At 43.6% G+C, this 115425-nt stretch overlaps 1 protein-coding gene across 2 annotated transcripts; it reads right to left on the bottom strand.

Annotated features, from left to right (window-relative positions):
• Nucleotides 1-7455: 7455 nt before the first annotated feature.
• SLC38A10 (solute carrier family 38 member 10) lies at nt 7456-83812 on the bottom strand. Of its 2 annotated transcripts, XM_066586954.1 has the most exons (17): nt 82905-83812; nt 80290-80407; nt 74106-74151; nt 60361-60454; nt 58597-58740; nt 54731-54855; nt 48257-48359; nt 44203-44388; nt 40587-40698; nt 34443-34549; nt 26438-26591; nt 20300-20467; nt 19216-19662; nt 15683-15772; nt 12115-12138; nt 11046-11195; nt 7456-9094 (listed from the first exon to the last, which is right to left on the bottom strand). In XM_066586954.1, the coding sequence occupies exons 1-17, from the start codon at nt 82992-82994 to the stop codon at nt 8076-8078; spliced, it is 3177 nt and encodes a 1058-aa protein (XP_066443051.1). In that variant the 5' UTR covers nt 82995-83812; the 3' UTR covers nt 7456-8075. The 2 variants fall into 2 exon arrangements, with proteins under 2 accessions (XP_066443051.1, XP_066443052.1); XM_066586955.1 differs by lacking the exon at nt 12115-12138 and having other exon boundaries at nt 82905-83811.
• Nucleotides 83813-115425: the final 31613 nt, after the last annotated feature.

Raw genomic sequence — 115425 nt, 5'->3', positions numbered from 1 at the left:
AAAAATCACAGAGGTGAGAAAAATGCTCAGACATAACTCACAGAAACTGTCCGTGGCGGCTGTACTCCTGCATGTGTGGCGCACATATCTATGGTGGTCATCCTGGTATCCGTTCATATTGTGCGGGCTGGGTCTGTTGGCAGTCACCCCTCCCTCACGCTGGGTTAAGCTGGGTGGCTGCGCAGTCAGCGGGCACCTGAACCCGCTGACTGGCTTGCTGCATGCTATCAGGTCAAATGGTGATTGAGCAGTTCCTATAGTATATATCTTGTACCTTTCTGTGAGTTGAAGTCACAAAGACAAATTACCCCAGATGTATCTGCAGCCTTTAAGTCTGTTTTTCATCTGAAGATTCAACTTTATCTGAATAAGGCACGTTTCACACATGTATTTATGTGTCCGTAAATAAGGGAGATGGAACAGTACCTCTGCAGCGCCTCCTATGGAAGACAGCATTCCTGTAAGCCAATGTCTGACCCTTTATACAAGCCTTGTAACAATGATTGGTAATTGAAAACCAAGCCAGAATCCATACACAGACAGCTGTTTCGGGGAGTTTGCTCCTTAACAATGTGCAGTAGGGCTCTGGCTTGGCTAGTGAGAGGCCTGTGATGTGGGTCAGGAGGGGGTAACATCACTCCTTGAGGAGATGCCTAGAAGGTGAGTGAGGAGAGTTCTAAGGTCCTTCATGCTCCTCTGGGAAATATGCAAAAAAGGGCGATTGAACAATACCTCCGCACCTTTATGTGTCTGTAATATGGCCTCATAGTATCAGATTCCTATGATGTTCTGATTTTAAGTCAGGAGACCTACGTTGGGTCTGGGTAAAAGTCGTCCTTATAATGGATGTAAACGCGCTCATTATACACTGGCATGGAGGCGGCCCTAGGCTGCACACAAATGGCGGTAGTGTGGCTGTATTTTCACAACCATATTCCAGCCACAACACACAGACTTCCCCTGGTTCAACTTAACCCAACTCGCCCTCGAAGCCTACAGCGATCCAGGTTTGGTTCAATTCACAAAGACTTTCATGACTCTTAGGCCTCTTTCACATGAGCGTATATCAACCGCCATTTTCACGGCTGGCCAATATACACTACAATCTGAGGTGCAAAAACTTGTAAACAGGCGCACAAACCTAACATTTGTGTGCCCGTTCAGACGGCAGGGGCCCTGGCGCATACGCGCCGTTGCCCCTTCCCTCCCTGCTGGGTGTTTGCAATTGGACCGGGGCGGAGCTAAAATCCCTCTCGAACCATCCCACCCTTCCCATTGCAAGCAGCAGGAGGGGAGAAGAGAAAAGGGAGGGAATTTAGTCACACTGCTAAACTCTCTCCTAGCTCCCTTCTCCTGACGCTGGCACTGGCTCCCATAGGAGCCCATGCAGCGGCCAACATAGTTTCTGGACTATCTTTTGTGCCCGACGTGAAAACGCCCGTCGCTATATTGGCCGACTGGGCGCCTTTATGTTGCGGGAATACGGCCATGGAATCCAATGCATCAGATCATAGCGTATAACAGCCGACCGTGAAAAGTAAAGGTATCTTCACATGGAGGAGTGCAATATCCGATCTGAGAAGCTCAAACAGACATCACATTAGTAAGCGTGATTAGGCCATTTTGTGGGAAAAAAAAAGCATATTGCAATACATACCATTTTTTTCACGCGCATGAAAATGGCATTTTTTCACTAGGAAAAATTCTTAAAAATCGCATCTGCATGCGAGAGGGATGTAATTTTTGTGGTCACATGGAAAATAATGGATGCGATCACCCAAACATAACACATGCTGCGAACTATTGCAGTATAGCTGTCAGAGAAAAATCCCCCTTATAATTAGTAAATAGGTTGTATTTCTGTGCGTCCCGCAACACACAATTCACGTGAGAATAACGATCATGCGAATACAACCCAGTTCCTCGAAGGTACAGAACACGGCGCTCTAGCCCTGCTCCAACATGTAGAGGCGCGGATTCCACTTGTTGCAGTTCAGGTGCAGCACTTGTAAACTTTAACCTCTTAGTGACGGAGCTTTTTTGCTTTTTTCCATTTTTGTTTTTTCCTACTCCCTTTTAAAAAATCGTAGCTCCTTAATTTATCCATCGACGTCGCTGTATGAGGGCTTGTTTTTTTGCGGGATGAGTTGTATTTTTCAATGGCACTATTTATTGTACCATATAATGTACTGAAAAACTTTTTAAAAATTCTAAGCGGAGAGAAATGGAAAAAAAACACGACATTCCACCATCTTTCGGTGCGTCCTGTTTCTACGGCGCACAAACTGCAACAAAAACGACCTGATATTTTTATTCTATGGGTCAGTACGATTGCTACGATACCAAACTTATATAGTATTGTTTTTGCTGTAGTACTTGTATTTTTTTTTAAGATATTTAATTTTTTTTCAATTATTTTCTGCGGTCATTTTGTGCGCGCGATAACTTTTTTATTTTTCTGTCGACGTAGTTGAGCAAGGGCTCATTTTTTGCGGGATGTCCTGTAGTTTCTGATAGTATCAATTTGGAATACATACGACTTTTTGATCGCTTTTTATTGCGTTTTTTCTGGGAGACAGGGTAACTAAAAAAATGCATTTCTGGCGTTCTTTATTTTTTTTCGGCCGACGTTCACCGTGCAGAAAAAATAATGCGCTACTTTGATAGATCGGACTTTTACGGACGCGGCGATATCAAATACATATTTTTATTTTATGATTTAGATTTTTTAATAATAGATATGGCAAAAGGAGGGCGATTTAAAGTTTTAGAACTTTTTTTTTTTTTAACAATTAAAAAAACTTTATTGATTATTTTTTTTACTTTACTTTGAAGCCCCCTGGGGTACTTTAACATGCGATGCTCTGATCGCTCCTGCAGTATGACGTAATGCTATAGCATTACGTCATACTGCTTTTTGACAGGCAGTCTTTCAAGCCACCCTGTGTGGATGGCTTGATAGGCAGTCTGCTAAGGCAGCCCTGGGGCCATTCATTAGGCCCCCGGCTGCCATGACACCTGCACGGCTCCCCCGATCTCACCGCGGGGGGGGGGCCGTGCGGGACCGCTGTTCAGGGGATTTAAATGCCGCTGTCAATTCTGCCAAACGGCCGAGCGCGGCTATTGTCTGCGGGTGTCAGCTGTAATAAACAGCTGATGCCCGCGCTGTATGGAGGGAGATAGCGCAGCTACCTCCCTCCATACACGTCCTGCGACAGCAGGACGTAGTTTTACAATAGCGCCGTCACTAAGGGGTTAAAAGTTTTGGTTTCAGGCCGTATCCCTAATTGAGTTAGTCTACATGGTCATTTATCTGTCGACCCATTGAGTCCTTTTGGCCATACCTTGGATTTAACTGTGTTGGCGAGTCACTGAGGAGCTGAGGCTGCTCTACTCGGCTCGTAAACTTACTGCCTTATTGGAAAGCACCAGGACTTCCACGTATGACAGAGTATATTCCTAAAATTAATCAGAACTGCACTGAAAACTGAGACCTCAGCAGAAAAGAGAAGGCCGGAGTCACCCGAATGTATCTGTGCAGTTGTGTGCGCATTTTGCAGTGAATAGAGCCCATTGACTTCAATGGGTTCATTCACATAAGTGTATTTTGTGCACCTATTTAGTTTGCGCAAAAACATACGCAGCATGCTCTATGTTCCGAAAATGTCACATTGAACTAATTAACTTAATTGTCCATTTCAAAGAATGGAAGCATGGGGTTGTGCGTGTTTTTTGCGTGTGTATTTGATCATGCAAAATACAGTAAAATACGCAAATGTGTGCATCGCTATGCTTACGCCCATGTGACACCGGCCTTACGGCCCTTCTGATGATTTACCGAAGGCCACTTTTAGAGATTATTTATCGTTTTAATGAGTGACTGGCGTCATCGCTGGCTGGTTCGCTCTTGTGCAGCCTATCTATACAGCAGATACATCGTTGGCTCATTCGCATGAGAATCGTTTTGTCGTTGACATTCGCTGTATAAGTGACTAAGAACAACTCAACGAGCCAACGATCATTTTCTGCAGGCATAAAAACTAACGATTATCTTCATTGTCACAAAAAAAAAAAAAAAAAAAAAAAAAAAATCGCTCCATCTAAAAGCACCCTTAGAGAATAAGCTCTCTGTAACAATGTATGGTATTTAGAGTAGGCCTATTCATCTGCATTGGCACTGCCTTGGCTGCCTAGTGGTTGCTTGTTCACACTTGACAGCTGTCTACAAAATCCAGATAAAGTTGAACAGGATAATAGACCTCACACAGAGGGCAAAAAAACAACTCGCACTCACAGGTGAAAAACGGCAGCGTGCTCTATTTCCAGGCGGATTCCACGTGGACGGCTTCTATTAAAGTCAATGTAAGCTGTCCGACCCACGGCCCTTCCGCATCACTGTGGAAAGGTCACGGGATCTGTGTCATCACCTAGCTACAGCACTGTATTATGTGTACTGCGCATGTGCACCAACCGCCACATCCACAATATAGATAAGACTGCAAACAGGTACGTGGCGGTCACTGGCCAGGCATAGGGTCAGATTCTGCTGTGGGATCCGACCCATCCATGTGCAGCCAGCCTTAGATGACATAAGGCACTGTCTCTTAGCGGTGCACACTTGAGTTATGACTTGGTCATAATTACGTCTGGACTGTTTTTGTAGCAGAGAAGCTGAAGCTCTACCCCTCCTGCAGGCACTAAGCTGATTTTAGCTTGGGCTCCATTTAGACTAAATGACTTATCGTTTGAACAAGCGAACGATGTCGGCGTTCGCTCGGGCAACCTGTTTATACAGCAAGTACATTGTTGGCTCACATTCACTGTATAAGTGACTGAGAACGACTGAACGATCGGTATTTAAACTGAACGATAAGTGAACGAGCCAACCATGGTTTTTATGCCTGTATAGAGTGAACAATGAACGAAAAGCGCACAATTTATTTGTTGTGTTTACACTGAAAAATAATTTAATTTTCACTTGTTTATTTGAAAAAAATTTCCAAACAATAAATGTTTCATGTAAAATAGCCTTTAGTGCCTGTAGGAGGCAGACCTGTCCTTTTTATTCTACCTCCACCTGGGACTCAGGGTTGAGCCAACTTCCCTGATGGAAGACGACCAGTGCAGCATCAGACAGTTATTCCCTCCTCCAAGAAGGCAAAGTGGAGCAGAGTAGCAATAACTGCTTTGTATCCCGCCAGCGATCTCTCAGCACTGAAGGGGGTACCCTGCTGAAGCAGAGAGGATGAAGATGGGGTGATAAATGGGATTTTCTAAGTATGGTACAATCACCCACCTCCTTCCCGGCTGCGGCAGCGCTTTTTTTAGGGTATCCTCTTGGATTCTGTACCTCCCCAAGATTGGTGCATGCATGGGTACTGTTATTTTGGAAAAGGAATCTTTTTCACCGCTTGTCTGGTTTGTGACTGGCCAAAAAGGCAAACACAGTACTTTCCTCTTTTGCCTTTCTTACCGGTTCTTTCGCCCTTTTGCCGGTTCGAGTCTATCTCTTCCCCAGCTACTACACAAATCGGTTGTCCTCATCAAGCATGTAGATATCTGTATTCAGCAGGGTGTACCTGTTCAAGAGCAAGGGCAGTATCCTCCCTCATTGATACCCCCTTACTAAATTTCTTCTGCCTTCCTAGTAATAACGCAGGCTAGAAAGCATTCTCTATGTCCTACGAAAAGCATTGCGTCATAGCTGCTGGCGGGTTCGTCGCTTTCTAACGCCCACTTTATCTTTTTCTTTGTCCCACACCCACATCCCAAAGGTCTTCTGTGTCCGCCAATGACACAGAAGAGAAAACAGGATTACTGTTACAGACCCTAAAATTCCCTTCTCATCACGTTCATTGGAGCTCCCACCCAGTTGTTAATTCTTTGTTGGAACTGGTGTTTTTGGCAACAGGGATCCTCAATCTGGCTTGGCGTTTATTTATTATCTATTTTCTGGTTATGGCCTGTGTTAATTTGTTCTTCTACCGCCGCTTACGTACAAACTGATTAGCTCAGTGCCTGCAGGAGGGATATAGCTGGTAGGAGGGACTAACTTTCTTAGCTTAGTGTCTGTAGCTAATGAATGGGCCAAGAAAGGGATTTTATGGTAAGTAGCAAATCAAAATCTTTTTTTCCAGGGATTTCAATGAATTTAATAAAAAACATAAATAACATTGAATTTTTTTTTCTAAACTGAACAAAAAAGTGCCGCGGACAGCGATGTGTGTTGTATTATAAGACCTCACGGAAAGTCAAAACATAGGTGTGAAGCCACCCTTAACAGGACAGGGACAGCAATACATCATTTCTACGGGTGTTGGGGCCATAAACCATTCTGCATGGGAAGCTAATCATTTATCTCCAATATCTTGAGCATTTTCGATAGCACCTAAATCAGGCAACTCTAATGTGATGCTATAAGATTGGGTCATAAGACATGCAGTCAGGGCAGAAAGTGCAAATGCTGCCACATTACAGTTGCCAGAGTTTTGCCCTGAGGCCGTTCTCACAGGATAAGCAATAAACCAACTCTAAAAGGAGCATTTACACACAAAGATGATCCCTCAAAATTTGTCAGAAACTGACAGTTTTGAGCGATGATTTGCCATAGGTACTTATGGGCTAATCGGCCCTTTAGTACTTCATTGCATGCATTTAGAGAACAGTGGGTGGTCTGTTCTCTAAATACATTGCTATTGTTCTCCACGGGGACAGCGGCTGTTAAAGAATGCCATCAGCTGTTATCAGTGCTGCTAGCGGAGAACACAGCGGACGGTCCATCTTATCTTATCGTCCCGAGGGTTTCATGCAGACCTGAAGTCAGCGAAGGATGAAAAATGCACAAAGGGCGCACATTTACACAATGATTATCGCTCAAAAGATGGCTTTTGAGCGATAATCGTTGTGTGTAAAAGGGTCTTAACTGTACTGAACAGAGTTTAGATCACCGCTGTAGAGCAAATTGTTGCATCCATAGTATAACATTACAATTCAGCCGTGTTGTGTCTATCACAAGCTGGCCTAAGTTAACAAATGGCATTTTTACATGGGAGATCATTAAAGCTCCAGTAGGAATTGAAGCGATATTCGTCCCGTGCAAACGCATGCAGCGACTGAACAAGAATTACTCAGTTTCTGCAGGCAGAAAACTATTTGAAGTGCCATTCTGTGTAAATCGCAGTTCACTTCTGAATAACTATCAGTTTACTGTAAATGGAGGCCGACGGGGGAAGCATGCTCCCCGTCCCACCTTTATGTTGGCAGCGCTCTGAGTGATGTCAGCGATACTCGCTCCTGTGTAACTGCACAGGAGCGAACATCACTGAGACGAGTATTAGGCATCGTTTGCCCAACAGGTTGTCCCGCCTAAATGGACCACAAGTCATCCTTTACCATACGAAGATAAGCTAACTAGGCTCATGTCGCATTGACTGCTTGTACTGGTCATAACAGATATTAGGTGGTCATTTTTAATACATGGAGTACAGAGGACAAACTTTTCAAATAGCACAAGCTAACATTAAGGTAAAGGCACAAGGTTAGGAAATGATCACCTCATCATCATCATACAAAGTGCATTTTAGTTCTGAAGGCATCACTCCATGAGTGATAAAATGTCTTCAATTCAAAACATCTTAAAAAAGCCAAGGTTTCTCTGGTGATTGATACCACGTGATTGGTCCTCTTATGCTTGAGAACAGGCCGTTATTGGAATGGGTAGAAGGTAAGACATTGGTTATGCCCCATTACTGGAGCAACATTCTTCTGCTTCTTCAAATGTGCTTTTCTCAAAATCTAACTTGGAAGCAATAATACCTGAGACATAACCGTATTGGTTGGGTTTGCAGCATATTTATGAAAGGTTGCTCATATTCAATCCAATATGCTGCAAATTCTGAATTTTGTGTTGATTGGATACACCATATTTACTTGGTGTGTCCAAATCAACACAAAATTCAGAATTTGGTCACGCTCAATCCATTATCTCTTTCAATTCCTTGTAAAAGTCCTATAACAAACAAGGCTGTGAGGTTCTTGGTGAGCCTCACGTAATGTGAAGCCACCTTCAATTATCATCATCTATCTTCTTGTTCCACAACTTGCTTAATCTGCCGGCTGTACACTGCCTGGAGACTAGCCTCGGCTGCTGCGTTAAGATGTGTCTCTAGGGCGGCATGAAGGTCATTAATTCTTGGGTTGGGTGCATGGTTGAAACCAATTATATGAGTGCCATCTTTCTCCATTTGTTCTTCAATCTGAAGGTCTCGCTTCCTTCTTCTAAGATCCAAGTCATCTTGAAGTTTCAGGTCCCTGTTTGGCTTCCCCTTATCATTGTCTGCTGCAGCCCCATCTATTCTATCTACTGGCCCAGCCCCTACTTTGCTCTCTTCAACAAGATGTATGGACTCTTCTGGTCTTGCCCCATCTTTCATCAGGTTGAGGTTCTGACCTAGATTCTGAAGGTCCAGATCTGAATGTGAAACTTTAACCACTTGTTTAGCTCTTGATCCATCTTCAATTTCCCCTTTGTGAACCAGTCCAGCATTCTTCTGCTCTAAGGGATTGGCATCAGTTCTTACGACCTTCTCAACTGGAGAAAGTTCCTTAGTTTTGACCTCCTTGTTGGGAGAGTTCAATACAAGATCGTTTTCTTTTGCCTTTAATACCTCACCTTGTTTCATAAGGTCTTCATCTTTGTGTTCCCGGATCTTCAGGACTTCCTTCTCTTGTTGTGGGAGTTTTTGCACATTCAACTGTTCCAGGGGTTGCTTTTTGGGTGGTGGAGCTGCCTGGCGGAGGTCTAAAGGTTCGTTCTTCTCCAGTTCAGCATTCTGAGCAATGATATTACTGTCACTTCTTTTGACTTCAGGCATGTGAACCTTCACCCCATTATCTAGACCTTTGCTTTTCTCCAGCTCCGAATTCTCCAGGGCTGACTTTTTGTCAGGTGCTGGGATTGCAACTTTATCCACCTCCTTTTTCAGTACTTCCTGCTGAAACTCTACAACTGGCAGCTTCTTAATGGCCAATTCTTTGTCTTCTTCAACCTTATCATCTTCCATATTCTTCATGGCACGTTCTTCTTGTTTATCACCTAAGATAATATGGATTCATAGTTAATAGTTCAAAAATAGGACATTTAATTCACCCTAATTCTTCACTGTACTGATTGCAGAGCTGGTGTGTTTGCCCATGTGTTGAAAAGCTTATATTATATGGAACAACCACTTCTGCACACAGGGGAGCAATTGGGACTAGATGGCCAAGACTTTTACATATATCTCTACTGTTATCTTCTATAAGTAACACAAATCAGTATGGCAAGCTAGACTATGGAGCTAGCATTCCAGGAGCCCTTTAAACCTGTCCGGTCAATCTGTGGTAGAGGTCTATATCTTCCTTCTGCAGACCACAGGTTGTTAATCAGTATATAGCATACTCTTCCTGCAAGTTAGGAACATCAGGACTCTGCCATTGAGAGCAAAGTAGGCAGTGCTGGGATGAATAGAAACAAGGCAGATTATATGAAACAAAAATCCCCCTTTCCATAAGAAGGTTGCACATGCTTTACATCAGCTGTTTCTCATCATGGTGAACCCATGTCTGGTAATTTTATTTACTAATTTAAAGGGGTTTCCAGGACACTTGATTTTTTTTCTATTGATTACCTGATCTTGTTAAAGTATTCAGATTCCAGGAGGAACCCAAGAGTTTTTAGAAAAGATGCTCTAGAATTGTTACTACTTAAGAAAAATGAAAAAAAGCACATACAGATTGGGAGGAATTGGGCTAAGCAGCAGCACATGTGAAAAAGACTTGGGTATACTAATAAATCATAGACTGAACATGAGTCAACAATGTGATGCAGCAGCCAAAAAAGGCAAGCACAATTCTCAGATGTATTAAGAGAAGCATAGAGTCTAGATCACGTGAGGTAATTATCCCCCTCTACTCTTCCTTAGTCAGACCTCATCTGGAATACTGTGTCCAGTTCTGGGCACCCCACTTTAAAAAAGACATAGACAAAATGGAGCAACTTCAGAGAAGAGTTACCAAGATGGTGAGCGGTCTGCAAATCATGTCCTATGAGGAAAGGTTAAAGGATCTGGGAATGTTTAGCTTGCAAAAAAGAAGGCTGAGAGGAGACTTAATAGCCCTTTACAAATATCTGAAGGGCTATCACAGTGCAGAGGGATCAGCCCTATTCTCATTTGCACAACAAAAGACTAGAAGCAATGGGATGAAACTGAAAGGGAGGAGACACAGATTAGATATTAGAAAAAACATTCTGACAGTGAGGGTGATCAATGAGTGGAACAGGTTACCACCGGTGGTGGGGAGTTCTCCTTCAATGGAAGTGTTCAAACAAAGGCTGGACAAATATGTGTCTGGGATGATTTAGTGAATCCTGCACTGAGCAGGGGTTGGACCCGATGACCCTGGAGGTCCCTTCCATCTCTACCATTCTATGATTCTATGACTACTGACAAGTCCTGTTTAGCAAAAGGGATAAACCAATGCGCCTTTTACATGGCACAATTATCATGCAAATCGCTTGTTTAATTATGCAGTGAAAGAACGATCAGTGATAAATCGCTCTTCGGATGCTTCATGCTGACCTAAAAATCATTGTTGGTGTGCTGCTGCATTGTTCCATGTAACAAGGACATCACTCATCTATGAACGACGGCCAGTTTACTGTGAATGGAGATAAGCGGTCCGGAACGATCCCCAGCCTCCGTTCACCGAGCGATCATTGCTGCTGTGTAAAAGCACAGGAGTGAACAGCAGTGGGACAGCCGGCAGCCACTGAAGTGCCTGACAGTCGTCCCGCGTAAAAGGGGCTTTTGTTTTGGTAGGTCTCAATTGCAGTCAGAGCAAGAGGGAGAGGTGTCTCCTACTGCCCAGTCTGGCCTACGCTCCACCTTCCGTCCCAAACTTTGCAGTGCAAACCCTGGAGTGACTGGACTTAACTGGATAGTGCATTGGCCACTAATACTGTTCTCATAGGCCACAATGCTGTATATGGGAATCAGACGTCTCACCTTGCTGCTCCTGGTGAATCTCCCTGTGCTGCTCTTTAATCACATTCAGCAGCTTCTCCTGCTGCTGCAGCAGTAACTTCTGCTGCGCTTGCTGCTCTTTGATGACTTGTAACAGCATAGCGTGGTCCAACATCTCGGCTTTCCCAACTTCTGTAAACCAAACACAGAACATCCAGAAATGGAGATAAGCGGCCAATTATCTGTCTAGTTGTGTTGCATCAAGACATTCCAGGGTCCACCTGCAGGCTACACAATGTACATCCAGAATCCTGCTGGTTTTCGGTGACAGCACTGTGTGGCTGAGCATGCGTGCTTGCTACCATAACGGAGGGGCGGTGAAGTGTTACCAGACAAACCCGGCATCTCTTATTTCTACTCAAGATTTCAGGTGTATTTAAAGGGCAGATGACGGCACAAATGCCTGTAGGCTGTGTAACCACTGATTTCATTGCAGGAAACCCCACGATCATTTGAACAAGTTGGGCAGAAACTTTAGTAAAGTACATCAGTCTCTTAGCAATTTTATACTGCACAGCGCCACTCCTGATGCTATGCAGGTACTGCAGCATGCCCCATTAAAGTCTATGCATGTGAGTTGGAGTACCGTGTTGGGAGTTGGGCTGCATGAGGGACTGGTTGGAGCTCCACCAAGCAGTAAGTGATAGTATATTATGACATACTATGTTAGAGACGGCCCAATAGTTCTTACTCTTATGCTATGTAGGTAATGGTAATATATAAGATGGGGATTACAGAAATCCAGCGAGATCGGCTCTGATGGTCAAGCTTGAGGCGAGGCAGTTGTCCACCCATTGGGACGGCTTGGTCCCCAAGGTTACCTTTGTGTTGCTGGTACTGTGTATTAATAATGCGCCCATACGTTGAACTGCTCTGATGGTGGAAGCCTAACAGTAACACATACGCCAAAAGTGACATTACATGGTCCATCAAGGTCACAAACACACAAAGTCCTACACATGAATCCGCCTATAATGTAAGATCTAGCGAGGAGACGATCATACAGCACACTGAGTCCTACACTAGGCATGCAATGTGTATCCATGCTTACGTCCTACTAGTCCCCTGAGCTCAGCTGGGAGGGATCCAGGAAAGCATGAAGGAAGAGGACAGAGAAAAGGATCACAATGGGTTAATAAATCCAATTCTAAAGCTGCACACGTCCCAGGATTACCTCCAGCCAATAAGAAAAACTATCCACGGTAGTTCACATCCATATTCTTGTACATTGGAGGCAGTATTATAGTAGTTACAAGGGGTAGACAAAAATATGGAAACACCAGAAGTGTAATCTGCTTAGTTTTCATCACAACCCTACGCAATGACTGTCACTCAACACACATTTCTGTTCACGCTGGTGTTTGGCGGTTAGAACCTTGAATACTGTGCCTAGTGATATAGCAAAAACGTCCGCCAGCTTTGTTACAGAGGTGCCCACCATACGGGCCCCTACAATTTGACCGCGTTGGAATTCCGTCAGCTCTGCCATGATTCCATCACAACAGCGCAGGATACCGTCTCAAAGACAAATATACAGATCATTACATCATGCAAAAAACAGCACCACTAACTAACTCTGCTGTACTACATATGTATGGATCCCGGACCACTAGAAAAGATCTGCATGGAACGTTCATCATTGGCACGGAGCTGCCCTTTTGATTTAGTTAGAATTTACTGGTAGTATTGTGGAATAGGATTTATGATTCCATGTAATTTAAGGCATACATTTTGTACGGTGTTTCCATATTTTTGTCCACTCCTTGTATACTCTTGTACATCGGGGGGCAGCAGTCTAGTGGTTCTACTTATGTACATCGGAGGGCAGCAGTCTAAGGATTCTATTCTTGTACATAGGGGGTAGTATTATAGTAGTAATATTCTTGTACATAGGGGGCAGTATTATAGTAGTTATATTCTTGTACATAGGAGCAGTATTATAGTAGTTATATTCTTGTACATAGGGGGCAGTATTATAGTAGTTATATTCCTGTACATAGGGGGCAGCATTATAGTAGTTATATTCTTGTACACAGGAGCAGTATTATAGTAGTTATATACTTGTACATAGGAGGCAGTATTATAGTAGTTATATTCTTGTACATAGGGGGCAGTATTATAGTAGTTGTATTCTTGTACATAGGGGGCAGTATTATAGTAGTTGTATTCTTGTACATAGGGGCAGTATTATAGTAGTTGTATTCTTGTACATAGGGGCAGTATTATAGTAATTATATTATTGTACATAGGAGGGAGTATTATAGTAGTTATATTCTTATACATAGGGGGCAGTATTATAGTAGTTATATTCTTGTACATAGGGGCAGTATTATAGTAGTTATATTCTTGTACATAGGGGTCAGTATTATAGTAGTTATATTCTTGTATATAGGGGGCAGTATTATAGTAGTTATATTCTTGTACATAGGAGCAGTATTATAGTAGTTATATTCTTGTACATAGGAGCAGTATTATAGTAGTTATATTCTTGTATTGGGGGCAGTATTATAGTAGTTATATTCTTGTATAGGGGGCAGTATTATAGTAGTTATATTATAGTATATAGGAGCAGTATTATAGTAGTTTTATTCTTGTACAAGGGGGCAGTATTATAGTAGTTATATTCTTGTACATAGGGGCAGTATTATAGTAGTTATATTATTGTACATAGGGGGCAGTATTACAGTAGTTATATTCTTGTACATAGGGGGCAGTATTATAGTAGTTATATTCTTATACATAGGGGGCAGTATTATAGTAGTTATATTCTTATATAAAGTAGTATTATAGTAGTTGTATTCTTGTACATATGAGCAGTATTATAGTAGTTCTATTCTTGTACATAGGGGGCAGTATTATAGTAGTTCTATTCTTGTACATAGGGGGCAGTATTATAGTAGTTATATTCTTATATAAAGTAGTATTATAGTAGTTATATTCTTGTAGATAGGGAGGAGTATTATAGTAGTTATATTCGTGTACATAGGGGGCAGTATTATACTAGTTATATTCTTGTACATATGAGCAGTATTATAGTAGTTCTATTCTTGTACATAGGGGGCAGTATTATAGTAGTTATATTCTTGTACATAGGGGGCAGTATTATAGTAGTTATATTCTTGTACATAGGGGGCAGTATTATAGTAGTTATATTCTTGTACGTAGGGGCAGTATTATAGTAGTTATATTCTTGTACATAGGGGGCAGTATTATAGTAGTTATATTCTTGTACATAGGATGCAGTATTATAGTAGTTATATTCTTGTACATAGGGGGCAGTATTATAGTAGTTATGTTCTTGTACATAGGAGGCAGTATTATAGTAGTTATATTCTTGTACATAGCAGCAGTATTATAGTAGTTCTATTCTTGTACATAGGGGGCAGTATTATAGTAGTTATATTCTTGTATATGGGGGGGCAGTATTATAGTAGTTCTATTCTTGTACATAGGAGACAGTATTATAGTACTTCTATTCTTGTACATAGGGGGTAGTATTATAGTAGTTCTATTCTTGATTAGTCATGCAAATGTGTACCATTCATGAGGGGACAAATCTGCATATTCTTTTCATTTAACAAAATAATGTAGAATTGATCTACAAATCCATAATTTCATGTCCTGGCAGCAAGGAATGTGGCAGCCCGGCTACAAGTGCTGGACAGGTGTTTGAATGCTAACGCCTAGAACTCTAGGCACACTTTCCTAAGGAGTGCGAGTTTTAAGTTTCTACTCACTAAGCCCTTGTCTGTTGCTATGAAGCTGTAGCCAAAATAACTTGGACAATCCAATGATCGCTGAGCTTTGTCATTGGCTGCAGCGCCTGTGACATCTTGCTGGGGAAGCCTATAAACGTGACGTCAGAGAGGAGACCCGGATCGGCGACACGGGAGTCTAGGAAAGCTGGGTGACCACTCCTGTGGAAGCTATAATGGCAGCCATTTTTGTTGTCCTCCAGCCTTTCCAGTAACAGATAAAATATAGAAGATTGACAGCACAAAAAGACCATGTACCTCTTCCAGTCTGCACCCTTATTTCATTTCTAGGTTTTACTCTTAGGCTGGGTTCACACAGGGCGGATTTGCCGCGCGGCATTTGGCCATGGCAAATCCGCCCGCGGCCGCTAATCTCGGGATTAGCCAGCCATGTGGACGAGATTTCTCAGAAACCTCGTCCACACGGGACGGCCAATCCGCTGCGGTAAGCCCGGCCGCAGCCGCGGTTTCAGAAGATGCAGCATGTCTATTTACCTTTCCTTTTTTGTTTATTTTCGTCGCGGCCGCGCTCTCCTCTATGGGAGCATCGGCTGCAACGGAAAAGCAAGCGGCCGGGCCACTTCACGCCGCGGCGGTTCTCCCGGCGGAAATCTCGCGGTTTTTGCTGCGACCAAACCGCGAGATTTCCGACGGGAATCCGCCCTGTGTGAACCCAGCCTTAGAATAATTTCTGGCTTCTAAGATGTAATTTCTAACTCGGAGTAACAGAATGAAGTTTCGTTTCGAGTGACCTCACGGTGGCCGAGCAGAACTGTGTGATCCATAGTCATGCTCGGCAATGTGGAAACCTTCTCACAAGGCTGAACCTTTCATGGCAGGGCAGGTTCAGAGAAAAGCACCAACCTTCTTGGTTTTCACCAGCCTTATTCTCGACATTTCTCACATCTCGCTGCTCCAATCCCGTGTCGCCCGGTGCTCGCTCTTTCTTCTCATCTGGAAAAGGCAATGAAAAGGTCACATTCAGAACACACTGGCTCTATTCTATGTGCATCTAATCTTGTTCATGTGCAGCATTAAGATGCGCTTTAATGTCATGAAGCAGAGCTCCCCCTGCTGATGAAAGAGTGCTACAGCATTCTCCTTCAATAGCTGCGGCATGGAACGTTATACAGTTTAAGATGATATTACAGAGTGTTTATCTATGGAAAGGTTCCAGAAGCCTAAAGACGCCTAATCCATTCACCATTCTATACCAGCCATGAGACAGGGCGCTATAAATATAGGCACCCATATGACCACCCACCAGCAGTCAGGGCAGACGTGCCTACTGTACAAGCCCTTGAAGCAGAGTTTTGGGTGCTGCTCAACACTTCTACCAACACTGAGGTCAGGCTGGCAGGATCAGAGCCCCGCCCGTCTGTGTGCCAACTAGAACCGTCTACCAAGGTGCCCATAAACAGACAGAAGTGCTTGGTGAGGATAAGGCTGCTTTTACACGAGTCGATGTATTGTCTAAACGAGGGAGTGACGTCACCGCCGGCTCGTTCGCTCTCGTACAGCCCATTTATACAGCAGATACATCGTTGTTTCGAGAACCTTTCAGTCATTCACATTTGCTGTATTAGTAACTGAAAGGGACCGAACGAGCGCTGGTTACCCCAAACGATAAGTGAACGAACCAATGATGCATGTGCCTGCGTAGACCGGCTACACGAGCCAACGAGATGACGGTGACATCACTCATTCGTTCAAATGATAAATCGGTTCGTCTAAAAGCACCCTTAACGAGACGGACTGAACGAGCGCGGTTTAATTTAACCGGTAGGTGAACGAGCCAACGATGGTTTTTATACCTGCATAAAATAAACGAGGAGCAAAAAGCAAATAATTTATCGGTCGTCGTTTTCACACATTTAGACTAAACGATTGTCTTTCGCTCATTTAAACGATTTTTTGGAATGCTGACCATTCAGTATAAAAGCAGTCTTGGCTGCTGCTAGGAATCGGAAAATGGCTAATTTCCGTTTATAAATACAGCCAAACCGTATAGGAACCTCTACGACAGCGGCTCACAAAGCCGCTGACATCTTCTAATAAATGCCTCCAATTTCACAGCGATTTAGTTGGCCGTAGATTTCCGGGTTACTTTCTGCACGGTTTGCACGCTCCTCTCGCCCCACTTTGGCAAGGTGCCCAGCTTCATAGCTTCAGTGGGCCGATATGGCAGCATCATCTGCTTTATATGCATGACTGATAACTGGAAGACCCCCAAAGTCATGCTCTGCTCTAACATCCCGTATAAGCAATGTCCTTCAGTGCGACACATGGGGGGGGGGGGGGGGGGGCTACGGGGCAGAACATGACGGACGTCCAGAACAAAGCTGTACACAGATCACCCCATCAAATCTGTTAAATGGGGGGGTCTGCTAAAAAGGCCTTATGGCGGTGATGGGAGAGACCAACACAAATGGGGAATCCAGTTTAACCCCTTAACCAGCAGAGTGATTCAGTTGTAAATGATCACACTTTTTAAAAGGGATTCTGTCACCAAAATATGGAAAATAAGCAGGCGCCATAGATTTCAGCACTGCTTGCACTCTGTGACCTGAGGGGGCAGTCAAGCGAAAGAGGGGGCCGTGTGACTTGGGGCGCTCGAGTCAGGGTGGGTTGTTTTGCATACAGGGCACCAAAACACAAAAGTGAATTTTAAGTTATTGTACAGCTTTTCCCGTTGTACACAGATCTGTTGCACACGTGGTGTTTTGGCAACCTTCACTTTTGGGCTACCAGTTATTTTTTTGGGGGGGGGGGGGGGGGTTCTTTTTGCCTTCACGCATAGAGTTGTAGTAATGCAGTTTATTAGCTGCAATGTGTACAATATATTAAATCGGTTTTATAGTTCTTTGTTTTACCAGCAGTCATTATTTTGTTTTGCTGTAACTTATTGTCTCAGATTACGGAGTGGCTATGGCAACGGTTTCAGTTAACATGAGTCGTGTTTTTCTTCAAAGGAGTTTTCCACGAAAATACTAGTGATGACCTATCCTCAGGATTGGTTAACAATCGTTGACCATTCAAGGCCCATCGCTCGGGACCCCGAACAATCAACTGTTCGGGCACTCACTGACAGCGCTGGTATACACTGGGGTCAAGTAGAAGCCGCTGCTCCGACCCATGTAGTGGACGGTGCTTGTAATTGCAGGTTGGGATCCCAATGATTTCATTGAGAGCTGCAGCTACTATCGCCACTACACAGAGGTCAGAGCAGCGGCTTCCTCTCCGACCCCAATGTATACCGGTGTTGTCAGCAGGCATCTGATCAGCTGGGGTCCCAAGCCTGCGCCCCAGTCGATCAACCATTGATGACCGATCCCGAAGGATAGGTCATCAATAGTATTTTCATGGAAACCCCCTTTAATATATTTTGTGCTTTAGATTCTATCGCTTTCTCGCTTATCTTTGTATATTTTTTCAACATATATGTCCCATCATAAAAGACCTCTGGGGACATTTACAATTCCCTTATTTTTTTTTCTTTTTCGCAGTTTTTCATTGTAAGTGGTGGCAGTCACTGGCAGGGTTCATCTTTGTTAGAACCCAGCACCTCTGCCATGCCAGAGGGGCGCCAATGATCAAAACTGCGTTTGGTAGCACCCCCTCATGCAGGTGGAATGTGGTATAGTGTCCCAGAAATAAACAATTGGACAGCACACACTGTAATTTTTTTTGAATGCTCATAGAAGTTTTTTGGACAGTCCAGATGATCACATAAGGCAACGTTTGGGCTCAAATGCCCTTTATCAAGCATATGAGGAAACTTTAAATATTAGGGGTTATAGGTAACAGAAATCAGCCTGGATATGGCTAACATCCAAGAGCGAATGCAGTCAAAATAAAAGTCCTATGGCATGGAATGAAAAGGGGGGACCACAGCACCAGCTAGCTTTTTCATATCGTGTCACACGACTTTTTTTTATGTATTCACTTTTGGATGTTAGCCATATCCAGGCTGAATTCCGTTACCTAAAACCCCTAATATTTCAAGTTTCCTCATATGATTGATAAAGGGCATTTGAGCCCAAACGTTGCCTTATGTGATCCTCTGGACTGTCCAAATAAATTTTATGAGCATTCAAAAAAATTACAGTGTGTGCCAGCCAACCGTTTATTAGTGATCCAATGATCATCAGGTACAAGAGAGAAAATGGCACTGCCTCTAACAGCTACATGCTGCAAGAGAGAAGACTGAAGCCCTTTGGGGTCCCAGGCTGTCTCAGATGGGTGGGCACCGGACAGCTACTACTAGACTGCAGAAGCTTTGAACAGTTACTGTACATTTACAATGCAAACAGGTTTAAAGCCCGGACCACGCACCATACCTGTACAGCACTTGGCTGTAATTGGGTGAAGCAAGTGTCAACATTCCTCTTCCTTACCTTCTCTAAGCTGTTTCTCAAGGGCTTTCTCGACCAAGGCAAGATCAATTTTTGGTGGGTCTCCAGCTACGACTTTTATGTTCTTGAGGTTATCCGCATCATCGGCTTTCTGAGCTGGTTGCTTTTCTTCACCCACTAGCTGGACGTCTTGGTCTTCTTTTACTGGGATCTTTTCTCCCTCTTGCTTACGTACGCCTTCCTGCTGTGGGGGCTGCTGAGGAGCTGGGTCATGGTCTTTCTCCTCCATTTCTACTGGTTGCTGCTCTTTTTGTTCAGGTTTTACTTCTTTTTCCTCCCGTTTTTCATCCTTTGGACCAACACCAACCTCAGCATCTGGTAGGTTCTTCTCTTCAGACTCTTCCTGGTCCTTCTGCTCATCTACATGAACTTCATCTCGTGGGACAGGAGGTTCATGTCTATGAGCTTCACCAACTGGGATGGCAATACCTGGTGACCAGATGAAGTAAAAAGGGATCTCAGGAAGGCACTACTGCATGATTAACAAGCATGTTGTGTAAGGTGTAAAGGGAGTCTATAACCGTATTTCTTCTAACACCTATTGATTACTTTTTCAGTAGTTGGAACCCCAGTTTGATCACAGTGCTGGGGTAAAAGGCTGAAAAGTGGATAACGACTCAAGTATTTATAGATACTGGGGATTTTTATTTTTTTTTCGGTGAAATTCTCCACTATGAACGATGTGTTTTTTGTTAAAAGGGTTCCCTGCTGCTGGGATCACCAGTGATTAGCCTTGGGAAACCTGGCAGCCAGTGTTCAATTCCTGTGTAGCAGCACCACAGAGGAATTTAGAATTTAAAAGGGGTTTTCAAAGTTATTAATTTTTATGTAATGAAGTGACAGTTTGGGTGTTACCATTCCCCTAGTCAATAAGATGTGTCCCTACCTAGTCCAACACAGACCAATAGTGGGACACTGTAGGGACGCACTGACAAGTGGAATGGCAAAACCAAGTTAAAACTTTATTCATGTTTCCACTAGGAATACTAAAGAAAAGGCACAGTATGAGAGATCTATACTTAAATTACTCCAGAATTGGTATTTCAATGGACATAATGGGGGGTACCTTGATCAGGTCGGTCAAGTTGTACTTCTTGCTGTTTCCTTTTTCCCTCCTCCTTTTGTGGAACGTCTATAGGTCCTTTAATCTGGGGCTGCTCCTCCTCGACCTGCTTTGGTGGGAGCTTGGGTTTGTCACGGTCATCTGCTGCTTCTTCCACATTTGGTTTCTGGACTGTAAACGGGAGAAAGGAAAATTATGCGATTTCAGCTGTGAAGCCAACAGTGTGGTGAATGAAACTTTTGAATATAATACTGGTTGTCAACTCAGGAATCAGATAAATACGGTAATACAAACTGACTTTTTATGTAGATTTATTTACATGTTCTAAAATTGTAACTGTAGGTGGACATCTTATTGGACATTTCAGTTCCCCATTTTCAAAGAGGTTTTGACGTACTCTTCTCTTCTCATCAAGTTTAACAATACTGCAGGATGGATTACTTCGGGACACCGTCAGCACTGATTGGGCAGTGTCAGACTGTAGGGACACGCCGCATTGACAAGGGGAATATTAACACCCTGCTGTCAATGTATTCATATTTCCAGGAGGAATAACAGAGGGACTGCTTAATGCAGAGCTCAAAGAAAAGAAGCTCCAAGATTATTTTATGTGGAATGCAATTTTTTATTAAAGCAGACAGAAGAAGAGACTGTTTGTTTATCCAAAAACTAAGCATTTCTGCACTAAGCAACCAGAGGCAAGGGGGAATATTTATTAAACTGTCGAAAAAAAATTGTTGTCCATAGCAACCAATCACGGCATAGCTTTCATTCATGAAAGCTGCAGTGTCGTAGAATGGTAGAGTTGGAAGGGACCTCCAGTGTTATCTGGTCCAACCCCCTGCTTAGTGCAGGATTCACTAAATCATCCCAGTCCAGCCTTTGCTTGAACACTTCCACTGAAGAACTACTCACCACCTCCCGTGGCAACCTGTGTAATTGGTTGCTATGTAGAAAGACAGTTTTTCCCTTAGGCAGTTTTCAAAAATCTGCCCCATGGCTGGCACTGTACAAAACAACAGCTAAATTCTGATTGGCTCCTCTTGAGCAACAAGGCTACTTTTTTAACTTAGTTTTTACACGGGCGGCGATTTGGCGAATCATAGAATGGTGGGAGTTGGAAGGACCTCCAGGGTCATTGGGTCCAACCCCCTGATCAGTGCAGGATTCACTATATCATATCATGAAAGTCCAGGCTCCATTGTCTTCTTCTTAGTGCCAATGATTCCCATCCATAAGAGGAGGGTTACACATTAGAGTCATATCCATATTGACATTTGGAAATGGAGGACAAATGGTGTAGTCATCAGAAAGTTGAAGCTTGAGAAGAGAGAAGCCTGGATGAGGAAAGTGGGATTCCTTACTAAGAAATCTTGAGTAAATCACTTACTAACAGTTTGGTCTTTGGCCTGTATGGATTTTACCCTCTGAATAATATCCTAGTAACGCTTTTGGCCTGTAGTGTCATCAAGGAGCGATATAGACCAATACCACCAGTATACAGTGTCTTGCAAAACTGTTCACTCACTTGGTGTCTTGCTGTTTTGTTGCAATACAATCTGGAATCAAAATAGATTTTTTTCTTTTTTGGGGGGAGGGGTGGGTGGGGAGGGTTGTACTAATTTGATTTACATAACATGACAACCACTGAAGTACAATTTTTTTTTTAATTAATGTTTGAGTCACAGTAAAAAAAAAACAAACAAAAAAAAAACTTGAGTGTGCATAAGTATTCACCTCCTGAAAAGCAATACTTTGTGGCACCTTACAGATGCAAGTCTCCTGGAGTGAGTCTCTATTAGCTTACAACATCTAGACACTGGGATTTTCATTCATTCTTCCAGTTCGGTGGGTTGTGTTGGCGCCCAGCAGTCTTCATGTCGTGCTACAGACTCTGTTGGGTTGATGTCTGCGCTGTGACTAGGCCGTCCCAAGACATGTCCATGTGTTCTCTTAGATACCTTTAGTGTAGCGAGAGCAGTATGTTTCGGGTCATTGTCCTGCTGGAAGGTGAATCTCCATACCGGTCTCAAATCTCTGGCAGACAAACCAGTTTTCCTCAAGAATTGGTCCGTATTTACGGCCATCCATCCCTCCTTGAATCCTGACCAGTTTTCTGATTCCTGCTGATGAAAATTACCCGCCTAGCATGATGCTGCCAACGCCGCGCCTAACTGTAGGAATGGTGTTCTTGGGGTGATGGAAGTGCTGGGTTCTCACCACTCACAGAATTTCCCATGATGACCAAAAAGTTCAGTTTTAGTTTATTTGACCACAGACCCTTTTTCTGTTAGGGAGTCGGCCACAGGCTGCGTGGGGAACTCCAGACGTATCTCCTTATGTTTTAGTTAAGCAATGGACTTTTTCTGACTGCTCTTCCATAAAGGCTCACTGTGTGGAGTGTAGGATTTATAGTGGGCCTACGGACAGCTACTTCCATCTCCGCTGTGGCTCTTCGGAGTTCCTTAAGAGTTATCAGGATATTTGTTGCATCTCTGATTAATGCCCTCCTTGCCTGGTCTGAGTTTTGGCGGGCGGCCTTCTCTTGTAAGGTTTGTAGTTGTGCCATATTCTTTCCATTGTGTTAAGGATTTAGTAGCGCTCTATGGGATATTTTTACAATCTAACCCTGATCTACACTTCTCCACAGCTTTTTTTTTTTAGGGTCTGCAGAGCTCCCTGGTCTTCATGTCCCTTCTTAATGGTGTTGTATTAAAGGAGTTGTCCCGCGCCAAAACGGGGTTTTTTTTTTCAATAGGCCCCCCGTTCGGCGCGAGACAAACACAAGGAATGGGTTAAAAAAAAAAAAAACAGTTTAGTACTTACCCGAATCCCCGCTCTGCGGCGACTTCTTTCTTACCTTAGCAAGATGGCCGCCGGGATCTTCACCCACGATGCACCGCGGGTCTTCTCCCATGGTGCACCGCGGGCTCTGTGCGGTCCATTGCCGATTCCAGCCTCCTGATTGGCTGGAATCGGCACACGTGATGGGGCGGAGCTACGAGGACCAGCTCTCCGGCACGAGCGGCCCCATTCACCAGGGAGAAGACCGGACTGCGCAAGCGCGTCTAATCGGGCGATTAGACGCTGAAATTAGACGGCACCATGGCGATGGGGACGCCAGCAACGGAGCAGGTAAGTGAATAACTTCTGTATGGCTCATAATTAATGCACAATGTACATTACAAAGTGCATTAATATGGCCATACAGAAGTGTATAACCCCACTTTCTTTCGCGGGACAACCCCTTTAAGGGGGGCCTTTCACAAAAGATTTATTAATACTGACATTATGTGAGTGCACACGAAGGGGGGGGGGCGCTAAGTCAGCTAATTATGTGAATTCTGAAGTTAATTAGTACAACCAGACCTCAATTTGGGTACTCTCTTACACAAGCATTTTACCCCTGCCAACCACAGGTGGAGTAACGCTGGTTGCTGCCGAAGCCTAGACTCCTCGGTTCAATCACTATGACGAGTCCATGTGTTGGGCAAAGGCTGCATTTCTCTGCCTGTGTATTGTGGGGGAGAAACGCTGCCATGTAATAGCACTCCTGGGGGTTTCAAGCAAACGGTTGGATGTACAGGCACGCATAACTTTTCCTTTTCTATGCATTTTTTTAAAAAGGGATTTTTCTTCTTTCCACTGTAACAATTCGGACTATTTTGTCAGTTACATAAAATCTAAATTAAAATCCATTTTAATTCTAGGTTGTATTACAAGAAAACAGGAAAAATACCAAAGGGGGGTGAAAACTTTCACAAGGCATTGTAAGTGTCACTAAGTCATTACATAGAGAGATCTAATAATCACCAGCCTGAGATACATTGTTGGGGGATAAACAGGACACAAGTGATTTCCCCTGGCGTTCTCCGCAGGACTATTTGAGGATATCCAGGTAGCGGCTCTGACCCCGGTTTCCTCGCTGTATTCTGCACAATTTCAGGAAGCAGCTGGAAAACCTTGATCATAAACACTGATCTGAAACCAGAAGAATCCCCAATGCTCCTTACATCAACATTGTGTCCTTGTGTCTCTCGTTATAATTAGTCTGCAAGCCTAATCTCACATGAACCGCATTATAGATCAGCTGTGAAAGAAACCTCTGGATATTTTAAGACCTGTGGCCACAAACAATGAGAAGATGTCCCGTTCCCACACAGCGTGTCTAACCACCCGGCATAAACAGACTGTGTGTAAGACAAACAGATCTAAGAAGGTCTGCAAGATCATACTCCATAATAAGGCCGGCCTGCTTTGGGGGATGCCCTTTAAGGTTATGTGTACTGAGCAGAGGGAGGGGCTCTGCGTTCCTTTTTTGGGTTCCAACTTGCTGTGCCCTGACCCCACCATCAAGGTTTACCCAGACACAACACTACACAAACATTTGTGGCTGTGCCTGGTATTGCTTGAATGCAATTGATCTGCAGTGAGCTGCAATACCTTGCACAGCCACAACTATGTATCCTGGCAATATACCAGGATAAACAATGGAGATACAGACCTTCCACCTAGCCGATCGGTGTGGATGCATGCTGGCTGTCAGACCGGCACCGATCAAATATTGACAGCCTATCCTAAAGAGGCCATGAATAAATATGTCTGGGGAAAAAAAACTGTTATTTGTAGCTGGAAGTGCACAAACATATTAGGCAACTGCAAATAGTGCAACTCTAAATGGTCACAGCTGAAAACGCAGCCAAGGAAGCCGGAAAAAAAAAAAAGCAATACTCAGCTAGTGGGTACTGTCCCGGTCCCTCCTGCTATTCTCCAGTGTTCCTGCAGGCTTCTGTGCAGTTGTTAGCCTCCGACAGAAGATTTCTTTGTGGTAATGAGGATTTAAAACTCCGCCACCAGCAAGAGATTACTCTGATTGGCTGATCCAGCAGAGCCAATCAGAGCCTGCGCTCAATGCACCAATCACAGCCATTTATTGGGGGGTTTCTATACCTGTTACTAGCAAGAGATGTTCTGTCGGAGGCTGGCAACTGCATTGAAGCCTGCAGGAACACCGGAGGGCAGTGGTAGAGACCCAGACGGCGCCTGCTAGGCGAGTATTGCTTTTTTCCCCTCCACATAGTGTAGCTAGAGAGTTTAGCGCTGTCAAAAACGCGGCACCAAGTTGTAAACTCTGTCCATTCATTTCAATGGGTGACGCACAGTGCTTAAAAACGCTGAAATGCCCCCCCAAAAAATAGAACATGCACCGCTTGAAAAATCGAGCAGATGTCTGCACCTGCGTGAGCGGTCCAACTGGAAACAATGGGAATGTTGTACTGTGATTAGCGCGGTGCTGAAAGCGACCTCTCTGCATACATACCTCGACATTCCAGGACGTAAATGTACGTCCTGGAGCAGGAAGGGGTTAAAGTTTTTTTTAACTGATGACCTATCCTCTGGAAATGTGGATCCAATGCTCGGGATCCCCGTCCATCAGCTGATTGTCCGGCACGCTGCACTGCCATCATAAGAGGACAGAGAAGAAAGTGAAAGCGCAGACTTCACTCCCATTGAAATTCATGGCAGCGCCGCACTTCTATTCCACTTCCTGTTACGGACAGGACTACATGCCTGGTTCTGCCCAGAACAGGAGCAGAAAGTGTAATAGAAGCGCGGCGCTCCCATTGATCTCAATAGGAGTGAAGCTGGTACCTTCATTTTTTACCCTGTCCACAGATGATGGACTGCTGGCCCCACTGCACTGACAGTGGACCAGCCAATCAGCTCATGGATGGGGGTCCCGAGGGGTGCATCCCCAATCAATTACACATGGCCTATCCAGGGGGTAGGTCGTCAGTTTAAAAAAGAAAAATAATGACCAGTATACCCCTTTAAGCATGCTTCTGCTGCAAAGACAAGGGACCAATCACACTGGAAGATATACACCCACACTTCTACCCTCCACCACCACAGCTAAAGACATTCACCGCTTCACTACCTAGTCCCAAGGAAACTTTCTTCCCCTTGTCATTACGGTTGTCTGAATCCAGGTGCATTTATCTTATAGATAAATACTTTATATGTCTTTCCCTTTAATACAAGCAAACAGTCACAAAGATTTCTGATTGCGACCATGCAGAATTATTGTAAAAACAATAGATCAAAGCTGATATTCCAGTAATGCTGCTTGGGAGAACTCACCTGATATCTTGGGAAGGTTCTGCTCCGGCTCTGCCTCTTTGAACCCTTCTCTCCCCTGCACATCTGATTTTATTTGTGGAGGCGGCTCCTCTGGGACGGTCAAAGTTGCATAAGTGCTGATAACCAAAATCACAAGGCCAACTCCAAAGATAAACTATATATGAATAGAAAAGAACCCCTGGTGAGCAACAGCACCACCCATAGGCTGCTTATAGCATAGCTTTGAATCAGCATGAACATATCAGATCTACCCCTTAGAAAACAAATCCACCAAAGCATTACTTCCTATTTAATAGTCACATTGGGGTACTGCAATGTCCCTTTAAAAAATGAAGCTTACTAGCATTTCCCAAGGCTTACAAATTGTATTTATATTCCAGTAATCCTTCTAGAAATCATCAGAGAAGAAGTAATTTTGGTCATGTGACTGCATTACATGAAACCATTCATAACTACATACAGGCATTTCGTTAAAAAGGATATCCACTTAAAGGGAATGTATTCAGCTATATATTCTTTTCACTCAGTAAGCTCATTAAAAATGGAAAATAAAAAAAAACAATTAGAATACCGGAAAATTTTTCACTGTCTAAAGCCCCATCTCCATGCAACGATTATCGCTCAAAATTCGTTCAAACGATGGCTTTGGAGCAATAATCATTGCGTGTAAATGCTCCCATTTTTCACTCTTCAGCTGAACAATGATTTTTAGGTGAGCATAACATCCATTGTTCAGCCTGAGAGAGACAGCAGGGGCCGCACGTAGTGTTCTCCATGGGAGCAGCTTATTACATTGTACTCAGCTGACAGCTCACATGTGAACACAGTGTCCTGTGCAAAGAGTGCAAAGTCCAGACCACATGCTGGGACTTGCAAACAGCTGCTGGAGGCTCATGTACATGCAAATAAAGCTGATAAAGTGCTAATAATAATAATCATCTTTATTTGTATAGCGCCAACATATTCCGCAGCGCTTACATAAACAGGGGGAATACAGAAAGACAAAAAGTACAAAAATTATAGAACCACGGTTATATAGTAATCAGTTGATGGAAATAATAGGGGGTCCTGCTCCAACGAGCTTGCATACTACAAGTAATGGGGTGATAGACGGTAAAGGGGCTGGAGATGTGCACGGTATGGCGCGGTGGAGTGAGAGGAATGCTATACACAGACAATGGTCAGACATTTAGCCGTGTGGCGGCAGAATCGGTATGACTGCAAGGGTAGTTGATGATGGCTGGCAAGGATTGCAGTCAGTAGGTCAGGAAGCATGTTATCAGGCAGAGTACAGAGGGGTTTGCTTAGGGAATGCAGTATGCCTCCCTGAAGAGGTGCGTTTTTAGAACACGCCTGAAGTTCTACGAGTCCTGGATTGCTCGGGTAGCCTTTAGTAGTGCGTTCCAGAGGACCAGTGCTGCTCTGGAGAAGTCTTCGAGGTGGGAATGAGAAGTTCGAATTAGAGGGGTGTGCAGTCTAGTTTCGTTAGCGGAGTGGAGGGCCCGGGCTAGGTGATGAATTGAGATGAGGGAGGCGATATAGGGGGGCGCTGCGCTGTGGAGGGCTTTGTGGATGGAGGTAGTAAGTTTAAATTGAATTCTGTATTTAATGGGCAGCCAGTGCAGTGACCGGCACAGGGCTGAGGCGTCCGAGTAGCGGCTGGACAGAAAGAGGAGCCTGGCTGACGCATTGAGGATGGATTGGAGATGGTAGAGTCTGGTGCAGGGGAGGCCGATAAGCAACGAGTTGCAATAATCGAGCCGTGAATGAATGAGGGCAACGATAAGCATTTTTAGTGTGTCTGCGGTGAGAAAAGAGCGGATTCTTGCGATGTTCTTGAGGTGCAGCTGACATGTTCGGGCAAGAGATTGGATGTAGGGGGTAAATGATAGACTATGACCCCAAGGCAGCAGGCATGCTGTCTAGGAGTTATGGTGGCGTCACACACTGAGATGGAGATGTCAGGATGAGGGTGGTTAGTGGAGGGTGGAAATACCAGGTGGTCAGTTTTAGAAAGGTTTAGTTTTAGGTAGAGAGCGGACATAGTGTGAGAGACAAGAAGACAGACAGTCGGTGATGTTTTGGAGGAAAGATGCAGAGATGTCACAGGAAGAGGTGTATAGCTGGGTGTCGTCAGCATAGAGGTGGTATTGGAGGCCAAAACTCCTGATGGTCTGTCCAATAGGGGCTGTGTAGATGGAGAAAAGGAGGGGGGACGAGGACCGAGCCCTGGGGGACCCCAACAGCAAGGGGAAGAGGAGGGGAGGTGGAGCCAGCAAAGGAGACGCTGAATGAGCGGTCAGATAGGTAGGAGGAAAACCAAGAGAGAGCAGCGTCATTTAGGCCGATGGAGCGAAACATACTGAGGAGGAGTTTGTGGTCGACAGTGTCGAATGCTGTGGAGAGGTCAAGGAGGATCAGTAGGGAGTAATCGCCCCTCAATTTGGCTTTGAGGAGGTCGTTTGATACCCTTGTAAGGGCAGTTTCTGGCGAGTGTTAGGGTCTGAAGCCGGACTGTAGGGGGTCGAGGAGAGAGTGCTCTGATAGATAGCTTACAAGACGGGAGTAAACTAGGCGTTCTAGTAGTTTGGAGATGAAGGGGAGATTGGAGATTGGTCGGTAGTTGGCAGCGTCAGTGGAGTCAAGAGTCGGCTTCTTTAGCAGTGGGGATATGATGGCGTGTTTGAAAGAAGAGGGAAAGATGCCAGAGGTCAGAGAGGTTGAATATAGTGGCGGGATGGGAGAGGACCACTGGGGAGAGGGATCGGAGAAGGCGTGAGGGGAGAGGGTCGCTAGCGCAGGTGGTCGGGCGAGCAGAGGAAAGCAATTTGGAGACTTCTTCCTCTGTCGCTGGTCTGAGTACAGACAGTGAGCAGGATCCAGATGCAGTGATGACAAGACTAGGGTCAGGGCTAGTCTGGGATTTGGAAGTTATTTCCTGACGGATGTCGTGTCCATTAGTACTTTATGCAAAATGATCACTAGAACGGTCAATCTTTCAATCGTTTGAAAGATTGTCCTTAAGTGTAAATGAGCCTTTAGTGTAGATTTTTTTATTCTTTTGTTTTTAAACAATTTTGCGGGTGTCCACCTTGCTTGGCTGCAGTAATATGCTTTACATCAGTCTCATGGGTCATTCACATGATCAACATGAGCTAAACAGTCTCCGATAGAAAACTCGTTGTCTTCTATGGGATACTCTCCTAGACATACTCTATAAGCTGTGCATTGGTCATGGTGTAGGGAGGGGGAGGAGGTAAGCTGTGACCATCACCCATTATAAATATTGGATTCTATGTTATCTATAGTAGGTAACACCTTTCATTGTGGATGTTACCTTTCATGATAAGATGACCAATAAAGTGCTCTCTACAGAACAGGAACTGTCCGATTATAATCAAGTTTAATGGTCAGTATGAAAGATGTAGGATTTTAAGGGGGGGGGGGGGGGCTTTTTATAAATAGAGATCACAATATTGAAAATATATTTTTATAAAAATCTAAGAATAAAAATGTAAAAAAATATATATATAGTACAATAGGTCATTTTCTGATGCCACTGCGCTTCAGCAATACTTCACCCTAATGCTAGTCTGGTTTAGTAATTTGCAGAATTGTCTATTTTGAGGTCAGTTTGCATTTAATGCCATGACACCATCTGTTACAGGAAGTCACATGGCTGATCTAATAAAACAGGAAGCACCTACTGACCTCAATATCATCTACATCCTGGACAAAGGAGTAGGCATACTGAAGCAGGTCTCACCCAGCTCAATGAAGGGTTAATCACTGCCTCTAGTGCTTTCTTTACTCTTGCTGCCCCTTACTTAGGTCTGCGCTCCTATCAAGTAACCAGGACAGAGAGCTATTAGTAACCCGACCTAAATTTCCTAAGACGGTAGCAGTGATTTCCCTTTATAGCTGCTGCTTCTTGCAAATGAGATGTGGAGGTAAATTAAGGTCAATGGAGCACAAAGACACTTTCACCCTGTGCCTGCTGGGGGCCCTAGAAGAGCACTGCCTGAAATACCAACTGAGCGGCTCCCACAAGTGTCACCGGGATATATGTAATAAAGGGGTGGAAGGGGCTTGGAAAAAGACATGGCCAAGTACTAGGGTGATCAATTAATGCGTGGTTCAGATGTTTTGGGATTGAATCAATGTGGGGTCTCCTGGAGGACTGAAAGTGGATTCCCCAACGTCCCCTCCAAAAAAACCCCCTTCCTCAGATCTGTGGGATATCTTACAGCATACACAGCAATTCCAATGTTTTTTTTTTGTTAAAACAGTCCACAAGCAATAAGCAGGATGTCCTGCTGTTGGGACTCCCTGCAGTCAGTCAGCTATAACTGAGGGGATAGACAAGCAGTGCCTATTCAATTTCTCTACAGAGCCTCCTTGGGGAAAATGAGGCATTACATGGTGGAGAGACAAGAGACCCCGACTGTATATGTGCTCTTCTGGTTAGGTTGACCGATAAGGATCCTAAGTGGATGGCATTCCTCTTTTATTAAAGAAGTTGTCCTAAAACCCATGCTCATATACCCCACTAGGCTTCCTGCACACTTTCTGTGTAATGTTTTTGCCCCTAAAAAACACATGTAAAATGAACCAGTGATTTTTTTAGCCACTTTTTTTTTTTTACATTGACACATTTTTTGGATTTCTTTTTCTGGTGTATTTTTTTTTAACGGAGCAGGTTTTTCAGAGAAAAAAAATGTGGGCTAAAAGGTCTGAATCACGGTGTGAAACCACCCTATAGGAGCTCTTCGTTAAATTGGGGGGAGTGGAGCGGATCATCTTTTCAGGATCTCCATCTCTTGTGTAGAGTAGTTACAAAGAGCATTAATCATTCTGTGTAATGCAGGACAGGTCCTCTAGATCAGTGGTTCTAAACCTTTTTCATCGCAGCGCCCCCTCTAGGTATTGGGATAGTGGACAGCGCCCCCCAAGCCTTACTAGTTTAAACCCAGTCAAAGTTTACTCTTATTTACAAAGTTAAAAGAACAAATTAAAATACTGAATATTTTTTGGGGGAAAGTTTGATAGTGTTAAACAGATTAGCATTAATTGTGAAAACATCTCTAAAAATTACCAAAGAAGTATTTTGATCAGCGAAATTTTAGCTGCTAAAATGTAGGTTCTAAATATCTAAAAACAGGTTAATTGTGGATACGATAATAAATGGGTTTTATTGCAGAAGATATTTTTGGGAAGCAAGCAATAGCACAATATTTAATTACCATTCAATAGAAACGTACAACGTATAAAGAAAATGCAAGATGCACCTTAATGGTCAGAGGACTAAATAAAATACAAGAACATGAAATTCTACTAATAATGTTTGCCACAATGAATCTGTGGCGTTAATGGCTGCCTTGGGCCTGATGAGCGGACGCCAATTTTGCGATATCTGGTTCTATCTTCATCAACCGGAGTCTCAAGTCGCGCCTTACACATATCTGAAGTTTGTTTCTTGCTTTTGCCAGGAGCTGCTGAACTGCGCTGAAGCCCCTCTCCACTAAGTACGTAGATGGTAAAGCTAACACGAGCAACCTAACTTCCTGACACAGGATAGGATAGGAATTCTTCACTTTCACCCAAAAACATTCATAGCCACATTGTTGAAAAGTTCTTGGGCTTCGGTAACGTGTTTCAAGTCGATCAACTGTTCTTGTAATCTGGGATGAAATTCTCCTGTGTCTGCTGAAAATGGATTGAGTACCCACATTGGTATTTCATTGGTAGATCATGAAACCTAGTTTGCATGTCGTCTTTGGCTTGCTTGAGGTGTGAGCAAAAAACGTCTGTCTGCATCTTGAAGTTTGTCTCAGTCTTCACATGCAATTTCTTGAAGACTCGGAAACTCGCACAGCTCGCGTCGTCTCAGGTTATTGATATGAAGGTCCAGTTTGGCAATGAAGGAAGAGAGTATACCTTTAGCCTTATTGAAATTCATTTTGTCTCCTTGTAGCTCTGTGTTGACCTTGTTGAGTTTTTCAAATACGTCTGCGAGATAGGCAACGTCAAGACATCGTAGTTCGATTTTATCACAAAGGCTTGGGTCAGTCAGCCGAAGAAACTCGACTACTGTGTCAAAAAGTTCGTAGAAGCATTGTAAGCACTTTCCTCTTGACAGCCACCTCACTTCGGTGCTTGGTAGACGTTCGAATTCTTCGTCATGGTCTTGACAGAGCTTGCGGAAAAGATGCTCGTTCAAAAAGTGCACTTTTATCTTGTTAACAGCATTAATTACATGGCGCAGAAAATAATGCGATCTCTCACACAAATGTTTAGCAACAAATTGCTGCCGATGGATCACTGAGTGAACTCTTTAAGAGCGGGTAACACAACTGTTTCCCCAATAGCATATGATTTGCCACATTGTGCTATTAATAAAGAGACTATAGGAAGCAAGGAGGCCTTTGTTAGCATTGACAGCAGATTTTCCGAATCGCTTGCCTACAGTGCTGCGGTTCTCAAACTTTGACTTTAAACCTTGGAAAATGAAATGGGCTTACCCACTTTGAGTGATCACCTTGCAAAAATGCATTCAGTCTCAAAGGCTTCATAGCTTCAGTCAAAAATGCCGTTTCACAAACGAGGCACAAGGGAAGCTGTCCGTTTGTAGGAAAAGGGATGAATCTGTATTTCAAGGATTCATTTGAATATTGACAGCACTACTTCTTCTCGGACATTTTCATAAAGCATGTACTGCTTATGTCGCTCTATCATAACGATATATGGCTTTTATAACTTCATGACTCCGCTGCAGATCAATCACACTGGATAACCTACCCCGCTGGATTCCATAATGCCACTGACTGGCTGGAACTTTCAATTGTGTGGGTCTCTGGGAATTGTAGTTTATAAGTGTTCTGAAAAGACACTTGGTGTCCACTAAGACTACAACTCCCAGAGACCCACACAAGAGAGTTTGAAGCGGTTCCAGCCAATCGGCGGCATTATGGAATATAACGGGTTAGGTTGTGCTGTAGGTTATCCAGTGTTATGAAGTGTGATTGATCTGTAGCGGAGTCATGGAGTTATAAACGTCATACATTATATAAAGAGGCGCGCAGGCTGCACACAACTCCCATTACATGTAAGTAATTTGTATGGAAATAATTGCCGCGTTTTTCGTCAGTTTGGGATTTCACCGATTGTTTTCGGACGGATTATCGACGAAAACCGAGGTATTGCTACAAATTTTTTGAAAAATGTTGTTACTAGACGAAAAAAAAACAAAACAAGGCAAACACAGAACGACCCCCCTAACAACCCCTTTACGTTCCAATGCCCCCCTGCCGCCCCCTTGGGAAGTAAAAAACGCCCCCCATGTGGCAATAACTCATTTGAATGGGAACTGTGTACTACTTCATTTGCCCTGTGGTGGCGCTAGAGAGTTAACAATTACTACCCATTTGCCCACAGATTGCATCGGATTGCCTGGGGTCGCAGTGACACTTTGTCATCAGCTTATTGCCAAGGGAACCTTGTAACAAGTAGGGATTCTCTAAAACTGCAAAACCGTTTTAAGCACCCCTTCTAAACCAGAAAGTTTACAAGTTTGCCTGCTCAATGAGTTACTTTTCACAAGGTTCCTCATCAAGTTTTAAACTAGGATCCAGGTGTCGCTGCCCTCAGGGGTCACCAAGTGAACATGTCAGCTGGAATTAAGGGCCACTAAGAATTAAAGGGACAGTCGCAGGTTCTCATCTCTTCACAGCCCTGATAATTTGCCCTTTTCAACTTCCGCTTGCCTGCATGGACTCCTGCTTCTCTCTGTCTCTTAACTAAGCCAGTCAAGGCCGATGGCTTCCTGAACTGCTGTAATTAACTACTCGTTGGCAGAATTATAAGGCATTGGCTGTAACATCTGTACTGCGAGGAGACTGGAGTGCTCGGCTAGCTTACTGGACACAGTATTATGCCGTCTCCAAGTCTTGTTGCTGTACTGGTTGTATACTCACAGCACCCTTCTATGTGATGGTGGAACACAAACCTGAGAGGTTAGACCCTTCTTGTGGATCTTCTTATAGATGATGGCAGGGCAGACGAAGCAGATCATGCTTCCCATAGTGGCTCCAGTCAGTCCCAGGATAGTCTCCACTGAAAGTAAAATCAAAAGGGAGCTTGATCATTATCTATATATATATAAAGCTGAAAGCCCTCACTGACTCACTGACTGACTGACTCGCCAAAAGTTCTCCAACTTCCCGATATCGTAGAAACATGAATTTTGGCACGAGCATAGATTATCTCCAAAATAGGAAAAGTAATTGGGTCCCAACTTGATTATTCAATTCTAGCGCAAAAGAATTGGCGTCAAAATTTTACGTACGTAATCTAAATCTGTCACTTCCCAATGCCTTAGAAACTTAAAATTTGGCACGAGCATAAATTATCTCCAAAATAGGAAACGCTAATGGGTCCCAACTCGATTATTCAATTCTATGCGCAAAAGAATTAGCGTCCAAATTTTACGTACGGAATCTAATTTTCTCACTTTCCAGTGTCATAGAAACAGGAAATTTGGCACGAGCATTGATTATGACATAAATAGGAAAAGCGAATAGGTCCCAACTCGATTATTCAATTCTATGCGCAAAAGAATTGGCGTCAAAATTTTACATGCGGAATGTAATTTTTTCACTTTCCGGTGTCATAGAAACGGGAAATTTGGCACGAGCATTGATTATGTCATAAATAGGAAACGCTAATGGGTCCCAACTCGATTATTCAATTCTAAGCGCAAAAGAATTAACGTCCAAATTTTACGTATGTAATCTAATTCTCTCACTTCCTGATGTCATTTTATATAAAGGAAACGTCGCATGGTTGCCTCCCCGTGGTGTTTCCTGGGTAACGCAGAGAACTATGCAAAATAGTTAACATATTTTTTTTCCTCAGTATCTCTAAAGTAACCACGACTTCATAAGATTTTCCGTGTGAACACCACATAAACACCAGTACCAAATTAACTCGGGCGAAGCCGGGTATATCAGCTAGTCTATATATATATAAAGCTGAAAGCCCTCACTGACTGACTGGCCAAAAGTTCTCCAACTTCCCGATATCGTAGAAACATGAATTTTGGCACGAGCATAGATTATCTCCAAAATAGGAAAAGTAATTGGGTCCCAACTCGATTATTCAATTCTAGCGCAAAAGAATTGGCGTCGAAATTTAACGTACATAATCTAAATCTCTCACTTCCCAATGTCATAGAAACTTAAAACTTGGCACGGGCATTGGATATGTCATAAATAGGAAATGTTAATAGGTCCCAACTTGATTATTCAATTCTATGCGCAAAAGAATTAGCGTCCAAATTTTACGTACGGAATGTAATTTTCTCCCTTTCCGGTGTCATAGAAACGTGAAATTTGGCACGAGCATTGATTATGTCATAAATAGAAAAAGCTAATGGGTCCCAACTCCATTATTCAATTCTATGCGCAAAAGAATTGGCGTCCAAATTTTACGTACGGAATCTAATTATCTCACTTTCCGGTGTCATAGAAACGTGAAATTTGGCACGAGCATTGATTGTCATAAATAGGAAAAGCTAATGGGTCCCACCTCGATTGTTCAATTCTAGCACAAAAGAATTAGCGTCCACATTTTACGTATGGAATCTAATTCTCTCACTTCCTGATGTCATTTTATATAAAGGAAACGTCGCATGGTTACCTTCCCGTGGTGTTTTCTGGGTAACACAGAGAACTATGCAAAATGGTGAACATATGTTTTTCCTCGGTATCTCTAAAGTAACCACGACTTCATAAGATTTCCGTGTGAACACCAGATAAACACCAGTACCAAATTAACTCGGGCGAAGCCGGGTATATCAGCTAGTATATTATATAGGTATGCAGAAGTATGTGATGCTAGACTATCGGACATGTGGAAACAAGCATTCTGATGATCCAGACAAATATCCAGATGCAGAACCAGAGATGCCCCATAAATGAGGTGCTTTAATTCTGCATCTGATACTCCATAAATTCTGAGCACTTGTTTCCAAAACACAAAATATAATAACTTCATAAAACCAGATGCAGCAGACGGAGCGCAGGACTGTTAAGGCTCCTTTTATGCTGCTTTGCTTGGAAACATCTTCCCTTCCAAGTAGACTGCAGATACTGTTCTATCACCATCTAATGATCCAAAATATTTGATAATCTAGTACCCATTTGGAGAATTTAAGGATCCATTCAGACGGGCATATTTTCAGTCTCTGACACGTAAAAATGTGGAACAGTGAAAAATGGAACATATGCGACCAAAATATGCGCAGACGCATATACGTTGGGCAAAAAGATAGTTCTGGAACTATCTTTTGGCCAATATATGCTGGCGGGTCCCATAGACTTCTATAATAGCAGCAAACAAAAGGGAGGAGGAGGAGGCATGTTTGCGGTGGCCAACGCTGCAAAAACCTTACAGGTGCCTCTATATAGGCATTAGAAGTCATTCAATGGATTTAAGCCGAGCGGGGGTTTTCTAGGGTGCAATGTATTTTTTCTCTAAAAACCACGCTCACGGTTGGGTGAATGGGCGAGAAAACGCTGATTATCCTGGGGAAAGAGTCCTTTCACGCGATTTTATGGCGCCGGCGAGAAAACGCAAGAACGCCTACACCCGTGTGAAAGAGTATTTTCCATAAGCAAAGGTCAACTCCTTTAAACAGTTTATCAAATGTACCAATTTGCGGTTCCGAAACAGTTTGGCCATTGGTTCTGATTGGATAATTGCTGGCCTTGTAGTAAACGCCGTTTAGGGACTTCTCGTAGGTTTTAGACCTGCTCCACCCACCACCGGTACCAAAAGACTAGTTATTTCTGAAGCGGGTCACATATCAAAGTCCGGCAAACGTCGACTTGCCTTGAAAATGTAAGTCTGTTCAGCCGAGTCACTTCAGTGCTGCCAATGTATCGTAGAAAAAATAAAAACCACACGGATTTTACTCACGGCCGGTGCCAAGTGCGTGTTGTATCCACCGACCAGCCTCTTGTGAGCCAAGTCCCAGAATTGTTGGCACAGGCCGGAGTCCGTCTGTTCTCACGCTTGTGTGTAGCGTAGAACAGGGGCCGCATCAGCCTTATGGTTGTCTTCATAGGGCTGATTGTAATTTTAAGACCATACAGTATGGACTTCTTCACTGAAGTGTATTTGCGCAGCGTATTACATGCACAATTTTTGCGTGCGTAATACGCAGTAAACAATGCCTGTTGATTTCAATGGGTTTATTCACATCAGAGTATTTTTTCACAGCATACGCGGCCTGATCTACTTTGGTGCGGATTATGCATTGCAATAGGCCATTGAAGTGAATGGGCTGGTGCAAATACTGCATATTTGTGCACTATTTCAATGGGCCGTCTGCGTTCTCTTTTGGGTGCACAGATTCGCAGTGTATTTATGCATACAAACACACGCCGGAGCGGCGACTGAAATTCGCTGACAGTCGTGTGAACGAACCCCGTTACCTTAGTATTAAGTGAACCCCATAGTGACCTCAGTAGTGAGTGTCCCTTATATAAGTGGCTCCAGTAGTACAGTAATAATGAGCCCCATAGTGGCCACAGTACAGTACCCCAATAGTGACCCCAGTAGTAAGTGTCCCTTATATAGGTGGCCCCAGTAGTAATAATGATCCCCATAGTGACCCTAGTAGTTATAGTACCCCAATAGTGACCTCAGTAGTAAGCGGCCCTTATATACGTAGCCCCAGTAGTACGTGTCCCCTATACTGGCCCCAGTAGTAATTAATTAGTGACCTCCATAGTAGTCTTAGTAGTAATATCGACCTCGCTATTGGGGGGGGGGGGGGGAAGTTGAGGTCAGACTGCACAGCCGCCACCGGACCAGACTGCAGACTGTGTGAGCAGCATGCTGTATGGCCCACGGGCCACATAAATTGAGGTAGCTGCTGGATTCGGCATGCAGGCCCTGTGTTTCACATGTGGGGTGTAGAAGATATGGACAAAACTGAAGCTTACTTATTTGCAACTTGTCTTTGATGCAATACTTGGAGAACGGTGCCTCGTGGGTATTGTTTATTGACAGGACACTGGACCAACTTAATGTTGGGTGCAAGAAGGACTAAGCCATCAGACTAAGCCATCGACTACTATAGCGGAAGAGACTGGAGACTCACATAATGGGTGTGATACGATTTCACACTGACTAGCTGCCCCAAGACACAAGTTGAAGGTCTATGAAGGCCACCTAAAACAAGACTAAGTGTATGATTAATGTAAAACATTGGGTCAATGAGGATGAGGACAGCTCCGCAGGCATGAATGATATAGACTCACACACAGTGCAATTTTTCTGCCACAGATCTCAAAAATCCACAAATGATTACGCAACAGAATCCACATCTGCTAAATATGGATTTTACTGCGGATTCACCACAGATTCCACCCTAGACATTAAGGGAATAAATTCTGTGAAAATCCACAAAAAAGTTAACATGCTACAAATTTTAAATTCTGCTTATCCTATAATGGTAAAGTTTGAAGGTATCTCCAGGGTCATCAGGTCCAACCCCCCGCTCAGTGCAGGATTCACTAAATCATCCCAGGCAGATGTCTGTCCAGCCTCTGAAGACTTCCGATAAAGGAGAACTCACCACCTCCTGTGGCAACCTGTTCCACTCATTGATCACCCTCACAATCAGAAAGTTTTTTTAGTGCTTAGTTGTTTCAAAATCAGTGTGAAGTTTTACACAGCACATGGATAAGATTTCCTAAATGTTTATACACGTACATTGTACTGTATTACATTGCAAATTTTGCTAGCAAAAATTTGTGAGCAAAATCCGCCATGTGTCAATTTGGCACAGATGGGCAGAAGGTTGAAAAAGTCTTGTCATCTTAACAAAATGTTCCACTGGTAAAAACACGAATAACCAATCGTTTATCAAGCATAGATCATCCAGTGTTTAGTGCTAGAGGGAGCTAGTGTTACGGTTAAAAATTCCTCTTTGCAGGTGATCTCCATAGACATCCTGGCAGATCTATGCACAGATGGTGCTCCCTGGGTTTAGCTGGTCATACAGTAGTGCTTCTACACAGCCAAGGGGTTGAAACAGGCTGAACTAGATGGACGCTGTCTTCATTCAGCCTAACATACTATGTTACTATGTTAAAGGGGTTGTCCCGCGCCGAAACGGGTTTTTTTTTTTTTCAATAGCCCCCCCGTTCGGCGCGAGACAAACCCGATGCAGGGGTTAAAAAAAAACCAAAAAACGGATAGTGCTTACCTGAATCCCGGCGCTCCGGTGACTTCTTACTTACCTTGAGAAGATGGCCGCCGGGATCTTCACCCTCGGTGGACCGCAGGTCTTCTGTGCGGTCCATTGCCGATTCCAGCCTCCTGATTGGCTGGAATCGGCACGTGGCGGGGCGGAGCTACGAGGAGCCGCTCTCCGGCACGAGCGGCCTCATTCAGAAAAGAAGAAGACCGGACTGCGCAAGCGCGTCTAATCGGGCGATTAGACGCTGAAAATTAGACGGCACCATGGAGACGAGGACGCTAGCAACGGAGCAGGTAAGTGAAAAACTTTTGTATGGCTCATAATTAATGCACAATGTACATTACAAAGTGCATTAATATGGCCATACAGAAGTGTATAACCCCACTTTGTTTCGCGGGACAACCCCTTTAAGGAAATAAGAACACAACTTTTACAGTACGTGGATTGCTTGGTCCCCGTTCCCAGCTAAGTGTTTGTGACATCACTTTCTATTAAAGTGAATGGAAGATGCAGAAACAGTTGAGTGCACCCCATCCTTGTGATCAACGGGAGCCCCAGTGGAACACCACGATAAACTTTTATAAGATATCCAGTTGATACACCATAATAGTCAATGATGGGAAGATCTCTTTAAACACAGCAAAATCTTAAGTATCTTCTAAAATCCGCCATACATCAGAAACCTTATGGACCCGCACAGTTGGCAGCGTACGAGGAAGTGCATTTTTCCATAATACTATTTGAACACAATGGACTCCTCTAGTGTTTCAGCGAGAGACGCAGCAAGTAATCAGCACCGAGTGAGACCTTGTCAATACTACCAGACATACGGCTGCTCTAACCCCGGCCTTTTAGATTAAGAACAGGTCTGTGAATTACCATTTGGTATCATAATTCCACCGATCATGGTGCCAAACACAACAACTAAGGTCAGGGCTTTGAAGCGTAAGGGCGGCATGTATCCTCCAGCAGAGAAGGTGCCATCTTTTTGCTGTAGGAGATAAAAAAAAAAATACTTTTAGACACAAGTATGATAATTCTCCCTGTTATCAGCCATTTCCAAATCTGTTGGTATAACCTAGGGCTACACAGACCACGGTGAAACTGTGCAGCGTACTTGATATGCAAAGTGACTGCAGGGAATCCAGTGGGGTCTTACAACTATTGAGGGTTGCCCGTATGCATTTAGGACAAGGCTAGCAAGCCATAAAGCTCCAGGTAGCTCTAGGAATATTCCCATAGTGACTTAGATGAGACCTTCCAGGACAACAGGGGTCACCGACCCCCATTTCACAAGGCAATATAGCCATCAGGGGCCACTTCTCATCACGTAGAGTTCAGGCCTTTCCAAAGCCCCAACAGACTCCAATTGGGAGAGCTGTGCAAAAATATGCCAGCAGTCTACGGAAGCCCCTGTAGCTGGAAGCCATATTGCATCGGCAAATGGGGATCAGTTCTACTGGTAGGTGGACCTCGGCTTATCAGGCATTCATGCATATGCTGGGTATTTAAGGGGTTTTTCGAAGACAGCCTAGCAATATGCCATCGATGCAGGCTCAGAATGCAGCAAGCCACTGCAAAGCTTCCCTTACCTCCATGCCTAGAATGACACAGCCTCACTATTAAAGGGGTTGTCCCGCACCGAAACGGGTTTTTTTTTTTTCAATAGCCCCCCCGTTCGGCGCGAGACAAACCCGATGCAGGGGTTTAAAAAAAAACAAAAACGGACAGTGCTTACCTGAATCCCCGCGCTCCGGTGACTTCTTACTTACCTTGCGAAGATGGCCGCCGGGATCTTCACCCACGGTGGACCGCAGGTCTTCTCCCATGGTGCACCGTGGGCTCTGTGCGTTCCATTGCCGATTCCAGCCTCCTGATTGGCTGGAATCGGCACACATGACGGGGCGGAGCTACACGGAGCCGCTCTCCGGCACGAGCGGCCCCATTCAGAAGGGAGAAGACCGGACTGCGCAAGCGCGTCTAATCGGGCGATTACACGCTGAAATTAGAAGGAGCCATGAAGACGAGGACGCTAGCAACGGAACAGGTAAGTGAATAACTTCTGTATGGCTCATAATTAATGCACAATGTACATTACAAAGTGCATTAATATGGCCATACAGAAGTGTATACCCCCACTTGCTTTCGCGGGACAACCCCTTTAACCAAGTGCACAACCTCAGTTAAAGGGCAACCATCACCTTGTACACGGTGTGTGATCTGCAGGAAGCAGGTTATAGAGTACAAGAAGCTGAGTAGAATAATATATCGTTTTGTGGGAGAAGTATGTATAACTTTATTCATTAAACTCTCTCTGCATATTCTGGGCTCATGAGTCCGGTGGGTGGTCTTATCACTGACCGCCAGGCTTCTGTGTGACTGTGCTCATTCACTGATAGGACCGTTCACTGGCGCTCTAAGCCCAGAATGAGCAGAGATTTAAAGAGACTCCGTCACCATTTTGTGCACCCCGTACTGAGAGCAGGAGCTTGTCACACTGACTGCATCGATATGTCTGCTCTGTGGATCTGTGCAGTAGTTGTCTTTTATGAGTAGCAGTAAATGCATAGAGGACTACTTAAAAGTAGTCCTGCATATTCCTGAGCTGGAGCCAAGCCACGCCCACCCCACCCTCCAGCCAATGATTCATCTTTCTCTCTATGCACAACAGGCAGACAGCAGTCAACCATTGGCTGGATGGCGGGGTGGGTGGAGCTAGCCTGCAGCTCATGAATATCCAGGACTACTATAAGTAGTCCTCTATGCATATGCTGGTATAGGCAAGTTTCTCCCAAACTACTACACAGATCATTGTATCAATCTACTCATCTTCTCTTTCTCTATACCATGCTGAGCACAGATAGGATTGCATGTACAAGCTTCTGCAAAAGTGAATACAGCAGTATACATTTTGCTTTTCGGTAGAAGAATGCCAAAAGGAGCTATTGAGTTTTGCTTAGAACTTGGTAGGGGTCTTCGATGCCAAACATTGACAACATAATTAAATACTATTGACGTTAGTCATTGGAATACTCCCTTAAAGGGGTTTATGAGAATTAACTTATCATCTACCCATGGAATAGGTGATAAGAGTCTGATCGATATGGGGGGGGGGGGGGGGTCTCACAGCTGAGACCCCCACGAATCCCAAGATCAGAGGACTTGTGTCTCCCTCTTATCACTGCTTGGATACTTCTCCCACCCATAGTGATGTGAGATGGAATGAAGCAATGGCCATGCATGCATAGCTGCCACTCCATTCATTTTACTTGGAGTGCTTGTACTCAGCTATCTCCGACAGTCCCATTGAATGGAATGGCAGCACGCATACATGGCTATCGCTCTGTTCAATCTCCTCTTCACTACTTGGGGGTGCTGTAGGCTTGCAGTGTGGAGAGGTGGACATAGATCCCCTGTTTTTAGGATCACGAGGGTCTTAAAAAAGGGGTTGTCTCGAGGAAGCAGTGAAATTTTTTTTTTGCCCAGTCCCCCTTATTAAGCATACACTACTAAGCCCCCCTGTAAATGACTTTTCTAGCTGGTTTGTACTTACAGTTCCAGCGTTTCAGCAACTTATAAAAAGTTTCCCCAAGATGGCCGCCGGCTCTTTTCCCGTCGCTTGCTGTAGCCCGACGTGCGCGCTCCCGAGACGCTACCAGCTGTGTCTCCCTGACAACCAGACGCCCCACAGCCGCTGACCGGACCCCAGGATTGAACGCGGCCGACCAGTCACCCACCGCCAGGCAGCAGGTAACCGGCGCTACGCCCCCGGCTCCCCAGCGCTACGCCCCCGGCTCCCCAGCGCTACGCCCCCGGCTCCCCAGCGCTAGGCTCCGGGGCCACAGCGGCAGTCCGTCACCCCCGTCAGTCCGTCACCCATCACTTACCTGGGCGGCTGGGCGGCTCGGGTGGGCAGCTGGGCGGCTCGGCACCTTCCTCTAAGAGAGGATGGTAGCAGAATGGCCGCTCCAGCGCGCTCCCGAGAAGATACAGCTCGTCTGCGCATGCGCAGAAGAGCTGTAGCGGCGAGCACACTGAAGCGGCTCGTGCTCAGAGCAGAAGAGCGGACTGCGCAAGCGCGTCTAAAAAAGCAAGCCGCCAGCGAATTTAGACGGAACCATGGAGACGAGGACGCTAGCAACGGAGCAGGTAAGTGAATAACTTCTGTATGGCTCATATTTAATGCACGATGTATATTACAAAGTGCATTAATATGGCCATACGGAAGTGTATACCCCCACTTGCTGCCGCGGGACAACCCCTTTAATGGTGAGACCCGGACAGATCAGACTCATCACCTATCCTGTGCATAGGCGATAAACGTTAATTCTGGTACAACTCCTTTTATGGGTCAAAAAAACCATTAACCCAGAATTACGTTTACTCCGAATATGCCGAATAATTGGAGTTTTTCTGCAGTATGAACGTTTCTTGTGAAGATTGCGTCATGGTCCCGGTTGCACCTATTGGGAGTCGCACCATGTGTCGTACTCACCTGTTGTTGCTCAAACAGCAGTGTGTTCAGGGCTTGTCTGCAAGGCAGGATCATCATTGGAAAGCCAACAGCCACAGACATCATGAACCCCACCCGGATCATCTCCGTCACCAGGTTTGAGGGAAAGTTCACCAGTACGTTACCGGCAATGGCGTCCGTAAAACTGACATAGCCAAAGAAACCAACCTGAGATCAACAGTAAAGGGCATTAGTAGAAGGCAGCTTTTATTTACTACACCGCAAAATCACAGCCTTCAGATTAAATATACACCTATTTCATGTACATCTTGTAGTATTACAACACTGACTGTAGAGGGCACTGTTGCTATTGTAGGAGCACATGGTTATGAAATTATTAGAGATGAGCGAGCGTACTCGTCCGCGCTTGATGCTCGTTCGAGTATTAGCGTGTTCGAGATGCTCGTTACTAGAGGCGAGTACCACGCGATGTTCGAGTTACTTTCACTTTCATCTCTGAGACGTTAGCGTGCTTTTCTGGCCAATAGAAAGACAAGGAAGGCATTACAACGTCCCCCTGCGAACTTCAAGCCCTATACCACCTCCCTGCAGTGAGTGGCTGGCGAGATCAGGTGTCACCCGAGTATATAAATCGGCCCCTCCCGCGGCTCGCCACAGATGCGTTCTGACAGAGATCAGGGAAAGTGCTGCTGATGCTGGAGCTGCTATGGGGAGAGTGTTAGGAGTGATTTTAGGCTTCAAGAACCCCAACGGTCCTTCTTAGGGCCACATCTGACCGTGTGCAGTACTGTTGAGGCTGCTTTTAGCAGTTTTGCAAATTTTTTTTTTTTTTGTATATCGGGCGTGCAGACCATAGCGTCCTCAGTCTGCAGTCATTTTACTGAGTATAGGGGCAGTACTGGTGAGGCAGGGACAGTGGTACAGCGAAAGAGATATACTGGCTATATAGGCAGTGGGCTTTTTCAAAAAAATTGGAAAAAAAAAAAATCTTTAGGCTGCCTGTGACCGTGTTCAGTTTACTGCGTGTCTGCTGGGGGTGGTAGTCGCTCATTAATACCCAGCTATGGGTTACTGCAGCCTTGCGCATAATTTTTTCTGGCTGCACTGTGCTTTCAATAACCACAGTCATCCTCCAACAGGGAAATCCATATACAGGCTATATAGGCAGTGGTCTTTTTCCCAAAAATTGGAAAAAAAATACTATATTTGGGCTGCCTGTGACCGTCGTCAGTTTACTGCGTGTCTGCTGGGGGTAGTAGTCGCTCATTATTACCCAGCTAAGCGTTACAGCAGGCTTGCGCATAATTGTTTCCTGGCTCTGCTGTGTCTGTTACATGATCGCCGTCATCCCGCCAGAGGGAAAGAGTATACATATATACGCTGCATACGGTGTCTGTCTGGTTTTTCACCTCACCATTTTAAAAAATTGAAGCAAAATACTTAAGGCCTACCACTGGCCTTTGGCCACTTGACTGGTTCTGCCCTGTGAATTCCAGTAGCTCAGTCATACGCACCTAGGTCTGACTACAGGCTTGCGCATAATTGTTTCCTGGCTCTGCTGTGTCCGTTACATGCTCCCCCTATACTACTGCTAGTGATATGTTACTGTGGCCTGTCTAGACTGCTACTACTACTGAAATGGAACTAATACTGTGCTCCCCCTATACTGCTGCTAGTGATAGGTTACTGGGGCCTGTCCCTAATGCTACCGCTGAAATGGAACGAATACTGTGCTCCCCCTATACTGCTGCTAGTGATATGTTACTGGGGCCTGTCTAGACTGCTACTACTACTGAAATGGAACTAATACTGTGCTCCCCCTATACTGCTGCTAGTGATATGTTACTGGGGCCTGTCCAGACTGCTACTACTACTGAAATGGAACTAATACTGTACTCCCCCTATACTGCTGCTAGTGATATGTTACTGGGGCCTGTCCAGACTGCTACTACTACTGAAATGGAACTAATACTGTGCTCCCCCTATACTGCTGCTAGTGATATGTTACTGGGGCCTGTCTAGACTGCTACTACTACTGAAATGGAACTAATACTGTGCTCCCCCTATACTGCTGCTAGTGATATGTTACTGGGGCCTGTCCAGACTGCTACTACTACTGAAATGGAACTAATACTGTACTCCCCCTATACTGCTGCTAGTGATATGTTACTGGGGCCTGTCCAGACTGCTACTACTACTGAAATGGAACTAATACTGTGCTCCCCCTATACTGCTGCTAGTGATATGTTACTGGGGCCTGTCTAGACTGCTACTACTACTGAAATGGAACTAATACTGTGCTCCCCCTATACTGCTGCTAGTGATATGTTACTGGGGCCTGTCCAGACTGCTACTACTACTGAAATGGAACTAATACTGTGCTCCCCCTATACTGCTGCTAGTGATATGTTACTGGGGCCTGTCCAGACTGCTACTACTACTGAAATGGAACTAATACTGTGCTCCCCCTATACTGCTGCTTTGGAATTGTTACTGGGGCCTGTCTTGACTGCTACTATTACTGAAATGGGCGGTTGGGCAGCATGTTACCCAGGAGAAGTGGCAGCGGAGTGTCATGCAGGCAGTGATTGTGCTTTGTTGGAGGTAGTGTGGTGCTTAGCTAAGGTATGCATTGCTAATGAGGGCTTTTCAGAAGTAAAAATTGTTGGGGGGGGGGGCACTCTTGCCGGTATTGTGGCTTAATAGTGGGACCTGGGAACTTGAGATGCAGCCCAACATGTAGCCCCTCGCCTGCCCTATCCGTTGCTGTGTCGTTCCCATCACTTTCTTGAATTTCCCAGATTTTCACAAATGAAAACCTTAGCGGAGCATAGGTTCCATACAAAAATGCTCGAGTCCCCCATTGACTTCAATGGGGTTCGTTACTCGAAACGAACCCTCGAGCATCGCGGGAAGTTCGACTCGAGTAACGAGCACCCGAGCATTTTGGTGCTCGCTCATCTCTAGAAATTATGTCTTTTTAATAGGTTATACTCAATAGTGATGTCAATGACACAATGTAGGTTTGCCCATTTTTTTGGGACTGTCTGGGTAAATGTGACTAAGGACTGGAAATTGCTACCACATGGATAGGACACTCACTACAAGCCAGCATAACCTTTCATTTGATTGGAAATCATGTTAGTTACAATGGTTACATGTTCCTACAGAATGTCCCGAACCGGCCCCTATAAGGCCCGACAGCATTCCCAAAAATTTTATTACAGGGTTAGGAAGAACAACCTTGGCTAACGATGGCAAAAACATAAAAGATTATTGTCCTGCCAATCTTCATTAACTCCCCCAACACCTGTGTAAGTAGGCAAGTTATTTCAATAGGGCAAATGAGATAAGTGCATGCCAAATATGCTGCTTATCTTGGGGAAAACTATTTCAGAAAAAAAGCGATGCCGCAGCAGCTCTTTGTCAGACCCCAACCGTCATAAATGTTATTTATTCTTGTTTAGTGCCGTTATGGCTGTGAGGATACCAAAAATAGGTTTTAACGCATTCTTTATTCCTCTTTATTCTACCAGTTTTCTTCACTTAGGCTAGGTGTACGCTCGCCGCGAGCGCATGTTGCGCCATAGGGGCTTGGGTGCAACTGGCATCGGCCAGCAGTTTGTATGATTGTGTAATCTGATTTACACGGAGGCAGCACAGCTACATGCATTGGCGTGTCCTATTTCTCGTCCATGAAACGGGTGGGAATAGGACTTGTCAGGAGTGTGAAAAAAACCCCATCAGTGTGCATTACCTCATAGGCCTATAAGGGGCGGTGTGGAGTCCTTGGATTAACACAGACAGCACACGGCCCCAAATACACTAGTAAGCGGGAGGCCTTACTGCCAGTACACATGAAGTTAGAGCAAGTATGCCCTATCAACAGGAAAGATGTTCAGACAACCTTGTATTTTCCCCCCATCACCTTGCTTCATCAGATCTACGCTGGTAGTGGAACGAACGCTAATGACGCTGAAGAATGTGAAGACGCAAGCTCCATACGCAGACACGTACCATGTTGAGGAGTATGGCGGCACCATCATAGGCTGGCACATCACTCCGCAGAACTTACCAAGACATAGAATCCAGTTACAGCATTCAGGGATGAAGCAAAGATGGAGCTCATGGTTTTGACAGAAGGTTCGTCTAGGCTGTCATACGTGGGAAGGACCTGTCTATGGAAACAAACAGAAAGCGATTTATTAGAAGCTTCCAAAAACAATGACACACAGGATGATCTGATGCTTCTAACAGTGCAGGCTGAGCCTTCAAAATGGCGATGGGCGGCAACTGTATAATTCACAGAAATGGTTACAACAATAAGACAATGCGATCGCATATGAATTTTTAATTTTTTTTACCTTCTATTTATTAATATCCTTCCCTCCCATTCCCCCCGTGCTGCGTTCTACGGTCCGTCCTACGCATCGATGAAACTGATTTTTCCCATTTTCTGGGCTGAACAGTCACATCTGACAGCCTCGCTGCTATGAATCACTTAGGGTGCGTTCACACGAACGTATATCAGCTCGGTTTTCACGCCGAGCCGATATACGTTGTCCTCATGTGCAGGGGGGGAGGCTGGAAGAGCCCAGGAGCAGAAACTCACCTCCCGCCCCCTCTCCACCCCTCTGCACTATTTGCAATGGGGAGAGGCGGAACGGGGGCGGGGCTAATTCCCGGCACTTAGCCCCGCCCCCGTTTCGCCTCCTCTCATTGCAAATAGTGCAGAGGGGCGGAGAGGAGGCAGAGAGGGGGCGGGAGCTCAGTTCCTGCTCCTGGGCTCTTCCAGCCTCCCCCCCCTGCACATGAGGACAACGTATATCGGCTCGGCGTGAAAACCGAGCCGATATACGTTCGTGTGAACGCAGCCTTACAGCTTCTGGTTTACATGGGATCATGTCCCTAGCAACTAGTCTGCCACTGAACTGAAGGTAGAAAATGGGGCAAGGAGGCTTGGCATGCCTTGAAAGATTGTCCCTTTTATGTGCCCTATTAACCCCTTATGGACCAAGCACCGTAAATTTACGGTGCTTGGTCTTGGGCTTTAATCCCGCCTGATTGCAGAAATACAGTGCGGGTTTAAAAGCCTCTGCTGCTGCAATCAAGCAGGAGCAGGTCGGGTTGTCAGAGGTTACTCACAGCGGAGAACCCGGAGGAGAAGGGAGAAGCGTTTTTTAACCCCTTCTGCCTTCTCCTTTCCCTGGTACACAGCGATCAATGAGCGCTATGTACTAAAAAGTGGAAGTGTTTCTCCCACTATGTGAGCCGGTGGTCACGTGACTGCCGGGATCCCCTAGCACAGCAGAGCTGCAGGGCCTGAACTATGATCATTCAATTACCTGTTTGTTTGCTCTTGTCACCGAATCCCCATAATTATCATGATGGTCCACAGGATGCCTAATATCTACTTCTCGCACTGTCAGGCAATCAGAAGAAAGGGACTACACATATACATTAGACTCTGGCTTTGATTGGGCCGTGCCCTTGTGTGGTTAAAGGGGTTGTCTTGCGGCAGCAAGTGGGGTTATACACTTCTGTATGGCCATATTAATGCACTTTGTAATATACATCGTGCATTAAATATGAGCCAGACAGAAGTTATTCACTTACCTGCTGCGTTGCTAGCGTCCCCGTCGCCATGGATCCGTCTAAATTCGCTGTCTTCTGGCGTTTTTAGACGCGCTTGCGCAGTCCGGTCTTCTGCCTTGTGAATGGGGCCGCTCGTGCCGGAGAGCTGGTCCCGCGTCGTCATCGTAGCTCCGCCCCGTCACGTGTGCCGATTCCAGCCAATCAGGAGGCTGGAATCGGCAATGGACCGCACAGAGCCCACGGTGCACCATGGGAGAAGACCCGCGGTGCATCGTGGGTGAAGATCCCGGTGGCCATCTTGGAGAAGGAAGAAAGAAGTCGCAGAGCGGGGATTCGGGTAAGTAATATATACATTTTTTTTTAACCCATGCATCGGGTTTGTCTCGCGCCGAACGGGGGGGGCCTATTGAAAAAAAAAAAAAACCCGTTTCGGCGCGAGACAACCCCTTTAAGTTTAATTGTTCAATAATGATTAAACCGTATACTCTAGATGACTGGGGAAGGTAATGGCAAACCACTCCGCAAAAACAGTCGGCCAAGAAAACGTCACGATGGGATGTCGCCCGAAGAGTCAGTCATGACTCGGTGCTTTACCTTACCTTTACCTTGCTATAGATACTATGGTAGACTGGATGTAGCAGTAGTACTACTTAATCATTGAGTTCTGCAAGTTTTTAATGGACTGTCAATTTATCCCCATTTTCAATACCTCTGCTTGCTTCCAAAGATGGGAAGTATTACTTGCTTACATCCAGAGACTGAAGGCTTTGTCAAATATTAGCTATGTACAGGGTAAGCGTTAGCAATAATGGCATCCAGGTATATGAGCCAAGTAGCCTGCACTCCAGACTGACACATTTTACCTGCACTGACACATTGCGGCTTATTCACTATTGAAATCTCAACTGTTTTCTAGCACATATTGCACCAGAAAACTGGTGTCACAGTCTCTAATTATCAGCGGCAGCTGAAGAGGAGCTATGGAGTGAGGTAAAGTACTTCCTGGTGGGGTTGATGGTCCTAATAATCAGTTACATTGCATCAATATGGAAGCGGTCAGAAGGGTCTGGCGCTGCCGGACCCTCTTGACACCAGATGAAAAGGATACACATTGTTTTAGCAAGTTTTGTTTCCTGTTAAAAAATGTGTCTTTTAGTCTGTGAAATACAGTATTTAGCTCACAAAGGATTGTTTAGACTGGATACAACTGTAACCAACCATAAACTGTAAGAAACATTACTCTTTTTTTAGCCTTTGGATGCATTTCTAAGCAGAAATCTTGAAAATGGTGAGAAATTGACACACAATCTGTTGGAAAGTTGCAGAACTTTTCTTTATATGGTAATGGAAATCCCCTGCAGCCTAGATGTAGCTGTGTCCCCTGTGACTGCTAACAATCCCTCTGTAGCACAGCATTCATTCCATGCTCCCTCCTCGCCTCCTGAGATTTAAAGAGACTGTGCAATGTTAACATTTCATTATCAAAGTGTGAGAAAATGTACGAGCTGCCACTGGATGCGAGAGGCCAGGGTAGGCGTTGACAGATGACGGGAAGGCTTGATCAGACACCATGGCTGTGCTGGGAAGAAGAATGAGCAGCTACACAAGGCCAGGCAGCAAAGTGGCACCAAAGGTTACAGACTCTGCACCCCCCATAAAGGTAACGTTTCTACAAACAGTACCTGTACATAACGGGATAAATACCCAGAGTCAATTATGGCTTAATACTACATCGCTTCCATCACGGAGCAATGCACAGTAACATTCCTCTAATCCTGCATCGATGGGATTTGCCAAATCAAATATTCTGGATTATTGGACAGTCATAGAAAAATGGTATGAATAAGACGGTAAGAAAAAGAGGAATGTGCCCCCTTTACTTGGACTAGCCACTTAGCAATGACCAGTTTGTGAGACCCCCCCACTCGGTGAATAACTGATCATCACCACAGGCAAAATGAATCATTGCAAGGCGCCCATCGAAAGGAGTGGGACGCCTATAAAATGCATGAACAAGTCAGGTTTCCCAGAACGTAAGACATATCTGGCAGCAGCTCTTCATGATGACTTGTAGTCCGGGATTACAATTGGTTGACTCTTCATGTGGCCTAACAGCGTATACAGGGCAGAAAACCCAGGACGGTCGGGAATCCCTATTATTGTTTGTAGCAGTCAGAGTCATCTGGTTTGTATATTATAACTGGGAAAGCTGGGTAGCAACTAACATGCCATAAAGAGGCATACAAAGAGTCTAACATTGACTTGCAGGAATGCTGCCTTCCAATAGTTGGCGCTGCAGAGGTATTGTTCCATCTCCCTTATTTGCCATTAAAAGGAACGCTCTGGGGGGGAAAAAAACACTACAGTACTTGTTATAGCTAGTGCAGGGCTGAAAGGGGCAGTGCATGACAGATGGAATCCACTGCCCCCTCGGATTGGGTGGTCACCCAGCTTTCCCAAATATCTGAATGGCCTATATCTACTCTGTTATATGTCACTGCAGCGGGTAGAGGCAAATGTAATAGTCAGGAGATGAAAAAAGCTAACTATTAGGGTAGGGCTAGACTGTAACTTTGTACATAAAGTTTCAGAAAAGTTGTGCAACTGTTTCAAAGCTGCGATTTAGCTGTCAAAAAACAAATCAACAGGCGACAGCGAGTCCCACCCAACGTGCACTGCAGTCTACGATGGCAGCGCATGCAACTTGCAATCCACAAGTTTTGACATTTTTTAAATTTTATTTGCAACTTTTGTGCCACCGCCCATTAGGCAGCAATGTGACCCCATCGACAATCACTAATGTCATAATTTGGCATTGCCATCCTCAAGTCACGTGACCCAATTCACCATGTAGCAAAAAGCCTTATGTGACCTGTAAAGAAATAATGCTAATCACCCAACTTTTCCAGACACCTGATCATGTCCCGATTACTTATGGTGGAATGGATCCAGCCTTAGCAGATACAAGGGAGTTGAAGTTGAGCTCTACAGTTTCCAAGTCCGGACAATCAGTATATACATCTGCTTACAGTTCTGATAGGATACCCTGCAGTTATATGGGTTATATGTATCTAATGGTACACATATCAGAGGGGGGAGGAGAAAAAAAAAAAAGAAGAGAGATAGGCTGACATTTCATTGTCACCTCCTTTCACAAAAGCTGCCCGCTAAATGAGGGCTGTCAGCGGGACTTCCAGCACTGCAAACACTTCGTGAAGGTGCTGAGAGACATACGGCATCTGCCAACCCCCCATCGTAAAGCCCTGATCCCTTTACAATCAAACCCCGGCAACAGGATGAAGTTCTACAAGCCTGGCCATAAAACCTTATCCCAGTGACACCAAACTGGAAGAACACTCAGGGCTGTGCCACCAGGGTACCCCATAAAGCTATCACTTTGAAGAACTTTCTAATCGTTCTATGGCCTCGGAACATGGGCCTTACTGTTCCGAACTCCAAGCAGTCATGTGTGACAGACGCCCTCAAACCTCTCCCTAAAAGCCTGTGACTAACATCAAATTATAGGCATGAATCACCCCGGCGCCATAATACATTGTACCCTCACACCCTTTAAAGGGGCTGGCCCAAAAACAGTAATCACCTACCCGCAGGATCACCCACTGGGGGGGGGAATCTATCCACTAAGACCCCCATGATTATGTGCATGGGAATCCCAAGTCACTGGTCTTAACGGAACATTGGTGACACAAGAAACTGCTGCTCCATTCACTGTGTATGAGGAGATCGCCATCAGCCATCTCTACCAGGTTTGTCGGCAATGAATGGAGCAATAGGGGGCATGCGTGACTTCTGAGCACAGCACAAGCGATCACACATCTATCACCTACCTTCTGGACAGATAAGTATTGTTTGTGGGTCAACCCCTTTAAATGGACAAAAATGTGTTATATATTTGTATAGTATGGTTGCCTGTATTTAGGTTATGTTGGTATTAACGTTATGCTCCTCCGAAACAACTCTTACATGCCTGCACACCCTCTTAAAGGGGTTGTCCCGCGCCGAAACTGGTTTTTTGTTTTTTTTTTCAAACCCCCCCCCCCCCGTTCGGCGCAAGACAACCCCGATGCAGGGGTTAAAAAAGAACACCGGACAGCGCTTACCTGAATCCCCGCGCTCCGGTGACTTCTTACTTACCTGCTGAAGATGGCCGCCGGGATCCTCTCCCTCGGTGGACCGCAGGTCTTCTGTGCGGTCCATTGCCGATTCCAGCCTCCTGATTGGCTGGAATCGGCACGTGACGGGGCGGAGCTACACGGTGCCCCATTGAGAAAGCAGAAGACCCGGACTGCGCAAGCGCGTCTAATTTGGCCATTAGACGGCGAAAATTAGACGGCAACCATGGAGACGAGGACGCTAGCAACGGAACAGGTAAGTGAATAACTTCTTATAACTTCTGTATGGCTCATAATTAATGCACAATGTACATTACAAAGTGCATTAATATGGCCATACAGAAGTGTATAGACCCACATGCTGCCGCGGGACAACCCCTTTAAATATCCACCAATAACATGATCTGTAGGTGTCATGTGACCTGGTACATGTGCTATGCTTTATAGGCAAAACTAGTAGTGGGGTGGAGGTAGGGGGGGGGGGGGGGGGGGGTCATTCTGTCACTTGATAGCAAAAAAGTGCTATTCTTGCTTGCAAAATGTTGGAAACCCTTTGAGAATAAGTCAGAGGAGTTCGTAAGGTGCCACATGGACCCATTGTACAATGAATCTAGCACTGCATAGTGGTTTCTGTCATGATGCCAATATGACCCTAGCCCTAGCTCTATTCATTTAGCCCATGAATGTTCTACACAGAACTAATCCAGAGGCTATACCGTTCTACTGTGCAGAGACAGAGGTCTGCTGTGCTGGAACAGGAAAGAGATATATATATATATATATATATTCACACACAGAAAATAAAGAATTGAGATACTTACGACTGACAGGCAAAGGACATGCCGAAGATGGGTATGCAACGGAAGATGCCCTCGAAGCGAACATAACTGACCTCGTTCATCCACTGACCCCCGAACAGGCCATGCTTTAAAGAGGACAGCATGATCTGTGTGCAAAGAGATAACAGCAGAAAACCAGAGTGTGGAGTTACATCAGGATATTAATTTAATATCTAACTGTACATTCCTACAGAAACTGAGGCAGCGTGCCTTATACGGGGCATAATACAAGCAAGGAAGGTGGAGCTGAACTCTCTGAGACACAAGAACCTCACAAAGAACTGGCCTAGACCGAGCCTGTCATTCAGCTGAAAAGGACATTTGATAATAGCATTGCACATGTTCTGATTGGCCTCCTATAGAAGTGTCTCAACCAATAAGCATTGCCAAAAACAAGACAGACAAAGCTCTCCTCACGATACTCCTCCCCAAAGTCTTCTTCAGCTTGATGCCACTCACATCACACAGCCCCCATGCTAACTACAATTGCTGGAAGCCTAAAATACTGCAATGGGATTTCCTCTATCAGCACACTGCTTGAGTCCCGTCCATTCCAGTAGCATGGCAGCCAGTGGCCACTGGTGAATGGGAACATCCGTCATCCCAACCATAAGCGCATTACAAATACGGATCTTCTAGACGGAGTCTTATAATTATTTGCTCACATCTCAGAGGCCACAGATGCCTTAAACCTTGAACTCATTGCTTTATCATGACAACGTTTGACATGGATTTTATTTGTATCTCTAACTGCAAAAGATCACCAATGGAAAAAATATGAAGGGCTTAATGAACCCTGGAGCTATTCTTGTACATAGGGGGCAGTAATATAGTAGTTATATTCTTGTACATAGGGGGCAGTATTACAGTAGTTATATTCTTGTACATAGGGGGCAGTATTACAGTAGTTATATTCTTGTACATAGGGGGCAGTATTATAGTAGTTATATTCTTGTACATGGGGGCAGTATTATAGTAGTTATATTCTTGTACATAGGGGGCAGTATTATAGTAGTTATATTCTTGTACATAGGAGGCAGTATTATAGCAGTTATATTCTTGTACATAGGGGGCAGTATTATAGTAGTTATGTTCTTGTACATAGGGAGCAGTATTATAGTAGTTATATTCTTGTACATAGGAGCAGTATTATAGTACTTATATTCTTGTACATAGGAGCAGTATTATAGCAGTTATATTCTTGTACATAGGGGGCAGTATTATAGTAGTTATATTCTTGTACATAGGGGGCAGTATTATAGTAGTTATATTCTTGTACATAGGGGGCAGTATTATAGTAGTTATATTCTTGTATATAGGGGCAGTATTATAGTAGTTATATTCCTGTACATAGGGGGCAGTATTATAGCAGTTATATTCTTGTACATAGGGGCAGTATTATAGTAGTTATATTCTTGTACATAGGGGGCAGTATTATAGTAGTTATATTCTTGTATATAGGGGCAGTATTATAGTAGTTATATTCCTGTACATAGGGGGCAGTATTATAGCAGTTATATTCTTGTACATAGGGGCAGTATTATAGTAGTTATATTCTTGTACATAGGGGGGCAGTATTATAATAGCTATATTCTTGTACATAGGGGGCAGTATTATATTAGTTATATTCTTGTACATAGGGGGCAGTAATATAGTAGTTATATTCTTGTACATAGGGGGCAGTATTACAGTAGTTATATTCTTGTACATAGGGAGGCAGTATTCTAGTAGTTATATTCTTGTACATAGGGGGGCAGTATTCTAGTAGTTATATTCTTGTACATAGGGGCAGTATTATAGTGGTTATATTCTGTACATAGGGGGCAGTATTATAGTAGTTATATTCTTGTACATAGGAGCAGTATTATAGTTGCTATATTCTGTACATAGGGGGCAGTATTATAGTAGTTATATTCTTGTACATACGAGGCAGTATTATAGTAGTTATATTCTTGTACATAGGGGGCAGTATTATAGTAGTTATATTCTTGTACATAGGAGGCAGTATTATAGTAGTTATATTCTTCTACATAGGGGCAGTATTATAGTAGTTATATTCTTGTACATAGGGGCAGTATTATACTAGTTATATTCTTGTACATAGGGGCAGTATTATAGTAGTTATATTCTTGTACATAGTGAGCAGTATTATAGTAGTTATATTCTTGTACATAGGAGGCAGTATTATAGTAGTTATATTCTTGTACATAGGGAGCAGTATTATAGTAGTTATATTCTTGTATATAGAGGGCAGTATTATAGTAGTTATATTCTTGTACATAGGGGACAGTATTATAGTAGTTATATACTTGTACATAGGGAGCAGTATTATAGTAGTTATATTCTTGTACATAGGAGGCAGTATTATAGTAGTTATATTCTTGTACATAGAGGCAGTATTATAGTTGTTATATTCTTGTACATAGGGGCAGTATTATAGTAGTTATATTCCTGGACATAGGAGCAGTATTATAGTAGTTATATTCTTGTACATAGGGGCAGTATTATAGTTGCTATATTCTGTACATAGGGGGCAGTATTATAGTAGTTATAGTCTTGGACATGAAAGCAGTATTATAGTAGTTATATTCTTGTACATAGGGAGCAGTATTATAGTAGTTATATTCCTGGACATAAGAGCAGTATTATAGTAGTTATATTCTTGTACATAGGGGGCAGTATTATAGTAGTTATATTCTTGTACATAGGGGGCAGTATTAAAGTAGTTATATTCTTGTACATAGGGAGCAGTATTATAGTAGTTATATTCCTGGACATAAGAGCAGTATTATAGTAGTTATATTCTTGTACATAGGGGGCAGTATTATAGTAGTTATAGTCTTGTACATAGGGGGCAGTATTATAGTAGTTATAGTCTTGTACATAGGGGGCAGTATTTTAGTAGTTATATTCTTGTACATAGGGGCAGTATTATAGTAGTTATATTCTTGTACATAGGGAGCAGTATTATAGTAGTTATATTCTTGTACATAGGGGGCAGTATTATAGTAGTTATATTCTTGTCCATAGGGGGCAGTATTATAGTAGTTATATTGTTGTACAAAGGGGGTAGTATTAAAGTAGTTATATTCTTGTACATAGGAGGCAGTATTATAGTAGGTATATTCTTGTACATAGGAGGCAGTATTATAGTAGGTATATTCTTGTACATAGGAGGCAGTATTATAGTAGGTATATTCTTGTACATAGGAGGCAGTATTATAGTAGTTATATTCTTGTATATATGGAGCAGTATTATAGTAGGTATATTCTTGTACATAGGAGGCAGTATTATAGTAGTTATATTCTTGTACATAGGAGGCAGTATTATAGTAGTTATATTCTTGTACATAGGGGGCAGTATTATAGTAGTTATATTCTTGTACATATGGTGCAGTATTATAGTAGGTATATTCTTGTACATAGGAGGCAGTATTATAGTAGGTATATTCTTGTACATAGGAGACAGTATTATAGTAGTTATATTCTTGTACATAGGGGGGTAGTATTATAGTAGTTATATTCTTGTACATAGAGGGCAGTATTATAGTAGGTATATTCTTGTACATAGGAGACAGTATTATAGTAATTATATTCCTGTACATAGGGGGCAGTATTATAGTAGTTATATTCTTGTACATAGGGGCAGTATTATAGTAGTTATATTCTTGTACATAGGGGCAGCATTATAGTAGTTATATTCTTGTACATAGCAGCAGTATTATGGTAGTTTTATTTTCATACATAGGAGGCAGAATTAAAATACTTTATTTTCATAAGGACTAATATTTTTGAGTTGGTGGAAACTGCAGTGAACAAGAATTAATAAAATGGAGGCCAATACCTACCACAAACATGAAAACTGTGTAAAACAAAAGTGCCATGGCACTAAAAGACTGGATGGAAGCCATCATGTTGCGCTGCAGACTGAGTGGTAGGACAATGCATAGTGAAACAACGAACAAAAGGAAAATGCGGAAAGCTTCTGTTGCCTGAACAAGAAAAAAAAACACAAAAAACTTAACCTGCAGAGAAAACATGAATGACAAACTACTTAAAGAGGGGGAAAAAAATACAATCCAGCTTCTGCCTTCCATATTGTTTCAGAAATGACACAGGTCTCCAACAGCAGAGAGCAGGGAGATCACAAGGCACCAAGACATGATACCATGAGGCCTCCTGTCCACGGCTGATATTTCACTGCGTTACCCTCAGCGATAATCCGCACGCGGGTAACGCAATGAACACTTTCTATAGGATAACTATGGACAGCGAAACCAGATCTACACGAGCAAAAAAAAACAAAAATCGCTGTGATTTTCAGCTCGCATATATATAAATTGCAGCATGCCGCGATTTTCTGCGAAGCACCCATCATAATGATCATCGCGGTGACAAGGGGTTCTCCCGTGGCGGTATATCGCAACGCCTGTGGACGGACGGCCTTAGGATAGCGCTGGTAGAGGACGGTATGGAAATAGCTATTCGTCATCAACAGGGAAGAGATGGTTCTCGCATTACTCTCCAATCTACCATCCAGACTGGAGATGCTGTCTCGTCTACGCTTTCCTATTATACTAGAATTAGTTAGGGTCTAACTGGGGCTCATCCCTGAGAGTTAGCCTAGTATTAAAGATTGGCTCTATTTGGGTATTACCTCAGTCTAGTTTGGGATTCTTCCAGGTCAGATACTCCTTTTGTAGCCATCACGTTTGTATTCTTGAGGCTACAATAGCACCTTGGAGGTTGTTCGTGAGGGCTCTCATCTAAAGGCGACCAATTCAAAATATCTGTTGGTTGGAGCGCCTCTATATCTATACTGAAGGGCACCTTTAAGTTGACGTCTAACAACTATATGCTTTCCTACAGTGATTGTACCGAATATATTAGAGGACAGTCGTTTTGTATCTAGGTTCCTGATGAGTCAATACTTGACAGAAACGCGTTGAACCAACTATAAATTGAACAATCAGGTTGTTGATCCGTTTTTACTGACCAACAGTACACGAATCATCGAATCTTTCAGAATTTTACGGTCAGGGCATTAACCATAACTGAACTTAATATTAAAGTCCTGATTGACTAACATTAAGTCAGTCATTTTCTGGAAACCAGCCCTATTAAGTGACTATCACTGTGTCACGAGCCCCGCACCGCACTATTAAGGTGATATTTTTCAATCACTCCCCCCGATCTAGTTCTGAGAGTGTGACACTACATGTGTTACGGTGTCATAAATGATTTTGGTGGTCAGGGGAATATTGCAACCAAATACCCCTTTCTCATTCATCTAGTCAGTTTAAGTGCTGAAACTAGCGGGCTTCTAGTTCTTGTTTGGAGTTAATTTTGTCCCTTTCTTGTCTTTTTTGTTCTTTGTGGTGTCTGTGAGGCATTACATTTTTTTTTAATTATTTAATAAAAGTTATATTTTAGGGGATCCACACAGTGAATAAATTGAGGTACTTTTTTGTATCCCTCTGCCTCAGTGATTTATGGTTCTCTCAGTGACAGCACCATCGCATACAGCTGTTTGATGCACTCAGTATAGTTCTGAGTATTATTAAATAGACCCATATTACCCAGACCCATATTATTAAATAGGCCCATATTACCTGCAAGCCAAGCAACCGGGCAAAGAAGGATGAACCGAGGTCTCCGATCACAACGTAGAATGCGATGCAGGTTCCCAACATGAGTCCAATCATACTGTAAAAGATAAGAGGACAGCAAGATGTACGCAGCAGGAAGAGACCCAAACAAGAGTTGTTCCACCTGGATATTACACGGACACTAAGGCTAAATGGTATCCCAGCCAGGACAACTAACAGCATATCACTAAGATATGGCGTCACTTGCTGTTTGGTGGGATTCCGTCCACCGTTACCTGCCCACTACCACAATGGCCCGGCGCTGTGCGGATACTGCAACTCAGCCCCATTCATTTAGGGCACGCTCACATCAGATTTTGGTGCTGAATTTGCATCCCATCTGATTGGGAATCCACGTCGCTATCTTCAGGATATGGATTTTTCCACTACAGATTTGAAATCTGTGCTGTGAAAAAAAATATATATATATATAAACCATAGGTAAAGACAGGTCAGTCCCTACCGCAGGTCTGCATTGTGGATTCCGCCCTTCATAAGGGCTAAATCAGTATGCAGATCCATCGCAGAAAATCAGGGTTCAGCTGCAGATTTGCGCCAGGGTCTTAGAAATGGATTCTGTGCCGAAAAATCTGCATTAGTTTCCACCAGGTGGACATATGTACAAGGCTGATGCTTCGCAATTCTTATGACCAGTGGGGGTACCAGGTGTCAGACCCCACAAATCAGCAGGTGACAACCACCTAGCCTCATGCTGTCAGATGCCCTGAAGGGAAGAAAATCAGAAATTAACTAGAAGATTAAACATCCCAAAGCGGGAAGCAGCAGCACTTCTGCAAACAGTAGCAGTTCAAGGTGCCAGCGATCTACACCCCGATTTAGAAATTCACTGCCCGCACATTGTGCCATCTCTGGAATGGTGCGATAACCGAGAACGGCTTGCTCGCCCACATTAGGGCCGCTCTCATACAGGCGCTTTTTGCCACAAATAACATGGCGTTTTGAACGCCTCATTAACCGCAGTGTAACGCTCCCATTTAAATCAATGTGGCCTTCTAGGCACGCGCTCAATCGCGTCGCAGGACGACGCTCTCCACTGCCGCAATTTTCGAGCGCCATCTGCTCTATCTTTGTCAGTTAAGCGCACCTCATCGCCCATCACAATGAACACGCTGTCAGCTGCAGAGACCTGCAGGCGAAAGCAAAAATAAAATCGCAGCAAAGTGTCGCATTTGAAATTGCTGCATTCATGTGTGAGGGAGGCCTTCTGCAACGTTTCAGTCACAGGGGATTTTTTTCCCTAAGTACTACAATACGGATCATGCAGGGTATATAAATGATGTGAAACAACGAGGTAATTATTTACGGTTAGTACAATTAAATAATCACCAATAGTCAAATAACTCATATCACATTTTAAAAATATTTACACCATATAGTACTTGTATTTTTCTACATAGTGGGCAGTATTATAACGTATTCTAGCAGATATTATAATACTGTCTGCCATGTAATACTATGCTGCCACCTGTGTAAAGGAATAGGATACTGTGCAAACTACTATAATACTGACCCCTATGTACAAAAATATAACTACTATAATACTGCCCCCTATGTACAAGAACATAACTGCTAAAATACTGCTCCCTATGTACAAGAACATAACTGCTGTAATACTGCTCCCTATGTACAAGAATACAACTACTATAATACTGCCCCCTATGTACAAGAACATAACTACTATAATACTGCCCCCTATGTACAAGGACATAACTGCTATAATACTGCCTCATATGTACAAAATATAACTACTATAATACTGCCTCCTGTGTACAAGAATATAACTACTATAATACTGCCCCCTATGTACAAGAATATAACTACTATAATACTGCCCCCCTATGTACAAGAATATAACTACTATAATACTACCTCCTATGTACAAGAATATAACTACTATAATACGACCTATGTACAATAATATAACTACTATAATACTGTTCCTATGTACTGGAATGTAACTACTATAATACTGTCCACCATGTACTATTATACCGCTACTATAATACATGGTGGACAGTACATAATACATAACTATTATAATACTGCCCCCCCCCCCCTATGTACAAGAATATAACTGCTATAATACTGCCCCCCATGTACTAGAATATAGCTACTATAATACTGCCCCCTATGTACAAGAATGTAATTACTGTAATACTGCCCCGCTATGTACAAGAATATAACTACTATAATACTGCTTCTATATACAAGAATATAACTACTATAATACTGTCCCCCATGTACAAGAATAAAACTGCTATAATACTGCCCCCCATGTACAAGAATACAACTGCTATAATACTGCTCCCCATGTACAAGAATACAACTACTATAATACTGCTCCGTATATACAAGAATATAACTACTATAATACTGCCCCCTATGTACAAGGATATAACTACTATAATACTGCTCCGTATATACAAGAATATAACTACTATAATACTGCCCCCTATGTACAAGGATATAACTACTATAATACTGCCCCCTATGTACAAGAATATAACTACTATAATACTGCCCCCTATGTGCAAGACTATAACTACTATAATACTGCCCACTATGTACAAGAATATAACTACTATAATACTGCCCACTATGTACAAGAATATAACTACTATAATACTGCCCCCCCCATGTACAAGAATATAACTACTATAATACTGCCCCCCCTACGTACAAGGATATAACTACTATAATACTGCCCCCCCCTACGTACAAGGATATAACGACTATAATACTGCTCCCCATGTACAAGAACATAACTACTATAATACTGTCCCCTATGTACAAGAACATAACTGCTATAATACTGCTCCCTATGTACAAGAATATAACTACTATAATACTGCCCCTATGTACAAGAATATAACTACTATAATACTGCTCCTATGTACTGGAATGTAACTACTATAATACTGTCCACCATGTACAAGAATATAACTACTATAATACTGCCCCCCCCTATGTACAAGAATATAACTACTATAATACTGCTTCTATATACAAGAATATAACTACTAATATTCTTGCACATAGGGGGCAGTATTAAACTACTATAATACTGCTCCTATGTACAAGAATATAACCACTATAATACTGCCACCCTATGTACAAGAATATAAGTACTATAATACTGGCAACTATGTACAAGAATATAACTACTATAATACTGCCCCCTATGTACAAGAATATAACTACTATAATACTACCTCCTATGTACAAGAATATAACTACTATAATACTGCCCCCTATGTACAAGAATATAACTACTATAATACTGCCCCCCTATGTACAAGAATATAACTACTATAATACTGCTCCCTATGTACAAGAATATAACTACTATAATACTGCTCCCTATGTACAAGAATATAACTACTCTAATACTGCCCCCTATGTACAAGAATATAACTACTATAATACTGCCTCTATGTACAAGAATATAACCACTATAATACTGCCACCCTATGTACAAGAATATAACTACTATAATACTGCCCCCTATGTACAAGAATATAACCACTATAATACTGCCACCCTATGTACAAGAATATAACTACTATAATACTGCCCCTGTGTACAAGAATATAACAACTATAATACTGCCTGTGTACAAGAATATAACAACTATAATACTGCCTCTATGTACAAGAATATAACCACTATAATACTGCCACCCTATGTACAAGAATATAACTACTATAATACTGCTCCTATGTACAAGAATATAACTACTATAATACCGCCTCCTATGTACAAGAATATAACTACTATAATACTGCTCCTATGTACAAGAATATAACTGCTGTAATATTGCTCCCTATGTACAAGAATACAACTACTATAATACTGCCCCCTATGTACAAGAATATAACTACTATAATACTGCTCCTATGTACAAGAATATAACTACTATAATACTGACCCCTGTGTACAAGAATATAACTACTATAATACTGCCCCCTATGTACAAGAATATAACTACTATAATACTGCTCCATATATACAAGAATATAACTACTATAATACTGCTCCATATATACAAGAATATATGTACTATAATACTGCCCCTTATGTACAAGAATATAACTACTATAATACTGCTCCATATATACAAGAATATAACTACTATAATACTGCTCCATATATACAAGAATATAACTACTATAATACTGCCCCCTATGTACAAGAATATATCTACTATAATACTGCCTCCTATGTACAAGAATATAACTACTATAATACTGCCTCCTATGTACAAGAATATAACTACTATAATACTGCCCTCTATGTACAAGAATATAACTACTATAATACTGCCTCCTATGTACAAGAATATAACTACTATAATACTGTCTCCTATGTACAAGAATATAACTACTATAATACTGCCTTGTATGTACAAGAATATAACTACTATAATACTCCTCCCTATCTACAAGAATATAACTACTATAATACTGCCTCCTATGTACAAGAATATAACTACTATAATACTGCATCCTATGTACAAGAATATAACTACTATAATACTGCATCCTATGTACAAGAATATAATTACTATAATACTGCCCCCTATGTACAAGAATATAACTACTATAATACTGCCTCCTATGTACAAGAATATAACTACTATAATACTGCCTTGTATGTACAAGAATATAACTACTATAATACTCCTCCCTATCTACAAGAATATAACTGCTATAATACTGCCCCTATGTACAAGAATATAACTACTATAATACTGCCCCCTATGTACAAGAATATAACTACTATAATACTGCCTTGTATGTACAAGAATATAACTACTATAATACTCCTCCCTATCTACAAGAATATAACTGCTATAATACTGCCCCTATGTACAAGAATATAACTACTATAATACTGCCCCTTATGTACAAGAATATACTACTATAATACTGCCCCCTATGTACAAGGATATAACTACTATAATACTGCCCCCTATGTACAAGAATATAACTACTATAATACTGCCCATTATGTACAAGAATATAACTACTATAATACTGCCCCCCCATGTACAGGAATATAACTACTATAATACTGCCCCCCCTACGTACAAGGATATAACTACTATAATACTGCCCCCCCTACGTACAAGGATATAACGACTATAATACTGCCCACTATGTACAAGAACATAACTACTATAATACTGCTCCCTATGTACAAGAACATAACTACTATAATACTGCCCCCTATGTACAAGAACATAACTACTATAATACTGCCCCCTATGTACAAGAACATAACTACTATAATACTGCTCCCTATGTACAAGAACATAACTACTATAATACTGTCCCCTATGTACAAGAACATAACTACTATAATACTGCTCCCTATGTACAAGAATATAACTACTATAATAGTGCCCCTATGTACAAGAATACAACTACTATAATAGTGCCCCTATGTACAAGAAGAGAACTACAATAATACTGCCCCTATGTACAATAATATAACTACTATAATACTGCTCCTATGTACTGGAATGTAACTACTATAATACTGTCCACCATGTACAAGAATATAACTACTATAATACTGCCCCCCCTATGTACAAGAATATAACTACTATAATACTGCCCCCCCCTATGTACAAGAATATAACTGCTATAATACTGCCCCCCATGTACTAGAATATAGCTACTATAATACTACCCCCTATGTACAAAAATGTAATTACTGTAATACTGCCCCGCTATGTACAAGAATATAACTACTATAATACTGCTTCTATATACAAGAATATAACTACTATAATACTGCCCCCTATGTGCAAGAATATAACTACTATAATACTGCCTCCCATGTACAAGAATATAACTACTATAATACTGCTCCTATGTACAAGAGTATAACCACTATAATACTGCCACCCTATGTACAAGAATATAAGTACTATAATACTGGCAACTATGTACAAGAATATAACTACTATAATACTGCCCCCTATGTACAAGAATATAACTACTATAATACTACCTCCTATGTACAAGAATATAACTACTATGATACTGCCCCCTATGTACAAGAATATAACTACTATACTACTGCCCCCCTATGTACAAGAATATAACTACTATAATACTGCCCCTATGTACAAGAATATAACTACTATAATACTGCTCCCTATGTACAAGAATATAACTACTCTAATACTGCCCCCTATGTACAAGAATACAACTACTATAATACTGCCTCTATGTACAAGAATATAACCACTATAATACTGCCACCCTATGTACAAGAATATAACCACTATAATACTGCCACCCTATGTACAAGAATATAACTACTATAATACTGCCCCCTATGTACAAGAATATAACTACTATAATACTGCCTCTATGTACAAGAATATAACCACTATAATACTGCCACCCTATGTACAAGAATATAACTACTATAATACTGCCCCTGTGTACAAGAATATAACAACTATAATACTGCCTGTGTACAAGAATATAACAACTATAATACTGCCTCTATGTACAAGAATATAACCACTATAATACTGCCACCCTATGTACAAGAACATAACTACTATAATACTGCTCCTATGTACAAGAATATAACTGCTGTAATACTGCTCCCTATGTACAAGAATACAACTACTATAATACTGCCCCCTATGTACAAGAACATAACTACTATAATACTGCCTCCAATGTATAAGAATATAACTACTATAATACTGCCGCCTATGTACAAGGACATAACTGCTATAATACTGCCTCATATGTACTAAATATAACTACTATAATACTGCCTCCTGTGTACAAGAATATAACTACTATAATACTGCCCCCTATGTACAAGAATATAACTACTATAATACTGCCCCCCTATGTACAAGAATATAACTACTATAATACGACCTATGTACAATAATATAACTACTATAATACTGCTCCTATGTACTGGAATGTAACTACTATAATACTGTCCACCATGTACTATTATACCGCTACTATAATACATGGTGGACAGTACATAATACATAACTATTATAATACTGCCCCCCCCCCCTATGTACAAGAATATAACTGCTATAATACTGCCCCCCATGTACTAGAATATAGCTACTATAATACTGCCCCCTATGTACAAGAATGTAATTACTGTAATACTGCCCCGCTATGTACAAGAATATAACTACTATAATACTGCTTCTATATACAAGAATATAACTACTATAATACTGTCCCCCATGTACAAGAATAAAACTGCTATAATACTGCCCCCCATGTACAAGAATACAACTGCTATAATACTGCTCCCCATGTACAAGAATACAACTACTATAATACTGCTCCGTATATACAAGAATATAACTACTATAATACTGCCCCCTATGTACAAGGATATAACTACTATAATACTGCTCCGTATATACAAGAATATAACTAGTATAATACTGCCCCCTATGTACAAGGATATAACTACTATAATACTGCCCCCTATGTACAAGAATATAACTACTATAATACTGCCCCCTATGTGCAAGACTATAACTACTATAATACTGCCCACTATGTACAAGAATATAACTACTATAATACTGCCCACTATGTACAAGAATATAACTACTATAATACTGCCCCCCCCATGTACAAGAATATAACTACTATAATACTGCCCCCCCTACGTACAAGGATATAACTACTATAATACTGCCCCCCCTACGTACAAGGATATAACGACTATAATACTGCTCCCCATGTACAAGAACATAACTACTATAATACTGTCCCCTATGTACAAGAACATAACTGCTATAATACTGCTCCCTATGTACAAGAATATAACTACTATAATACTGCCCCTATGTACAAGAATATAACTACTATAATACTGCTCCTATGTACTGGAATGTAACTACTATAATACTGTCCACCATGTACAAGAATATAACTACTATAATACTGCCCCCCCTATGTACAAGAATATAACTACTATAATACTGCCCCCCCCTATGTACAAGAATATAACTACTATAATACTGCTTCTATATACAAGAATATAACTACTAATATTCTTGCACATAGGGGGCAGTATTAAACTACTATAATACTGCCTCCCATGTACAAGAATATAACTACTATAATACTGCTCCTATGTACAAGAATATAACCACTATAATACTGCCACCCTATGTACAAGAATATAAGTACTATAATACTGGCAACTATGTACAAGAATATAACTACTATAATACTGCCCCCTATGTACAAGAATATAACTACTATAATACTACCTCCTATGTACAAGAATATAACTACTATAATACTGCCCCCTATGTACAAGAATATAACTACTATAATACTGCCCCCTATGTACAAGAATATAACTACTATAATACTGCCCCCCTATGTACAAGAATATAACTACTATAATACTGCCCCTATGTACAAGAATATAACTACTATAATACTGCTCCCTATGTACAAGAATATAACTACTCTAATACTGCCCCCTATGTACAAGAATATAACTACTCTAATACTGCCCCCTATGTACAAGAATATAACTACTATAATACTGCCTCTATGTACAAGAATATAACCACTATAATACTGCCACCCTATGTACAAGAATATAACTACTATAATACTGCCCCCTATGTACAAGAATATAACTACTATAATACTGCCTCTATGTACAAGAATATAACCACTATAATACTGCCACCCTATGTACAAGAATATAACTACTATAATACTGCCCCTGTGTACAAGAATATAACAACTATAATACTGCCTGTGTACAAGAATATAACAACTATAATACTGCCTCTATGTACAAGAATATAACCACTATAATACTGCCACCCTATGTACAAGAATATAACTACTATAATACTGCTCCTATGTACAAGAATATAACTACTATAATACCGCCTCCTATGTACAAGAATATAACTACTATAATACTGCTCCTATGTACAAGAATATAACTGCTGTAATATTGCTCCCTATGTACAAGAATACAACTACTATAATACTGCCCCCTATGTACAAGAATATAACTACTATAATACTGCTCCTATGTACAAGAATATAACTACTATAATACTGACCCCTGTGTACAAGAATATAACTACTATAATACTGCCCCCTATGTACAAGAATATAACTACTATAATACTGCTCCATATATACAAGAATATAACTACTATAATACTGCTCCATATATACAAGAATATATGTACTATAATACTGCCCCTTATGTACAAGAATATAACTACTATAATACTGCTCCATATATACAAGAATATAACTACTATAATACTGCTCCATATATACAAGAATATAACTACTATAATACTGCCCCCTATGTACAAGAATATATCTACTATAATACTGCCTCCTATGTACAAGAATATAACTACTATAATACTGCCTCCTATGTACAAGAATATAACTACTATAATACTGCCTCCTATGTACAAGAATATAACTACTATAATACTGCCTCCTATGTACAAGAATATAACTACTATAATACTGCCTCCTATGTACAAGAATATAACTACTATAATACTACCTCCTATGTACAAGAATATAACTACTATAATACTGCCTTGTATGTACAAGAATATAACTACTATAATACTCCTCCCTATCTACAAGAATATAACTACTATAATACTGCCTCCTATGTACAAGAATATAACTACTATAATACTGCATCCTATGTACAAGAATATAACTACTATAATACTGCCCCCTATGTACAAGAATATAACTACTATAATACTGCCTCCTATGTACAAGAATATAACTACTATAATACTGCCTTGTATGTACAAGAATATAACTACTATAATACTCCTCCCTATCTACAAGAATATAACTGCTATAATACTGCCCCTATGTACAAGAATATAATTACTATAATACTGCCCCCTATGTACAAGAATATAACTACTATAATACTGCCTCCTATGTACAAGAATATAACTACTATAATACTGCCTTGTATGTACAAGAATATAACTACTATAATACTCCTCCCTATCTACAAGAATATAACTGCTATAATACTGCCCCTATGTACAAGAATATAACTACTATAATACTGCCCCCTATGTACAAGAATATAACTACTATAATACTGCCTTGTATGTACAAGAATATAACTACTATAATACTCCTCCCTATCTACAAGAATATAACTGCTATAATACTGCCCCTATGTACAAGAATATAACTACGATAATACTGCCCCTTATGTACAAGAATATAACTACTATAATACTGCCCCCTATGTACAAGAATATACTACTATAATACTGCCCCCTATGTACAAGGATATAACTACTATAATACTGCCCCCTATGTACAAGAATATAACTACTATAATACTGCTCCCTATGTACAAGAATATAACTACTCTAATACTGCCCCCTATGTACAAGAATATAACTACTATAATACTGCCTCTATGTACAAGAATATAACCACTATAATACTGCCACCCTATGTACAAGAATATAACTACTATAATACTGCCCCCTATGTACAAGAATATAACTACTATAATACTGCCTCTATGTACAAGAATATAACCACTATAATACTGCCACCCTATGTACAAGAATATAACTACTATAATACTGCCCCTGTGTACAAGAATATAACAACTATAATACTGCCTGTGTACAAGAATATAACAACTATAATACTGCCTCTATGTACAAGAATATAACCACTATAATACTGCCACCCTATGTACAAGAATATAACTACTATAATACTGCTCCTATGTACAAGAATATAACTACTATAATACCGCCTCCTATGTACAAGAATATAACTACTATAATACTGCTCCTATGTACAAGAATATAACTGCTGTAATATTGCTCCCTATGTACAAGAATACAACTACTATAATACTGCCCCCTATGTACAAGAATATAACTACTATAATACTGCTCCTATGTACAAGAATATAACTACTATAATACTGACCCCTGTGTACAAGAATATAACTACTATAATACTGCCCCCTATGTACAAGAATATAACTACTATAATACTGCTCCATATATACAAGAATATAACTACTATAATACTGCTCCATATATACAAGAATATATGTACTATAATACTGCCCCTTATGTACAAGAATATAACTACTATAATACTGCTCCATATATACAAGAATATAACTACTATAATACTGCTCCATATATACAAGAATATAACTACTATAATACTGCCCCCTATGTACAAGAATATATCTACTATAATACTGCCTCCTATGTACAAGAATATAACTACTATAATACTGCCTCCTATGTACAAGAATATAACTACTATAATACTGCCTCCTATGTACAAGAATATAACTACTATAATACTGCCTCCTATGTACAAGAATATAACTACTATAATACTGCCTCCTATGTACAAGAATATAACTACTATAATACTACCTCCTATGTACAAGAATATAACTACTATAATACTGCCTTGTATGTACAAGAATATAACTACTATAATACTCCTCCCTATCTACAAGAATATAACTACTATAATACTGCCTCCTATGTACAAGAATATAACTACTATAATACTGCATCCTATGTACAAGAATATAACTACTATAATACTGCCCCCTATGTACAAGAATATAACTACTATAATACTGCCTCCTATGTACAAGAATATAACTACTATAATACTGCCTTGTATGTACAAGAATATAACTACTATAATACTCCTCCCTATCTACAAGAATATAACTGCTATAATACTGCCCCTATGTACAAGAATATAATTACTATAATACTGCCCCCTATGTACAAGAATATAACTACTATAATACTGCCTCCTATGTACAAGAATATAACTACTATAATACTGCCTTGTATGTACAAGAATATAACTACTATAATACTCCTCCCTATCTACAAGAATATAACTGCTATAATACTGCCCCTATGTACAAGAATATAACTACTATAATACTGCCCCCTATGTACAAGAATATAACTACTATAATACTGCCTTGTATGTACAAGAATATAACTACTATAATACTCCTCCCTATCTACAAGAATATAACTGCTATAATACTGCCCCTATGTACAAGAATATAACTACTATAATACTGCCCCTTATGTACAAGAATATAACTACTATAATACTGCCCCCTATGTACAAGAATATACTACTATAATACTGCCCCCTATGTACAAGGATATAACTACTATAATACTGCCCCCTATGTACAAGAATATAACTACTATAATACTGCCTCCTATGTACAAGAATATAACTACTATAATACTGCCCCCTATGTACAAGAATATAACTACTATAATACTGCCTCCTATGTACAAGAATATACCAATTATAATACTGCCCCCTATGTACAAGAATATACCGATTCTCGCTACTGTGCCCTAAAGTGCCTCACAGACGTCTCATGTAAAAAAAAACCAAAACCCTAAACAAACATTTTAGTTAGGTGGCAAGTGTAAATTAGCAGTGGGCAGGGAGCAATGGCGCATTTACACGGGGCGATAATTGTTCAGAATCCTTCTAAGTCCCACGCTCCTACAGGAATTTGAACGACAATCGTACCGTGTTAACGTATGCAGCGAATGTACGAGAATCGCCACGTGTTTGATTGCCCCACTGATAACGGGTTTTTTAACTCGCAGCATCGCGGTAAGGGAAAACAATCGCTCGTGTGTACGATAAATCCAGTTAGGCCAAATGCACATGGCCAAGTCAGATGCCACATGCAGGAACCCGCAGCGGAATCTGGCCTGTTGCCCCCCACAGACCTGTCCACGGTGTTCTTTATCTGTAATGCCAGCCAGCACACATACGCAGTACTGATGACAGCACGCTGTTTCTAGGCAATGACGCGGATTCCGTGGCCTGTACGCAGTGACAGCTGCGGACGGCCAGCGGATCGGATGGCTTCCATTAACTTCAATGGTAGCCATCTGCGCCAAAACAGAAAATGCTGTGATTTTTGCCTTCCGTGTGCAGAAAATCACAAGTGATTTCTGCTTGAGGACATAGAAAAGCCATTTGCTATAGCATGTCTATGGGCAGTGTTTGCTATGGAATCTGGGAGGTGGACGCCCCCTACTGATTCCGCAGTGCAAACACGCCCGTGTGCATGAGGCCTTAAGAAGAGGAAAACCGAACAGGCGTTAATATAGTGTTCCTACATCTAAAGCGTTTCTAGCCACATTTCTTCCAGACCGTTTGGAGCTTAGAATTGACAGAGGCTGGGAGGAATGTGCTTTTCTCTTTCACTATATTGATGTATATTCAAAAGTCCCAAAGCTAGGTTATATATCCGGACTGGTTTTTTTTTGTTATTTCTTATACTCATGTATTACACTGCCAACACACCGATTTTTATGGGAACTGTGTAATGCTCCATTTCACCTGTGGGGGAGCTGCAGGGAAACTACACAGTTTCTCCCACAGATTCCGACTGATCACTTGGAGTTCCTGCAGGGGGCGCCCCGTATCCATATTGGGAATCCTTTGGTCCCATCACTCTTATAGAAAAGTCATTTTAATGCACACCAACACAGAACAGTCACAAAGCAACGGTACAATCCATAGAAAGTAACATCCTAACTCCATATGTCAGTGAACGGCTCATTTGGTTACCTTGTCTCCACCACCAGTTTTCCCGCCTTGCCATACGCATGGAACGCTGCGGAATAGAAACAGAGCATCATCAGAACCTTAAACAGCAGCAAGGGGTAAATAGCAGCAGCTCGCAAAACTGCTGCAGTCCAGAGCATTGCTGGGATACTTCTATGAACCCCAAATCTTATTGATCGCAACAGCAGACACTTACGTAGCTTTGAAAATACGCCCTATGATACACAGACGTGGCGAGAAGGTATTAACTACTGGTACATTATCAACTGCAGCAAGGTGGGCTCTACAACTCTCACAATCCACGTACCAGCACTTCATTATTTCATCTACTTATTCCGCAGCGCTATACAGATTGTTATCGCCTACATCGTGCCCTGTCCCCATGGGGCTCACAATCTAAATAGGGTGTTCAATTTATGGTACAGGTTGTTATGGATACAATAATACCAAATATGTAGGATAGTTTAAATTTTGCTTTTTTTTGTACACAAATGGGAAAGTGCGCAAACCAGGGGGGGTTTATTAGTTGTTTTTTTTTTACGTTTTCTACACTATTTTCATTTATTTACTTATTACATTTTTAGGTCCCTGTGGGGGACTTGAACCATAAACCCTAGGATCGCAATGATAATGTATTGGAGTACTTCGGTACTGCAATATCCTATCACTTACAATAATGATCATAGGCCACCATGCCAACCCATCGCGGAGGGCTGATGACATCATAGAGGGAGCGCACTTCCTCTGTGAACCCTTTCCATGCCGTGATGTACATTGATGGCAGCATGTAGGGGTTAAAAGCAGTATCACTGTTCTCCTAGATCCCTGCTGGAGGCCGGCTATCAGTCTAAGCCGGCACCTGCTGCGGGCTCACTGTGGCATCCACAGGATGTAAGTTTACGTCTTGTAGTGTTAAAGGGGTTGTCTCGCGAAATCAAGTGGGGTTCTCCTGATTGGCTGGAATCGGCACGTGACGGGGCGGAGCTACGCGATGACGCGTACTAGGGGGCGGAGCCAAAATGCCGATGCTTCCGAGCGGAGCCGAAGGGAGAAGACCGCACAGCGCAAGCGCGTCTAAAAAAGCAAGAAGACACCGAAATTAGACTGAACCATGGCGACGGGGACGCCAGCAACGGAGCAGGTAAGTGAATAACTTCTGTATGGCTCATATTTAATGCACGATGTACATTACAAAGTGCATTAATATGGCCATACAGAAGTGTATAACCCCACTTGCTTTCGCGGGACCACCCCTTTAAGGAGTTAAAAACGAACAATCAATCTATGAAAGTTCAACATGGAGGCGCTACTGGATGGGACAAGCGCCCTACCACACCGTGCGACATTTTAAGATCTACCACTTGAGAAGGAGGACTGAGAACATGTATAGACCTAATATTTGGACAGACTGTACAATCCCCTGGGGGCCAGGTACAACAATCACACTAACTTCTGTCTTGTTACAAGATAATGCAGGTAAAATGTATCCGTCTGGAATCCATGAAGATTGTCTGAGCCGGGCCTGCGCTACTTGGCAGAAAGCGAAGGCCAAAATTAGAAGTTGGCAGCCGTCTTCGGGCCGTCGGTTCGGTTTTAGAGGGTCACTTTCTAAGTGAAGGTAATGAAAGTGTTTACGACATACCAGCAAGTTCCATTCTCTGCCACATTTCAGCAGCGGGCGCCTCGTTCACAGTTTTATGATCACTGAGGTGCCACTCGTAAATTTGTTTTGTGACGAGGCGGCTGTTTTTGGAATTGACGCCGGAATTCACGTCGCACTTAAACAATGGATTCACACTTAGCAAACTCAGGCACACAAATAGAAAGAAAATGGAATTTACTGTATGTCATTTAAAAAAAACCAAAAGCTCTGCACCTTCCTCTTCTGAGGCCGGATTCACACGGCCATCGCGAGCGAGTTTGAGGTGCTGCGACATTCAGAAAACGCGCACGAATATGAACCCTATTCTTTTGAATGGAGTCATACACATGAGCGATGTTTTCCCGCATCGCATAACCCATTGTTTTCAATGGGGCAATAAAGCACATGGCGCGCTGTGTGATATACTCGCGAGTGTGATTCGAGGAAACACGTGCCGCTCCTCTAACACCCCGGAGGATCGCTACTTGACAGGAGTGATGGCGGACGTGATGCACGAATTTTGTACCTGTCTTTTTTGCAGCTTGTTCGTAATAAAATCCCCAAATCTGTTCCTTTTTGAATAACCCTGTACATACTTAGGGGCCAGCTACATAATGAATGAGGGGGGGGGGGTAAATCTCCACAGTGGCCCTTTAAAATTCAATAAAGGGCAATGAAGTGCAGACTTGCGTTTACATAACAGTTGATCTCAGATATTGGGGGGCTCTGAACAATAATACTGCTTGAACACAGGATTAAAAAAAAAAAAGATAAGTTACTGGTCCTTAACCCCTTCCCGCTCCAGGACGTACATTTACATCCTGGAGCGTCGGGGTATGTTTGCAGAGAGGTCGCGGGGCGACTTCTCTTCATACAGCGCAGGCGTCAGCTGACAACCGCAGGCTATAGCGGCAATGGGCCGCGCGGCCGATTGCGGCTATTAACCCTTAAAATATCACTGTCAATACTGACAGTGGCATTTAAATCCCCTGAACGATCTTGGTAGGTATCATGGCAGCTGGGAGCCTTCTAAAAAGCCCAGGGCTACCTTAGCAGACTGCCTATCAAGCAATTCCCGTGGGGTGGCTTGATAGACTGCCTGTCAAAAAGCAGTATGATGTAATGCTATAGCATTACGTCATACTGCAGGAGCGATCAAAGCATCGCATGTTAAAGTCCCCCAGGAGAGCTTGAAAAAAAAAAGTGAAAGTGAGATCAATAAAGTTTTATTAATTAAAAAAAAAAAAGGAATAAAAAGTTCAAATCACCCCCCTTTTGCCATATCTAGAATTTGAAAATCTAAATCATAAAAGAAAAATACATACAGTGGTACCTTGGGTTAAGAGTGCCTCAGCTTACAAGGTTTTTGACTTGACAGCAGACTCTCCCCCAAATGTTTGCTCTGATTTAAGAGCAAAAGCTCGGGTTAAGAGCCTTGCTCTCAATAGGGCCACTGCTGCTGCCGGTTGCCCCATTAAAAGCAATGGCCTGCCAGCAACCCCTGTAAATATAAACCCTTCCCTGAAAATCAACCCTAGCTGTAGGAAAAAAAAAATGCTCACCTATCCGCCACTGCCGGGACTCAGGTGTGTCTAGCCGCCGCTTGTTCTCCCTGCATTTTTAATCCCTGCCTGCTGAAAAGCTTCAGAGCAGTGCAGGGAGAACAAGTGGCGACTAGACGCACCTGAGCCCCGGCAGACAGGTGAGTACATATATTTTTTTTTTATTACAGCTAGGGATGATTTTCAGGGAAGGGCTTATATTTAAAGCCCTTCCCCGAAAATCACTGCGGGGTGTCGGTGTCCTACTGCTTTCAATAGGGCAACGCCATCCCCATGGAAATCAATGGGAGAGCTTCACAATCTGAAACGTATTAATGGCTTTTCCATACATTTCAATGGGGAAAATTGATTAGACTTACGAGTGTTTTGGGTTAAGAGCTCCGTCACGGAACAAATTAAACTCTAAACCAACAGCACCACTGTATTTGGTATCGCCGCGTCCGTAAATGTCCAAACTATCAAAGTAGCGCATTATTTGCCCCGCACGGAGAACGTCGTCCGAAAAAAAAAAATTAAAGAACGCCAGAAATGCACTTTCAGTTACCATGTCTCCCAGAAAAAGCGCAATAAAAAGCGATCAAAAAGTCGTATGCATTCTGAATTGATACAAAACTACAGGACATCCCAGTGGCTTGATAGACTGCCTGTCAAAAAGCAGTATGATGTAATGCTATAGCATTACATCATACTGCAGGAGCAATCAAAGCACTGTATGTTGAAGTCCCCCAGGAGAGCTTGAAAAAAAAAGTGAAAGTGAGATCAATAAAGTTTTATTAATTAAAAAAAAAAAAAAAAAAAAAAAGGAATAAAAAGTTCAAATCACCCCCCTTTTGCCATATCTAGAATTTGAAAATCTAAATCAAAAGAAAAATACATACAGTGGTACCTTGGGTTAAGAGTGCCTCAGCCAGAAATGCACTTTCAGTTACCATGTCTCCCAGAAAAAGCGCAATAAAAAGCGATCAAAAAGTCGTATGCATTCTGAATTGATACAAAACTACAGGACATCCCGCAAAAAATGAGCCCTCGCTCAACTACGTCGATGGAAAAATAAAAAAAAGTTATTTCGCGCAGAAGATGGCGGCAGAAAATAACTTTAAAAAATTAAATGTCTTTAGGAAAAAAAAAAAAAAACTATACAAGTTTGGTCTTGTAGTAATCGTACTGACCCATAGAATAAAGTTATCATGTCGTTTTTGTTGCAGTTTGTGCGCCGTAGAAACAAGACGCACTAAAAGATGGGAGAATGTCATTTTTTTAATTTTACTCCTCTTAGAATTTTTTTAAAGTTTTTCAGTACATTAAATACTCAACCATTGAAAAGCTCAACTCATCCCGCAAAAAACAAGCCCTCATACAGCTACGTCCATGGATAAATAAAGGAGTTATGATTTTTTTTAAAGTGGGGAAAAAAACAAAAATGAAAAAAAAAAAAAAAGGGAGGGAGCTACATCATTAAGGGGTTGCCCGATTGTAAAATATTGAGGATCTGTCTTTCCAAAAGGCCTTGAATACTATGAATTGTCCAGGACCCTCGCTGATCTGCTGTTCTCTTGGTCTGTGCTCATACACTGATCTGATCATTTCTGGAGGAAGCAGACAGCCCTATTCTCACTAAAGTGGCCAGGCTTGGTATTACACATGTTCACTTCAGTGTGAACTCTTTGTGTAATACCAGGCCGGGCCACTGCAGTGAGAATGGAGTTGTCTGCTTCCTCCAGAAATCAGATCAGTGCATGAGCACACTGGTGTTCAGTAAAGAGCTGGTTGGTGGAGGTCCTGGGCAGCGGACCCCCACAGATCTACTATTGATGACCTACTCTAAGATAGACTATATCAGTAGTTTACAAATGGACAACCCCTTTAAGGCTAAAATTAGTAATGTCACTGAGGTGTTAAAACGCATTTAGGGCAGCTGGCCAGACCCCATTGTAATAGTCAATGGGGTCTGTTTGTCGCGGTCGGATCCAGCATGTAACAGATTTGGACAGTTTTGCTGTTTTCATTGTTTGGCTCCAATAATGGATCTGAACAATGGATATGAAGCAGGGCCATGGATGCAGGTGAGAAGAAGTCAGCTCAGGAGTTCATGGTCACTACCTGCCCAACAAGCCACACCTCTTAATTATGTAAGCCCCACCCCCAATTCTATATCCTTCCACCACAGCCTCTTCCTATAGCGAGGATTATCCCAGTTTATAGTGTCTGAGCAGAGAGCGGGGTATAACACATGAGAATCTATGCATTCAACCTTACATACACAAGAGAATATAAAAGGGTGCTGTTCCTTTAAGAGAGAGCGTCTGTCACGTAGAGAAATGCAGCGGAAGACAGACAAATATTTCCTTAATGTCATCGCCATGGACACAGGGCAGTTTCCGATGACAACCCTGGATTAACATTTCATTCCGCCACGCTGTGATTTTATAGACTTGTAACCTAACCATCCCACGAAGCGGTGCACACGTCCTTACATCCAAATCATACACCCCTCCCTGAAATGTAACCCGACGGCGTGAGTGCGGAAGCTAAAAAAAAAAAGGCTGCATCCTTAAAGGGGTTGTCCCGCGGCAGCAAGTGGGTCTATACACTTCTGTATGGCCATATTAATGCACTTTGTAATATACATCGTGCATTAAATATGAGCCATACAGAAGTTATTCACTTACCTGCTCCGTTGCTGGCGTCCCCGTCTCCGTCTAATTTCGGTGCCTTCTTGCTTTTTTAGAGGCGCTTGCGCAGATGGGTCTTCTCCCCTTCGGCTCGGCAGCAGCGGCGTTTTGGCTCCGCCCCTTGTACGCGCCATCGCGTAGCTCCGCCCTGTCACGTGCCGATTCCAGCCAATCAGGAGGAGCTACAGAAGTACTTAACCCCACTTGCTTTCGCGAGACAACCCCTTTAAGGGGTTAAATAACAATTCTGTTAAATGTACGTCTTGGAATCAGAGTGACCCATCAAGGATAGAGTCATAGGCGGTTCTTACCTAGACCAGCATAGGTCCGGCGCTTGCTCATGCTGGCGGACTTCACAAGGAACATGCAGGACTGATGGGTCATCCAACAGCAGAGCATGAGGAGCAGCGTCCCCAGCACGAAGCCACACTGCAAGACAAGAGGCGGCGGTTAGGGGGCATCACAAGTGGCAGACTGGCCGCAGTAATTCCTGTAAGCATCCCAGTCATCAGAATGGATTTAGTACAACCCCAATCATTAGCCACACATTATCATATTGGCTAATTCTGACGATCCATCCCAAAATGTCCTGGAAGGGGATTCTGGGATAATACTAACGGGTTCTGGACTAGGATCCACCAATCACAGGTAATCATGGAGGATCCCACAACTAGTGATTGGGTGAAGCCATCAAGAGGAGCCCTTGTCTTGTGCGGAGCTTTTTAAATGAAACCCATCAGCAGGCCCCTCTATAAGGGCCACTCGCGTGGCGGATGCGTGCCACCGCTTTCCATAAGGGCCACTCGCGTGGCGGATGCGTGCCACCGCTTTCCATAAGGGCCACTCGCGTGGCGGATGCGTGCCACCGCTTTCCATAAGGGCCACTCGCGTGGCGGATGCGTGCCACCGCTTTCCATAAGGGCCACTCGCGTGGCGGATGCGTGCCACCGCTTTCCATAAGGGCCACTCGCGTGGCGGATGCGTGCCACCGCTTTCCATAAGGGCCACTCGCGTGGCGGATGCGTGCCACCGCTTTCCATAAGGGCCACTCGCGTGGCGGATGCGTGCCACCGCTTTCCATAAGGGCCACTCGCGTGGCGGATGCGTGCCACCGCTTTCCATAAGGGCCACTCGCGTGGCGGATGCGTGCCACCGCTTTCCATAAGGGCCACTCGCGTGGCGGGCACTCATTCGCCATGTACAACCAGCCACACCGCGCTGCCACCTTTAGATCACTGGTCTCCAATTAGAGCTTTCCAGTTTCTACAAGACACTTGGGGCTCATGTTGCCTGCGGTGTTCACTCCCTGCGCTGCGAAGAAGGAACTCTGGGGTGAAAATCTGCCTAACCTCCATATATGTCAGAGCGTGGTACGGATTCCAAAATCCACAGCATTACCGTCTCCTGCAGTGTATTGTCTCATCTGTACGTGAAGGCGTTTGCTCTGAACGTTGTTGCGGAATTGGGGGATGCAATCTGCGATTCGGCCACTCTCACACATAGCGCCGGCACAACGTCGTGATTTTATCACCGTTTTCGGACGCAGGTTATTGCCGCGGTTTTTAATGCACCCCATCATTGTGACGGGTGATCGTGTTTTCGCGCTTATTAACGCACTGTTAAATAGAGACGACAGCGCTTGAAAAATCGCACGGTTTGGGCGCATGTCTGCCGGGCCCCAATGAAAACAATGGGGGCGTTTTGAACGCTGCGGTAATCGCAGTAAAACACGCGTGGGGCAGAGGGGCAATGCCGGGCACAGCAGACAGACGGGAATAGCGTCGCTATAGACTAACTTCCCACGGAACGTCTATGGACTTTCACTCCTCCATCCACACTGGCGCGCTGGCACGGCGGCACGGTACGCAGGAGGAATACATGGCAGCACACTATTTCTCTGTGTATTATACGCTGCCCTTGAAGGACTGTGTATGAAAAGCTGCCCCTAGGCGGGCATTACAGAGGGCAGCATTTCAATAGGCATTCCTTGCTCTAAACACACCGCGCAATTTGGAGGAAAAAAAAAATCCTACTGCGCACGTGTCCGTGACGTAATATTCCTGGGGATGTGCAGCGGCAATCGCAGCTGTACGCCGTCTTTGTCGGCAGAGTGCCGTACAATGCTGCTGGATATTCACAGCGTTGGCACGCATATGCCCGTGAGGATGGGCCCTCAGGCTAACTTCACACGGGCGAGAGAAATATGGGTCCGTGAATCCCGCCCCCACATCGCTCTCGCCGTTCATTTTCCTTCACCGCTGAGACCCCACTGGCCCCAAGAAAAGGAGCGCTGTGTCCCCCTTCGCAGTGAGGAGACCGAATGGCGCGGTGATCATGCATGCCCGGTGCCAATCATTTTCCGTGGGACCACCGGAGACAGCCGAGGGCCGCTACTTGGCAGATTCCCTCAGGCCCGCTGAGATGAACGGAGCGGTGCGGCACAAGTGTGACAGCTGCTCTGCCCAACGTGGCGTCGCTGCAGAGGAGCTCACAGTGACAGGAGGGGACACGGGGCCCCCACAGATCAGACTGGGACCACCAATCCTACAGGTAGGGGACAAAAGTCTATCTTGGTACCCTTAAGTGTTGAGGAATAAAAAGGCCAAGAGTGGCTGCAGGCGAGCGGATGCGCAAAAACACTCAGTGCAACGTTTAGCGGCACGCTGTTCTGTACTTTTTTGCGCACGCAGTCCATTTTCACACGGGCACAGGATACCCCCCACTCTAACCCCGCCATTATTTAAAAGGCTATTTAGCAAATCTGCAAATGACATAGTGGATGGCTCGTGGGCAGGAAATACAAACAAGCGGCTGCGGTACATGAAAACAAGGTACGCGGCGGGGTCACCGGCTGTGGTCAGAGCGGGCCGTGTGTAGTAGACACACATCCACAACGCCGGCCACCACTAGCGCCCCCTATACTCACCTGCTTGAAACAGAATGGCATGGTCAGCACGCTCACTCCCACAATGCTGTTCACAATATTCATGATGAGCCCCCAGTTAGAAGCCGCCATACTTGCTTCCAAAAAAGTAACGCTTCACGGCTCCGAGATATAAAAAAAAGGTTACATTCAGCTCTGTACAAGATACAAAAGTCCTGAGCGCTACATGAAGAATAGACGCCGCGGACGACCGCGCCGCAGCATCCGAATACCAGAGCGATCAGAAGCGGTGCGGGCGGCTCGTTACCACAAACATAGAAGTGCGGAAGCTCCACAGCGACGAGCGCCAATTCTGCAGCAGAGATCGAAAAAGACACCGAAAATTGGTAAATAAAATCCTACTTTTGGGACGCGGCACTACGGATGCGGGGCGATCCAGACGGACGGGCAGAGCGCTCAGACAACGCGGCTTTATCCCAAGTTTCATCAAAAATACTAAACTTTCTAAAAAGAGATCATCATAATAATGTTGCTTAAAAAAAACTGCAAAACGGCCCTTTAGTTTTCAGCGCCCCGACAATCCGCAACGGGAGGATAAATAACGGCGCTGCAGAAATGAGGGGCGGAAAAAAGTTTTTTAAAAAAATTGAAAAAAATCAATCCCGCATCCCAAAGTCACGGAGGTCCGGGGAAAAGGTTTGTTACCAACGGATCCAAAAACCACAGGAAATGTAGCAAATTTGTAAATTGCAAAAATCCCCTGCAGAGGAGCAAATAGTCAAGAGGTCCGGTCCAGATGTCCTGGAGGCAGTGATGGGTCCATCAGCTGTGGCCCCCGGGGGTCCGCATCCTGCCTGTGGCGCCCCCAGGTGATGGTTGGTGAGCCTGTAGTCAGGGTAGTAGACGCACAGCAGCTGGGGGCGGGCACTCAGTGGGTGACGTGTCTACCGTAAACACTGACGTGGCGACAGATGCGACGAGCCCGCAGACCCCGCCCGCCCATAGAGGGCCGTACTGGGGATGCAACAAAAGGGCCACCGTAGGCATATTTCTGATTTCAGCCGCACTTAAGCAGCGCTGCTGATTAGAGCCACCTGATTGGCTCTTCGGCACCACGTGACTACACAGCGTGCACGCGGATTGCCTTCAGCAGCCGTGCACTACACACTACACTTAAGCAGCACGGGGTTAGGTTTAGGGTTAGGTATAGGGTTAGGTTTAGGTATAAACCTAACCCCGTGCTGCTTAAGTGTAGTGTGTAGTGCACGTCTGCTTAACTGTAGTGTGTAGTGCACGGCTGCTGAAGGCAATCGGCGTGCACGCTACGTAGTCACGTGGTGCCGAAGAGCCAATCAGGTGGCTCTAATCAGCAGCGCTGCTTAAGTGCGGCTGAAATCAGAATTATGCCCACCGTAGCCGATGCTTCTTGCCCCACTTCCGGGATTGCCACCTGCTGACTATCCAGGAAGCATATTAGCACTAACTGCTTAGGTTAAGAACGTGTCGTAATAGGATACCATCTGGATGGTGGTGGGGGGCGGGGTAACCTCCGGGGTGCTGTGCTGTTTAACCCCTCAGTGACAGGCCAAGCCATTTTCAGAGCCATACCTGGCTGACATGTCTGTATGACGGCTCCTGGTTTTCATTTATTGGACAAGTTGTATTTTTTAAGCCTGTTTGCACCTTAATGACCAGACCAAATTTTGTAAACCTGACACTTTAACATAGAATAACTCCGTAAAGGTTTTGCATATCCAAGTGATTCTGACATTGTTTTTTTTGCCACATGTTGTACTTCATTTAGGCGGTAAAAATAGACCAATAGAATTTCGGTATATTTATTAAAAGCGCCAAAATTGGGAAAATTTTGAAAAAAAATTGTCATTTTTTTCACATTTTCAATGGCAATATCTCAAATATGTGCAAACATACTGTATAAAGTTTTGGTAAGATACATTTTTCCATCTGTTTACTTTATTCTGGGTGCACATAGGAAAAACATTAGGTTTTTTTTAATTTAACATTAATTATCAGCATTTTGAAGAACACTTTTTTCCTGCACCAAGCCAAGATTACAAAGGCTGATAGGTGTCAGAATGATTGATACCCCCACAAATGACCACATTTTAAAAACTACCCCCCTTACTATATTCACTGAGGGGGTCAGGAGGATTTTGACCCCACAAGTTTTTTTCTTAGTAGTTAATGCAATTTAGAAGAGAAAAAATTAACTTTCATATTTTTGCAAATATGACATTTTAAGGACAGGTTTTTTTGTACTGGATGTGAAAATGAGGATTTGCACCCAAAATGGATCCCCCTGTTTGTCCCGTGTTCAGAGACATACCCATTGTGGCCCTAATCTTATGTCCGTATGCACAACGGGGCCCAAACCGAAAGGAGTAGTCGGTGGCTTTCAGAACAGACATTTTGCTTGAAGGTGTTTTAGGCCCCATTGTCTACTTCTAAAGCCCTTGGGCAAAAACTACAGAGAACCCCCACAAATGACCCCATTTTAAAAACTAGACCCCTTAACGCATTCATCTAGGGGTGTGATGTGTATTTTGAGCCCACAGCTTCTGAATGAATCTAAGCAAAAATTACGATTTTCATTTTTTGGCAATTATGTCATTATAAAAACAGGTTTTTTTGTACAGTGCACATAGGAATAAAGACTTTCACCCCAAAATGGATCCCCCCGTTTGTCCCGTGTTTAGAAACACACCCATTGTGGCCCTCACCTACTTACAGGACACATGGCAAGGCCTATAATGGAAGGAGCACTTGTTGGATTTCAGGGCACAACTGAAAAAATTCCAGGCCCCATTGCTCACTTGTGCAGAAAAAATATTGACTCCCTAAAAATAATCCCCCCCCCCCCCACACACACACACACACTCCGCCCCCTTTTTGGGGTTCCCTAAATCTTAGATAAAAGTAATAATGTAAACTGTGTGGTGTGTCCGAAGACAGGGGTAATTACGGAGGCTGGTTCCCTTCCCATGTTTTTTGGGGGGTATTTCTTGACCTCAGTGACAGGGATGGGGTGTAAAAAGTGGCCCTCTGTGAGGCTTTGTAATCTTGCTGTGGTGCAGCAGTCTCACACAGAAGGCGCTTAACAAGCTGCTCCTGGAACTGCATGAAGACGAACGTTCCCGGGGCTTCTTGTAAGTTACGTATTACAGGTAGCGGTCTGAATAACGCCGGGCTCACACGGCCGGATGTGGAATCTGCTTGCGGAGGCCTGCAGCGGATCCCAGCTGTGGGCCCGGCCGTAGCGCTGTGTACAGCCACGTAATGTACTGCGCATAACTGCCTACTCACACAGGCGGTCATGCGCAGTACACCTTTTTTTGTTTATATTGTGTAATTCAGGGCATTTGATTGATTTGCGTATTACCGCGGATCACATGCATGCAGAATCCGCAGTTTCTATCTGCTCTTGTGAGACCGGCCTAAGGTAGATCGCTACCTTTTTATCACGTAACCGGGGACCACTCATTGAGGCCACCGGCCACTGCTCCAGGCTCTCGGCTACCGGGAGCAAGGAGATTTTAAATCTCCCAGGCCCTCCCCGGTTCCTGCACATGCGCCCAACATCCTGCCGGCAGGCACGTGCGCAGAAGTCGGGGAAAGTCCGTGGATGAGGATCGTGTCAGAGTTCAAATGCGGAGGCCTCCCGTAAGAAGTTTCATCTCTCACCGATCGCATCGCTGAGGAGAGATGAGACTTCAATTTTTTTTTTAACTTTTATGTGATTGCCATTATCTATTGGCTAACAGCGATCATGTGACCGGGGACCGCATACCACGGCCCCCCGTGGCATCTCCAGGCTCTCGGCTACTTTGGTAGCGAGGAGCTGATAGCATGGAGCTGTCACGTTCACAGCCCACCTGGCTTTAATCCCCAGAGGGAGCATGTTTTTACGGCCCTGGGGATTAAAGCCCACTAAAGCAGGACGTAAAAACACTATGGGGTGGTCACTAAGGGGTTAATGGTGTGACCCTGGGGTACATATGTGTTGTATAACTTTCATTACATTTTTTTGGGGGGTTGGGGGGTAGTTGGAAAGAATACCCAGAAATTCCGCCATTGTTTTGTGGTTTTGTTATAAGGGCGTTCACCATTCGGTACAAATAACCTGACCATTTTCTTATCTGATCGGCACGATTATTGCGATACCAAGTTTATATAAGTTTTCATTTTTTACTACTTTTGCACAATAAAACCACAATTTTAAAGCAAAACAATTGAATCTGCATCGCTGCATTCTAAAACACATCATGTTCCGTTTTTCCGGCAGCAGAGCTCTGTGGGGGCTGTATGTTTTTTGCGGGAAGAGTTGGCGTTTTTATTGGTACCATTTTAAGTTATTTGTGACTTGTCGATTGCCTTTTATTATTAGAGATGAGCGAACGTGCTCGGCCCCGCCCCTTTTTCGCCCGAATACCGCGATTTTCGAGTACTTCACTACTCGGGTGAAAAGTACTCGGGTGCGCCGGGGGGCGGGGAGAGGCGTGGGGGGTAGCAGCGGGGAACAGGGGGGAGCCCTCTCTCTCTCCCTCTCCCCCCCACTCCCCGCTGCAACCCCCCGCGCCGCCACGGCGACCCCCGAATTTTTTCGCCCGAGTACAGAAGTACTCGAAAATCGCAGTATTCGGGCGAAAAAGGGGCGGGGCCGAGCACGTTCGCTCATCTCTATTTATTATGTTTTTAGGGAGGTGAACAAAAGAAAAGTAGCAATTCTGGCATTAGTTTTTAAAATGATTTCTACAGCATTCACCATTGTACGGATCGTTGCAGACGCGGTAATGCCTATTATATGTTGCTTTTTCAAAATTTATTTTGTCATTTTTATCCATTTAAAAAGGGTTTTTGTGGGTAAAAATGTGTTTGTTTTTTTAAATTGGATTTATATTTTTTTAATTGAATTTCATTACATTTTTTTTACGCTATTTTTTTAGTCCCTAAAAGGTACTTTAAGATGCAGTAGTTCAATTGTGAAAATAGTGCACTGCATTACTTATGTAGTGCATTATACCAAGCCTATGACAGCAGCCTGTTGGGTCCTGCCGAAGGCGGGGTCTAGTAGGCTGAGTTACACGGCAGACATTGTGGCCTTTGTCAGGTTTCTGGCTGCCATAAGAACCCATTGGTACCTTGCAATCGCACTGCGGGGTGCTGATGGGTGACAGAAGGCGCCTCTTCCCCTGTCATCTGCTTACACACTGTAGTTGCTATTGATTGATGCATGTAAGGGGTTAAACAGCCAGGATATGATGTTTCTCCGCATCTGGCTGTTAGAGTAGGAGCCTGGCTGTTAGTAATCCGCCAATCCATCGCCTTAGAAAGATGTATGTGCTGGTTTAAGGCACGGGGAACGTGATATAGCTGTGACATCGCATCGGTGGTTCGTGCGATAATGCTGAGCCATGGCCCTCAGCCAATCGGATGCAGCGCTTCCTGGAGCTGGGGATTTTCCAATTCCTGACCAAAGGAGATGCTGAAGACAAGTACTGGGGACCAGGGAGAAGGCGCGGCGGTGCGGACAGCGCTTCTAGGTGATGTATGTGTTTTTTGGCTCTTCTTATGCAGTTAGGGCTTGTTTTAGGGCTTTTACAGTAGGATGTCCTACTTTAAAAGTTGCATCGCACGAAAACCGCATTTTCATGCGATGCGAAAGAGAGGAAGGCTCATAGACTGGTAGAGTTGGAAGGGACCTCCAGGGTCATCTAGTCCAACTCCCTGCTCAGTGCAGGATCACTAAATCATCCCAGACAGATATTTGTCCAGCCTTTGTTTGAACACTTCCATTGAAGGAGAACTCCCCACCTCCCGTGGTAACCTGTTCCACTCATTGATCCCCTCACTGTCTAATATCTCATCTGTGTCTCCTCCCTTTCAGTTTCATCCCATTGCTTTTATTCTTTCCTTGTACAAATGAGAATAGGGCTGATCCCTCTGCACTGTGACAGCCCTTCAGATATTTGTAGACCGCTATTAAGTCTCCTCTCAGCCTTCTTTTTTGCAAGCTAAACATTCCCAGATACATTAACTGTTCCTCATAGGACATGATTGGCATGCCGCTCACCATCTTGGTAACTCTTCTCTGAACTTCCTCCAGTTTGTCTATGTGTTTTTTAAAGTGTGGTCCCCAGAACTGGACACAGTATTCCAGATGAGGTCTGACTAAGGAAGAGTAGAGGGGGATAATTACCTCACGTGATCTAGACTCTATGCTTCTGTTAAAGGGGTTGTCCCGCGGCAGCAAGTGGGGTTATACACTTCTGTATGGCCATATTAATGCACTTTGTAATGTACATCGTGCATTAATTATGAGCCATACAGAAGTTATTCACTTACCTGCTCCGTTGCTAGCGTCCCCGTCGCCATGGATCCGTCTAATTCTGATGTCTTCTTGCTTTTTTAGACGCGCTTGCGCTGTGCGGTCTTCTTCCTGGTGAATGGGGCAGCTCGTGCCGGAGAGCTGATCCTCGTAGCTCCGCCCCGTCACGTGTGCCGATTCCAGCCAATCAGGAGGCTGGAATCGGCAATGGACCGCACAGAGCCCACGGTGCAGCATGGGAGAAGACCCGCGGTGCATCGTGGGTGAAGATCCCGGCGGCCATCTTGGTGAAGGAAGAAGAAGGAAGAAGGAAGACGTCGCAGAGCGGGGATTCGGGTAAGTAATAAAATTTTTTTTTTTTAAACACACGAACGGGGGGCCTATGGAAAAAAACAAAACGTTTCGGCGTGAGACAACCCCTTTAATACATCCCAGAATTGTGTTTGACCTTTTTGGCTGCTGCATCACTTTGTTGACTCATGTTCAGTCTATGATCTATTAGTATACCCTCATCTTTTTCACATTTGCTGCTGCTTAGCCCAATTCCTCCCATTCTGTATGTGCTTTTTAAATTTTTCTTGCCCAGATGTTGGACTTTGCATTTCTCCTTGTTAAATACCATTCTGTTAGTCACCGCCAACTGTGCAACCTTTTTCTAGATATTTTTGAATACTCTCTCTCTCTCTTACCTAGTGTTGGCTATCCCTCCTAGCTTTGTGTCGTTGGCAAATTTGATCAGTTTCTCATCAATTCCCTCCTCCAGATCATTTATAAAAATGTTGACCAACACTGGGCCTAGGACAGAGCCTTGTGGTTCCCCACTTGATACATTCTTCCACTTGGATGTGCATCCATTTAAAACCACTCTTTGAGTACGATCACTCAGCCAGTTGTGAATCCAACTAACAGTCGCCTTGCCAATCCCATATTTGGTCATTTTTTCAGTAAGTATGGGATGAGATACTTTCACTCTATACGGAAACATGGGCAACAAAACATCGCAAGTCATGATCATCTCTAGCAATCTGCAATGTCGCATCGAGAGAAAATTGCATGATTTTGTCACCCATGTGAAACAGACCTAAAGCCCATTAGTGAAGTCAGTACAAAGGCATATTGACCATCACTAAGGGGTTAACCTATTGTTAATTACCCTCCTGTGAATTAATAGGAAGGCTGTGTTCTCAACAACCATCCATTAATGCAGCTGAGGCTACAGTACCGTATATACCGGCGTATAAGACGACTTTTGAACCCCGAAAAATCTGCTCTGAAGTCGGGGGTCGTCTTATACGCCGGTAATCCGAAAAAAAAAGTGTAAAAAAAAAAAATCATTACTCACCTCCCCCGGCGTTCTGTCGCGCTCCGGCAGGATGTCGCTCGCTCCTCGTCCCCGGCGCAGCATTGCTTTCTGAATGCGGGGCTTGAAATCCCCGCCTCCAGAAAGCTAATACACACGCCGTCAGCCAGTTACAGCCATTCAATGACAGCATTGAATGGCTGTGATTGGCTGAAGGCGCACGTGTGTTAGCAATCACACCCATTCAATGATGTCATTGAATAGTGTGATTGGCTGAAGCCACGTGTGTTTTAGCCAATCACAGCCATTCAATGATGTCATTGAATGGCTGTAACTGGCTGACGGCGTGTGTATTAGCTTTCTGGAGGCGGGGATTTCAAGCCCCGCATTCAGAAAGCAATGCTGCGCCGGGGACGAGGAGCGAGCGACATCCTGCCGGAGCGCGACAGAACGCCGGGGGAGGTGAGTAATGATTTTTTTTTTCTCCACTGTATTACCGGCGTATAAGGTGAAAGTTGGGGGGTCGTCTTATACGCCCCGTCGCCTTATACGCCGGTATATACGGTAAGCTTCTCTCGGGGTACATCCATGCCCTACAGGAGCAACTCACTGTGTAATGCTTAAAGTGGGCCCTTTCACCCTGGACAAACAAAGATGGCAGCATAACCTCTGTATTTGACACACACTGTGCATCAGCAGATTTCCCAACGCTTTCACAACGAAAAGAGGGGCACGTGCCACTGCAAATTTTTATGATAGGCTACACCCCCTTTTTATATAAAGCCACGCCCTTTGTATATCATAATAGTGCCCTTCGATGACCCCCTCATAGTAATCGTGACAAAATTGTCTTGTATTAATAGGTAATATTGGCCCATAACCCAATGCGACCCTTGGTTTTATACAGTATTAGTAATTATTAGGAAATTATAGTACCAGTGTTTCTGGTGGTGCAATACGCCACACAGCTCTGCTTCATGATACATCGATTATGATCCCCACACATCACACACACAGCTCTACTACATCCACCCTAACCCTATACATTACACACACAGCCCTACTACATGCATCTTGGTTCCCACACAAGACAAACACAGCTTGGCTCCTCCCACAGCAGTGACATCAACACAGGTCCTTTAGCCCACTGGATCTCTGTGGTGGTGGCAGGTTGTTGTCTTCTGTCAGGACCGATGAGTTGTGTCTGAGATGTGTTTTATATGTATTGTAGGACCTTCGATAATGTCACCAGGGGGGGGCGGAGTGATGACGTTACGGGGTGGGGGACATGAGAAGCACTCACATACTCACTGACAAGTGGTCATTAGTAGTTTAATAAGAATGTGTCTGGAATCGCTGCTAATCTGTCATGTGAGAAGAAATAGTCCCAGTGTATATCCACAGCATTTCCCCTGTCTTCTGATGCTGGGACTGCAGCATCTCAGCACTGCTGTGTATACAGACTCCTCGCTCTCTCTAGCTCTGAAAATGCTGTGTCTTGAGTCAAGAGGGAGGAGTCAACGTACACAGTGGTGCTGAGAGGGTGCGGTCGCGCCATGAGGAATGAGGACAGGGAGACTGAGGATCGTGTTCTATCAGGGGTGCCCCAAGCCCTTATACTGCCTGAGGGGGAGAGAGAAATGGCGCCCCCTCCCCACACACAAAAAAGACACTCATTTCACAGGCATTGAAAGCGCCAATAAACAAGATACCCAACACATATTTGTACCTTAGTAAGTGTCGACTTTAGTGGCCCCAATAGTATTAGTGACACTGTAATGACTCCAGTAGTAATAGTGCTTCCATTAGTGAGATGCACCTGGAGTGTGCATGCATGATCACTGTCGCTCCATTTATTGGGGAACCCCCATTCTTATGAATGGTGGAAGACCCAACAGTCGGCCCTTGTGGACAGGAGATAACTTCTTTTTGTGGGACAAGCCCTTTAAATTCCCCTGTGGTGGTGCGCTAAGAAAATAGATCACATGTTGCTAGGATCACCCTAAAAATTAGCAGATTACCTGGGTTCTCATTTGTAGGATGACACCCTGTAATCATCTAAATGTCAGGGGACTTTTCAAAGAGACCTTTCGCAATGGTAGAATTAGCTCGCAGATTCCACACCAAAATGCGCAGGGTTCTCTGCAGAATTGAAAGTGGCTTAAAGGGGTTGTCCCGCGCCAAAACGGTTTTTGTTTTTTTTCAACCCCCCCCCGTTCGGCGCGAGACAACCCCGATGCAGGGGTTAAAAAAGAACACCGCACAGCGCTTACCTGAATCCCCGCGCTCCGGTAACTTCTTACTTACCTGCTGAAGATGGCCGCCGGGATCTTCTCCCTCGGTGGACCGCAGGGCTTCTGTGCGGTCCATTGCCGATTCCAGCCTCCTGATTGGCTGGAATCGGCACGTGACGGGGCGGAGCTACACGGAGCCCCATTGAGAAAAGAAGAAGACCCGGACTGCGCAAGCGCGTCTAATTTGGCGATTAGACGCTGAAAATTAGACGGCTCCATGGAAACGAGGACGCTAGCAACGGAGCAGGTAAGTGAAAAACTTCTGATAACTTCTGTATGGCTCATAATTAATGCACAATGTACATTACAAAGTGCATTAATATGGCCATACAGAAGTGTATAGACCCACTTGCTGCCGCGGGACAACCCCTTTAAATCTGCCTGCAACTTTGCATCAAAATCCGCAGTTAGGCCTCCGCACTTTGTGTGGAATTCCACAGCAGCAGATTAACCTGCATGTTGTTGTGTGCCTTGGCGGAAGAATTCCAACTGTGTGAAAGATCCCTATTCATCCTTAACCCCTTAATGCTGCAGGGCATACTTTTACATCCTACAGCTTCAGGGCATGTATAGAGGGAGATCGCAGGGTGATCCCGCTCCATACAATGCGGGTGCCAGCTGCTTCTTACAGCCAACACTCGCCTGCAACAACTCCGATAAGCCGCGCCGCTAATTGGAGCTGTGAACCCTTTAAATTCTGACAGCAGCATTTAAATGCCCCAACTGATGTTCGGGGGTCCCTCACTGCCCCCCACGATAGGATAATGCAGAGCTGTCATTGCAAGTTGCCTATAAAGCCAAGCCTGTGGCATGGCTTGATAGATTGTCTGTCAGATCGCGGTATGACGTAATGCTATGGCATTACATTATACTGCAGGAGCGATCAAGTCATCACAAGTTCTTGTCCCCTCTGGGGACTAAAAAAAATAAAGTAAAAATGAGCTTACAAAAGTTTTACTAATTATTTTTTAAAAAGTACTAAAATTAAAAAAAAAAACTTTTGCCACATTTATAATAAAATAATAAAACAAAAATACAGATTTGGTATCTCTGTTTTCGTAAAAGTCTGATCTGTCAAGGTAACCCATGGTTTTACCCTACATAATCAACATTGTCAGAAAAAAAAATAAAGAATGACAGAATTGCGCTTTACTTGGTCACTCCATCTTCAGGAAAGAATGTGATAAAAAGCAATCAAAAACTCGTATGGTACCATTTTGGAATACAACAGAAACTACAGGACCTCCCACACAAAATGAGCCCTCGCACAACTATGTAGACGGAAAAAGAAAACGTTATTGCGCAGAAGATGGCGACAGAAAATAATTTTTAAAAATTAAATACGTGAAAAACATAAAAGTAATACAGCAAAAAAAAGCCAATATAAATTTGGTATCATTGCCGTACTGAGCCGTAGAATAAAGTTATGTCATTTTTGTTGCAGTGTGTGCGCCGTAGAAACAAGATGCACCGAAAGATGGCGAAATTTCATTTTGTTTTCCATTTCACTCCACTTAGTAATTTTTAATGTTTTTCAGTACATTATATGCTGCACTAAATAGTACCATTGAAAAATACAACTCGTCCCACAAAATAAAGTCCTCAGATATCTACATCGATGGATAAATAGGAGTTAGGATTTTTATAAGGGGGGGAAGAAAAATTGAAGATGGGAGAAAAAAAAAGAAAAAAGGGCCGCAATACAAAAGTTGCATTCCTTTTGTATCGTTGCATTGAAAGACCCACATTTTTTTCCATTAACTGTGCTGTTTAAGGTTTTTTTTATTTGATGATTTTTACCTTTTATTATGTATTATATTGTACCATTTGGTCAGCCATATGACTTTTTGATTATTTTCTATTCCATTTTTGTGAGGCGAGATATACAAAATGTGCTATTTTTGCCATATTTTTGTTAGTTTTTTTCACAGTCTGCACCGCGGGGGATAATAAATGTACTAACTTCTTTCTGTGGGTAATTATGAATACTGCTTTACCAGAATTGTGAAGATTTTTTTTTCTCTAAATAAAATAATCTAATAAAGGGTGAAAAGTGTAGTTTTAATGGTTTTTATTTTTTTACTTTTGTTTTTATACTTTTTTAAAAATGTTTTTGTCCCCTTATGGGACTTCAATATTTCTACCTTTTGATTGTTCCAATAATACAATGCTATACTTCAGGGCTTATTTACATGGACGTATATTGGCCTGGTTTGCACACCCAGCCGATGTATGCTGCCCTTCTCTGGTGGAGGAGGCGGAACGGGGTGGAAGCTAGTGTGCTGAGCTCCCGCTCCCTGCCACTGTTTGCAATGGGAAGGGCGGGATGGGGCATAGCTAGGCTCCCTTGCAGAGAGGGGCAGCATATATCGTCCGGGCATGAAAACCCGGCTGATATACGTCCATGTGATAAGCCCTTAGGCTGATCCCCATAGACCATAGTACATGGCAGATGCAGAGGCCATGTTCAAGCCTCCAGATGCCTTGGGAACTTATCAGACTCCATGTTTGCATCGTGGGGATCCAGTGAGCAACATAGGGAGCCCCCTTCCTCTGTCAGCTTTTTACATGCCACAGTGGCATTAGCCACTGCATGTACAGGGTTAAACAGCAGGGGTTGAAGGTTTTTCCGGTCCCCGCTGTTAGATTAGGTGCTGAGCTTCTACCAGCATGGGAGAGCCATGCCATAATTCTAATGCAGACTCCTTATTAGAATAAAGCCCATTAGGGACCACTGTCAAAATGTGTATGGGCGGTCACTAAGGGGTTAACATCAATTTAAGCAGGGTGCGGTATTCCTAGGAAGTGAGCAGGACTTCTGAATTTCTTCACTGGCACCTGTGTATTTGGCTCTGGAACAGGCCTCGTTTTCTAGATGTACATACAATGCCTCATGTTCTTACTGTGTTTATATATTATATTACTTTGATTATAATGTCCACAATATAATGAGTTTATTTAATAAAGTCTCTTTAAAACAATATTCTCACTTCTTGTCCTTTTTATGGGATATTATCATCCCTTTAACTGCGCCACTTTAGAAGAGGAGTGGAGATGCATAAGCTTTTTTGTTTAGCCTGTAAGCACTATTGCTTATACTAGCCAATCTAAGGTTTGGTAGCTTTGTGACTGCCACTTGTGGGGAGTTCTCATTTTCACTTTTATGGGGGCATTGTGGAGGGTCCTGAACTGGAAAACAACAGATACTAACCATGTCAACTTACCTTTCATAAATTTTTGCATAGTTTTTTTCTAAGGATTAGTGATGGCACTCATGTAATATCCATTGTGGTCTACACTGATTCAGTGATCAATACATAGTAAGGCTGCATTCCCACGAACGTATATCGGCTCGGTTTTCATGCCGAGCCGATATACGTCCTCCTCATCTGCAGGGGGGGGGGAGGATAGAAGAGCCAGGAGCAGCAACTCAGCTCCCGCCCCCTCTCTGCCTCCTCTCTGCCCCTCTGCACTATTTGCAATGAAAGGAGGCGAGACAGGGCGGGGCTAAGTTCTGATAATTAGCCCCGCCCCGTCCCACCTCTCCCCATTGCAAATAGTGCAGAGGGGCGGAGAGGAGGCAGAGAAGGGGCGGGAGCTCAGTTCCTGCTCCTGGCTCTTCCATCCTCCCCCCCTGCAGATGAGGAGGACGTAAATCGGCTCAGCGTGAAAACCGAGCCGATATACGTCCGTGGGAATGCAGCCTAACATAGTTTGTAAAGCCGAATGAAGATAATGTCCATCTAGTTCAGCCTATTAATCCTCCCATGTTGTTGATCCAGATGAAGGCAAAAACCCCAAGAGGCAGGAGCCAATTAGCCCTTTTGGGGGAAAATTCCTTCCCGACACCCTAATGGCAATCAGACTAATCACTGGATCAACCTCTAATAGTTCCTACCTACTTTATACCCGGATTAACAATTAACCTAAGATTTATATCCTGTAATATCCTTCTGCTCCAGAAAGACATCAAGTCCCCTTTTAAACTTTTCTATGGATTTTGCCATCACCACATCCTCAGGCAGAGAGTTCCACAGTCCCACTGCTCTTACAGTAAAGAACCCTTTTCCGTGTTGGCGATGAAACCTGCTTTCGTCTAAACATAGCAGGATGCCCTCTTGTTACCATCACAGTCCTAGGTATAAACAGATCTGGGAGAAATCCTTGTATCGTCCCCTCATGTATTTATACATAGGTTTTTGATCGCCCCTTAGCCGTCTTTTTTTATAGAGTAAATAATCCCAATTTTGATTCCAGTCCCGTCATTCCATGTATTACTTTAGTTGCCCGTCTTTGAACCCCCTCCAGCACTGTAACATCCTTCCTGGGCACCGGTGTCCATAACTGTATGCAGTATTCCATGGGGGCCTGACAAGTGCCTTATATAGTGGGAGGATAATGTTCTCGTCCTTCGCCCCTATACCTCTTTTAATGCACCCCAAGACTTTATTAGCCTTTGCAGCAGCTGACTGGCATTGGTTACTCCAGTTTAGTCTACAATCCACTAGTACCCCCAGGTCTTTTTCCATATCCCTTTTCCCTAGCAGTACCACATTTAGTGTATATTGGTGACATCCGTTTCTCCTGCCCATGTGCATAACCTTACATTTATCAACATTGAACTTCATTTGCCATTTTTCTGCCCAAGCCCCCAGCTTATCTAGGTCCGTTTGTAGCCGCACATCGTCCTCCATTGCATTGATTATATTGTATAATTTTGTGTCATCAGCAAATATTGATATTTTACTGTGCAGCCCCTCTATGAGGTCGTTGATAAATATATTGAACAGAATGGGGCCTAATACTACACCTTGTGGCACCCCGCTAGCGACGGTGACCCAATCAGAGTACGAACCATTTATTACCACCCTCTGCTTTCTATCTCTGAGCCAATTCTTTACCCAGATACACACGTTTTCCCCCAGACCGAGCTGTCTCATTTTGTATATAAGCCTATTATGCGGTACGGTGTCAAATAGTTTAGAGAAATCCAGATATACAAGATCGATAGATTCTCCCAGGTCCAGCCTAGAGCTTACTTCATCTTAGAAGCTGATCAGATTGGTCTGACATAATCGACCCTTCATGAATCCATGCTGCTGAGGAGTTATTCCGTTGTTCTTGAGGTATTCTTCGATGGCGTCTCTCCGAAACCCCTCGAATATTTTTCCAGTTACTGAAGTGAGACTTACTAGCCTGTAGTTACCAGGCTCACTTTTGGACCCCTTTTTGTAAATTGGAACCACATTCGCAATGCACCAATCCTATGGTACAACCCCGGTCTTGATAGTATCCATAAATATTAGATATAGCGGTCTAGCTATCACATCACTTAGTTCCCTTAGAACCCTTGGGTGGATTCCATCTGGGCCTTGCGTTTTATCGATTTTAGTGTTTTTTAACCACTTCCTCCTGTGTTAGGTATGAGATATTTTGTGCGGGGTTCATTTTTTCCCCCTGCATCTATTTAATAGATTTGCCTTCCCCCTCCATCATCTTCAGTGATTTCTCCTGCATTATTTGTTAAAGGGCCAGTGCTCTCAGTGCAAATCCTTTTGCTGTTAATATAGTTGAAGAATAGTTTAGGGTTGTTTTTGCACTCTTTGGCGATCAGTCTTTCTGCCTCCTCCTTAGCAATTTTGATCTTATCTTTGCATGTTTTGTTTTTTTTCTCTCTCAGCCCTTCTTCGCTGCCTTCTTGCTTTAGTAGTTTAAACACTTTCTTTTTTTCATTTATTGCCTTTCATACCGTCTTGTCGAGCCACATTGGTTTCCTTTTACTTGAAGTTTTTTTATTTTTGAAGGGAATAAACTGCTCACATGAGGTGATTAGAATCTTTTTAAACTTTTCCCATTTGTCCACATGTTCATCTCCTGCACCTATATCTTCCTGTAGCCTCGGCAATAAGTATGATTTAACGTACAGACATACCCCTCCCCCTTTCTGGTTTCCACGGTTTCTTCCGAAGAGATTATAACCCTGTAAATTCACAGCGAAATCGCACTTATCATCAAGCCATGTTTCCGTTATTCCGACTATATCATAATTTTCATCAGTCATTCTCGCTTCAAGCTCACCCACTTTACTGATCAGACGTCTTGCATTCGTGGTCATACAATTTATGCAGCAAAGTCAGCCCAGTTTTCCAGGAACCCAAACCCCTCCTTTTACACCAACTCTGGAGCCACTGTTTACCTCCCTAAGATCCTGCTGCCTTTCTAGTGTGGCTTTATGTGCAGGTAGTATTTCCGAGAAAACTACCCTGGAGGTCCTCGCCCTAAGCTTGGACCCTAAGTCCCTGAAATCATTTTTGAGGGCCCTCCATTGACCGCTAATTTTGTTAATTGGTACCAACGTGCACCATGACCGCTGGATCCTCACCAGCCCTTCCCAGTAATCCGTCATTACTAGTATACCTTGTAGGCTGGGGGTTAATATTGATAGCTATCATCCAACGTGATTTAGGATGGTTATGAGTTAAAATCAAAAATACCTTTACGTCTAGACTGGTTTAATGGCTAACACTTAATAGTGTATAAAAATATAGTTATATGGCTAAGGATGGTGAAGGGGTTAATGGTGACGGTCTATGGCATGAAAGTGTTCCTATAATTTCACATGAAAGGTTCATAATTAGAGATGAGCGAGCGTACTCGGAAAAGCACTACTCGCTCGAGTAATTTGCTTTATCCGAGTATCGCTGTGCTCGTCCCTGAAGATTCGGGTGCCGCTGCGGCTGACAGGGGAGTCGCAGCAGGGAGCAGGGGAGAGCGGGCGGGAGAGAAAGATCTTACCTCCGTTCCTCCCCGCTCTCCCCTGCAGCTCCCCGCTCCGTGCCGGCACCCGAATCTTCAGGGACGAGCACAGCGATACTCGGATAAAGCAAATTACTCGAGCGAGTAGTGCTTTTCCGAGTACGCTCGCTCATCTGTATTCATAATTCTTTTATAGGTCAGAGCTTTGTCGACTGATAGAGCTCCACCTCCTCTGTTCCATCCAGTTCAATGATATAATTATGACTTTCTGCGGCAGCCACTAGAGGGAGCTATCTGCATAGGGATTTGTACAGCTTCCATGGAAGTCAATAATGTATCACTATACAGCCAGCTTCCACTACTGGCCACAGAAAGATTTTTTTTGCATTTAAGACTTACTGCACACGAACCGATCTGATTCTACGTGCGGGAGCCTGCAGCGGAATCCGGACCTGTACCCAGCTGGCGACCCTACGTACCTGTCTTTTGCCGTCTACATCTATACTGCATCAGCAGCAGATTACAAAGTGTCCACTGCTGTGCCCCCATTTATCAGTGGTAACCTATGAAGAGCCTAGCCGTAAGTGTTCAGTGCCCCTGCAGTGCAACCATAGAAGTGAAGCATTAAACAGTAGCCATTCAAATCCATGGGTTGTCAGTTTAATAGAGGAAGGGATGGATTCTCTAAAGTGAGAGACCCTTATTGAAAACAACTTGCCACTCTGTCCAAGAGATGAGAATCTTGATCAGAGGACACCCCATTAATCAACACAGAATTTACTAATAGGATATATCAAAGTTATCCTAAACTAGACAACCCCTTAAAGGAATAATCCCATCTGAAACTTTCATGGCATATGCACAGGATATGCCATGAAAGTCACCCTTAGTTCTGGCCCCCAGCCCTGCTGAATGTGACAGCCATGGATGATTAGATCTTGTAAGAACAGCCAAGTGAACTACACTATACTGTTTACATAATCCCCACAGAAGTCAACGGGAGTAACGAAAACAGCAGAAAACAGAGACGTATGCTGTTTCCGTAACTTGGGAGATGCACAACACTGTGTTATGCTGTTGTCATAGCTTCCATTGACTTCTGTGGGAGAAGCACTGTCTGCTCAACGTGTTTTGTAAATCCTGATTACTCACGGCAACTGCATTTAGCTGGGCCTGGGCAGTGGGGGCAAGAACTAGGGATAGGTAAGTGTCCCATAGGTGGTATTTACATCTATCAAACTTTCAGATATGTCATGAAAGTCTCAGATGGGAATACCCCTTTAAAAGTATATTTTGGAATATTATGCTTTACTTGTATTTTTTATATTTTCTGTAGCGTGTGAGGATCCGGGAAACACCTTGGCTTGTTTTCCTATTCCCAATCATTGTTTTACAGATTTGATTTGAAGGAATGCTGCCATTCAATAGGTGGCGCTGCAGAAGTATTGTTCCATCTTTCATATTTGCATAAATTACCCAGATGAGTCTGCATGGCCTTATAAAGGTCCATTTAGACAACGATTATCACTCAAAAGCCGTCTTTTAAACGATAATAGTTGTATGTAAATGTGCCCGTCTTTCAGTTTTCTGCCGAACAACGGTCTTTAGTTCGGCTTGAAATCCATCGTTCAGCAGAACAGCTGATAAGACGGACCGCACGCTGTGTTCTGCTGGGGAGCACTGATAACAGCTGATTGCATTGTATCAGCTGTTCTCAGCTATCCACCCCGCCGGAAGAACAAAAGAATTTATTCAAAGAACACCTGGTGGTCCTCTGAATAATATTCAGCTCCTGGCGTCTCACACGCTACTAATTGGTACTAATAGGCATTAGTACCAATTAGAAGATTATGCAAAATGATCGCTCAAAAGCCATCTTTTGAGCAACCATCTTTGTGTCTAAATGGGCCTTAAGTCTCCTCCCTCACTTTTCAGGTGTCCTCTCACACCCCTTCTGGGTGCTCTCCTTGGGGAGAGACGATGCCACTCCCTGACCCACTCACCCCCTACGTGTTTCCACACACTTTTTGGGTGCTGTCCTTAAGGAGAAATGACACCATCTTGATCCTGGAAAAAGCACCCTATATCATAGAATCATTGACTGGTAGAATTGAAAGGGACCTCCAGGGTCATCGGGTCCGACCCCCTGCTCAGTGCAGGATTCACTAAATCATCCCAGACAGATATCTGTCCAGCCTTTGTTTGAACACTTCCATTGAAAGAGAACTCACCACCTTCCGTGGTAACCTGTTCCACTCATTGATCACCCTCACTGTCTAATATCTAATCTGTGTCTCCTCCCTATCTGTTTCATCCCATTGCTTCTGGTCTTTCCTTATGCAGATCAGAATAGGGCTGATCCCTCTGCACTGTGACAGCCCTTCAGATATTTGTAGACCGCTATTCCTGAGTGTGAAAGTTGGGAATAATCTCAAGTCATATCTAATTTTTCAGTTTTTTTAAAGATGCATTCCTCAATAGCCCTTTGCCCCAGTGACTGTAATAATCTTCATTTTCCCAGGTTTAGCCAGCATGGAAAGGGTCAAAGAGATCACCAGTCCTGCAAGTTTTCAAATTTCTGATCTCTAATGAGCCAGATAATGCAGGTTTATTATTAATCATCGGTGCTTTCAGAAATTGCTTCAGAATGATCCAACTTCTGAGGAGAAATCAATAGGAGACTGAAATTGCATGTATGCAAATGACACGGTGACAAAAGCAGTCATCTGTATAATGAACACTTAGACTTCATTTACTCAATTATGTTTCTCAAAAGGCTTTCTCTCCCCCAAAGATTTCACTTCACATCGCTCCGACATCAACTTACAGCTATTTCCCGGCATAAAATTATTTGTTCAGTGTGAAATTGAGCTCCTGCTAATGGCGCGCTCAGGGCCTCTCCCTGAATTTCCCAGAATCTGCGGGAAATCCAGTTTCTTGGGTCCCCCAGTGTATAGCAGAGAAGTGATAGACATGGCAGAGGGAAATCATACAGGGAAAGGGATGTCCATGACAATGTGATACCTCAAGTTTATATTCGCCTTCTAGAGAAGTAAGAATGTATAATGACAAGGCCTTACCTAAAGGCTCATGAGCCCTAACGAGAAGTCCAGCTTTGGACTCCATGCCCAAATTCTCTTCACACCCACGACTCACTGGCGTCTGACCATAACTTTCAGCTACAATATTCCCTCTAGTGTGATTGTTCTCAGTAAGTAAAAACAAGTAATCTTGTAGACATGATACCTTTTAATGGATAACAAAAAATATGTGATGTTATAGCGAGCTTTCCAACCTCTCAAGATCCTTCCTGAGTAGGTTTGAAAGCTTGCTATAACATCATGTATTTTTGTTAGCTATTAAAAGGTATCATATTTAAAAGATTACTTCGGTTCTCTTACTGAGAACAATCACACTTTGCTCTACTGGCTAACACGGTACTAAACTTTTTTCATATTCCCTCTAGCGTGACGCACCACCTTAATGGTCGAAAAGGGCCAGGCTGTATCATATAATAACACATAACTTTTATTACATCTAAAGAAAACACTATTTGCACCCTAGTCTGTCCCAAGCACTAACCTCCCTAAAAAAGGACGACCCTGCGCAGAAACTTATCCTACCTCACCCTACCTTGCCATAATTAAAAGGAGGAGTGAGGGGGAGGAATACAATCATAAAGGCCCCTTCACAAGAGCATGTGTATTTGTGCACGCATGAGTGAAGTGTTTTTGCAGAATAATCTATGCTTTTTTGCTTGCGCATCGGCATGTACGTTTTGTGCCTGCAAGGCATATTTACGCACGCGGCAGACACACCAATCGAAATGGCTAATTAGTCGTAATGAGTTCCAGATGTATTCTTTTCTCAGAGGTATTACGCAGTGCTTCATGCATCTCCTTGCTTATTGCGCACACATTTGCACATCTCCCATTGACTCCTATAGGGACCTTTTGGTGTACAAGTATGCAGAAAAATAGAGCATTCTGTATTTTTTTTTTTGCATGACTGAAATGTGAGAATAAAATATGGAAATGTGAGCAAATCCATTAAAATCAATGGGTCCTTTTTTTTTTCTCGTATCGTGTGCAAAATTTACGAATGCAAATACGCCCGTGAGAAGCCGGCTTTAAGGTCTTGAAAAAAGAGAGCTGATCCAACTGGTGGATGCTTAAAATGAAAAGATGAATATTTCTAGGATTGATGCTCCAAATGACAAAAATATTGTATGAAGATAGATATACAATATTTTTGTAATTTGGAGTACGAGGTAGGATTACGTTCCTCCATGGGATCATCCTTCTCAGGGCGGTCACTCTGCTATTTAATATAAAGCTTAGTGTTTGGGATGGATTAGGGTGTAAATAACTTTTATTAAGTCTAATAAAAAAAACTATGTTTTATTATATAATATAGCATGTCCTTCTGTGACTTTTGAACTTATTCTGTCTCTAATTTGATTATATGTGTCCAAAGGGGCATATATCCATAAATTCTGGGATGTATTAAGAGAAGCATAGAGTCTAGATCATGTGAGGTAATTATCCCCCTCTACTCTTCCTTAATCAGACCTCATCTGGTATACTGTGTCCAGTTCTGGGCACCCCACTTTAAAAAAGACATAGATAAACTAGAGCAAGTTCAGAGAAGAGTTACCCAGACGGTAAGCAGTCTGCAAATCATTTCTTATGAGGAACGGTTAAAGGATCTGGGGATGTTTAGCTTGCAAAAAAAGAAGGCTGAGAGGAGACTTAATAGCTGTCTACAAATATCTGAAGGGCTGTAACAGTGCAGAGGGATCAGCCCTATTCTCATCTGCACAAGGAAAGACTAGAAGCAATGGGATGAAACTGAAAGGGAGGAGACACAAATTAGATATTAGACAGTGAGGGGATCAATGAGTGGAACAGGTTACCACGGGAGGTGGGGAGTTCTTCTTCAATGGAAGTGTTCAAACAAAGGCTGGACAAATATCTATATCCCTGGTAATTCTGTGAGACACTGCACTAATTTTGCAACGTGTCTACACAATTTATGATGTGGGGCCACTCATTTAATTCATATTGGAGCAGCAGTGTCACACAAATTGTTTACAAAACATATGTCACATCAAATGTGTTTTATGGCACAATGAACATTTATTTTAGGGATGCTACATCTGCAGTAAGCGAGGCCATTAGGGACCTCAACACTGTCCTCTCTAAACTAGGCAATACAGAACTGCCTGAACTAAATATTAGCATGGTGCTCTAGGGTAGTGCAGGGTTATTGTTTGAATCTCTGTTGGTTAATGGCAGTAAATGTGTAAGTGTTTACATGCCTGGTGATCTAGGGCAGTGAAGGGGGTAATGTCAGTATACCTGGTAGTATGGGACAATGAGTTGGTTAAAGAGTTTTTCTGAGTGAATTTTTTTTATTTCTAATTTGCAAGCAATGCTGAAAAAAAAGGCGCCTACAGTCACTGGCTTTGAACCCCTGACATGCCAGTACTGCATCTCCCATTCGTTCCATTGTCTACTTACATTCTGGTGGTGTTCTGTATACAGGCTAACCGCTGTAGCCAATCTCAATACACCCTGCGGTCTCCCACCGATTTCCAGGTTGCATGAATACCTAACAAGCACACTTTATCACTGTGGCCAATTAACCAATGCCAAGGCGAGTAAAAGGTTGCTGTGATCACATGTGCTTTCCATCTAATCGTGCTACTTGGAAGTAAGCAAGGGAAGGGATCGATGTAGACTACAGTTGTGGGGGGGAGCAAAAGATTATAGGCACTTTTTTTCACTGCATGAAGGATCATTATTAGTAAATGAACACATAACAGAGCATTATGATTAAATGCAGGCAAAAAAGGTGCATTATTACTGAATGTGGTATGTGGGGGGGCCATTATGACTTAGTGGGTGCATAAGGGGTATTGTTACTTAGCGGGGATATAAAAGTGGGTATTATTAGTGAGTGAGGATAAAACGGGGCATTTTACTTAGTGGGCATATAAGGGGGTATTATGATGCTATGGGTGCATTATTATTGAGTAGAGGCAAAAGGGAATGTCACGTACACACTCTTGCAACACATGGTTTGGGTGCGACCACAAGGTTAATCTATATCACTCCTAACCTTACACTCACCTTACACTCAGGTTGCAAACGGAGCATAAATCACACCCCAGCAGAGTCCATACACCCCTAGATTTTTTGCTGCCGCCTCTTCTGGAATGTGGGGGTCAGGAGTCCCCCAAACATAGTCACACACTGCCCTCCAGCAGTCAAAGGCTTAAACTTACGTTTTTCTTGCAGTTTTTTTTTTTTACACGATATCGCTGCTTTTTTTTAAATGCAAATGTCAATGGGTTTTTCAAATGTTAAAAACGCATAGCACAAAAATCGCAAGTTTGTCCTTTGCAAATCTTGTGCAATGCGTTTTTAAAATAAGAAAGTCCTATTGACATTCGCATAAAAAAAAAATGCAGCAATATCACGTTAAGAAAAACACACAAAAAAATGCAAGTGTGCAAGCGCCCTAACACTATCAACAAGTTTAGAGCCACAAGGACAAAGTATAACATCTTACCAGCACTGGATAGGAGCTGTGGTTGTAGCAGCCATTCGGGGGCCGGAGAGTAGTCAGGAGGAAGCTGGAGTCGTCACCAGGCAGTCATGTTTGCAGTACAAATGGATGAGGCAGGAAGCTAGTCAGATGGAAGCCAGGAATCATTATCGGGTAGTCACGTTTGTGAGAGAGGAGCAGGTTTAGGAAGTGACGCTAGATCAAGGCACAATAATCACACAATGTAGGAATGCCGGGCCCACGCTTTTATAGGAAGTCCTAATCAGGAACAGACAGAGCTAGAACAAGGGCTGGATAGTAGGATCTGGAAAACAAGGTCAAAGTATGCAGAGGAATTTGTCGAAAGGCCTGGATAGCTCAATAAGAAGGCCTACTGCTTTGAGTGCAGGAGGTTCCCGGTTTGAGTCTGGATAGTAGCTCCCCTCTTTCAGGAAGGACTCTGGATGTCACAGGGGCTGACTTATCAGGATACCTACTGTGGTACTCCCCTGTAAGCCCTGGATCATGTACATTTTTTTATGGCTCTCAAGAGTTTTCCTCTGGCCCATATTCCTGTCACTGGACCAGGTACAGCAGTTTTCTCCTCTGTGTTTTCTGGAATCTTAAGATATTTTCAATGATGTACTCATCATGCCCCTGGACCTTCACAGGAGGGGGAAGCAGCTGCTGTTTCTTCGGGAAGGTATTCTTCCGGAATGGCTTCAGTAGGGATGCATGAAAAACTGGGTGGATCATTAAGCCACCTGGCTGACCCTTGCTGAGATTGATAAAGGGTCATAAACCTCTGCCTGAGTTTGGGAGAGTGTACCAGGGTCTTTTGATTTTTTGTGAATAATCACACCTTATCTCCAACGCTGAAGGTAGGAGCTGCTTGGTGGTGTTGGTCTGCCGCTTTCTTATAGGCATCCTGGGCAAGGTCTCTTTTAATTGCTTTTGAATATCCGTTAATGCTGCCAGTTTGTGGTTGACCGTTGGGACAGGAGTGTTCACAGGAAGGCCAGGAATGAAAATGGGGTGTGTTCCGTAGTTGGAATAAAACGGGCTCTGGGTGGTAGAACTATGTTGGGCATTGTTATACATGAACTCCGCTGTTGCTAGATAATCCACCCAGTCACCCTGAAGATTGGAGATGAAGCAGTGGAGATATTGCTCCAGAGTCTGGTTTGTTCTCTTGGTCTCGCTGTTGGACTGAGGATCAAAGGCAGAGGTTCTCTCGGTCTGGCCGTTGGACTGAGAATAAAAGGCAGAGGATAGACTCACAGTAGTTCCCAGGACTGTGCAGAAGTGTCTCCAGAACTTCGAGGTGAACTGAACCCCTCTGTCCGAGATGATATAATCAGGAGTTCCATGTAGTCGGAAAACTTCCCGGATCATCAACTCTGTAGTGTGCTTGGCCAGGGGAATCTTATTCATGGGATGAAGTGAGCTGAAGTAGTTCCACTATAAAGTCGATGTATATAGATCCCCATGGGCTAGATGCGACTGGAAGAGGTTGTAGCAAACTCAGACGACAAGCTTGTGGTGTCTTGTTCCGGGCGCATGCTTTGCAAGAGGTGACATACCGCTTCACATCCTTCCTGTAGTCGGGCCACCTGAAGGAACAAAGCAGGAGTTTAAAAGTCTTTGTGACCCCAAGATGGCCGGCCAGCTTGGAATTGTGGACCCATTTGAGTACTTCGAGTCGATCAGCCTTGGAAACGTATAGTTGATATTCTCACCACCAAAGTCCATTCCTGAACGAGAGCTTCACATACTTAGAAGAACGACTCAGAAAAGGGTTACTTCCGTAACCTCCCTTGAGCTTTGGTAGGAGATCCTCAGAATACATGATACACAACAAATTTTGGGGGGACAGAATTGTGTGGTCTATATTTCACTTCTCTTCAGGCTCTGTAAATATTCTGGACAAGGCATCTGCCTTGCCATTTCGATAATCTTAGCTGTAGGACAGGCCTCTCATGCTTATCTAGCATATAACCTAGAAATTCTAGGTTTTTATGGTCAGTAAGAACAGTTACTGGATGATGGGCTCCTTCCCAGAGGTGCCTCCATTTGGTGAAAGCCACCTTGATGGCCAAAAGTTTCTTGTTCCCGACATCATAGTTTTTCTCCACAGGTGATAGGGTGTACGACAGAAATGCACAAGGATGTAATTGCATTTTATCTCTGACTTGCTGTGATAGGATAGCTCCCACAGCAGAGATTGAGGCATCTACGTTCATGACAAAAGCAATTCTGGTCTTGGGTGGATCAGTACTGGTGCTGAAGTAAACAGAGCCTTTAGTTTCTCCAAAAGGACTTGTGCTTCCGGGGACCAGGAAAATGTGTGTGCTTTCTTTGTGAGGTGATGGGAGAGATGACTTTTGAAAAGTCCTTGATAAATTTTCTGTAGAAGTTTGCGAAACCGATCAGGTGCTGTACTTCCTACAAATTTCTTGGAATGGGCCAATTCAGGATGGCTTTAATCTTGCTGAGATCCATACTTAGGCCATCTGGGAAGATAATGTAAGCCAGGAATTGAATTTTGGTCTGTTCAAATTCACACTTGTGTAGCTTGATGTACAGATTATTCTTTTGGAGTCATTCCAAGACCACCCAAATGTGCCTGCGATGTTCCTCTAAATTGTGAGAGAAGATGAGGATGTCGTCGAGATATGCCACTATGAATTGATCCAACAGGTCTTGAAATACGTCATTGATAAAGTGTGGGACTTGCCACCCATGCTAATGTTTCGGGAGCGTTACGATGCAGGGTCCATATGGACCAGGTTGCCAAGTAGCTACTATGTCGCATCTCATCTTTGGCGCATAGTTCTTCTAGCTGTTGGATGCTCTCGAGTGCCTCCAGCCACATTAATCTAGTAGGTGGCGATGTGGATTTCCACTTCCTGGGAATTATCTGGCGTGCGGCTATAACAAAGAACCGTAGCAATGACTTCTTGGCCTGCCCAAGAGAGTCTGGGAACATTGATAGTAAGGCTATTTATGGTGAAAGCTTTAAATTCTTTTTACTCACCCATGAGTAAAGTGTACCAACCTCTTGCCAGAGGGAGCAGATCCCCGAGCACGACCACCATATGTGGATGAAAGTGCCCTTTTCTTTTAGGCATCTCCAGCAGACATCCGGGTATTGGGGGAACGCTCTGGCAAGTGCTGCTGGTGTTTTGTACCACCTTGTCAGGATCTTGTAATTTAATTCTTGTATTTTGCTTGGGATGTTGATCTTATGTGTGAGGACGTAGGCTCTCCTCCATGACTCCTCGGGGGGGGGGGGGGGGGGGGGGGAACCGCCTAGCTCCCTTTCCCACTCACTTTCTAATGTTGGTCTACCTCCTTTATAGCCATCCCTCACTAGGAATTGATATATCTCTGATACTCTTCCTTTGACAGCCCTGTTAATGATGAAATGGTTCTCGAAAGGCGTTAGAGGATTTTCTAATAGTCGTGTTCCGCCTAGTGACCGAATGTAATGGCATATTTGTAAATATTGAAACCATGCTCCAACTATTGGGTCCCTGCCCTCCAGGATCTCTCCCAGCCGTTTAATGTCGTTTCCCTTGTACATATTTTTTATTATGGGGATTTCTTCTGGCTGATCGGCTACTAAAAGGTTTACAATGGCGAGCCGTTGTAGAATGTCGGGATGTCTAAATTTCCTACTAGCGGCGTTAGTGGCCCTGGTCTCTGTATTAAGCCAGTCTTAGTTGCGGGCCCTACCCATGCCGCCAGTATTTCTTCTATAAATGGGGAAAATCCTATGTTCCTATATTTCCCACTACCTGGGATCCATATTAATCCCGCTCCCCTGAAGGGAACTGACTCCTGTTCCATTAACGCCCATCTCTTCTGGGATTTGTTCCGTACAAGTTCCAGGACTCGTCTGGTCAGCGCCGCTTTATGGTATAGAGAAATATTAGGTATCCCCATTCCCCCTCTCTCCTTAGGGCCCGCCAAAGCCTTCCAGTTGCGTCTCGGTCTCTTATCACCCCAGATATATCTCATCATTACTTTCCTAATCTTGTTTAGGAAAGCCCCAGGGAGTCTTATGGGTACTGTTTGGAGAACGTATAAGAGTCTGGGCAGTGCATTCATTTTCACAGCGTTAATTCTGCCAAACCAGGAGAGGGGTGCCGCTCGCCAATTGTCCAGATCCTTCTCGAGTTTAGTTAGAAGTGGTTTATAATTTGTTTGGAAGAGATTTTTTGTGTCGGGGGTGATTGTTATGCCTAAGTATTTGATCTCATCCTTTTTTCATCTAAATGGGAAGGTGTCCTTCATATCCCTCTCCTCAGGATCGGGTATACTGATATTCAGGATTTCCGATTTGCTTAAATTTACTTTGAAGTTAGAGAGGCGGCCGAATCTCCCAAATTCCTCCAAGATGTTGGGTATGGCTATCCTGGGATTTGATATATATAGTAGTAGATCATCTGCATACAATGCTACTTTTTGTTCGCTATTGGCCACTTGTACCCCCTGCATGTCGGCGTTGGCCCTAAGCGCGTTTGCTAACGTCCCCATAACTATGATGTATAGGAAGGGAGACAGGGGACACCCTTGCCTTGTGCCATTCCTGATCTGGACCGGTCTGGAAAGCTTCCCATTTACCCATATGTTTGCTGAGGGCTTGCTGTAAAGTGCCATGATCCACGCCAGGAATCTTGGTCCTAATCCTATCTGTTTTAATGTGGCCTCTAGAAATCCCCACTCTACCCTGTCAAAGGCCTTTTCGGCATCTACCGACAGAAGGCAGAGAGGCGAGTTTGACCTATTAACTCTAGATATGAGTGCTAGTGTGCGTACGGTGCTATCCCCTGCCTCCCTTCCAGGGACGAAGCCCACCTGATCTCCATGTATTAACGTCGGTATATGGGGCTGCAGGCGGCTTGCCAGCATTTTGGCGAATAATTTTGTGTCTACGTTTAATAATGAAATCAGTCTATATCTCCCGCAGTTGGTCGGGTCTTTTCCAGGCTTTGGGAGGACCGTTATGACCGCCTGCAGTGCCTGCGCCGGGAAGGGGGATGCTCTCGACACTTCGTTAAACGCCTCTAGCATAAGGGGGGCCAAGCGGTCCACATGCATCTTGTAGAAGCGCGGTGTAAACCCGTCGGGGCCCGGATTTTTGCCAATCTTTAGGGATCCGACCGCCTCCCCTAGTTCCTGAGGTGTGAAGTCTGCTTCCATCGCCAATTTGTCTTCATGAGGTATGCTCTTAGGTGCATGGGTTTTTATGTATGCCTCTTTTTCTGTCCCGTACTCCTCCCTGGTGGTATTTTGGGTCTCTTCCAGATTATATAATTTCTGATAGTAAGAGTGAAAACTCTCAAGGATTCTGGTGTTGTCATGAACTAGCCTCTCTCCTGGTTTGTCCACTGCAAATACATAGGTCTGTGGGGATCTGGGATTTATTGCTTTTGCTAGCCCTTTGCCGCATTTGTCCCCAAACTCGTGAAATCTTCCTCTCGCTCTGTCGCGTTGACAAAGGGAGGCCTCGTCTAATATGTTAAGGATATTAGTTCGGGTTGCTGAAATCTCCGCTGCGATATCAGAGTTGGGGGTTGTTTTGTTAGTCAATTCTAATTTGTTTAGGTGGGTCAGTAATGTCTCTAGTTTGGCGGTTCGCAGTTTTTTGAGCCGTGCTCCATGTGAAATGAAGATTCCCCGCAATATACACTTGAGGGCCTCCCATTTCAGAGGAGCTGCTGTTGTATCTGTCGCGCGTGTGGTTGTGAATGTGTCTATTGCTTGTTGTATTTCCTGTAGGCATACGGCGTCATTTAATAAATTATCATTCAGGCGCCAGTTAAAGCTTGCTTTGTTTCCCTGTCCTCACACTAATGATCCCCAGACTGGAGCATGGTCTTACCATACGAAGGATCCCATTGATGATGAGGGTTTCCTGTCTAGTAGACCATGCTATATGTATAAATAGTCTATCCTGTGGTAGCTATTGTGTGCTAATGAGTGGAAGCTAAAATCCTTTTCTTTGGGGTGAAGTGTCCTCCATAGGTCCACTAACTTCATGCTAGCTAGTTCTGTTCTGATTCTGTGTGTTGATGGTGGGGAAGCCCCCGACTTACCCTGGGAGGAGTCAGGGCCAGGGTCCAAGTTGAGGTTGAAGTCTCCTCCCAGGATGATGTTAGATCCTCTCGCAAAGGTCGCCAGGGCCCCCAACACCCGGACTCCGAAGCCTTTCTGTCCTTGGTTTGGGAAATAAACATTAGCCAGAGTTATAGCTTCATCATTTACTTGAATTTTTAGGAACAGGTATCTGCCATTTTTGTCTGTTTCCGAAGCCAGGAGCTTATATGGGAGACATTTATGTATTGTTATGGATGTGCCTCCGGCTTTTTTCGTTGGGTTTGGGCTGTGGTACCAAGAGGTATAGTGACAGTGCTTACAGTTGGGTATCTTGGATTCCTGGAAATGGGTTTCCTGTAAAAAGACTATCATTGTCTTTTTACAGTGGAAGTGGTCCAGGATCTGCCCCCTCTTGGCCGGTTTATTTAGTCCCCTCGCGTTGAAGGTGCTAAAAGTAAGGTCATCCATTATGTCGCGTTGTGGTCTATCTCGGCTGAGGTCTGGTGCGGCGGATTGGGTGGGGGGTGGGTGGGGTCGGGAGTGTGTGTGAGGGAGTGGGAAATCACGGTGTTGACAGTAAAGAAGTATGTAAAGAAAAAAGAATAAAAATAAAGAAAGAAAGGCTTATCCATGAAAGCCTTACTCAGCGCTGGGTTACAGCGCATGCTTTCTGGGTAGACTACTGGCTTGGGTATTGCCAGCATTCGCACAAGTGCGATTGGTCACCCTTTGTAGGGAGGTGCAAAGGTACCGGCAGGAGATTCGCCGAGCCCCCGCATCCCCCATCCAGGTGTTTTACCTGCAGTGTTTGCTATTTGCCCCCTTCAGGGCCTTGAGTGATAACCCCTGAGGAACAGGGGAGAATATAATGTTATTCAATAGATTGAGGTATGAAGGAGGATAACAGTGAGATAAAATGTATAGAAGCCATAGAGTAAGATCTGCAGTGAGATATTCTATAACTAAAAAAAAAAAAAAAAATTACAACCATCAATTCAATGAAAAATCTTATGGACTCAGTCCCGCCGCGAGGGTGTCAGTCCCTGGGACCTAGCATTTTCTCCTTCTCCTTTTATGGTCTTGTTTGACACCCCTCTTCTCCTGTGTTTATGGCAACTAACGGGATAGCGTCTACATGCTGTTGCTCCCTCGTATGTGGAGGTTGAGGTCAAAATGGAGTGGAGAATTGGGTCTCTTGTGATGTTCTGGGGTCATCTGGGCTGTGACTGGGGGAGTCCACATGGAGGGCTGGTCGGCCCCTCCAGACAAGTTCCAAAGTGGCTCAGGTGTTTCTGTTCGTGCGGGATCGTTTATCCCGTTGGGTTTTGGGTTGCATAGTATGCCACTGCTCTTGTGTGGTTGGGGCGATGGGTGTTGAGACCATGGGCCAGTCTGGGAGGGCTATCATTGGTAATTGTAGCACCCCTAGGAAGTTGGGGAGGTCCCCCAGATTGCGGAAGACTGCTGTTTTCCCGTCTTTTGTGGCAGACAGTGAGAACGGTAACCCCCATCTGTATGGAATCCCTTTTGTTTTCAGTGCTGCCAGAAGGGCTGAGGGCTCTTCTCATGCGTAAGGTGTGCCGCGCCAGATCTTGGAGGAGTATAATAGGCTTGCTATTAGGATGTAAGCCCCCTTTCTCTCTGGCTTTTCAGAGAATTGCATCTTTGTCTCTATAAAAGTGGACCCTGCATATCACATCCCTGGGTCTATTGGGATAGGCGGCTCTGGGTCCCAGGGCTCTGTGAATTCGGTCGATTTCTATGGAACTTTCCGCCGGTCGTTCCAATAGTTGTTTGAAGAAAGATTGAGCCCACGTGTCTAAGTGTTGCCCCTCAACCTCCTCTGGCAGGCCTCGTATCCTAAGATTATTTCGGCGATTCCGGTTTTCCAGATCGTCGATGTGCATAATGAGGCCTGTTAGTTGGTCTGCTTGCGCTTGTATTGCTTGTCTGTGGGTCTCAAGTATGGCCGCTGTGCCCTCCTGCGCTTCTTCCACTTGTACTATTCTGTGGCCTAGATGCTGTATGTCTGAGCGTATGTTGTCTAGGGCCTGCTTATTAGAGGATTCAAGTCTCTGAAAAAACTCGTTGAGCTTGCTGTTTGTTGGTATCGCCATTATGCGGCTCTTCCATACTTCCTCTTCTAGTTTCTCTGTGGGGCCCCTGTGTCCCTTGGGGGTCTGGCTTGTGCTGGGCAGGGGGGAATGTGACCATGCAGGGCTATCACTTCTGTTGGCTGTGGGGGTTAATGGTGTGGGAGAGGGTGAGCTGTGTTGTGTGTAGGGGCTGCTGCCCGGTGTACTCACTGCACCCATGCTCTGCTTGGCTCTCCTCTGCTCCAGCCACCCCGATGTAGCAGTGTCCATGCTGCTCTCTTCACTTTCTGTCCCTCCAGCTGCTGCTCTTCTCCCCTCCGGTGGCTGTGGGATGTTGCCTCTGGGGTGTTCAGCTGTCAGCGTCTGTGGGGTCTGCTCTGGCACATGTGCCTCTGCCGGCGCCATCTTTGAGCCTGCTGCCGCCTCCCCTGCTCCGCTTAGAAAACGCTCCATAGCGCTTCTCCTGCCGACCGGACTGTGACCGGGGGGGTCGTCTCTTCCCCATACGCTGTCTGGAAGTCCCTTTCTGCCGCTGCCGCTGCCTCAGGGTCGCGGTTAAGGTAGGGAACACGGGAGCTCGTCCAGGATGCGTCTCAACCCGCCATCCGCTTGGCCACGCCCCCAACATCACTAAAAATTTGAAGTGTCCATATCTTGTTCTGAAAGCCGTCTTCCATTCATCTCCGGGACAGATCCGCATCAGATTATATGCTCCTTTGAGGTCCAGATTAGTAAAGACCTTGGCTGCCCAAAACCTCTCCCACAGTTCTGGAATTAACGGGAGAGGATAGCGATTCTTAACAGTAATCTTGTTTAGTTCCCAGTAGTTAATACACGGTCAAAGAGTAGAGTCTGGGTGCTCCCTCCGGGAAGGAAGAGGGCCGGATGAAGCCCTTTAGATTTTCATCCAGATGTTCCTGAAGGGACCCTAAATCTGTTTTTGCATGGTTGTAGATATGCCCAAATGGAATAAAAGATCCAGGGAGCAGCTCAATAGGACAGTCATATGGCCAATGAGGTGGCCGCTTGTCAGCCTTTTTCTTGCTGCAGGCATTCCTGAACATCTGGTAGTGAACTGGTAATTTCTCAAAGTCCTGTTGACCATCCTCTAGGT

Source organism: Eleutherodactylus coqui, chromosome 13 (genome assembly GCF_035609145.1).
Source record: "Eleutherodactylus coqui strain aEleCoq1 chromosome 13, aEleCoq1.hap1, whole genome shotgun sequence".
NCBI lineage: Eukaryota > Metazoa > Chordata > Amphibia > Anura > Eleutherodactylidae > Eleutherodactylus > Eleutherodactylus coqui.
The sequence above is the reverse complement of the archived record's forward strand: the minus strand, read 5'-3'. Positions and strand labels throughout refer to the sequence as shown.

What these genes read in the sequence shown, in the direction of transcription:
- SLC38A10 (XM_066586954.1), bottom strand. Translation starts at nt 82,994, where the DNA reads ATGGCGGCTTCTAACTGGGGGCTCATCATGAATATTGTGAACAGCATT. An exon ending in ATGTCCTTTGCCTGTCAGTC is followed by an intron (nt 48,360 to 54,730) that starts GTAAGTATCTCA and finishes TTGTTTCCATAG; the next exon opens with ACAGGTCCTTCCCACGTATG. An exon ending in TGGAATTATGATACCAAATG is followed by an intron (nt 34,550 to 40,586) that starts GTAATTCACAGA and finishes TTTTACTTTCAG; the next exon opens with TGGAGACTATCCTGGGACTG.